Below are 125,279 nucleotides of genomic sequence, written 5' to 3'. Positions count from 1 at the left end.
TAGGAAGGGAGTCTTATAAGGACACTTTTTAGAAAGCTTTTTATGGGTATAGAAAATTCTAGAAGTATAGCTAGGAAGGATCTATTAGGATGGTATATACGAAATTTAAGAGTGAAGTATATCCTAAGAGCCATAGCAGAGCATTTTGCCTGGAAGATTTCTATAAGCCGAATGAGCTTAAGGACATAATAAGAGCAACAGCTTAGTGTTCTAGACTTTAGAAGAATATATTATTAACAAAATCTAAAATATCGTAAGAAAAGTAATAAGGGAGTTATCTAGATTGCTAAAGAAATAAACTAAATAATGTATAGAGCTATATGGAGGCTATAACCTGTTTAAAATACTAAGAGAACTATTTAGGAGGTCATGATTATAGGACTTTATTATTAAGTTACTTAAAGTTAAGAGATACCTATTAGCCGGATAAGATTATTAATCGTAATCTTGAGTAATGTGTAGGACTAATTATAACCTAAATAGGGCTACTATAGCATATATAGAAGCATAAATTATTAGTGGGAAGATGGTCGCTAGAATCCTATATATTAAAGAAGTGTTTATAAGGCATAGAGTACCAAGCAAGGATTATCTATTAGATAGGAACTAAAAATTTATAGTAGTATTTTAGGAGGTATTCCTAGGCGGAGAGATGTTAAGTAGTAGTGACTTTTATTGCATATTTATCTACAGACAGACGGTTAGAATGAATAATTAAATTAGATACTAGAGCAGTATATTATTAGATTTTATATTAATTTATTTAATAATATTAATTGGTATTGCTATTATGCTGAGGTTTATATAGTATATATACAATATATATACTTAGGAAGGAATAGGCATATACTTTTTAAAGGCAATTATGGAATAAGCTAAGAATATTATTATTACTATTGGCAAATAAGAACAAAAGTGCATAGCTAAAGAAAGAATAAAGACGTTAATAAATATTTATATAGACCTTATAGAATTAGTAAAGAAAGTATAAAAAAGAATAAAAAAGTACTATAACGCTAAGAGATCTAAGGGACTAGATCTTAAGGAGGAAGATAAAGTATAGCTACTATATAAAAATTTTATGTTACGGGACGTGGGCAGTGGCTACAAAGCGTATATATTTAAGGAGTCTATAAGACGTTACGCGATCGATCGTAAGGGTTAAGGGCGTAAGGAGGTAATATACCTACGCGTAGCTAATATAAGCTATACGTAAGGTGTATATAAGAGCACGGGGCTCTCCTATAGAGGCCCCTACGGTAGGGTTNTGTAATATTACCCCCCCTCTTATAGAGGCGGAGCTCTGGCAACGCTGTAGTTACTATATATATATAAAAGGGACACTTAAGGTATAAAAAAGAAAAAAAAGGGGGGTATTACTAAAGGCTTAAAATAATATTATATAATAGGGCTTAGTATCTAAAAATCTAACTAATTAGATAACTTTAACCGCCGGTTAAAGTTCCTAGACATCTTAACAATATTCCGGTTACGTAATCGCACTTTACTGCAATTTAACGGTAATCTAACGGTAATTTGCCCTTACGTAGTAATATATAATAGTTTAACTCTATAAGGGCTTCTATAGAGGATTAGGTATAAAGTCTCTGCTTAGGCCTAGTTTCTATAGGTTTGCGTAGTAAAAGTTGCTAATTAGATCCTTTATATTTTTAAAGTCTTCCTATAGTTGCTATTCTAGCTAATCTATATCAAATCCTATGTATATAGCTCTATAGTAGAGCCGTCGCCCTCTACCTTTACTAAAGTATTTAGAGTTAATAATTTGTTTAACAGTCTACTCCTTATAGTTTTCGTCTTTGTTCTTATCTCGGATTAGTACTAATAGGGGTTTAGGCTATATCTGCCCTAGTAAGGGGTTAGGCTAATAAAGGTATAGTAGCTATAGGTAAAATACGGGCCATATCCCACGGGTAGTTAGGGTAGGTAGGAGTTCTAGCTTATATATGGCTCCCCTATTAATAACTTATTTAATTAGATAGGGGCTAAGGTTCTTATAATTAAGTAACTTTATAGGCCTTTATATAGAGATATTACGTGCATTTAGCTATACCTAGTCGCCAACACGTATCTCCAGTGGTGGCGTTCTATAATAGTCGGCGAAGTAGGCCTACTTTGCTTAAGCCTAGGCCATTTCTCCCTTACAGTAGTTAAGTAGATTTTTTATACGGTCTGTATACTAGTCGGTAAGTAGCATCTTAAGGCGTTTTCTATATAGTAGTTTCTTATTAATAGGTTCTAGTGGCTCTATGCCGGATTAGGGGTAATAACCCTTATTCGCGAAGAACGGGGTAAGTCCTATAGTAGTTAAAACGTAGTTATTCGCTACGAATTTACCTAGTAGGAGGTAATCTACCCAGTTATCTTAACTATAGGCAACTACCTGTCGTAGGTACGCTTTTATATTAGCATTAGCGTTTTCCAGTTACCCAGTAGTTTTATAGTAGAAGGATATAAACATTTTAATAGAGATGCTAAGGCGTTAGTAGATTCATCTCTATATATCGGAGTTAAATTATATACCTTAGTTAGACGTAATCGAGTTAGGTAACCTATGTAGTCGGTAGACTTCGTAAAGAAAGGCATTAGTAACATCGCTAACGGCTACACCTTCGGTTAGGACGTAGTGGCGCTCTTTTATAAGTTAGCATATTATTATAAGGATGTTCTTATAGGTACGGCCGTGTCGTTTATAGGGTAGTAGGTTAATAACGAAATCTATAGCGATATCTACCCATCGTCGTATAGGTACTAGTAGAGGGTATAGTAGTCCTTAGTACTTTATATTAAAGGCCTTAGCGCGCTTATAACCGTAGTAGGCTCCTATAAAGCGTTTAACTAAGTCTATTATTTTTGGCCAGAAGTAGTATTGGCTAAGAAGCTTATAGGTTCCTTCTTTACCTAGGTGGCCGCTTAATCGGAGGTCGTGGGCTATTTAGATTAGTTGCCGTTATAGATTTTCTAAGTTAGAGATAAATAGGCGGCCTCTATAATAGAGCCTATTCTCTTTTACTTCTAAGGCTACTATATTAATCTAGCCTAAGCTTTAGAGGTTAGTAGGTAGCGTATAGGCGCTGGCAGTCTTTACGGCAATAAGTTAATATAGTAATAGGTCAACAGAGGCGTTATATGCCGTAGTAATAAGCTCATTAATTTTAGGAGGTAACTTTAGTTCTGTGGTATAAAGCTAGGGTACAGTTAGCTCTATTATAGGTAGTATGCCTAGGGCCAAATTTCGTACTTTTAGGATTATCTATTGTTGGAACTAATTATAAAGGTTATCTTTAGACTAAGGAAGGTCTTGCGAGCAGCGTATTAGGCTATTAGGCTTAGTACCTTATACTCCTAGTCTATATATAATTTTAAAGTTAAAACCAGAAAGGAACTTGTTCTAATATACTTAGCGTTAGTTTAGCTGCTTTATAGTTATAAAGTACTTAAGGTTGCGATAGTCTGTAAGGACTTTAATTAGCTAGTTAGGCTCTGCTAAGGAGAGTTCTAGTTAGAATTCTTCGAACGCTTATATAATTGTAAGGAGTTCTTTATTATAGATCTTATAGTATAAGCTTAGACAAGTAGAATACGACTAGGTAAAGAAAACCGTCATTACCTATCTAGGAAAAGACGCCTGCGTTAACGTAGTCTAAGGAGTCGGTTTTAAGGTAGAGTTGTCGTCCTAGTATAAAGTAAGCTAGGACAGGTGCTTTAGTAAAGGCATTTTTAAGGTCTTGGAACGCCTTCTTATATTTAGGCGTCCAGGTAAAGTATAAATGCGTTTTTCTTCCTTTTGCAGAAAGGCCCTTCGTTCGCATTATTACTATAAGTAGTGCTACTACGCCTAAGAAGTTGTATATAAATTTCTAATAGAAGTTAGCAAAACTAAGGAAGGCTTGTACGTCCTTAATATAGTTAAGGGCTTACTATTTAGTAATTATGCGTACCTTCTTAGGGTCCATATAGACACCCTTAGTAATAACAATTAGTTTAAGGTATTTTACTTCTATAACTAAAAATTCGCATTTCTTTAAATTAATATAAAATCCTACGTCCCTAAGGCGCTGTAGGACCTTTTAAACGTATTTAGTATACTTAAAGGGGTTATCGCTATAAATAAGTATATCGTCCAGATACGCAGAGCAGAAGTCGTTAAGGTAGTCCTATAAGGCGTTATTAATATAGCTTTAAAAGGTACCTGGGCCGTTATATACGCTAAAGGGTATAACGGTATATTTAAATTGGCTAAAGCGTAATACGAATGCGGTTTTCTATTTATTACCTTTCTATATTTAGAGATAGTTAAAGGCGGCAATAATATTAAGCTTAGTATAGATTTTAGCTTAACTAAGCTGCTTAAGGGTCTCACGTATAAGCGGTACTAGGTATCGGTTTTTAATCGTAATAGCATTAAGTCCTCTATAGTTAACGCAGAATCGGATACCTCCTTCTAGCTTCTTAGCGAGAAGGATAGGGGTGGCTGCTAGTAATATGCTAGGACGAATAAATCCTTTATTAAGGTGCTCGTTAATATACTTTTTTATAATTAAAAGTTTATCTTTTAATATTAGGTAGGGTCTCTTATAAGGTAGCATTTTTCCTTATTTAATATTAATAGTATAGTTATTAGGTTAATGTGGGGGGAGTATATCTACGCTCTTTTATAAGCATATATTAGTAAAGTCGTAGTACCTCTTAGGAAAGAGCTTGCGGAGTTCTTTATTAGTAAGTCCTTTTTTAAGCTTTATAAACTTCTTAAAGTCTAAAGGTAAAAGTCCGTAGAGTTCCGTAGGGGCGTTATCTTCTAAAAGGTTAACTATATCTATCCTATTACTATAAAGGACGTAGTCCTATTCTTTATTAAGCTTATATAATTATAATCGGGAAGCTATAGCAACGGTTTAGCCTTTTTTACGTGCTATGCGGTAGAAGGCTAGGGCACTTATATAGTAGCAGTTAGTTATAGGTGGGGTAATAAGGGGTTCCTTAGGTTAATATCCTAGGGAGTAAATAAAGGCGGCTAGGCCATACCCTAGGCAAGTCTCTCTATAGTATTTAGAGTTAAAGGTTTCTTCTTTCTTCTTCTAGTTAATGGCGGAGTTGTATTATTCGAGCTAGTTTATTCTAAGAATAATAGGGTAGTTAGTAAATAGTGTAATATAGGCCTAAAGTTCTTCCTAGTGCCCATTTATATCTAGGTAGAGTTATACTATATAGGTAATCTTCTATATAGTATAATTACCGTTAGCGAGTTATAGGGCGCGGGCTTTAGTAAGGGGTAAGGTAGGTAGGTTATAAGTGCGTATAAATTAGGTATCTATAAATTTATTAATAGCTCCGTAATTAATTATAGAACGGCTTTTATATTATTTTTTAGCAGTAGTTCCTATTATAGGTAAAACTATCTATTTTCGTTTATTTATCTTTATAAAGTTATCTATTAAGCAAGCCAATATATAGATCCCTCTATTATTAGGGCGTCCTAACCTATAACTTAGGGCTAGGACTTAGCGTTTTCCATTTCCGTATTTAACTCTACTACTATTACTACGTCTTCGTCTTATATAGTAGTAGCGCGTAATAATATATTTAGTGTTTGGGGTATTAAGTTAGGTATTAGGCGGCAGCTACTAAACCTAGCTATTAGGCAGTTTAGGTTATTGTAATAATAGCCTTTTTAATAGCATCTATAGCAGCGTCCTAGTTTCCAGAGTAGCTCGCGCTCTCTATCTAGGAGTTTTTATAGAAAGGTTAGTATAGAGAAATTAATATTAGTTCTGGTAGTACTTAAGGTAGTAGGCGTTAGTGGCTTAGTATATATAGGTTTAGTAAGCCCAGGGGGCTTCTATAGAGAGGTCTTTAGGTAAGGGTTAGTAGTAGCAATCTAATTTAGTTGTTATTTAATCTTCTATAGAGCTGCTACCATATTATAAATATTGTTATAGTTATAGCTAGCGGCTGCGTAATTAAGGCAATAAGTAACTTTTTTAAGGAGGTTCTTTTAGTCTTTAGTATTATCTCGGGTAAGGGCTTTAATGTATTTCTAGAATTTAACATAGAATTTATTAAATAATTTAGTAGGGCTCATCTTTAGGGCACGTAGTTTAGCTTGGTTGGTGGCCAGTAAGTTATAGTTACGGTATATTAAGTTAAGATTATTAAGAACTTCTTAGTGGGATTGCCACTTTTAGGGGCTACTAGTCTCCTATTGGGCGAAGAGTCTGTTAAATAGTATACCCTTTATTCGCCTAATAATATAGCCGATCTTAATATCTTCTATAGGAAAAAGGCAGGCGCTCTAAGTTAGTTTTTCGCGGATTTATATCTTCTAGTGGCTGTATTCCTTACGGTCTCCCTAAAAGACTAGGGGATTAGGGTAGCGTATATTAGACCCTATAGTAGCAGTTTAGGTCCAATTATTGTAGCTTTTATTATTACTACTTTAGCAGGGGTTTTTATTAGGTAAAGCTGCTTAACGCTAGCCCTCTGTTAAGCGTTAAGTAGGTAAAGTTGCTAGGGGCGTAAAGACTTAGGTAGCGTTATATATAGTAAAGAGGTATCTAGCATTATTACGAATGTGCTCGTTAAGCTAAGATTATAGGTATTTAATTATACCTTCTCTTTTAGTAACCGTAGTAATTAGTGCAATCTTAGCCTTCTTTAACTATTAGACGTTGCGTTCAGACACGCGGAGGTTATCTTCGGTTTCTTAACGTATATTGTCGGCGAGCGCCTCATAAGCTTATAGGTCTTGGATAATATCGCGATCTTAGGTAGTACGCATCTCGGCTTATATAAGCCTTAGGTAGTAGTTTTATAAAAGGCGGTAGTATTTATCGGGGTCTCGTGCTACTATTTTTGCAAACGTCTCGGCGTCTTATATTTCGATTTTAATAGGTAGTAGCCCTTCTATTTGCTTGTCCGTAGTTATATAATTAATAAAAAATAAGACATTATTAGTGTCCGTCTCCTTAAGGGTTAAGGCTAAGGCTAATAAATCAAATTCTCCTAGGATTAATTGGCGTCGTAGGTTAAGTATAGGTATTGGATTATTCTTTAGGTTTAACATAATAGCTAGTAAGGGATATTATTTTACTATTATGGGTTCCTTAGAAGTATAAAGTGAGGTAATTTATAAACACGCTGCTTTTAGTAGCGCCTGCAGTATTGCAGAGACGTAGAATTGGTCATAGGCTGAGCGTCGGTAGTAAAAAAAAGGCGTAACGTAATGTCATGGGACGTAGGTAGTGGCTACAAAGCGTATATATTCGAGGAGTCTATAAGACGTTGCGCGATCGATCGTAAGGGTCAAGGGCGTAAGGAGGTAATATACCTACGCGTAGCTGATATAAGCTATACGCGAGGTGTATGCGAGAGCACGGGGCTCTCCTATAGAGGCCCCTGCGGTGGGGTTCCGTGACATTTTAAGAGTCGATAATTAAGTAAGAAGTTAGACTACGTTAGACTAGGACCTTTTAAAATTATTTAGAGAATTTTACCAGTTATATTTAAGTTAAACCTACTAGCTAAGATAAAGATCTACCCTATATAGTATATTGTAATGCTAGAGCTAGTATATAGAAGTATTAAGCTACCGATCTATAAAGCAGATATATATAGAGGATAAAAAGAAGACAAATAGTAAGTTTTAAAGATCGTTAGTTATAAGGACGTTAACAATAAAATATAGTACGAGGTTAAGTAGATAGGCTATACTAAAACTACTTAGGAACTACTAGAGAATTTAAAGAACGCTATAGGAAAGGTATAGGAGTATTAGAAGAGATTAGGTTAGGCAGCATTAATAAAAAAGGATTACTAAAAAATAAACCGCCTAAGGGGGACCTAAGAAGAGTAATTGCCGAACTACTTAGATCTGTTTCCTTCTTAGTTAGAAAAAAATCCGTTTTTTTATTACTAAGTTCCTATAAACCTTATTTTATAAGTTTCTACTCTTTAAAACGGACCTTCTTATAAACCTTCTTAAGATAGATTAACTAAGTGAACGCCACAAGATAAGATTTGAGGGCCCATTGCTAAGTATCGGCAGCCTCTTATTTAGCATTATAAAAACAACGTAATTCCACTAGAGTAACAGACAGTTTATTATCTAGCCGCGTAGTAATAAATTAAATATAAAACCCTAAAACAAATTAATTAAGGAACTAGACAACTATTAAGAGTAATAGGTTATATATATTTAGTATTAGAAATAAAGTAAACGTTATAGGACAAATAAATATTCGCTTTAGTGCACTTTAAGTAAGAGGACGGTTATTGCGAAGATAGACTCGCTAACGTAATATAAACTAACCCCTTTTTTAAATAGCGAGAATATAGAGATGGTATAATCTTACTAAGAGATAATATTGTAGCAATAGTGTGAGTATAACGGACGGTTAAAGAAGTAGAAGGAGCTTTAGGTATAATAAGCAATAATATTAACTAAATTAATTAGACGGATATTATACCTTTAGTAAACAACTTAGAGATATTTTAAATCTTTAAGGATAAAGATAAAGAGGAGGGAGATAGTGTTACGGACGCTTTAAGTACAATATTACGACTACTTAGAGAGGAGTTAGAAGAAGCTAGTTAGTTAATATAGGTATAGTCTAAGATAAAGCCGATAAAGCTATATAATAAGGAATGGTAACTAAGGTTATATAACGTAATCTATATAATCTATATAATCTATAGGATCTATAATAGAGTAGATAGAGCACACGTACCTTATATACTAAGGGGATTTCTTAAGAGTATAGTTATATATTTAAAGGACCATAGTCCCTACCTAGATAGTTCTCTCCTTTATAGTGAATCTTAGAATATAATTAGAGTTAATCTGTTAGGCAACCACTCCACTAGTTATTATTACGTTGTTGACTTCTTGTTTACCTATATACCTAGCCTATTAATAAGTTTACCGTAGTTCCTGCTATAAGGCTTTATTATAATAAGAGGTAAAGGATAATTCCACTATAAAATAGGGAACATTAGTAGGGATTAAGACCCCACTAGACATAATATCTATCGCTTTATAAGACGCAAGAGAAGTAGGATAGTAAACTACTTTAGCACTTAATAAAGGCAAAAGGCCAAAAGCTTAAGATTCTTAAGACGAGATATAAGACAACTAAGATTCTTAAGATAAGATAAGGCAAGCTTAAGGACCTATAACGGACGATAATTAATAGAGTAGAGCAATAGCTTAGTTTAGTAATATACGAATAAGCTTAGGACGAAGTTTCCTAAAGGTATAAGATTCTTAAGACGAGATAAGTGATATTTAAAACTCTTAAGATAAGATAAGAACACTAAGTAAGCCTAATTAGACTAAGGCTAGAGCTAAGCTTAAGATAGAAGCAAGCTTAGGATTAAGAATCCTATAGGACTAAGATTTCTAGATATAAATAAGGACTATTAAATAAACTAAGATTAAGAAATAAGAAGACTTTAAGAATCTAAATATAAGACGCAAACTAAAAGAAACTATAGAAGAATTTAGACGAAGAATTATCGCATAGCAAGAATAAAAACTAGATAAGAGATCTAGTATATTAGGACGTATAAGGGACAGAGTACTAGTATAAAGAATTACTAATAGGCCTAGAGCAGGTATACTAAGAGCTAAGTAGCTTACTAAACTGGAAAATGAAGAGGATCTAGGGATCCCTACTAGGTTTAAAAAAAGATATATAAAGGGCTGTTATAATATAGTAATAAAAAGATACTTCCTTATAGATAAGCTGTATATACTCTAGCAGCTATACTAAAAGTAGTATAGGCAACGACACAACGACAAGTGGGAAGATTTCTATATGTAGTTAGATAAATAAGTTATTTAAGACCACCTAATTATAGAGAAGGCTATAACTTATATTAAAGGAGCCTTAATTATAATATTAAAGGATCTAGAGGAATAATTAGAGGACTAAAGAAGTAAAAGATATATCTTAGTACCTATAAACAAAGTTATAATATTTAGATTAGCACGGTAAAGGTTTAAACTTAAAGATAAAGATAAGTTAAGAGTTAACCTAAAGTACCTAGTATACTATACGCTATTATAGATTATATACGTAGACGACATATATAAGATGCACAAAAATCCAAAAGAAAAGAATTAGAAATACCCTATAAGGATATATTAGGCGCTAGATAAGCGATAGTATAAGAATGCTAAATATATACACAGATAGTATCTAGCAGAAGTTTAGGAGTTAGAAGACTTAATACTTTAACTAAGAAGATTTCTTATAGAAGAATGCTTAGATGGATAATAGTAGTAGGAATGCCTAAAGAACACGTATCTATAGTATATTAAAGATAAAAAGTAAACTAGGCATTAGCTAAAAAAAAAATAAGCCAAATATAATAGGATTAAGTAGCTAATAGTTAGGAAAAGTAAAGGCCTATAGGACTAGAGGGAGCTAGTAGTAGAGCCTTAGACCCTTAAAGGAATTTAAGGATAATACCTAAATTTATGAGTTAAATAGTAAGATTGGCAGTTTAAAGCGCTAATAGATAGTAGAGCAATATAGAACTATATCTTACTAGCAGTAGTTAAGAGAATGGGATTACCTTATAGATAGAAGGAATTACCTTATCTATTAGTTATAATTTTAGGAGATCCAATAGCCTATAGAGGAGGGATTATTAATCTTAAAATAGGACCTATTTAGATAACTATTAAAGGAAGATAAATTAAGATATCTTTTAATATCCTACTATTAGGACGGGATAAGGTAGTATTAGGTATGCCTTAGTTATAGGAATATAACCTAAGGATTAATTAGATTACAGGTTAGGTTAATATTAGAGATACTTAACGATATAAAATATAATAGCAAACTACGTCAGGAAAACGGGAAGTGGCGCAGGAAATTTGGTTTCGCTAAAAGTGTTTTTAGGGCCCGGGGCTAGCTTTCCGCCATATTAGCTAACCCCCCCTGGCCCAGGGCCAGCTTTTAGCCATATTAGCTGACCCCCCCTAGCCTAGGGCTAGCTTTTAGCTATATTAGCTAACCCCCCCTAGCCTAGGGCTAGCTTTTAGCCATATTAGCTAAGCCCTAGAGCTATACGCTAGCACTATGCTAGCTTATAGCTATAAAATAAATATTATTACTATTATTATATTTATTGCTATTAGGGTATTAAAATCCTAAAGGCCTCCGGGTAGGCTCCTAGTAGGCTTCCTAGTAGGCTCCTAGCAGGACTTTGATTTTCCTTATTATCTAAATCGTCCGAAGTACTATTGGGTCCCCGCTATATTCCCGACAGCCTCTACACGTGCCTTTACATACCCCTTATACACCTAAATGCCACCTTTACCCTTCCTTCCTTCCTTACATCCTCCCTACTTAGGGAGGCACCAGAACGGTAGCCAGAGGACTGTAACCAGAACTAGACGACCGTCGCCAGAACCAGACGACCGTCGCCAGAACCAGACGACCGTCGCCAGAGCTAGATGATAATCGTTTAAATGACCAGCCAGCAAACACTACGATTAATTCAATCGATCGATTGAATCGAACTAGAGCCTTAATATCATCCCATTACCAAATCAAATCGAATTAAGGCCTCTTAGGGAGGCACCCCAGACGACCACTGTTCAAACGTANAGCCAGCGAACGCCCAGAGAGAACGATTCGAATCAATATAATCAATCGCAATCAAATCAAGCAGAGCCTTCGATCGGGCCGACCTCTCCCCCGAATTACAGATACAGACAGGTAGGCATAGACAAGTAGGCACGACCGGCAGGCACAGACAGGTAGGCACGAACAAGTAGGACGGTCAGACGGTAGGACAGGTAGGACAGGTAGGACAGGTAGGACAGGCAGGACAGGCAGGACAGGCACTAGGCTAGTTAGGAAATCAGTACATGGCCGGCGGATCATCGGAACGCCGCCAATTGACGATTTGGAGACTCTGCGAGAGATTATCCCTTATAGCTACTATTAATTTTAAATTTTTTGAATTTGAATTTGAATTTTGAATTTTTAAATTTTAAATTTTAAATTTTAAATTTTATTATAATTTATACATATTGCAGGCTGTAGGAAATATTATATAAAATGTATAAAACGTATAAAATGTATAAAACGTATAAAACGTATAAAATGTGTTAATGTTGCTAATATGGCCCCGGGCTAGCCCCGGGCTAGCGTAAATAAGTGTATATGAGCAGATCAGCGGATCCAGCTAAAATGACCCCGGGCCAGCCCCGGGCTAGCCCCTGGCTAGCCCCTGGCTAGCCCCTACCACCCTCCCGTTTTCCTGACGTAAGTTAGTATGGTACTAAGTTAGAGCGATATATAAAGAGACTAAGTAAGGCTTAAGTTATATACTAAAGAGATACTATAAGTATAGTAAGAAACTATAGAGCTTAGAAAGTAAAAAGCTAGTAGATTATATAGTATAGGATTATAAAATAAAGTTAGAACTAGAAATAAGTCTAAGGTTTTTTCTAACCTATAAGCTTACTTAAGAGGAGGTAAGCGCACTTAAAGAGTTTGTCTAAGAAAACTTATAAAAGGGATATATTAGACTATCGCAATTATTAGTAGGTTATCTAGTACTATTTATACTAAAGAAGAACGGAAAACTTAGGTTATATATTAACTATAAATAGTTAAATAGCATTACTTAAAAGGATAGGTATCCTTTANCCTTAATTAGCGAAATCTAGNATTANATAGGTAATNNGTAAATCTTTATAAAGATAAATNTAAGATAGGNNTANCATTAGATTAGAATTAAGGAAGGCGATAAATAAAAGGCAGCCTTTAGGTTAAGAGAAGGACTATATAAGCTATTAGTTATATAATTTAGATTAATAAATTCACCTATAATATTTTAGAAAAGGATTAATAGTGTATTAGGAGAATACCTTAATAAGTTTGTTATAGTATACCTTAATATTATTATTATTTACTTAATAACTAAGGAAGAATACGGGGAATACATTAAATAGGTTTTAAAGAGACTATAAGAAGAATAGATGCTAGTAGCAATTAAGAAATGCGAGTTCTTTATAAGGAAGACCGATTTTATTAAATTTATTATTAAACTAGGTTATATTAGTATAAACCTAAAGAAGATTAAAGCTATAGTAAGTTAGCAAGAACTAGAGAATGTAATATAGTTAAGGTTATTTTTAGAGTTTTGTAACTACTATAGAAGGTTTATAGTATAGTAGTTAAAGAATATTAAACTATTTACTAGGCTTATAAAGAAAGAGGAATTATAGGCATAGGGAAACGAATAAAGGAAGTTATTTAAGGAACTTAAGGAATTATTTACCTAGGAGCTAATCCTTAAAATCTATTAACTAGGACTAGACATGGTTGTAGAAATAGACGTATTAGACTATATACTAAGAGTATATCTACTATAAAAGCACTAAGACGTATAGCATCTAGTAGTATACTATAGTAGAAAGATAACACTATTAGAGTTAAACTATGACGTATATAACAAGGAGTTATTAGGTATAGTTATAGCACTTAGGGAATAAAGAGTATTCTTATAAGGCGTAGAGAAACTATTTATAGTTAAAATAGATTATAAGAACCTAACGGGGTTCCTAATAATAAAAGAACTTAATTAGAGATAAGTTAGATAGGCAGAAATGCTTACAGAATACTATTTTAAGATTTAGTATACTAAAGGAACTAAAAATGCAAGAGCAGATATACTTAGCAGAAAGGCTAAACTATAAAATAATAAGAAGCTATTAGGAGCAATGCTACGCAGAGATAAGGATAGATTAATTAGATATAATTACCCTAAACTAGCAGCAACTTAAGAGGATAATAAACTAGAAAGAGTCTACAAGATACTAGAAAGCTTTTAGGTATAAAGAATCTTTAAAATATAGCTAGAAGAATAGTTAGAATATCTAGAAGAAGAAATACTGTATAAGTATAGAGAGGCGAAGTATATCCTAAGAAGTATAGCAGAGCATTTTATAGAAGATTTCTATAAGGGAATAACTTAGGGATATAACGGAGCAATAGGCTTAGTGTTAAGACTTTAGGAAGAATATATTATTAACAAAATCTAGAATATCGTAAGAAAAGTAATAAAAGAGTATCTAAATTGCTAAAGGAATAAACTAATAAGGCATAAGCTATATAAAGGGCTATAACCTATTAAAATACTGGAAAGACCATAGGAGGTTATATTATAGGACTTTATTATTAAGTTACTAAAGTTAAAAGATCCTATTATCGGATAAGATTATAATATAATCTTAGTGATAGTAGATAAGCTTATAAAGTAGGGCTACTTTATAGCATATATAGAAGAAATCTTAGTAGAATATATTGCTAAAATCTATATTAAAGAAGTGTTTGTAAGATATAGAGCAATAAGTAAGGTTATATTAGATAGGGATCTAAGATTTATAGTAGTATTTTAGGAGGTATTCTTAGCAGAGCAAGGAGTTTAAGTAGTAACTTTTACTATATATTATTTATAGACAGACGGTTAAACGGAAAGATTAAATTAGACACTAAAATAGTATCTAAGGCACTATATTAATTACGTATAGAATAATTAGGTATTGCTATTACTAATTATATAATTTATATACACTATAACACTATAAGAAAGAATAGGTATATTACTATTTAAGGCAAATTATAGATATAAGCTAAGGATATTGTTATTACTATAATAAGCAAAGAAAATAAGTAGTACAGCTAAAGAAAGGATAAAGATATTAATAAACCTTTATGTAGACCTTATAGAATTAGTAAAGAAAGTATAAGAAAGAATAAAAAAAGTACTATAATACTAAGAGATTTAAGGGACCAGATCTTAAGGAGGGAGATAAAGTATAGCTACTATACAAAAATTTTAAGAGTTAACAACTAAGTGAGAAATTAAACTACGTTAGACTAGGACCTTTTAAAATTATATAAAGGATTTTACTAGTTATATTTAAGTTAAACCTACTAGCTAAGATAAAGATTTACCCTATATAGTATATTATAATACTAGAGCCAGTATATAGGAATATTAAGCTACTAGTTTACAAAGTAGATATATATAGAGGATAAGAGGAAGATAAATAGTAAGTTTTAAAGATTATTAGTTATAAGGATATTAATAATAAAACATAGTATAAGGTTAAGTGGATAGGCTATAATAAGACTACCTAGGAGCTACTAGAGAATCTAAAGAACGCTATAAGAAAGGTATAGGAGTATTAAAAGAGATTAGGTTAGGTAGCATTAATAAAGAAGAATCGCTAAAAAATAAGTCACCTAAGGGGGACCTAAGAAGAGTAGTTACTAAACTACTTAGATCTGTTTCCTTCTCTATTAAAAAAAAATCCGTTCTTTTATTATTAAGTTCCTATAAACCTTATTTTACTAATTTCTACTTCTTAAAATAAACCTTCTTATAAACCTTCTTAAGATGGATTAACTGAGCGGATATAGCGAGATAAGAGTTAAGGGCCCGTTATTAAGCACTAGTAGCCTCTTATTTAGTATTATAAAAATAATATAACTTAGCTAAAGCAATAAATAGTTTATTATCTAGCTATGTAGCAGTAGATTAAATATAAAACCTTAAAATAAATTAATTAAGGAACCAGATAACTATTACGAGTAATAAGTGGCGTATATTTAGTATTAAAGATAGAGTAAACGTTATAGGATAAACGAATATTCGCTTTAATATACTTTAAGTAAGAGGACGGTTATTATAAAGATGGACTCGCTAATATAATATAAACTAACCCCTCTTTTAAATAATAAGAATATAAAGACGGTATAATCTCACTAAGAGATAATATTATAGTAATAGTGTGAGTATAACGGACAGTTAAAGAGGTAAACGGAGCTTTAGGTATAATAAGTAATAATATTAACTAAATTAATTAGATAGATATTATACCTCTAGTAAATAACTTAAAGATATTTAGGATCTTTAAGGACGAAGATAAAAAGGAGGGAGATAGTATTACGGACGCTTTAAGTACAATATTATAACTACTTAGAGAAGAGTTAGAAGAAGCTAGTTAGTTAATATAGGTATAGTCTAAAATAGAGCCAATAGAGCTATATAATAAGGAATAGTAACTAAGGTTATATAACGTAATCTATATAATCTATAAAATCTGCGTAATCTATAATAGAGTAAATAGAGCATATATACCTTACGTATATAGGGGATTTCTTAGGAGTATGGTTATATATTTAAAGGACCACAGTCCCTACCTAGATAGTTCTCTCCTTTGTAGTAAATCTTAGAATATAATTAGAGTTAATTTATTAGGTAACCACTCCACTAGTTATTATTACGTTATTGACTTTTTATTTACCTATATACCTAGCCTATTAACAAGTCCACCATAGTTCCTGCTATAAGGCTTCGTTATACTAAAGATAAGCCCTACTAAATTATTTAACAAATTTTATATTAAATTCTAAAAATATACCGGAGCCCTTACCTAAGACAATACTAAAGACTAAAAGGACCTCCTTAAAAAAGTTACTTATTGCCTTAATTACGCAGCCGCCAGCTATAACTATAACGACGTTTATAATATAGTAGCAGCTCTATAAAAAATTAAACGACAACTAAATTAGATTATTACTACTAACCCTTACCTAAAGACCTCTTTATAAAAGCCCTCTAGGCCTACTAAACCTATATATACTAAGCTACTAATACCTACTACCTTAAGTACTATAGGAGCTAATATTAACCTCTCTATACTAACCTTTCTGTAAAAACTCCTAGACGGAGAGCGCAAGCTACTTTAGAAACTAGGACGCTGCTATAGATGCCGTTAAAAAGGCTGTTATTATAATAACCTAAACTGCCTAATAGCTAGGTTTAAAAGCCGCCGTCTAACACCTAACCTAATACCCTAAACACTAAATACGTTACTACGCGCTACTATTATATAAGATAAAGATATAGTAATAGTAGTAGAATTAGATACGGAAGTGGAAAACGCTAAGTCCCTACCCTAAGTTATAGGTTAGGACGCCCTAATAATAGAGGGATCTATATATCGGCCTACTTAATAAATAACTTAGTAAAGATAAACGGACGGAAATAGATAGTTTTACCTATAATAGGAACTACTGCTAAAAAATAATATATAAGTTGTTCTATAATTAACTGCGGAGCTATTAATAAATTTATAAATACCTAATTTATGCGCATTTATAGCTTATCTACCTTACCTCTTACTAAAGCCCGCGCCATATAACTCGCTAATAGTAGTTTTACTATATAGAAGATTACCTATATAGTATAACTCTACTTAAATATAAACGGGTACTAGGAAAAGCTCTAGGCCTATATTATACTACTTACTAACTACCCTATTATCCTTAGAATAAGCTAACTTAAATAATATAACCCCGCCATTAACTAGGAAAAGAGAGAAGTAACTTTTAACTCTAAATACTGTAGAGAGACTTACCTAGGACATGGCCTAGCCGCCTCTATTTACTCACTAGGATATTAACCTAAGAAACCCCTTATTATCCTACTTATAACTAACTACTACTATATAAGTGCCGCGGCCTTTTACCGTATAGTACGTATAAAAGGCTAGACTATTACTATAGCTTTCTAATTATAACTATATAAGCTTAATAAAGAATAAAACTATGTCCTTTATAGTAATAGGATAGATATAGTTAACCTTTTAGAAGATAACGCCCCTGCGGAACTCTACGGACTTTTACCTTTAGACTTTAAGAAGTTTATAAAACTTAAAAAAGGACTTACTAATAAAGAACTCCATAAGCTTCTCTCTAAGAGGTACTATAACTTTATTAATATATACTTATAAAAGAGCGTAGATATACTCCCCCCATATTAACCTAATAACTATACTATTAATATTAAATAAGGAAAAATGCTACCTTATAAGAGACCCTACCTAATATTTAAAGATAAACTTTTAGTTATAAAAAAGTATATTAACGAATACCTTAATAAAGGATTTATTTATCCTAGCATATCCCTAGTAGCCGCCCCTATTCTTCTTACTAAGAAGCTAAAAGGAGGTATTTAATTCTATATTAACTATAGAGGACTTAATGCTATTACAATTAAGAACTAATACCCCGTGCCACTTATATATAAGACTCTTAAGCGGCTTAGTTAAGCTAAAATCTATACTAAGCTTAATATTATTGCTGCTTTTAATTATCTTTAAATACAGGAAGGTAACGAATGGAAAACCGCATTTATATTACGCTTCGGCTAATTTAAATATACTATTATGCCCTTTGGCGTATATAATGGCCTAAGCACCTTTTAAAGCTATATTAATAACACCTTATAGGACTACCTTAATGACTTCTGCTCTACGTACCTGGACGATATACTTATTTATAATAATAACCCTTCTAAATATACTAAGTACGTTTAAAAGGTTTTAGAGCGCCTTAGGGACGTAGGACTTTATATTAATTTAAAAAAGTGTAAATTCTTAGTTATAGAAGTAAAATACCTTAAACTAATTATTACTACTAAGGGTGTCTATATAAACCCTAAGAAAGTATATATAATTACTAAATAGTAAGCCCCTAACTGTATTAAGGACGTATAAGCCTTCCTTAGTTTTGCTAACTTCTATTAGAAATTTATATACAACTTCTTAGGCGTAGTAGTACTACTTATAGCAATAATATAAATAAAGGGCCTTTTTATAAAAGGAAGAAAAACGTACCTATGTTTTACCTAGATGCCTAAATACGAGAAGGCGTTCTAAGACCTTAAAAATGCTTTCACTAAAGCACTTATCCTAGCTTACTTTGCACTAGGACGACAACTCTACCTTAAAACCAACTCCTTAGACTACGTTAACGCAGGCATCCTCTTCTAGATAGGCGACAACGGCCTCCTTTACTTAGTTATACTATAAGAGTATAATTATAAGATCTATAATAAGGAACTTCTCGCAATTATATAAGCGTTTAAGGAATTATAACCGGAACTCTCCTTAGTAGAACCTAATTAGCTAACTAAAGTCCTTACGGACTATTGCAACCTTAAATACTTTATAACTATAAAGTAGCTAAACTAACGCTAAATATACTAGAACGAGTTCCTCTTTAGTTTTAACTTTAAAATTATATATAGACTAGGAGTATAAAGTACTAAGCTAAATAGCCTAACACGCCGCTTATAAGACCTCCTTTAATTAAAAAAAGACCCTTAAAATTAGTTCCAGTAATAGACGATCCTAAAAGCACAGAATTTGGCCCTAGGTATACTACCTATAATAGAGCTAATAGTACCTTAGCTTTATACTACAGAACTAAAGTTACCTCCTAAAATTAATAAGCTTATTACTACGGCATATAATACCTCTATTAACCTATTACTATATTAACTTATTACCGTTAAGACCGTTAGCGCCTATACGCTACCTATTAACCTCTAAAGCCTAGGCTAGATTAATATAGCAGCTTTAGAAGTAAAAGAGAACAGACTCTACTATAGAGGCCGCCTATTTATCCCTAACTTAGAAAACTTATAACGGTAACTAATTTAAATGGCCTACGACCTCCAGTTAAGCGACTATTTAGATAAAAGAGGAACCTATAAGCTCCTTAGCCGATACTACTTCTAGCCTAAAATAATAGATTTAGTTAAACGCTTTATAGGTGCCTATTATAGTTATAAGTATACTAAGGCCTTTAATACAAAGTACTAAGGATTACTATACCCCCTACTAGTACCTATATAATAATAGGCGGATATCGCTATAGATTTTGTTATTAACCTACTATTTTATAAACGATATGGCCGTACCTATAAGAACATCCTTATAATAATATGCCGACTTATAAAAGAGCGCCACTACGTCCTAACTAAAGGCGTAGCCGTTAGTAACGTTACTAACGCCTTTTTTCGCGAAGTTTATTAACTATATAGGTTACCTAACTTAATTACGTCCGACTAAGGCATATAATTTAACTCCGATATATAGAGACGAATCTACTAACGCTTTAACATCTCTATTAAGATATCTATATTTTTTTATTATAAAACTAGCAGGTAACCAGAAAACGCTAATGCTAGTATAAAAGTATATCTATAATAGGTAGTTGCCTATAGTTAAGATAACTAGGTAAATTACCTCCTACTAGGTAAATTTATAGCGAATAACTACGTCTTAACTACTATAGGACTTACCCCATTCTTTATGAATAAGGGTTATTACCCCTAATCTAGTATAGAGCTACTAGAACCTATTAATAAGAAACTGCTATATAGAAAACGCCTTAAGATGCTACTTACTAACTAGTATATAGACTATATAAAAATCTACTTAACTACTATAAGGGAGAAATGGCCTAGGCTTAAGTAAAGTAGGCCTACTTCGCTAATTATTATAGAACGCCACTACCGGAGATGTATGTTAGTAACTAGGTATAGTTAAATATACATAATATCTCTATATAAAGTCTTATAAAGTTACTTAATTATAAAAACCTTAGCCCCTATTTAATTAAACGAGTTATTAATAAGGGAGCCGTATATAAGCTAGAACTCCTACTTACTCTAGCTACCCGTAGGATATAGCCTATATTTTACCTATAGCTACTATACCTTTATTAGCCTAACCCCTTACTAGAGCAGATATAGCCTAAACCCCTACTAGTACTAATCTAAGATAAAAACAAAGACAAGAACTATAAGGAGTGGACCGTTAAACAAATTATTAACTCTAAATACTTTAGTAAAGGTAGAGGATAATAGCTTTACTATAGAGCTATATATATAGGATTCGACATAAATTAGCCAGAATAGTAATTATAGGAAAACTTTAAAAATGTAAAGGATCTAATTAGCGACTTTTATTATATAAACCTATAAAAACCGGGCCTAAGTAAAGATTTTATACTTAATCCTCTATAGAAGCCCTTATAGAGTTAAACCATTATACATTACTACGTAAGGGTAAATTACCGTTAGATTACGGTAAAGTGTAATTATATAACCGGAATATTGTTAAGATATCTAAGAACTTTAATTAGCGGTTAAAGTTATCTAATTAGTTAGATTTTTAGATGCCAAGCCCTATTATATAACGTTGTTTTAAGCCTTTAGTAATACCCCCCTTTTTTCTTCTTTTTTATACCTTAAGTGTCCCTTTTATATGTATATAGTAACCACAGCGTCGCCGGAGCTCCGCCTCTATAGGAGGGGGGGTAGTGTTACGGAACCCTACCGCAGGGGCCTCTATAGGAGAGCCCCGTGCTCTTGCGTACACCTCGTGTACAGCTTATGTCAGCTACGCGTAGGTATATTACCTCCTTACGCCCTCGACCCTTACGATCGATCGCGCAACGTCTTGTAGACTCCTCGAATATATACGCTTGTAGCCACTGCCCTTGTTCCGTGACAGCTCTTAATATATTAACTATAAGCGATAACTGCAAATAGGCGTTTAGTAAAGCTAGTAATCTAAAGTCGCGTCACTTAAAGCTTTACCTTAATATTATTGCTACCTTATATTATAATTACAACCATTTAAGAATAGGCTTTAAAAAATCTAGTAGATAGGGTAGTAAGTTCACTATAATTAGTACAACTAGTAGCTAACCGTTAAAGTTAATAGCAGGATCTTCCTCCCTATCACTGCTATGCCAAGCCTCGCGATAGGTGCCTTCGGCTACGTGAACTTCCTTATTACGTTATCTCTACGCAATCTTATATTATAATGACTATAAATCGGGGCTACGGAGGAGCTTTTTAGCCAAACCGGTAGCTTAGGCTTAATTTCATATATTACTCTTAAATTTCTATATAAAATTAAACAAACCTCTAAGGAAGCCAGCTTTAGGTACGAAAAGTTTTATGCTAGCAAGTCTGTCCTTGACTATTATCTACCTATTATAATCGATGCGTAATAGCTGTAGCCAACTCCACGGCCCACATCCACACAGCGTTAAGAGACGAGCAAGGAGCGCTCTAGGAATTCAACAAGGGAAATACTAGAGTGTAATCATAATTAGTTCTCCAAGACCTGCTTCACCGGCCCTACTACATTTAGCGTCCAGCTAGACAGACACACGATCCTTTCAAGAGGCAAATATTCCAAATATATCTAATTGCAGCCGTGTTCAGCCACGGCTGACTAAAATATATCAAGTATAATACAAGGAGATAAAAACGTATCCCGAAAGTAAGCAAAATACTTCAAAAACCACAAATATAGTACATCCGTGCCACTGGTATACGTAAACCCATAAGCAACATGCTCACAATCGTGATGTCGTGAGAAGCGTTAGCCATGAAAAGCCGTCCATTCCCAGGCGGCAGAGAAGAAAAAAAATTCGCAAAATACCAACCAAGCAAACAAGTCAATGAAACCCAAATCACCAGATCTATACCGTCCTCTAGCCGACTGCTCCAAAGGCACCAAACACCGCATCCATGCACCGCTGCCCTGAAACGCGCGGCTCAAACGCGCGGCTCCTCCCCAATCATCCCCAACACGCTCTCCACCAGCTCCTCCAACGTCTCCACCAACTTCACGCCAAACCGCCTACAGACAATCTGCACGTTCCCGCGCCTCCAGAAGCCCTTGGGGCAACAGACGACCAGCCGGCCGCTGCGCGCGTACAGGCCGAGCTCCATCAGCGAGATGGGCGCCAGGGCGGCGGGGTCGAAGAACATGACGATGGCGGTGCAGCGGTCGAGGCAGTCGAGCTCCCACTCGACCTGCCCCCGGAACTCGGCGTCCGAGATGTCCTGCACCAGCGAGGCGTCCCAGTGGCCGCGCCGCGGGTTGAGCAGCGTGACGTCGTAGGAGGACAGCCGCGTCGAGATGTCGAGTTGCCAGTCGATGGCTTTGCCCATCTCGATGCTGCCGGCGAGGAATATGCTGCGGCCGGGGATAGTAGGGGGGTGGGGGGGCTTGCAGACGGAGAAGGCCGGGTGCGGCGTTGGTGTCGCGGGGTTGGTGGTGGAAGTTATTGCGGTGATGGTGGTTGTGGAGGCCACTGGGGTGGTGTTGTTGGAGGCCATTGCGGATGTTGTGCCGTGCTACCGTGGGTTGCGTGGTGGGTTGTCACTGGATTGGAGGATGCGGAGTGGGACGCTGCGGTGGGTTATGGTTATGCGAACTGGTGTGCGTAGGCTGCAGGGTAGATCCGCTTGGCTGTGTTGTTCGTAGGGCTGAGAGAGAGATAGAGCCTTGTCTAGTTAGGCGATCGAGAGAGTTGTATAGTTAGCTAGCAGGAAACCCGCAAGTCACGCCCTGCAAATCTGGCTGCTAGCACTGGCAACGAGGTGTCAAGGAAGAGTATAAGAGAATTGTTTAATGAATTGAAAGGCTCGAGGATTGGAATGTTGTTATATCTTCTTGCTTCACAGCGAGGTGGTGCCGCGGAGGCGCAGTAGCCGCCTAAGGCGAGTGAGAACGACTGCACCGCCACAGAAAGTCACTGTCTCTTATTGGTGGAAAACACCGAGCTTTAATACTATAGTGGCGAGAACGGACTAGACTGCTAGCGCATATCTCCAAATTACAGCTGTAAGCCAGTGGGACTGGCTTATTTTGTGAGCAACTCTAGCAGGGAGCGCAGCTATGCTTGGCGCGCGCAAAGTTACGACTCCGTGCGCGCGACTTCTCTGGCACTCTGAGTACCTCATAAACAGCCTTGTGCAGGTCACGTCTATCAAACAACCTTGATTCTTATTCAAAGCTAACGATATTGACAAAGTGGCTGTACATATAAGACCTTGCGCATATCTCGTGGATTTGCGCGGGAAGTCTCTCGGTGAAGCAAACCCACTTTTATGGTGTCTAGGTTTCTTAATCCAATCAGTTGTAACCTTGTAGCCGCATTCTAGCTGATAAATGACTGTAAGATGCGGGAAGTGGCTGCATGTCACCGCTCATCTGCGGCTCGAAAAGCTAAGTGTGGCTCGCGTGTGGCCGGCGTGTGGCTTTCAATATCCTTGTTAGGCTGAACATAGCCCAAGGCACAATCACCACGTGACTCCATACCGCCGAAAGGCTGACAGCTACACCACCAGGTAACCAGAAAATGCAAAGAGCAATCATCCAGCCATGGTCTCACCCAGCACGACCGCACGAGGGCCCGGGAATATTAACAGCGCCACGGGGCACAGCTCAGCACAGAACATTTAGTTAAATTGTTTGCGTCTCACGATAGCCTCTAAGTATCACTCAACTAGCAGAAAGGAGGAAATGACTCCTGGCTCCAGCCCCAGGCTCGCGCAAAAGACGCCGGCCGTGCCGTTCACCCTCTCACCTCCTCTCACTCCCAGATCAATTTCACTTTCGTCCACAGCTTCCCATCATCTGCGTGCTTCGGCGGCCGCTCCTCAGCCAGCACCTCCTCCATGCCCGTGTGCAAGTCCACCTCCCACGGATCATACGCCCACGGGTCCGCACGCGCATAGACGCGATGGCCCAGGTAAATACCCACGAAGATCGGGATGCCGATGTATGCCGTGAGGAAACTGCTCGCGCTCCACTTCTGCGGCCAGAAGACATCGAAGCCATTAATCAAGCACAAGAAGGTGAAGCCGACGATGGCGACCCACGAGCCCCACGGCTGCATCCACGAGCGGTACGGCAGGTCGGTGACGCCCTGCGCGACGCACGCCTTGCGGAATCGCAGGTAGATGATCCCGCAGCAGATCCACGAGATGAAGCCCGACGTGTTGGTCAGGTTGACGAACCAGTTGAACACGACCGACGCCGAGGACCCGACGTTGAGGTACGCGAGGGCGCAGAACAGCGACGAGCAGGCCACCGCCCGGTACGGCACCCCGGATCTAGTGCACGCTTTGAAGAAGGACGGCGCGTTTCCCGACAGTGCAAGCGAGTACAGCGACCGGCTTGAGAGGTACAGGAACGAGTTGCCCGCCGACCACGCCGAGATGATGATGCCGGCGTTGATGATGCTGTCGAGAACGGGGATGCCGGCGTTTTTGATGCCAATCACAAAGGCGGAGGAACCGGCGCCAGCACCGCCGTTGGTGATTTTGGGGTCGTTGGACGGGCAGATAACGCTGATGGCTAGAACGCATCCGATGTAGAAGAAAAACAGACGGTAGATGTAGCGGCGAGCAGCAGTGGGGAGGTTGCGCCGGGGCGACTTCATCTCACCCGCGGTAACCACCAGCAGTTCAGGAGCAAATGTGAAAGGAAAAGCGGACAGAACTAGAGTAGAGAGCAGGGCGAGGAATCTCCCAGTATTACCACTCGCCAAGTAAGTGTTGGCCGCGCCTGGGTGCTTCCAATAGCGGAATCCTAATCTGTCATGATCTGGGCCGCCACCCCAAAAGAGGATAAATGATACCATCAAAAGCCCAATCATCATAATGACCTTTGTCGAAGCAAACCAAAACTCTGTTTCGCCGTAGAACCTCACTGGCAGGGAATTCAGTCCGACTATAACAACGACCATGATTGAGATCCAGACAGCGATGTTGACGGGAGAATTCCAGTAACCTATAACCAAGCTAGCTGCTGTGATTTCGTATGGCACGAGAATACCGAGAGAGTAAAAGTAAAGCCATCCAAGAGCGAAGCCTAACGATCTCGAAACGTAGCGATAACCGAACAGGTTCATCGACGATCCAGGGGTAGGCAAATAAGCAGCGATTTCGGTAATGGCCGTGACAACGCAGAAGACCATGAACGACATTAGGAGGTATGACCCAAGAATGAAAGCAGGGCCACCTCTTGCAAGCGTCTGTCCCGATCCGACAAATAGACCTGTTCCAATTGTGCCGCCGAGAGCAATCATCTGGGCATGCCTAGGAGACTTTCAGAAACTTGCTCGGTGAATTGAGAGACCTTAATGCTTACCGAGATTTCAGCCCACGCTGGGTTCTCTCATAGCGCCGGTCAAAGATCTCTCCTGCGAGAATCTCAGGGCTGACAACGGAGCTCTTCCTGCGAGTCGCGGGGCCCTGTCGACCCGCATTTCCAAATATAGGAAGCTCCTTCTCAGGAACGCCTTCAGTTTCGGGGTTGCCCATGGTATTGCTGTAGAAAGGTAGAGATACGACAGAATGAACGAGGGCCACCGCCTTGGAACGTCACAAAGATCGAGCAGACGTTAAAGAAAAAAGGCAGGTTATGTACGACGTGAGCTACTCCGTTAGTGGAAAGCTACAGTATCCTAGCTACGTTAATGCGCTTGCCTTGCATCCTGTCGTTACATGGGGCTAGCAGGTTGCGATAAGACCAGAAAATCTTCTGGAAGGCCCCGTTAATTTTGCGATAACCCCTGGATCATCGCTCTCTACAGAACCAATGATGAGCAGACCCTGCCCTAGTTTCGGCGAACCATACTAGACGGATAAGGCCCGTCTGTCAGGGTCTGACATAGTGCGGGCAGTGAGGAGATTCGCCTAATGTATTTTGGTTCTGAAGGAATTGGCGCGGTATGTTTGGCCATAGTAAAGGGCAACAGTCATCTCGAAAGAAGTTCTGCTGTTTCTGGCGCTAGACTGGCGATTCGCTACGATCCAGCCACAACCTTGGCTCCCGTCAATGGCTTCAAGCCCGCATGTGCAGCAGATCGCCCTTGCCTGGAGACGACTAACTACGGGAACTGCAAAATGTGGCGTACGTTACCGCAAGGGCCGAGATGGATGCTTGTGAGATACAACAGCCTTGTGAAGTACTTGAATTTCGTGGAGTCACGAGAATGACCGAATTTCTCTCGTTACCTTCTGGAATACATGGTATGCAGTGGACAAGCGAGGAACAGGGCACTTTGAGACTGATAGGCCCCCGGCTGCCGACTACTCAGCGCCTACTACGGTATCAGGTTAGCATACGTAGAGCTTGGCAAATAAATTCCTCTTTTCTAATTGGTTTATTTAAAAGATTATCATACATCATTGGTCAGATAGCCTGTCTTATCCTTGTCAATAATCCATGTCAGACGGGACGTACTAACGAAACTTATGCCTGATAAGTGTGCTCGTGTGCCCTGCATCGTGCTATTGCTAAACAGGCAGCCTAGTTACAGTCAACCGCAAAAGATCGTTTACATCGCTTAAATTCGCGAACAGCCGGCATCGCACCCCACCAAAATTTGTAGGAGGTGTGATGTAACGCATTTAATCCACTACTTATTGCCTAAAATGGGCAGAAGGCTCGCACCTAAGGTTGTATATCGAATTAGGGTTAGAATTAAAGCTGGTGAGGGGGTGCTGGCTATTACGAAGGCCATTAACGTGTCCCGTCCTACCGTTTACAAAATACAATTAAACCTTAACCTCTATAACGAGCCGTACGCGCCAGCTAGTCTTATATAAGGTCAACTAAGGTTGCTTCCAGCCCATTAAGAGCCCATAAGTCCAATATTGCTTAGTGTTAAGTTTTTACTAACGCGTCTCTAGTAATAGAGGCTGCTTAATTTTCTTAAAGATTAACCTACTGCCTACCTTAATAAGATATAGGACTTCCTATTTAATAAGTTTGGCCTTTAAGTCTCCGTAGCCACCATTAGCCGTACCTTATTAAGAGCTCGCTAGTTAAGGAAGGCTATTAAGGCTTACGCGGCAGAGAGAAGTAGGGAGCTTTATATATTATAGATTAGTAGACAGGTAATATAGACGGTAGATTAGCTAGTCTTCCTTAATAAGTTAGCTTCTAATAAGAGAACGGGCGATAGGAAGTTTGGCTGGGCGCCAATTAGAAGAGAATATAAGGTCTCTTACCCGTTTAAAAGGTTAGAGAAGTAGAGTATCCTACTAGCGCTATTAGTTAACGGATACCTAAGCTACCTTATTTACTAAGGCTTAATTACAGCAAAGATATTTAAGCTATTTCTAGAGCAGTAGGTGCTCCCTTATTATACACCGTACCCTAAGCCGCGATCTATTCTTATTTTAGATAACGCGTTAATCTATAAGTTAACATAACTCCGCGATTTATATAAGGAATATAGCGTACCACTTACATTCTTACTACTATACTTACTAGATTATAACCTAATTAAGGCAACATTTAAGGACCTTAAGGCGTAGATTAAAAGGAACTATTAACTAGTAAAGATGTTTAAGAGCTTTAAGGCGTTTCTATATTTTACGGTTAGTTAATTAATAGGAGCTTACGCGGAGGCGTATTATAGAAACGCAGAATATATAGTTTAAATCTATCTACTACCTTAATAGCTTAAAGGCAGAAATCTTGCCTCTTATTCTTACCAACATTTCTATCTTAAAATTATACTCCTCCTATATCTTATTAGTTATACCTTCGCCCTCCCTTTTTAACGCCTTTAAAGTATTAATATTCCATATTTTATTTATCAGCCTTATCTTAATTAGCTTAAGGATCTCCCTCTACTGCTTATTATTAAACCCTAGCTAATTAGTAAGCCATTTAAAGAAGAATCTAAGTAGCTTAACTAGGTCTATCTCTAACCGGATAGAGTTAAAATTATAAGGCTAATTAACCGTTAAATATAGATGCGGAGAGTAGTGCGGAGGGTACATAGGAAGCTAAGGTTAAGGCTAAGACTTAAGTTTCTTAACTAGCCAAGCTTTAATAAAACTGTTAATAGTTTTATCCTTCTCCTTTAGCTGCTCTATCTTATTACTTTTATAGCCTTTCTCCTTCTAGTTTATAAGCTAAATAATAATATTCTATAAAGGCTAATCTATAGTAGACTTTCCCTTTAATAGCTTATAGTTCTAACGCGTTAGATTTTCTAAGCTAATAGGATAATAATAGAGGACGTAATCTAGCGAAGTTAATAATTAACTGTTACGCTAATACGTCGCAGGATAATTATTATAGTACTTATTTAAACAAGACCACCTATTAGCTATTCTAGAGACGTAATTACTAGTATCCTCTTTAGTAGCAAGTAGCTTAGGTAAGTTATTAAGTTAAGCTTACGTAGCGGTCCTTCTTCCTCCTAATCTATTACCTACTTGCTAACTTAACATAGGTATAAGTATTACTGGAATTACCTCCTTTTCCTTAATTAAACTTAATATAAAATTAAGCCTTAAGGATTTTAATGGCCAGCGTAAATACCATTCTTTTATAATCTTAACCGCCTACTAGAGGTCCTTATAGTTATTAATCTACTATTATAAGGGATATTATTGCGGACACCTTAGGTTGCCCTTAGGACAACCCCCGGACGCCCCTTAGATAGTCGCCGGTCACGTGCCAGAAGCACGTGCCCGTAGTATATAGTCTCCACAATCCTAGAGGCCTTACCTCCTTAAGGATTCGTCTCTCTTACCAATCTATCCTGTTCCAATTATGTCCTTATAGCCCCCTATCTATAAGATCCCCTTATATTTAAATCCTTCCTACTTTTTTTTAGAAGGGTAGTCGGCTTTAAGGACTAGATTATTTATTTATATCTTTTATTTACAACTACTATTTTCCCTTAAAATCTTACGATAACCTAAATAGAAACTCTACGGATACCTTATAGAAAGCCATCGCGCAAAGATAGGAAGGTCCCTCTAATAGCGAGAGATTATAACAATATAACCCTCTGGGCAAGACGGCTAAATAAGCCCTAATACCTAGATGCTCTAGGAGCTCGAAGACTCTCGCATACCTATAGTTACCGCTAAGGAAAACGTAGATACCCTCTATAACGGTTATAATGCTACTAAAAAGTAACCGGAACCCCTCTAGCCCCACCTAGGCCAATTAAAAGATTAAGCGCTAGAGGTAACCCTAAGATCTTCTCTTAAGCCAGAAATGCTAGAGGAATATACTAACGCGTCTAACTAGGGACCTAACTAGAACTCTTCCGGAAGACCACCAGCCTATAATTAGTATAGTAGCGGTATATAGACTGCTTATAAGCTAAGCGGGCTTACCCCTTTAGGAAACTAAACCTAAACACTAACTTAAGACCTAAGGCTTATTAGGAAACCCGTACTAGCCACTAGTGCTAATACTACCTCTATAGTAGGAGCTTCTCTAGGCCTAAGTTTAGAAGGTTAAGAGCCCTATACTAATCTCCTTTAAGATAAATATTAGGAAGCTATTATAAGGCTCTTAAAAGCTATGCGAGAAAAAGCTACTAATAAATATATTAGAACCCTCTAAGGGCAAATCTATATCTAATAGGGTTTAATCTAAGCTAGGTAAATTCTTTTATAACCTAGTTAAGGCTAAGGGCTTTTTAGGGGCTACCTAGTACCTACCTAAGGAGGTATAAAAGACTTAAAGAGGCACCTACGTAATAAACGGAAAAAGGATATAGACTAACTAGCTAAGGCCTCTAGTAGTTTAGAACTTCGTTATAGACCTAACGCCTAATAGCTAGACAATTGGGTTCGCGAGGTAGATAACTTCTTTAAGATGCTAATAATATGAGATAATACTAAAGAGCGTATACGCTGGATTATTAGTAAGATTAAAGACCGATTACTAAACTAGATTACGCTTAATTAACTTAATAAAGAGCAAATTATAATATGGCTATAGCTATAGACCTTCCTAAAGGGTTAAACCTAAGATCCGCATGTTATATAATATAATAATATAGAATAATTCTGGAATAGTACGCAGCTAAACCGTTAAGACTTTCGCCAGTTTATAAACTTTATAGAAACTTATACTTAATAGATAGATCTAGAGCTCTTTAAAAATAAGGACGGCAGCGTTTATAAAAAGAAGAAGATCGGATTTATCTAGGCTAGAATTAAGCTAGTAATTTATAACGAAATAAAGCGCATAGAAGCCCTACCGCAGATTACCGTATATACGGATTTTAAACGAGCGGTTTTAAATACTGAGGATATAGTAAGGAACTAGACCTCTTTTAGTAAAAAGCTAGAGGGTTACTAGAAGCATAGGCACTTTAGTAGTAATATAGGGCAGACCTAACCTTTAAAGAAGCCGTTCTTAAAGAGAACTTTAAAAGGGTTAAAGTTAGGAACCTTAAATAACGGGAAAGACTCCTAAAGTCAACCTAACACCTATTTAGTACCTTTATAGGAATACTTTAAGAAGTTAAGAGAAAACTCCGGAGGTAGATTTTATTGGAAAAATAAATAGGGTAACAACTATACTAACAATCTAAAAAAAGAAAAGCCCTAGTTACGGACCTCTCCCGGATATAACTAAGGTAAGATATAGAAGGAGAGACTCTCCATATTGCTATTAAGCTAGAAATAATACTCCCTATAGGTAAGGTATAATAGTTCTAAGCACTATATAATAGCGGCGCTAAAATTAATCTTATATAATATAATTTAGTAAAAGAGTATAAACTTATCCTATTATAAAGGTGGCAGAAACCTATTATAGGCTTCCTAGATAAGTATTAAATTAAGCTATATAGTGCCTATAAGCTTATAGTATTAGTAGCCGATATATATAACCGTATTAAAATGGTTAGCCCGCAACCCTTTTAGGTGGCTAACTTCGTAGGTTATAACTTTATCCTTAAATACCCTTAGCTTATAGAAGTAGATTTTAAGATATACTTTAAAACTAGAGCCTTTAAATAGTAAAACGATAAAGATTTGGAAGGGTGTATATTACTAATAAGCCTAAAGGACATTCTAGAGAATATAGCCTTAGGCAAAATAGTATACGCTTTATACCCAAAGGAGTATTAAATCTAACCCCTATTTAATAATAAAATAGGTATAAAGCCTAATATAGGTAATAACCCCTTTATAACGGAAACCCTATAGGGAACTATTGGATAGGTCGCGGAGATATTATAGGGAGGCGGCGATCTTAAGGATCTTATAAAATACTTTAACTACTACGGGTTACTCTAGCTTAAGTAATATACGAAGAGTATGCTACGGCACCTTAAACGCTACGTTAAGGAGTTTCCTACCCTTTACTAGCTACCGTATAAAACGGTTTAATGTACGGTGGCAACTATATATAAGCAACTACTATAGCGTATAACACTGCCTGTAAGTATCCTAAGGGAGCTTTAAAATCTACCTAATAATAATATAAAGGATAAACGCGACCCTAATTTGTTAAATATTTTAATAGGCCTAAGGGACTTACTAAGGGTATTTTTAGGTAGGAGAGCTAAAGTCCTACTATAGAACTCGGAGTATAATTATACAATTAATCTAAAAAAAGGTAAGCAACCGCTAAATCTTCTTATCTATAACCTCTTGCGTAAAGAGCTTAAGATCCTATAGGAGTACCTTAATGGCTTACTAGAAAAGGGATAGATCCGGCCTAGTAAGTTACTATTAGGTACGCTAATCCTCTTCGTCCTAAAACCAAATAGAACTATAAGGCTATGTATAGACTATCGCGGTCTTAATAAGATTATAATTAAGAACCGTTACCTACTACTACTAGTTAGTAAAATGCTAGATTAACTATCTAGGGCGAAGATCTTTACAAAGTTAGATCTATAAGACGCCTATTATAAGCTCCGTATTAAAGAAGGGAATAAGTAGAAGACCGCTTTTAAGACCTAATACGGCCACTTTAAGTATCTAGTAATACCTTTTGGGCTAGCCAATGCGCCTATAATATTCTAATTATATATTTATAGAGCCTTAGGGGGACTAGTCGACCGTATATATGTTATCTATTTAGATAATATCTTAATCTACTTAGAAGATAAGGATTAATACAAGCAATATATCCGCGAAGTGCTGGAACGTTTAGATAATTAGGGCCTCTACGCTAAGGCATTAAAGTATGTCTTTAATACTAAGTAGGTCAAGTTTTTAGGGTATATTATAACGCCTATGGGTGTAGTTATAGACCTAGTAAGGGTGTAGATAATCTAGGAGTGGCCGGAGCTAGAGAGCTACTGGGATATTTAAGTGTTTTTAGGCTTTGCTAATTTCTATAGGCGCTTTATTTATAACTACTTGGACGTCGCCTAATACCTATTTAACTATATTGCGGAAGCTTTTTAAGACCCGACCTAAGGAGCAAAAAGCTTAAAGGCGGTAAGGAAGAAAACTAAAAAGGGACTAACTAAATGGTATAAGCTATAGTTATGGCCTAGAAAGGTTTAAAAGGCCTTTTAGGAACTTTACGCGAAGTTTATAAAAGCTCTATTACTACGGCATTTTAACCTAGATTAGCCATTAATAATAGTTACTAATATATTAAATTTCGCCCTTATTAGTATTCTACTGTAACCTAATAAACATCTAGATGCTACCTAGCTCTATTAGAGACTAGTAGTATTTTATAATAGAAAATTCTAGGGACCTAAAGTTAGGTATTATACCTACAATAAGGAACTACTGGCTATAGTTAACTACTTTAAATAGTAGCGACACTACCTTAAGCACGCGAGCTATACCACTTATATACTCTTAAATCACTATAATCTACGCTACTTTATAACTATAAAGGAGCTTATACCTTAATAAGCTAGATAGGTAAAGGAGCTCGCGCGATTTAATTTTAAGATTAAATATAAGCTAGGGGAAAATAACCCTGCCAATAAACCGTTATAACGGCTAGACTATACCAAAGGCTTTAAAACGGGAGAAGGAAAATAGATAATAGATATCTTACTCCCTATATTATAGAACAAGCTCCGGGTATAGGATACTTAAGTACCTATAGCTTTATATACTAAGTCTTAGGCGGTATAAGCCCTATTAGTTTCCACTAACGTTTTAGCTAGTACTTAGTCCGTTACTAATAAGGGTCTAAATATACCTAAACAGGACGTCCCTAATATATTTTCGGAACCTAGTATTATACCATCTCTAATTACTAAGCTATCCCCTTAAACAAATAGCGAAGCTATAGAGTAATTGGAACTTAGAGCCCTATAATAACTAAAGGACTTTAACCTTGTAGCGGCCTTCCTAATATACGCGTATTAAAGAGTTATAAGATCCATAGTACTATCTAGTCTTATACTTAGAGTAGTATGGGACAAAATAGCTTTTACCCAGAAATTATCTAAAAGTTTAACGGATCTCATCCATAAGGTGTAACGGAGGGACGCTTCCTATACTATCCTTAATATAGAAATAGACCGGAAATGTAATAGAAAGGAAGCTACTAGGCGCTACTATTAGGAACTAGACCTAATAGGCCTACTATATAAAGGTAATAAGGTTTAGGTGCTATAAGAAGCAAATCTATAACAGAAGATTCTTATAAAGAATTATAATAATCCCCTAAACGGCCACTATAGTTAAGCAAAGACAGTGGAATTACTTTAGCGTAAATACTATTGGCTAAGGCTTAATTAGGAAGCAAAGGAGTATATTAGCTATTGCGAGAAGTATTAAGTATATAAGATCCGTAGGCACAAGCCATAGGGTCTACTTAAATTAGTTCCCCCCGCTAGTAAGCTATAGTAATATTACGCTATAGACTTTATTATGGATCTCCCGCCATCTAAAGATGGCTAAGGATAAATATACAATTCGGTCCTTGTACTTATTAATAGGTTTTTAAAGTACGTCCAATACCTTTCTGTTAATAAGACGATTAATATATAAGAGCTCGCCAACCTAATTAAGGAGAAATGCTTTCTTAAAGTAGATTAGCTATACTCTATTATTACTAATAGGGGCAGCGTCTTTATAAGCTAATACTGGTCGGACCTATACTTCCATTTAAAGATAGACTACTAGTATAGTATGGCTTTCTACCTATAGATGGATGGGTAAACGGAACGCTAAAACTAAGAACTGGAGTCTTACCTACGGATGTATTTAAACTACTAGTAAGATAACTAATGCAAGCTACTTCCGTACGCGGAGTACGCTTATAATTTAAAGTAATATATATTACATAAGTATACACTAATCTAGATTGCCTATAGCGTTTAACTATTTGGGTTTAACGGTATACCCGATAATTACTAGCTAAGGCCACATAATTAGTTATAGGATCCTACCGGGAAGTTAAAGGATATCTACTAGAGAGTATAAGGATACCTTTAAGAATAAAAGGAGTAATGGAAGTATATAAAGTAAAGCCTATAAGATGCCTAAGAGTAGTAAAGACTTTAGTACAACTGTAAGCACCAGGATAAGCATTTTAGAGTAGGCGATAAGGTTCTATTATATTTAACGAATATTAAAACCCGTTAACTATTAAAGAAGCTCAATATAAGATACCTAGGTCCCTTCTAAGTTAAGGAATAAATTAGTAAGCTAGCCTATTATCTCCAGCTACCCCTATTTATAGCCTATATATATTTAGTATTTTATATAAATCTACTAAAGTTATAGCATAGACTACCGCCGGAAAAGAACTTCCGTCTAGGCCTAATTAAACACCCTAAGGTAGTAGGCGAGCGGTACGAGGTTAAAGCTATACTATGCTATAAGTCTGTTAAGAACAAGCTTTAATTTAAAGTTAAATGGCTAGGCTAGCCTATTAAGGACTTTATATAGGAACCAGAGGATTACCTTAATTATTATAAAGATATTCTAAAAGAATATTAGGACTAAGGTCTATAATCTATAAGTTATAGAAAGCGCTCTAATACTACGGTGCTATCGCGACCTATAAAGAAAGCTCGCGAAAAGAGTAAATAGGTTAAATCGGATATAGAATAGATAGGCTCCGGAAACTATAGGGATAGGGCTACGGCCTAAGGTAGGATAGGTCCTTAGCCTTTTCATATATATAGCATAGAGTTAATAAGGTATTTTGCTAGAATTGCATTCCCATTCATTAATCAATACTAGGAATATTATTTTTAAGGCTTCTAAGCCCTTTCTAAAAGCCTTATAAGGCTTTCCCGAGCACCTAATTGAGGTCCTTAATTGCTACTATATATAAGAACGAATCCTAAAAGTCTAAACTATAAATGCCTAATCTGAAAAGCCACTACGCCTTATTATTATTAGGAGTAGGATTAGTATCTATTAGGCCACTAAGTAATAGCTAACAAGAATGGGATCTAGATGCCTTAGTAGGTATATAAGTAGGCATGAAAACGGGGGTAGGACAATAAGGTGTAGCTAAAGTAGAGACTTTTAAACGCTTAATATTAACATTAGGTCTAAACCAATACTAATAAAGCTCTTACGGCGTAAGCTTATAGTTAATAAAGACACACTTAAGCCCAAAATAAATAGAGATATTGGCTGGCTAGTATAGTCTAGAACCACTAAGACCTTACTATAGTAACTATTAGTTACCTATCTAGTAGGTATTTAAAGGGTAACCTACCTAATAACGCATTATATTATGCTCTTTTAAAACTTAACGCGTATGCGTAAACTCCTTCCTATAATAGACAGCAACCTTCTTCTTATTACCCCCATCTCTTACCCTATCCTTAGTATACCAACCTTACTCTTATATTAGGCGTTACTAGCTAGCTTACTAGGAATTATAGGCAGTATAAATAGCCGTGGTATAGTCTTAAATTCGGCTAAGTTATTTAGTATTTATGCTAAAATAAGAGAGAGCCTAGGCGATATAGTAGTTAAGGATATTAAAGGAACGTCGCCACTTAGGTCTAGGCTATTAAAGCTTAAAGTTAGTAATGGAAATCTATTAAGAATAGAAAAACTCACCTTAATGTAACTGCCGCTCTTAATACGTATGCATTAATTATAAGGACTAAAGGTATTAGATTTAACGTAGTGCGTCTTATTATAAGCCTCCAGAATCCTATTATTAGATTTCTGGTCTTTTAAAGATATATAGGCAAAATTATTTAGGTAGAACCAGCACTAGTTATAAGTTAGCGGAGGTTAAGGTTTTATATGTAAAGGTAGGGCTAGGATACGCTATAGAATCTACTTAGAAGAGCAGTTAGTAGGAGAATAAAGAGGCATATTAAATTAATAATGGAAAAGAAGAAAATCTTAATAATATATTAAAGATACGTCCAAAATTGGACAACGGTTAATGGCGAGAAGTAAGGTATTTAAGAAAAGGAGCAGCTTAATAAGTAAGGTGTCTTTATACTTTACCTTCTAATACCCTTCTAGTAAATAGCCGTAACCTTACTAATATAACTCCGTTATAATAGTGCTATTTAAAAGGAAGGAAATACGCATATAAGTTATTTAACTATTACTTCCTTATAAAAACTAACTACGCGGCCGGGGGAAGGTAATTAAGACGTTAAATTAAAGATGTATATAGGTCAAATTAGACCTAAAACGATACTATAGTATTAAAGAATAACGTTATAAACGTTTTTAATAATTGTATAATAGCTATAATTATTATCGCGAAATGTCCCTATTTACTAGGCAGTAGAGCTATACCAAATATATAGTATAGGACCACCAGATTTAAAAGTATATATACTAAATCTTAAGAGATAAGTCTCTTTAACTAACTAATTAATACCTTAACCGCATCTAATAGCCTAAGGGCAAATATGGGAGTAATATATTAGTGACGCAGAGGATTATAAGAAAAGAATTATAAGAAAGAATTATAGACTATATCTTAGCAGTTAAAGACAACGGCAAGCTAAGGCTTTATATGTTAAATCCTATACTAAAAGGTTCTATAGAACTATATTGGAACACTAAATTGCCTATAATACTCGTAATTAATTATAGACTGGTATAAAGGCTTAAAAGCAGAGTTGTATAAAAATCCCTATATTAGCCTAGGTAGTTACTAATATACTTCTAATAGGCTTCTAATAGGTCTCCTAGCAATCCTTACATCTTTTCTTTAGTTATGTTTTTTCCTTATTAAGGTTTTTTAGAAGTTTAAAGTAGGGGTTAGATAGATAGATAATATATAGCGGTATGCCAATATCTCTCTAATATCCCTCCGAACCTCTTTTGGGATAAGCCCTTATAATCTCCCTACTGTAAGGTAATAGCGATCGGGGGCTAACCGCAAGAAGGGGGGGGGTAATGTAAGGGATATTATTGCGGATACCTTAGGTTGCCCTTAGGATAACCCCTAGACGCCCCTTAAATAGTCACCGGTTACGTACCAGAGGTATATACCCGTAGTATATAGTTTTTATAATCCCAGAGGCCTTACCTCCTTAAGAATTCGTCTCTTTTACCAATCTATCCTGTTCTAATCGTGTCCTTATAGCCCCCTATCTATAAGATCCCCTTATAACTATTAATAAAAGTTATAAGCTCACGCGTTCTTATATAAGGTAATTACCTTAAGCTACTAAACTTTAAATTTATATAGTAAAAAATAAGATAGAGACCACGTATTAGGAAATAGAGGTTCCTTTATAGGCAAGGCGCGCTCGCTTTCCTACCCTAGTTTGGCCAAGACCTAACCTTAACCTTAACCATAAAAGGCCTTCTCCCTCGCTGCTTTTGCCCTTATGCTCCATCTCCTCTTTTCTTTCCCGCTACCGTACCACCTCAGACTCTAGCTATTAGCCGTAAGGCATTTTCTATCCCCTTAGCGTCTATATAGGTGCTCTACCCGCCTTCCCTAATCTCCGTATGTTTTATACTAACGATTACCTAGCGCTATAACTCTTTAGCCCTTTCTATGGGATATATTTATACTCTCTCCTAGTGTTAACGCATGCTTCGGTCCTACTATATTCCTCCTTTCTTCTCTCCTCTCTCCTCTCCTCCCTACGTCCCCTACTGATTAGTGCACTGGAATGATATTTCCGTTTATCCTCTTCTTTACCTCCGCCTCTAGTAGTGTCTTAGACGTAACTATAATATACAACTTAATCCTTATCGGAACAGCTATAAATGGCTATGCCGAGAACCGCCTAGTAATAGATTATATAGGTTATAGCTACTGCGAGCTGCGGGACGCGTTAGGCAGTATCGCATTACAGCGTTATAATAAAGGCGAAGCTAGATGCTAAAGTAGATCCTCAGCGAAACTATAGGCTGATACCAGTTACTTAGCTTAGTTAAAGCTGCGCCGCTAGAAGCTAGAAGCCCTTGCCCTCCTTAGCGCCTTCTTAACCTAGACCTAGACCTTACCCTTCCCTAATAATTAGAGGATTGTATTGCGATTAAAGAAGCTGCTAGGCTTTAGTCTAATCCAGCCCCCTATTTAGTTAAGGAGGTATAGGTTATATAGAAACATCCTTTATATAGACCTAAGACTTATAAGGCGGAATCTAGGGGTAAACAGCCTATCTAGTAGCATAGCCTAGCTTTTAGTAGAGCTAGTATTATAATCTTACTCTTAGCTAATAAATACTAGAGAAAAATTCGCGTATTTAACCTCCTAACGGAGACGGATTTTATGCGGTGGCTATATTAGCTAAAAGGGCGCAGTAAGATAGATACGGGTGTGATTGCCTAATCTACTCGCGCTATTTGCCCCCTTATATTGTTTATAATATCCGGCTATAGGTAAGGGTAGAGTATAACTAAGAAAGTTCCTTGGATCTAGGGGAGAGATTTAAGGATACCCTTATTACTTAAAGTGTCTTTTAATACTTAGTAGAATCACGGCACGCCTTCTACCTATTCAACCCTAGGAACTATAGTCTCGCAGAGGATCTAGTATAGAAGATCTAGTTTGCTAGTATAATTGGGTTAGAAAAATTAGGTTAGAAAACAAATACGTTAGCGCTAGCTCTAACTCTAAGGAATAAGGGTAGAGGCACTTTGCCACTAACCTCCTTAATAAGGAGGCTTAGTGCGATGCCCCTATTAGAGGCTGAATGTGCTAGGTTAGTTAGTTAGGTCTTAATTGCAGTTTCCTAATAGGCGTTAATCTTGTAATAGAGTTTAAGCCTATATATACCTTTATATATTATAAATAGTAATTACTAACGGAGCGTAGATTACACATTTTGATTCGCTATTAAGTTGGTAGGGTTATTTTAGTATAAATACTGTGAATATAAGCTAGTGGCGAAGAGGGGACTAACGTGGACTTAAAAGCCTAGTGTAACCTATCCTTTAGGGCTATTGGAAAGGTATAAGGCAATAATAATTCTAATAATAATAGCGGCAGCAACGGTGGCATCTTTTTAACCCCTTCATTTTAATTCACAAATTTTACTTAATAATATCAATTTCTATACTGCACCCCCTAAAAAACTGAAGGCTTCTTAGTATTATGCGATTACGGCTTCTAAGGCAAATATAAGTAATATACTTAAAAAGAGGATGAAAAAGGGGAGAGTACCTCGCTTCCCTCTAAGAGATAATCCTGTAAAATATTTAGCCTAATTACGCTTAGGCAAGTTATTCTATATTACCTTTTTTAAATATTCCACCTAATAAGGCACCTATAGATCCTAAGGCTTTTAATAAGTATAAAGATATTTATAAAAATATAAGTAACAGCTAAGACGCTAGAGGAAGCAATTAAGGTAATTTAGTAATTATCCCCTCCTTTTTTTCCTAATAACTATAAATATGTCTAACGGTTAGCAGCAAATCTAATATTTATTAAAGATAATATAGCTAACCTAGACTTAGAACTTAAAGCTAAAGGGGATAGAGCTAGTAATACTAGCAATAAAGCTAATAAAGTTGGCGATTAACTAGCACCTTATAGGTTAGGTATACACTTCCCCCCTATATAATGGCCTTGCTTAATAATTATTAGGTAGCGGAAATAACCGCGGCGATAAGGACAATAAGGATAAGGAGTTACCTTCTTTAGAGAAGCTGGAAGATCTCTTTAGCGTATCTACGTATAACTATCTTAAACCTACGGCAGAAGACGTTAATAAAATGGATAGCCTAGCTAAGGGAATTAATATTACGACTATCCCCTAGGCTATATAGAAGTTAGAGACCCACGTAGTAACTAACTAAGACTCCTTAATAGCCAATAATATAGATAATATTGGTAGGTTATAGATATTAAAAATATTGTTACTATAACCTAATAACTATAATATAGACAATCCGCTTATTAGGGAGGAGAGTAATTATAAAAAAGGGAATACGGGAGGCGAATTATTCTTTATGCTAAGGAAGCGGAAGCTTAAGCGGGATAATGTTACTAATTATAATTCTAATAACCCTACTAAAGAGAGTAGTGGGGGTAGCGAGGGTGGTAATAGTCTACGTCCCTAAAAGCAATAAAGGCTACTTACCTATCGCAAAGACTTGTCTTCTAGCCCCCCTATCCCTAACCTTAACTCTTAATACCTATAAGTTAACTAGCAAGCGGTATCTACTCTATATTCCGCCAGCCCTTCGCTTTAAAAGCCTACCCTTCTCTACAGCATTAAACCGCCGCATAACAAGGCTAGCAATTGTACTTATAATGAGGATAAGGATGGTAATAGCGGCGGCGTCGCTAATAACTAGAGTGACGTTTTAAACCTAGAGCCTGCTATAAAGCGTTATACCCGGACTAAAAAAGATAAAATTAATAAAGTGAGCTTAGATAATGAATGGGAGATTAATAATATTCTAGGGGAAAAAATAACTAAGTCAGGGCGTAAATATAAGGTGGCTTAGAAGCCCACCTAGGTTTATAAGAGCGGGCTTTTAAATTCTAACGATATCCTTAAGTCTTACTAAAGACGCATTCGGCAAGCCAAAGCTAAATCATTATAGGTGCACTCTTTTTCTAAAGTTGCGAAAGTAAAGGGCAGGGTTACTGTATAGAAGAGACAGGGCTAGTAGCTTAGGCGTATTCTTATATTTTGGTTAGTCCTATGGAAATAGGAAGCTGGGGTTTACATTTAGTAGTCCAATTATTTAAGTATATTTTCTTAAGGCGGTGTTGCTGTATACAGCCGTTTTTATCCAAATTTTGCTGCTAACTTATCTATATTATGTATATCTAATTAAAACGGAGCCTTATAAGTTGTGAGACTTATTATATTACTAGGCATTATAGCACCTATTTATTTATATCACGAATCCTCTCTTTTACTATTAATATACTTAAAAATTCGTCGAATTATAAACTTCTTTATACTTAAGATGTGCTAATCTACCGAGATTACCGTCTAATATAAAAAGTACTAGAAGAGACTAAGATATTCCTTAAAGATAAATCGCATCGTCCCTTGCCCTAGTGCTATTATATAAGGTAGGTAAGCGTGTCCTAACCTAACACTTATAACATAAAGTACGGCGTAGTTTAGGAGCTCGCTAGCAACCAGAGATTGTCTAGCATATCCTAAATAAAGGATGGTTAGTATATTACACTATATATAAGAATAGTAAGACTAATAGACTTGTAAAGCACAAAACTTACCTTTATTAACGCTAATAACGCCTAAGAAATAGGTAAAGTATAAATCTAGATAGAGAAGCCTTTAGATTTTTAAGCCAAAAATAAGATTTCGTAAACGTTAAAAGGAAAGCCTTAAGAGTATAAAGGAAATGCTACGGCGCCGTTACTAGGGATAGATTCCGTAAACCTACAAATAAGTTTAAATAGTTAAAATTCCTAGTTTTATAAATATACCTTACTTATTTATTTCTTTAATAACGTCATCTATATAGTTATATTTGCTGTTCTAACAGCCTTTAATAATAACTCCAAAGGCCCCTAGGGACTTTAATTTGGGAAATATTCCTTATTTATAATAATCTTCTATATCATTATTAGAAAGCTTATAAAAGGCAATATAACGCATTAAGATATAATAATAAGCCAATCTAAAGGCAAAAATTTCGTCCTTTTAAGGCGTGCTTAGATACGGAGCTTGGGCTTAAACGGAGTATAAAACGAGAAGAGGAGACCTATTAATTAATAAACCAGTAAAGTTAATTAGCTTTGCGTTTAAATGTTTATCTAAGAGAATATTATAGTATAAAATATTACCGTGTATAATATATCTGGAGTGAATATATTTAAGAACGTCTGTAAGCTATAAAATCTAACACATTTATAAAATTCGATCGACATTATTACTTCTGTCCTAAAGAAACCTGTAAAGCTAGCCGTTTAGAGCGCGTTCTAGATATATTACCGTGCGGTTATCCTTCTAGAAAAGTTCGCTGCTATAGTATTGCAAGAGTCTATTATATTAACCGAGTCTCTTATAGATCTCCTTTTTAACTTCAATAAAGTGTTAAGAATTCGCGTTATTTAGAGCTTTAATAACCTCGTTTCGAAGTTTATCGCAATATATAGTGCCCGAAATTCCCCAGCCGATAAGATTCTCACAGCTGCAGCTAGGGGGTAGTACTACAATAAGGTCTATAAGTGTTGAAGTAGTAAAGGGCTTTAAAGGGGTGGCAAAATCCCGGTGTCTAGCTGACTAATCTATTATTTACCCTAGATTTTAGACGCTATTCTCAGATAAGATTAGTCTTTATAGCAGATGTACTAACCCTAGATCCTCCGTCTAAGCCATACTAAGTCTTATTTATTCTAAACTTCGTCTTAAAAATATAATAACGAAAATGTTTTGCAGGACTCTATATTCCTTAATAGTCTATATGAAATTTTCTAATCATTCCCGTGTACCTATAAAATATTCCTTTATATAATTAGATAGTAGTATTTCTATAGCCTCTAACACATAGCACCCTTAATTTAGTAGCGAGTAAGTCGGCTTATCTACCCCTATAGCCTAAGCTTTCTAGCCATCTATATAATCCATCCTTTATTCCATTGCTCTGCCATATATTCCTTAAGTGCTTATTTAAAGGCTTCTCTTTTGAATTTCGCCTCTTACTCTATATTATAATTAGTCTAGAAAATTATATTATTAAAGGATATATACTTAGACAGTAGCGTAAAACCGTAAGTCTATTAGGAAACTTCTTATAGGCTTTACCGGAAATATTATACGCACTAACTGCGTACTTAATACCTTCTTTATAAATTGTATTATAAAGGATCTCTAAACTCAATATAGTGCGGTCACTAAGAGGCATTGCGACATAAATAAGTATAGAGTGATTGCCATTGGTTGTGCAAACGCTTTTGTTAAAATTAGCGGTAAGGACTTAAAATCTTACCGCTATAGGGGCGGCTTCAAGAGTTATAAGAGCGGCTATAAGAGTATCCTTAGGATTGGGGACCTCCCTAGGAAGATATGATATGGTAAGTGACAAGAATGTCGGCTCTAGAGGTCTGGACTTAGTAGTCTATTAATATATCGGCCGATAAAACGATAGTATACGCTATACTATATGCATGTTAAAGACTAGTTAAAGGTTAAGCATACTATATGTGGCCAATATCTTACTAGAACGATAAGGGTATATATAGGTCTAAACCCGGTACGCCAAATGCATTAAAAGGCGGCGTTAGCAACTTAATGCGGATATATAGTTATATATAGTGAAGGTTAGTAAAGGGCTAACTGTAATATAGTTTAACCCTAATTGTTTAGAAGTAGTAAAAGTATATATAGGCCTAAAATCGGAGGCGCTAATTAACCTAAAAAGCAAGAACGGAATACTAATTACCTGCAAAAAAAATCCATTAGTAGGCTACTGTAGATATAGAGGCGTTCTAGTAGCTAAGCTGGCAAGCCCTAGAGTGCTAGATTATACTAATATCCTCCTAACTCTAAGCTAAGTAATAGGCTTAAGGTACGGGGCTATATGTAGGGGCTTAGTTCCGGTACTAGTTAATATATAGGAGCCAGCACGTTTTAGATTAACGAGTAAAAGAGTAAGTAATATTTAGGGCTTTCTTGGATTAGTAGTTTACCCTATAGATTGCGGTTTAGACTTTAAAATGTAAAAGTCTAACTATTTAAGAGGGGTAAAGTAAATGCGCTACACTTTGGCTTGTGCTTAGGTGTATATTCCCCCAATTACCCTAGTTACCTATCTGTAATAAAACCTGTAGATATTTAGACCGTTACTTATTAAGGCTTTATTACATAACTGGGAGTAATTAGCTAAGTTATAGAGCGCTGGCGTGTCCCCCACTCCTAGCCCTTAAAAATTTGGTATACTTCCAGTATAAAAGTTTTATATAATAATAAGAGACTCTATATAAGGCCTTCCCTCCTAAAAATAAACGAAAACTATAGTCTAGTTTTATGTGATAAGGTATAAAGCTAGAGACGCGTTTAGTGGCTTTAATAGAGTGTATCTTAACCTTAGCTATATAAGGCAATTTTAGATAATACTACGTGCCTTTAAAGGAGGAGCTATACCTTAGCTAAGTTTTCTAAGGAAGTTTAAAAGTAGTAAGAGGCTTTGAGCTTTAATAAAGTCTATATATAGCTGCTACCTAGGAAGAAAATTCCTCCTAAATAACTTAATAGTTCCTTATATGTACCTCTTATAGCCTTAGCTTTTCTATAGCCTCCCTCTCTAAGTCGCTAAGCTCTAGTATCCGGGACATAAAGTCTCTTTACTCTTACTTAAGATATATATGTTTAAGGCATAACTAAAGTGTATAGCGATTATCTCCGAGGAAAACCTTATCCGGTAAAAAGTCATCTATAGCTTTGACCTTTTTAGGTAGAAAGATATAATCCTACTATAGGCTATATACCTTAGATTAAAGGCCCTTATCTAGCAGGGGATTATTTATAGCTTTGAAATTCTTAGATAGAAAGGTCTCGCCTTCTTTTCGCGCTTTGTAGGTTATGCTAATAAAACGGCTAACGTAAATTTTAAAACTACTAAGCTAGTATTAGCCTAAGAAGCAACTAAGATAACTAAGAACTAACCTATTCCTCCTACGATCAGTTTTAGTATAGGAGGATTTAAGGTTTAATATCGTGGCTTCCTCTAAGTTATTAGGGCTAATGGGTTAGTCGGGGTACTTAGGGTTCGAATATCTCCGTATAGCTTTCTCTAAGTTACTAGGGCTGATAGATATATTGTAAGATGTCGTGTTATGCTATTAGTATTTGATATAAAGCGACCAAGCTTATAGTAAAACGACGGTAACGTTCGTAACACATTTTATAAGAAAGTGTCCTTATTTATATTAGTAGAGGTCACTAGAGCGTTACTATAGTAGCTTACTAAAAGGAATAGATATATATTAATAAATGTAAAGTAAATGCCAGAATATAGTATAAGAATAATTGTAGCGCATAAGAGCTATAATACTTTTAACCTTTTATGTTTTCTTATTATCTAGGTAGAAGCAGTAAGAGTTATACCTAATAATATATTTACTAAGAGACCACCTAAAAAAGCTAATGAACGCCCTATTATCTAGTATTGTGGGAAGAATACTAGTATGAAGCTGGAAATTAGGAGTAGAAAGGTAAGTATGGTAATACTGGTAACGACTAGAAAATCCTTATTAAAAATAGTTTTTGGAATATTTATATAGAATCTCCACAAGAATAGAGCCTAATTTTTAGTTAGTAATTTACTTTAAGAGGCTATATATATAAACCTTAATGGCTAGTCTAGTATACTAGGACAGCTCTAATAATATATATAACAACTTGGCTAAAATAGGAGAGATGTTTTTAAGCTAGTAATAAAGGGAGACTCTAAAAGTAGTTTGGAGAGGGAGGAAGTAAAAAATTATTTAAAAGCGGAGAAAACGCTATAAGGTAGTTGGTAAACAAAGCTATAAAAGCACTACTTAACTAAGAATAAATAAATAAATAAACTTAGCGCCAATAAATGCTATAATAGGAAGTTTATATATTGTTTTAAAAAGTAGGGGTGTCCTACTAATAAAGAGGTTAACTAAAGTAAAAAAGGGCAAGAAGGTAATAAGGCGATAAGGTAATAGCGTAATAGGGTAGTAGGGTAATAGGGCGGCTATAAGGCTAGGTTATAGCCTAATTCCCTCCAACTACCTTTATAGAATATTGTGCCCCTTAATAGTAATCTCTTAGCAATCCTCTAGGAATCTTCTAGGACTCCTTTATAACTCCTCTGTAACTCCTCTAGGACTTTTATATAACTTATATAGGACTCCTCTATAACTCTAGTGGCGCCTTAGGAAACTAGCCTCCTTAAGCTAAAAAAAGGTAGCGAGAGTGGCTAGGGTCTTAAGATCAGTTTTAACAGCCGTATCCGTAATACCGCCTTCTTTTATATACGCCTTCTTAGGCCTTAATATCTCTAAGTACCTCTTTTACTAAAGTACAGGCTTACTTAGCACGCTTTCTATTTCTAGTGCTCTCGCCCTAGCGGCTCGTAATTCTCTATTTAATAAGCTTAGCCCCTATAGCCTACACGTAATATACTAACGTAATACACATTACCCAGATTCTTACTTATTGCATCTCTCTTATTCTTCCCAATCTTTCCCTATTCTATAGTTTCGCCGACAATAAGCCCTAGTTTTACCTTCCTTAGCATCCGCATAATAACTCCTTTAGTATTACAATTCCTCCTAATTATAGGCAGCCTCTTTACTTAGTAACGAAGCTTAATAAAGTCCGCGACCTTAGAGATCTGCGCTAATTCCCCTATAGCACCTAGCAGCCTCCTACGCAAATGACGAGTATCCGTTATTAACTGCAGTAGGGACAGTTTAAAGCCTTCGGTCCCCTATATAGTAGGAACTATAAATATCTCTCCTATACTAAGTAGAACACGTATTTAGAGGTATAGAAATTATAAGTAATAGAACCTGTCTAATCTCTATCTACTAAAACTTAGGAATCTAGTATAACCTTATATATTATAATACCTCTAATACAAAAACGCAGTCACTTTGCGATCTTTAAACCTTACTAAAGTAAGCGGAATGCTAAGTATTATCGGACTAAGAATAATATATAAGCTATAGATTGTATATTATCTCTTAAAAAGAAAAGAGAGCCTTTAAAGAAATTTCCTTATCTATTCTATATCCGCCGTTTTAGCAAGTTATATAATGTCTAGAAATATATAAGGAAGTTCTATAAAGAAAAGAGTTAACTAGATAAATACTGCCATATATACGAATAAGAATTCTAAAGACTATTAAGTTTTACCCAGCATATAAATATTTATAAATTTAAGGCAACGCCCTCTAGTTCTTAAGTAAAGTTTAAGCAATTAGCATCGCAGCCACGCAGAGAGCTATTTGGGCGTATGTTAAGTATAATACCCTTAAGTTCTCTAGCGGAACTAGTGTAACCGCCTAATTAGAACACGTTCGATACTACGCCCTTTAATCGCAATTAGGACACATTTAATACTACGCCCTTTAATAATTTACCAGAGCCGATACAGCCGCCATCCTCCTAGGGTAATTTGAGCTTGTTAAGTGCGGTAGCTACTAATTCTTTAGCAGAGTAAGTACGGTTATTTTATTAGAACACGTTTAATGCTACTTTATTTAATGATCTATAAGAGCTAATGCAGTAGCCGCCCCTATAGGATGACTGGAACACTTTAAATGTAATAGGGTAAGTATAGTTATTTCGCTAGAATACGTTTAATGCCACGCCCTTTAACGATTTGCTAGAACTGATATAGCCGCTATCCTCCTAGGATGATTTAAACCCGTTAAATGCGATACCCTCTAATTCTCCGGCAGAAGTATAGTTATTTTATTAGAATACGTTTAACGCGACACCCTTTAACCTTCTATTAAAGTTAATATAGCAGTTGTTCTCCCTAGAGGGTCCTAGTATAATAAATGCATTACTCTCTAATCTAGACTTAAACATTATAGGCCTGGCGTAAGCCTTTTAAAATCCCCGCTATAGCCTAGCACTAACTAAAGCATATTAGCGTGACTTGTAGAACCGCCTCCTAAGCTCGCTTAATCGCCCTCCTTCTAAACTAAATCTACTTTTAATTGTGCGCTACTAGTTCTTGTCTAGGCTTAGAGCAATATTTAATACTTCGGTAGAGGGATATATAGGAGAATCTGTAGCTAGCTATAAGTGGTAATCTTTATTCCTTTTACGTGCCACTTAATGTAGTTACCGCTTCCAAACTATATATTTACTACTTCTAGAGTAATTATTTCCAAACTACTTTAGAATCTTATTACCAGTTTAATTATCTAGCACTCTATGCCTAGGATACCCGGTCTATATATATAAAACCACGATTATATACACTAGGAAAGGTAGTTTATTCTTAAGGAAAGGTCTTGACTGTAATAGCTAGTAATAGCAAATAAAGCTAGAGGAAGTTTAGTAAATGCGAAAATATTCGTAGGGTTTAAGAGTATATATATATTACCTCTATTAGCCTTAATATTTACTATTTTCTTAATAGCTACTTTATAAGAATATATATTAACCTGGAATATCCATGTAATATTTTAATCTCCTCCTAAATAATAGCATATAGCCCCTATAAGATCTTTAGTAGAAGCCATTTTTTCCCATTTATAATCGCGCCCTAACTCTTCATGGGTTAGAGTAGGTTTGGATAAAAAGTAGGCGGTAATATGAAAGCTATTATCTTAAGCTAAGAAAAGTATTGTTTTAATAGCCTAGAGGGATATCAGTCTTGCTTATAAACTTTAGAAATAGCTTACCTTATTTAAGACAATCTCCCTTTTAATAAAGCTTAATAACTCTAATGACTCCGCTAAAGGGGGCTTAATGCTTATAGCTCTTTTAAGAATAAGAAACCCGTCTTCTATAAAAGCTTATAAAGCCTCGCCAAGATCTTCTTTTATAGAGAGCCCTTACCCGCTACGTTTGACGACTTTAATATCCATATACTTATTACTTAGTCGTTCTACCGTTAGTTTAAAGTTGTTATTGTTTTACTACTTAAAATTTTGAGCCGCGCGGGGCAGGTTTGGCGGGGTATAGCTATAATCCGAAGCCTCTAGTATACGTAATGCTTTACCTAATAAGATTAATAAATGTTATTGCATATTGACTTTAATAACTAACTATTGATATCTAATATCTCTGGCTTAAATATATATAAGCTTATTTCGTTAAACCTCTAGGTAACGCTTACTAGATTTAACTGCTTTAAGCTAAGATTAAAGAAGACTTGAGCTTAAGCTTGAGCTAAAATAACATCCTTAAAGAAGTGGTTAAATTCTTATATACTGGGAAACACTAGTAGTGAAATCTAGAGGAACGTGCTAGTTATAAAGTAGGGGTTATAAAATTGGTGCCTTAATTAAACTGGGGGTAACTAGAGGTCTGGTAGGTATTAGACTCTTAGTTTAAAAATAAGGAAGGTTAGGTTTAGACGGAAAATAACCTAGTTTAGGTGCTAACGTCTATCCTCTAAAATGATAAGTGGATTTTAGAGATAGAGGTTTTAGGGATTGCTATAGGATTGCTAGGGGATTCCTATAGGAGTCCTATAGGAGTCCTATAGGAGTTTTAGAGGAGTTACGTAGGAGTTATATAAGAGTCTTATAAGGTTGTCATAGGGCTGTGATGGGATTGCTAAGATATTGCTAAGGAATTGCGAGAGGAGTTAATACAAAAGGTAAATTTTTAAAGGTTTAGACTTATAAAATATACCCTAATATAAGAATATCTGGCTGGTTTTAAACAGTTTCCTTATAATACCTTTTAGCTAAATTATATCCTCTGCTCTATCTGTAATTTTAATTAATAGTTTACTATATGTTTTAATAAGCCAACCGCCTAATCTTTTTAGCTGTTTTAAAGCTTACGGTAGTTTCTATCCGGGTAGTTATCTCTAAATTATATTGTAAGTAATAACCCTAGATTGGATTAGAAGGTCTCTATATTTACATTTTTATAACATTAAGAGGATATGGTTTGTAGGTCTCTTGGTATTTTAGGCACTATGTTTTTACTCTATTAATAAAATGGCCGTATTTAAGCGCCATTTAAATATAGTTGCACATTTTATAAGGTAATGATAACAATTTTCTGTCTAGGTAAAGTATGGGCAATGTATAGATTTTGATATTAGAGCTATTCTGGAATTCATGGTATATATATACTACTTAACACGCGGCTAAGATAGGAGATAATGAAGGAGATGCGTTATAGGAAGGTATACTATTAGAGTCCTTACTTCTAGAACTAGGTGTATAGCCCCTTATCTACCCTAGCCACCTAAGTTTATTAATTTTCGCCCTATATATACGCTAAGATATATTTATTCTATGCCCTTATAATAGTGACTAGCAAACCTATCTTATAAACAATACTCCCTTTCTCCTACCTAATTGGAAATTATATAACCGTAGACTAATATAAAAGGATGCTTAGCTCTAATCTCCACGCTATAATTCCTAGCATAATCTAGTAATTAGTCTATAGGAGTTAAACCTTATTAGCCCGCACTAAGTATATTTACCCTTTCTTTACTTTATAGCAATCTCTAAAGTCCTTCTAATCTTTACATACTTCCTAAAACTATTTCTCCCACCACTCTTCTCTAAGTCACGTTCTCCCTATATAGAGAGAAAGTTAGTTAGTAATGTTTAAAGCGCCTATTTTAGAGCGTCTTTATAAGGTGGAGGTCTCTAAGGTAAAATAAATAGCACTTATTACTACTGCCGTATACTTTTCCTCCCCTATATGGAAATATTAGAGACTATACTATGCTAAATTTCCAGGAGATATACTAACGAGCTTTAAAAACCTTTTTGGACGAGAAATTTAAAATCTAGATAAAATCGTACTTATTATAGACGATGCTTTTAAAAATAATAAGTATAAGATAGTCTATAACGCACTTAAAGGTATATATCCGCCTATTAAGAATGCCGAATCTATAATTATTAGTGTTGCGATTTTATCCCTACTAAAAGGTTCTAATTGGAGCGGGCAGTTCTAGCCGGAAAGTAAATACTACTAAGTATTATAGCGATTGTAGGGCTTTATTAATACTGGCGCAGACATTAATAAACTATAGAAGGAAGTCCTAAACCCAAAGCGAGACGAGAGTAAAGAAGCTATATTGCTCTATGCGAAATGTACTAATTTAGCTAAGTTAAAGTATAATACCTTGCCCCCTTAAATCTTAGGATTAATTCTAAACTTTTTACTTAAATAATAGGTAGCTTTATGAATCCGGGCCTTATTACGTACTTTAAACGCTAGTACTGCACCCAAAATACTAAGGGCGTGGGTACACTAAAGCCTTCACGTACTGGTTTGAAGCGATTTTGGTTCTTAACAGCATTCCGCTTAGTATTTCTTTCGTAGCAGGTAGCAAGACTTTCTATACTAAATATAGGTTTGAGATAAAGGAGGAAGTCCCTATACTAGAATATTAAGATTATCTAAAAATCTTTCTTTATATATATATTTTCTAACTATTTATATAGCGTATCCTAGTAAATAAAAGGGAGTTTGCTAATAATATAGGATATATAATAGGTAGTATGGAATGGCAGAAAGAATTTAAAGACTTTAAGGTAGGTTTCTCTCCTATCTAGATTATCTCTTAGATTAACTATAAATAGGACTAAGTCTGGATTGAGCTCGGATCTTTACTACTAGGCTACCTCTAAAATTTCCCTAAAGGATGGAATAATATTACGGAGGAAGAAATAAGGGTTATAGAATATAGGATTATCTAAAATAAAAACCAAAATAGGCGGTATATAAAAGGATGGTATATAGAGGATAAACGTAAGTCGCGTAATGGGATTGTTAGATTTTATATAAAAGCTATTTATAAGGGAACTTTAAAGGAAATCCTAGCCGGGGAATGGGCGAATATAATATAATACTACTAGAGTAGCATATAAGCGTTAGGATTATTATCTCTATCCCTCTTTAATACTAAAAGAGTAGTTAGATATGTACTCTAGCATAGCAGGATACCCTAGCTGTGTTAGAGTTAAATTCTATTATACTGCGATAGGATAGTTACGGCGAAGAGTTTAGCGGAGGGTCTAAATAGGATAACAATTTATAAATATGTTTAGCTTAAGTTTAGGACTAAGTTATTATAAAAGAGCTCTCGCTAAGCAGGCTAGTGTACGCCGTTTACTAAGCCTAGGCCTTCTATAGTACTAAGCGTTTAGTTAGTTAATCTATTTAGGGGCTCGGCTATTAAATTTTGTTATACTAAGAACACACTATATACAATCGGGAAATTACGTAAAAAGAACTATACTTTTTTTACTAATCCTAGTATGAAAACAGGATATTATAAAGGCGCTTAAAAATATCTATAGAAAGCAGAATATAGTGCTTAAGTATAAGAGGGTGATCTTGTTTAACTTAGCCTTTTACTACTAGTTATATAAAAGGCAGTTATAGAACTGATTCTAATATAGTAGGTAAAAGTAGGCATATAGAATTAAGCCTAGTTTTATACGCGTATATATATAGTATTTAGTACGTATTACGCCAGGTTAATAGACGCTATGCTAACTATAGTAAAAGACTATATATTAAAAAGCTTCTCTAATTCTACCGCTGCTATAATTATAGACGCCTTAATTTTTCTTCTTTACTAGACACAAAGCCAACTTTTTTTGTAGAGGTTAATACTCGCTAGTTATATGGAGTGGGGCGTAAGCTAGGCTAAGCCGACGCCGCCTAAATCATTTTTACGTTAATCTCTTATTGGGTACTAATGCCTTAAGCACTTATGCGCCTATTAGACTCTATAACTTATTTATATTCTTAAATCCTTTTTACTCCGCTCTATTTAAGTATATAATCCACTTCTTTTACACCTCTTTAATCTCTTCGTCGCGCAAAAGCTGTATACTTACTATTACCTGCACTAGTTCTTCCTTAGCTAATAGAATAGGCTATTAAGTCTATTGCGTAAGATATAGCCTTTATTTACTTCCTAACTAGTATATTTCCTACTAGAACCTCCTAGGGCCCATTTCTATAACGACTTTAACGCCCTTACCCACGATCCTTAGGTCGTTATTCCCCCCTACTTTAGGTCCTTTTTAATAGCGTAAACCTATATAGAGAATATATACTACTTTTAAATAGAGCTTAGCTTTATCTAAATTTATACTATCTATTTACCGGCAATATATTCCCTTTTAGAGTTGTACCTTTATAAAATTTATTATATCTGGAAAGGTCTGTTAAAGCTAAACCTAGTTAAATAAACTTTAAGCTAACTTGGGATTTATATACAGGTTAGGGAGGGAGAAAAGCTAGACTATATATTATTCTATATATTTGATATAGTAGATTATAACCAAATAATAACATTTAGAGGCGTATTAATTAGGATCTTTAATCCTAAAGCACCTAAAGGCACCAGACTACTTAAAGACATTGTATAGGATAAATCGCATCCTATTCCTACTAGGTGTGAGGTTAAGGTAATAGATAGCTAGGTAAAGATAACACCTAAGTCCGCTAGAGCTTAAATAAGTCGTGTATTAGAACCGCCTCTTAACGACCAACCTAGAGGGTGATGGAGATATCTATATTTTCTCCCTTAGGAATTAGCGTAGTTAAACATTCTATTATTAGAAGTCTTAGTCTTCTTTCCTTTTTTTATTAATTGCTGGTCTAGACTGCCTTAGAAAGAAAGTCGCCTAAAAGGGAGATATAATTAGTGGGCGCGTTTATAAATATATATTAAATTTCTACAGTATATATTATTAGCACAGCCTTTAATATAACGAAGGTAAATCCTACTTACGTCTATATATAGGCTTATTAATATACCTCCGTTTCCTTAACTAATTTAATACTATAGGTTTTTCCCTATCTTCTATGGCGGCTAGTAGCCGTTAGCTTCGTGCTTAAAAGTTCTTACTAAAGTAGACCTTGCCTTTTAGGAACTTATAATATTTTTAGGATTCTTATAACGGCTCTTTAGTTCCTAAACCATTTAGTATATAATACACATCGGATAGCCACACCTAAATATCCTTTAGGTTAATCCGCTCGACCATAAAGTTAAATATATCCTTTAACATTAAATTTGCTGTCTATATAGTAGGGTTAAAGGCCGCTGCCTAGGAAATTATCTTATTAGGACTTAGGCTATAAATCTACTCGCACCTTTCTTAGGTTACCTACTTCCTTATTTAGGTTGCGTCCAAATTAATAACTAAATCCTTTAGACCGCTAAAGAAAAGTGCTATGTTTTTTCTAAATATCCCTTAATTCTTTAAGTTCGATTTAGTAATAGTGTCTTTTCTATTCTCTTATGCCTGATTTAACCGCTGTTTGCCCTCCTTATAAGCTAACTCTATACGTCTTTTTTTAAGTGCTTTAATCTCCACTAGGAGCTTTACTATAGCCTTAAAAAGCCTTATACTTAAATCCTTAATCGTCTAATAGTTGCTTTTTATAGGATATATATAAGAGTACGGAACACTTTCAATAACCTGTTTAAGCTTTTTAGCAAGGTCTATAAGTTATAAGATAAATTTAGTAGTCGCCATATTACGAGTTAATCTAAACGTCGTAAACTAGGCTAGGAAAAGGAGTAGTTCTAAAGATCTCTTTAAGGACGATTGGGGGCGGGGGCTATTAAGAATATTATTATTTTATACATATCTACAAGCTTTTATTGTAGTTAGGTAACTAGGGTAGCTAAGAGGCAATGCACCTAAGTTTTATAAGCCGGGGTACAACATATCTATTTACCCCTTCCTTGCTATTTAGTAACTTTAAGTCAAGTTAAGACCTTTACCGATCTTTACTACCTATAGCATATAGCGGGAACTTCTTTATATATAAGAATAAAAATGTAGAGCAAGTGGCGTCTTCCTATATTTATGCGGTCTAGTGATTCGGATTTAGGCTGCCTTTACGCGCAACTTCGCATTTTATATCGTTTGTAGCCCAGCTTAAGTCTATATACGCTCTTATTACTCCAATAAGAATTGTTATATAGCTTAGCCTTGTAAACATGTATGCATGGCCTCCGCTTAGTATTTTACTAACTAATATATAAATAGACTATTAAAGGCCTCTAAGGACCTCTAAAGACTTTTAAAGACCTTTAAAGACCTTTAAAGGCTAGTAACTATAACACACCCGCTAGAGGCAAGCAGTATATAACCTACCCCTTCTATATTATTAATAATCTAATTACTACTCTTAGATACCTGTTCTTATAATAGATACGTCTAATATAGGCAAAACTTCGATCTATTGGGTTCTAATAGTAGGGGAAACTATCTTTAAGGAAGAGAAAAGAGGAAAGGTCTCCTATATGGGATAAAAAGAAGAAAATTTAAGAGAGGTAAAGGTAAGTAATTGCCTATATATTAGGTAAGCAGGTCCCTAACATTTTAAAGATTTATAAAATTATCGCTATTATATATATTGTGCCTGATATTCGCCGGCTTACGGTTCCTATATATGATTTGTTTAATCGGCTTTTTTTAGGCAAACCTAGCTACTATAATAGTAGAGTAATTTTGGCGGAACTTAAGTATAAGGGAGTATTGACAAGGTCTAAAGCCTGTTTTGGCGATATAGCGTTTATAGAAGGTGGAAAGGAAGCTTTAAAGTAATTGGAGATATATATATAGGAGCTTAATAAAGCTACCTGGGCTGCTACGCTTTCTTTTACATTTAGATTTATATACTAGGCTGGGCTAATGCTTATAGTAGCTGTGGTACTTCTGTATAAGTAATAGTGTCTTCTATAGTTGTAGGCCCGCATTTTAATAAATATAACTATATAACCTAAAGTGCCTACTACCCTTCTAAAACCGCAATTGCGGGTAACTAGTGCGTAAATGGCTTTCATTCCTATACGGGGTATAAGCCTATATACTTACTTACTCCTATAATAATAAGGCCTATATAGTAGGCTATAGCGTAGGTGAATTGCTAGTGGATTAGGGAATAGGAGAACGGAAGCCGTAGGGCATTAGTTTCTGTAGGGGAGTGGAAGATATAAGCGTTAGTTCCCATAAGGAATTAAAAGCTATAAGGCGACGAAGAAAGTGGGTGTTAATCCCTATAGAGATCCGTAAGCTATAGGAGATTAGTTTCTATAGGGGAGTGGAAGAAATCGCTATTAGTTTCTATAGGGGAGTAAAAGCCGTATAGAAGTAGGAGCTATAGGGTATAGTTTTTATAGGGTAGTAGAAAATATGGTTACTATATACTAGATAATAATTTTAGTTTAGGATATAAGAACGGGAGCCGTAGGGGATTAGTTCCCGTAGGGGAGTAGTAGATGTGGCTAATAGCTCCTATAGGGGAGTAAAAGCCGTATAGGAATACAAGCTATAGGGGATTGGTTCCCATAGGGCGGCGGAATACATAGGTATTAGCACCTATAGGGGATTTGTTAGAGTAAGGGATTTGTTAGAGTAGGGGATTTATTAGAGTAGGGGATTTGTTAGCGTAGGGGATTTATTAGCATAGGGGATTTATTAGAGTAGGGGACTAGATCCTATAGGGGATTTATTAAAGTAGGGGATTAGTTTCTATAGGGCGGTAAAATACGTAGGCATTGGCTCCTATAGGGGATTTGTTTAAGTAGGGGACTTATTTAAGTAGGGGATTAGTTAAAGGAAGGGATTTATTCTCCTACGGCCTCCATTTAGGCGGCATAAGGCTGCTTCTAATAGGCTAGGGAGTGGATTGCGTGTTTTATGGAAATATAAAGCTTATATAGGATGGTAAGGTATAGGGACCTAATAATCTAGCGGAAGATTAGGTTATCCGCTTTCCTAGGTTTATTTAGCCCCGGCGACTCGCCCTACGCTATTTTATATGCGTTTTAACCAAGGCTGCTACCTAACCTTAGCCGCCCGAATCCCTGTAAAACTTCACTTATATAGTAGAAGAGTAATAAAATATTATTCTATCTACTCTGCTAGTACCTTTAGATTTTTCCTTACTTCCTAAAGCACCTCCTTTATTTAAGAAGGAAGTTTTTTATTCTTTCCCTTTTACCTTTTACCGCCTAGAAATACTACCTTCCGCAATCTATTAACCTAAGAGATTAGTGGCTAATAGTATAGTAAAAAGTTATTACCTGCAGTCTTAAGAAAATCCTCTTTATTAGCTACTACTCCTTTTTTTATTTTAGCCAGCTCTTTCGTATCTATAGAATTCCACTTATTAAATCTGTTAACAACGTTACCTTTCTTATTAGGTTTATTATAGTAAATGCATATCTAGAATAGCACCTAAAAGAACGACTTAAAATTATGCTAAGCTAAGTATATCTTGCCTAGGAGCACTCCAATCGCTATAAACACTCTTATGCCGGTCTTGCCCCGCGCTCCTAAAGGCCCTTCCTACTACTCCTTAATCGCAAGATCGAAGTCAATTAAGAATGCCGGCTAAGAAGGATTGTTATCTTCCTCGTTTATTATAAGGTTGCCTGTTAAAATATTATATTAGATAATACCAGCCCGCGTATATAAAGACTTATATCCTTTAATGCCACCCTTTAGTGTAGTAAGCATTGCAGCCCAAGAGCTTGCCTTATAAAGAGGCTTTCCGTAGTCCCTAGTAATAACGTGTCGATATACTTAATTTAGGGTTATAGGGCGCCTTCCGCCTAAAGGCGGAGAGCCTAAATACGTGCGCTTGCTGGGCGGTAATAGGGCGTTAGTGTAGCTAGACGACCTCTTTCTACTAGACGACCTATTTCTACTAGAACTTCGGCCTTTTCTTATACTTATTTTCACTCTAGCCGGTCTTAGAGGCATTATTAAGTCTTCTAGCTTATAGTTTGTCGCTCTTATAATATCCAGCCCCTTGCGGACGTTTTTGTAAATATTATCTTCCTTACCGCCCATATAAACTGTCTCGTAGTGATAGTACCTAGCTATATTGACCACTTCTTTCCCCGTTACCTTACGTAGCAGTTTACCTTCTTTCTTACGCTATAGGTACTGCTATAAGTCTTTAATGATAAGGGGTATCTTAGAGGCGTCCCCCTTACGGTATACTTTCTAGTAAGTAGTCGCTTAACTAGCGATATAGCGTGCCCGCTTTATGGGTTCGTCAAGGATAAGACACTTAGTCTAATTATTGTGCACGACCTTAATATATTGCTTGCCGTCTAATATTAAAATAGTAGGGTCAAACCCAAGCTGCTCCTCATTTATCTAGAGAAATCCTAACATCGCCGAGGTAAATTATAGTCCGTCTTTATTAATATTAAATAGTGATGATGCGATACCTCCTACCTGGTTATACTCCTATAGCCATATAATAGATCTATAGAGGGTAAAGCCTAGGATAAAGCGATAAGTGTCCTAAGCGGCAAAGACTTCTCTTATATATTTTCCTAAATCAAACCATACTTATAAGGCTATATTAGTATTTAAATTACTTTTTAGCTCTCTTAGTATAAGTATATACAACTAATAGCATTAAGAGCTTTTGCTGGCTATTGGATCATTTATAAAACTAATATCTAGCTTTTACTTTACTGTAGACCCTTATAAGGGCTACTTAGTATATATAATAAGCATTTATTATATCTTTAGGGCGGACCCGTGCTCCTCTATAAAGCCTAAAAATAATTTAATTAGGTTATTAAACCACTCTAGAATATCATTTTGCTCTACGCTTCTAGGCTAGTTACGCCAGCCGCCCTTAGCATATAGCGGATTGTCTCCTTCCTTATATTTCTTAAAAACGGCGGCGCTTACCTCTTTAAGACCTTCTATTTCCCTAAAGAATACTTTATATAAGCTAGGAATCCCCACGTAAAGAGGGCCTAGCTCCTCCTTTAGAATATAATCTATGTATTTCCTATATTCGAACAAGTTGGTAAAGCTACTTATATTATATAAATATGGGGTTTAAACGTGGAATAGTAGCGGTCAGGGAGGAGGCGTAGACTCTATTATAGTGGCGTACGCCTTTTCCCAGATAACCTCGTTAGGTTTAATCCGAAGGATCGCATTTAGAAGGGGCAGGAACTGCTTAATGTTAAAGTCGTTAGAACCAACCGCTAAATTAAGTCTTAATAGATTAACAAGAAGGCTTTTATTGCCACTATTAGATGGCAATAAATAAGAAGCGGGAAGGCTTTATAGAGCTAGTATTAGATTAAGTAAAATATTCTTTAGTTCTATAAGCGTTAGATAAAAACTTATAGTAGGTATATTAGTAATTACCTTTGTTACCTATCTAGTATAATAAGTCTAAAGAGCTAGAGATGTCTAGATCCTAATAAGCCAAGTTAAATAAATTGCAAAAGTCACTCAGCCCTTCCCTAATAGGCTTCGTTTTTATTATCTCTAATTTAAAGAGATTCGCCATTACGGGCGGGCGCGCTAAGAGCTATATTAGGAGGGCCAATATAGCAGGCGGGTAGGCAGGCGAGGGGAGATTAAGAGGCTAGCATATAAGGACGGTATAATGGTAGAGAAGTAAATAAGTATAGGGAGGTTAAATACATATCAGACGTGTCTTAAAATAAGGGAATAGCGAGGGAGGAAAGGAAGTAAGGTACAAGCGAAACGCAAGAAGGATTTAAAGGTTAGGCGCGGAAAAGTTAAGCCAATCCGATATAGCTTAGACTAAGGCTTCGCGGGGCTTAGTTAAATGCTAAGCTATAATAACCCAAAGTAGAAAGTTGTAGGCAGCATTTATTAGTAATCGTAGTTATTAGCTTTTAGTTTGTTCCGCGACACGTAAGGCTTAAATAGAGTAAGGCTCTAATATAGCGATACTAAAAGGCGCCAGGTAAGGTACAGCTGGCGATAGTAGATTAATTATTAGGTTGGTCATGTAAGTACCTATAATCGATTACATAGCTAATTCTAAAACGAGCTAAACCTAATATACCAAATACAGATATAGCTAACCCTATTTTATAGCGCTTAATTAACCTGTTTTCCGTAACTGGGATCTAGTTCTTAGAACTGGATTCTTTTTCGGAATTGCGCCCTTTTTATAGTAGTTAATTAGTCTACTTCGTGAACCTAAATTAGGATCCTAGTTTTAGAATCAGATTCCGTTCCCAGAATTATAACTTAAGCTATAACTAAAAATAGCTTCTCTCTTCTAAGACCATTAAACCGCTTAGCTTAACGCTATACCTTTTTAGCTATATTTAGTATGTTTGGCTTAGAATTGGGATAGGATATACTTCTTAAAACAAGATCCCATTTTTAGAGTTACGACTTAGGCCAATATTAAGAGAGATATCCGGTATTTATCCTTAATATTCCTACCTTATTAATATAAAATTTAAAGTCAACCCGCACCCTAATTACCTATAAAAACGCTAGAGACTTTAATACCTTAACTTTAATTCTTTATAGAGGACTAAGCAAGTCATAAGGCGGCTAACTTATCGCTACTAAGTATATAAAGGTGGAGGACTTATAAGCTTACTGTAAGCGAGTTCTTAACTTTAATTTAACGTACATACAAACGATAATAAAATACTCTTAACATAGAAGTAACTAGATAGAAAAATAATACCAAGCTAAAGAAATCCTAATTAGCGCTTTAATTCTTAACGCTAGAAAACAAGAACGTGATTGCGAAAATCTTTTCTTATAAGAAATTTCTCATTTCTTTGGCTTCTTAGAGGCTCTATCTATGGTGCAATCTACCTTTCTTTTATGTGTCCCTCTTATTAATAGATCTTCTAAATGATTATCTAGCGCCTCTTCTGGTTAGTCTCTTTGCTTAATTAGCTTAGGTAAGACTATCTTAGTTTTGCTACGGCCTTCCAGGCTCTTAAGATAATTGGTATACATTTCTATATCCTCTTATATATTACCCTCCGTATTATTGCCGATTTTATAAAAGTTAACCTCCTTAGTTATATAAGCAGGTATAAAGGACATCTACTACTGTTCTGGTTGATCTCCTTACTTATACGGTTTACCCTTCTTAGCTATCTTAATTATAACATCTTTAAGCGGTTTATATATCTTAGCATAACAGCAAAGGTAATAAGGATTCTTAGTATAGTATAATAAAAGTTTCTTTTGCGGTATAGCCACCGCTAAAACCTAGGTAGGATACCAGTATATTACTACAATAGGACCATATAAAGATATAATTCCTCTATAACTAGGGTTTCGGAGACGTGTTATATCCTTTATTATATAATAAGTAGGTAACCAGGATATAAGATACTTTACTTATCCGCTTAAGATCTTGGCATTGGAAATTATTAATACTTTAGATGGATATATAGGGACTAAACCATTCTCTGCTTAATTATTAGTATTGCTAAATAATATAGGTGTCTTATAAATATACCTCTAGGTACTAGCGAAATATATTTAGAACCTACGACTGTATTTATCTACTAGGATAAGCCTTTAATATAGTTCTCTTTCAGTTAAGGCAAGTCTATCTTAGCCTCGCCATAGTCCTCTATTAGCTTAAGTAAGTCTATTTTAGTTTCGCCGTAGCCTTCCAATCCCCTAAGATAATTAAGGTATATTTTTTATACACCTCCCCAAACCGTATCCTCTTATATATCGCCCTTCGTATTATTATTATTTTTGTAAAAATTGGCCTTATTAGGTATTTAAGTAGGCGTATAAGGTATCTATTTCTATATAGGGTTAAAAAGCTACGATTGTTTCTCCTCCCCGCTACTAAATGCTGTGTCTTTATTGTTAATACAATTCTAGGATAATTTAAGGTTTCCAGTAGGTAGATAATTAGGTATATTATCTTCAAGGCAATAGCATATTGTAATATTTTTATAAGTACTAATTAAGGACCTATAGGTTATATTAGCAATATATCTAAGCTTAGTTAAGGTAATATATATAATGTCTGGTATTCTTATAAAGATAGTAAGGGATATATGGTTAAGAGATCAGATTTAAAGGTAAGTCAAATTAATGGCATATAAGAACTAGGAGCATAACGTTTATATTCCATTTCTCTCCTAAGGCGGAGTTAGGACAGAAGGTAGAAGGGAAAGGCAGAGCACACTAGCCACCCCTTTCCACTTTATATAGTGTCTATAGTACAATATTTAGTAGCTATAATTACTCTTAGCTTAGGTATTATCTGCGCCCAAGACTATAGGTGCCTAAAGTAATCCGCAAGTAAGGCATTATTAGAAGTAGCCATTAGCTAAGCTGTTACTAAATTTAAAAGGCTAACGATCCCTAACGGACGCCGCATGCCTTAGCAGGGTTTAGAAGCGTTCGCATAAAGTTATAAACTAGAATCGGAAGTTAACAATAACCCCTAATAATGCCTCTCTTAGCAGAAATAGTATTATATAATCCACTTCTAACGCCAATCCTTCTTGGGGTAAGATACTGCCTAAGTAGTAGACTTATCCTAGCCAGTTAATCTTATATATTGACCCCCTATCTATAGCAAAGGAGCTATTAGTGCCTATAGGATAATTTAATTAGCATTCTAGCTAAGCCCTTTATAAGCGCTCCGCCTTATATAGGCGGTAATTAACTCCTATTAATCTGCCTTGCGTTAGGGGAGATCTTTTACTTAAGGCGCTAAGCAGCTAGTACTTAGAGGTCTATAGACATATTCTATATCCTAGCAGCATTAACTATAACTCCTTAAGTAGTATCCCGTAACCCTTAAGTACCTATAAGTATACTATCCCTAAATTACTAGCTACTAAGTGGGTATTTATAGATAGAGAAACTAACTTTAGAGATAATGACAGCGACCTAGAGGCGTAGACTAGTTGCGAAAGTAACTTTAGTAATAAGGATTAAGAATAGGACGCAGAGACATTATACGGCGAAGAAAATAGTTTTAGCACTAAAGATTAAGAAATAGGGGCAGATGGTAATAAAGAGGTGTTAAGCGACAAGGCTATATAGGCGATAGTTAAATACGGTGGCCTTAACTTTATAGTCTTAAATCTATAAGTAAAGGATAAAAATGTAAAGAAAAGTTCTAATAAAAGCTGGTAAAAGGGTTAAAACTTTGGCCTCTCTTTATTTAGCCTATCGCGAAATAAAATAATATTTTACTATTCCCACCAGAGTCTCTGCCTACTTAACTTATAGCGAGCTATAAAGCATTCGCGATAATCTATACTTTTACTTAGATAAATTTATTTACTACCTTAAAAGCAATAAGTAAGGTAAATCTATACTAACAACCTAGGATTTTTTGAATTTCTTATAGACCTAGGACGTATACCACCTTAGCAATTATTAGTCGTGTTTAAGACTACGGTACTTATTAATTTATATCTTAAGGATATAAACATATTATTTTATAGTGTTTTCTTTTTATTTAAATTATTTCTCTGCTTATAGTATATAGCGGTTATTCACCTATCCCAGTATAGTAAGGAGGGGTGGTTGAGTTACGCAAGGGGGCTTGGACTTATAGCTACGCTTATAGGGCTGTTTATGTATAAACTTCTCTAAGTATATATAAGGGGGCTTTAAGTCGTTGTAAAGTCCATATATATAAGAACTTCTTTAATATTTCTAAATCTAGGACTTATATATTTCTTTTTTTTATAGTTCTAGTATTTTCCTAACATTTACTTCCTATTTATATACTAGGCGTTAATAGAGGGCGCTAGGTCAGATCACCCTGCTTATATAATCACCTAGCTCGCACGATCACCCAGCTCGCACAATCGCCCAGCTCGCACGATCACCTAGTTCGCACGATCACCCAGCTCGCACAATCGCCTAGCTCGCACGATCACCTAGCTCGCACGATCACCCAGCTCGCACGATCGCCCAGCTCGCACGATCACCTAGTTCGCACAATCACCCGGCTCGCACGATCACCCGGCTCGCACGATCACCCAGTTCGCACAATCGCCTAGCTCGCACAATCACCTAGCTCGTAGGATCTACCAGCTCCCACGAGCATCCAGCTCACACGATCGCCCAGCTCGCACGATCACCCAGTTCGCATGATCGCCCAGCTCGCACAATCACCTAGCTCGTAGGATTGCCCAGCTCCCACAAGCACCATACTCGCACAGTTACCTAGCTCGCATAATCACCTAGCTCGTAGGATCTACCAGCTCCCACAAGCATCTAGCTCACACGATCACCTAGCTCGTATAATCACCCAGCTCGCACAATTACCCAGCTCGTAGGATCGCCTAGCTCACCCATTAATATCCTATTTGTACGCTAGGCGTTAATTAGAAGATAAACAAAAGTTATATTATACATTTAGCTGTAATAGGGGAGATTATCTATTAAGCACCGCTGTATTATTACTAAGTCACATCTAGGAGCTTCTTAAGGCCTATAGTATATCCAAATTCTATGTCTTAATATCTCCTATCCTTCCTATAATATTTTCTTAGTAAGTATCTCTTATTAAGTCTTACCCTAATTAAGGTTAAGTAGTATTTTTTTTAAATATTAAACTTTCTCTAGATTGTTATAAGCGTTATAGTAATTAATAAGGTTTTAGAAAGCCTTATCTTCTTTATTATCCATTATTAACCTATAGTCTTTAAAATAAGAGTAAATAATACCGCGTTGTCTTTTAAATTCCTTCTTCCAGTCATCACTAATTTCACTCTATTTTAGCGTTAGAAGCTAAATTAGCTGCAATATATAAAGCTATAAAAACTTATATATAAAGACTAGTAATTGTTCTATATATTATATATGGAACACATTACTAGGGACACAATTTTATGGATATTAGAAACGCTAGGGGAGTGTTCTTAAAGCTAAGTATATAACTATTTTCGGTTAACCGTATGCCGTATTCTTAACCTTAACTCGGACAAATTAAAAGACTAAAAATATTAAAGAGCGAAGAGATTTATATAAAAGTATATATAGGTCTAAAATTAGGGGCGTTAAATAACCTAGAAAATGAGAACGAAACGCTAATTACCTGTAAAAAAATTTATTAGCGGGCCATTACGGGTATAGAGGCGTTTGGATAGCTAAGCTGGTAAGTACTGGAGTACTATATTATACTAATATCCTCTTAAGTCTAAGCTAAGTAATAGGCTTAAAGTATAGGGCTATATACTGGGGCTTAGTTTTGGTTTTAGTTATGCACAGAAGCTAAATATACGTCTTATATTAATAAATAGGAGGGAGTTAAGTCGTAGGGTATATGCCATTTCGTCTATAACGCGTCTTATAGCCTATATATTAATCGCTAGTTTATATTATTTATATAGTATATAAGATAGGTACTATAGGGTATATAGCAGCGAAACGAGGCATATTGTCTGTGTGTGTACCTTAGCTATGACCGTATATATTAACGTTAGAAATTAATATAAACGTTTTCTATCTAGCTCCTTATCTCCCTATTAACCCTTTAAAAGCCTAATCTCTTTAATAAAGTCTAGTATAAATAAGTCTCCTTAAGTAAGAAGACTTGGAAGTAGGGGCGCTGCTAGCGTTAATATATAAACTACTTAGAAAACTAAAACAACCTTTTTAAGCGACGCCCCTTTACTCTTATGTCTTATAGGGCCTATAACATATAGGTTACCGGTCTGTATCTTTTATAGGATTATATTACTTAGTTAATGCCTAGGGTTAATTAGTTAATTTGCTTACTTCCTTCCCGGATACTATATTTAATAAAGCTAAAACCTAAGTTAGTATAAGTGTTCTAACTATAATATAATAAAACTAACAATAGGCTTTCCTAACGGCTTATACTATACGCCAATTAAGGACTTTAGTAGCTACCTAGGGTATACTCTTAGCCGCTAGCAGCTCGTTTAAACGCTCTAAAAGCTCTTTTTATTTGTCTATAGGAACCTTAAACTAAGTAGAGCGTGTTAGATATAATAAGCGAAGTTATTCAGCTTCTTCCTATATAAGTATCTACCGATCTTTATTACTAAAAGTTAAGGCTATACTTATATCCCTACTTACCAAGAACCGCTTCTATTAAGTTTTAAAATGTCTGGCAACAGCCTATATATCACTAGCTTTAGACCTAGTAGTAAGACTTATTATACGTAGTAGCGTTAAAATAAGAAGTTAGTATTGCTGCGCGGAGTGCCGTTTACTAGGGTAGGGCTATTAACCGCATTAACTCTGTTAACCCTATTAACCCTATTAACTATATTAATTATATTAACTACGTTAACCTAATTAACCGCTAGCGATATAAAACTAGCTAACGCCACTAGTCTGCGCTTCCGCCTTCTCCTAATATAGTTAATAAAGTCATAGATATAATAATGGGTCGGTCTATATAATGATACTATATTAATACCTCTCCGGGTACACTAACCCCACGTTTACCTTTATTTACCGGTTCTCTTTATGTTCTAATAGGCTTATCCTATAGGTAGCTCTATATCACTCTCTTTATCGCAAGCCTATAACAATTACCCTGTTTTATCGTAAGATACTAGCCTCCTCAGCATCGCGTCCCTAAAGAGTTAAATTAATTACTTAAACTGGATAGATGGGAGATTTCTAGGATAAGTTAATGCGAGCCTTAATTAAGGTTCTATACCCTAAAAGCCTTTTCTACTAGGAACTAATCGGATTCTTCCCTATATTCCTTAAAGAATTAACTTAATCCTAAATCTAAGTAGGTGCTTTAACATTACTTTACCAATAGCTGACTATATTAAGCCCGGGTTCCGTTTACTATTACGAAATTTAGGGCTTGCTAGCAGAGTTATAAGGCCTATAGGCTAACTAGGCTAAAATACAGTTACCTTCTTTCCTTTACTGTAATATACGCTCCTCTACCTATAGCCGCCGCATATATTTATATAGTGTTTATTTATTACTTTGTAATTTTCCGTACTTTTACTAGATATAAATAGTGGGGTTTTTCTAGTTATATAACTGGCTTTATCTAGGTANAGGGGTAGNGGAAAATGCTTNGCATGCANATAAGCTAAATATTNANTTANAACTTTANAAGTNATATTAGTCCTTAGTTAAGNGACTAATATTTAAAGCTCTAACTAATTAACTAAATCCGTCGCAGATTAGATAAAGCTAATAATAACTTCTTAATATATATATAGAGGCTCTAGAGCCACGTTTAATAAAGCAAAGTTTTTGTTCTTAATCGTCCTATTTAACACCAAATTACACCCTTAAACATTGCTTAAGACGTAGTTAAAACTAGAACTAGGAAAGAAAACTAACAAAACATATTATCTAAAAATGTTCTACTTAGCTTAGCGCAGCTTATAAACAGCGAGAAATATAGTAACTTAAAACTTATATACCAGGGGCTGGAGTTTAAAGTCTATAAAGCGATTATATACACCTAATCTCCTATACTTACGGCTATATATAATAGAGGCTTTTAGGTAAAAGCTAACTAAACGTCTAATAGAATTAACCCTAACTAGGAACTAACTAACGGGTAAGAGGCGGCGACTAACATTATAAATATTAACAAGTTTAATTCCGGCACTATTAAGAGAATAATCTAATTTATATATAAGAGGGACTATAATAATAACAAGGAGGAGTAAGGATCTAATATTATAAGTATAGAAAAGCTCGGCTAAGGTAAGGGATATATTCGCACGCTAATCCAATTTATCCGTACTTAAGCTTCAATCTATAGAATTAGAGGTAGTGTAACTTGATAACGCCAATGCCTCATTACTATCTAAACTAGACAGTAGCGGTGGCGATAATAGAGACACAACAACATAGCTAACAACGGCCTATATTATACTTCGCCACATCTATATTAATACAATTGCCAATTATTATAATATACTATAGCTAAAAGAGCTTATGAATATAAAAATCTAACGCATTCTAGGAACTAGCTGGTCCGTAAACAGGTTTCCTAATATTATTAAGAATGTCTTTAACCTAATAGGCGACTTAGCATTACATAATATAATCACCTTAACAGCGGCCGAGTATATTAAAGAGTTTATTAAACTTAAGGACTTTATAGGGCTAGATATTATAAGCAATTTCGCCATCAGCATTATACAGACGGCGGTTACCGTATCTAAGGACATAAAGGAAAATTTTATATAGAAACTTTAAGCTATCTAATCTTAGCTATAACAAACAGAATTACTGCTTTAATCCACTGAGGTAAGGTACGCCGCGGCTAAGCGCAAAAGCGAAAACATTAATAACTATTTTAATACCCTCTGCACAACTAGGACTTGTTATAATATTAGTTGCAGAGCTAAGTTTATATATTATATTAAGGATAGCAGTTATCTATCCAACCCTAATTACCCTTATATACTTTGTTGCAAAAGGTGCAAGCATTATATATAAGTAAAGATATATAGCTTAGGAGATCGGCTTAGGTAAGAAGTCATTATATAATACTTCTCTTCCTTTCTCCGTTCGGGTTAATCTAAGAAATTTAAATATATATCTCGTCTATAGTCGGTCCGTTAGATATTATATAGCAACTATATTATCCATCTCCCATTAGCCTCCCCTTACCTCACCCCTTACCCTACTATTTATCTTATCCTTTACCTTACCCTTACCCTTACCTTACCTATTACCCCTCGCCCCCCTAGACAAATTACAAAATCCTAGTTATTGCATCTATTCTACTAAATACTAAAATAGGATTAGATAATAACAAACTAAAATAAAATAAAAAGTAGTAAAGAATAATAAGATAAACGCGAAATAACTAGGAAAAGGTCCTATATATACTAAGCACATAGTTCTAAAGATGCATTTTATGCTTAAGGGTCACTTTATAAACATTATATTCAATCTTACCCTGCTATAGAAGTTTAGAGAGATACGCTTGTCAGAAATACTTCGTAAAAGCAGTTAGAGTATGGAACCTATATATGCGCTTACTAATTAGTAGCTTTTAGTTCCCAAGGCAGATAAAGTATATCTTTAGTCTTTTCTCCTTATATAAGGATAACTTTGCACTCTCTAGCGCTTTAGCCGCTTCTAAAATCTTAGCATTTTCTTTAATCTTAACTTAGCTAAGGGTAACACCTACCCTAAACTATCTCTGGCGATAACTCGGTCGATGCGCTCTGCCTTCCTCAACATTACAGTAATCTACAACTGCATTAATGGCATTATTACGTCTGCGTATTTTATCTTCTAGTAATATGCCAAGTAGCGTTATAATTACTTTAATAAGGCGTTTATGTTCGGCTAATCTATCATTATTAGATTCTAAGGTTGCTTTAATATCCTCATTAAATATAACTCTGGAAAGTTGCCGCTTAATATTAATTACAGCTTATTCGTTGTCCTAATTCTTCTTAATATTTTCCAATAGCGCATTTCTCTGACGTTGCCTTTTATTTATGATTTCTCGGCTAAGCTTTTAGTATTCTATGCTTTCTGCGGTTTTGCGCTTAAGGCTAAGCTTCAGCTTATTTCGAACTTTAATTAAGGAATAAATATATAAGTTCTCGTTTACTAATAAGGATTGTTTTATTATTAGGTGCTATAGCCACCACAGGTTAATTAATTGGCTTATTTAGTATACTGCTTTTATTAACTTTTCTTAAGGCTCTAAGCCTTAAATAATTACTTATATATCTACGTTAATATACCGTAAAAGGTAGTACTTTAGGAACGTTTAAGTGTCGGCGTATTACATTATTAGGTTCCGGAGGGCATTAGTTACGTTACCTAAGTAGTAAAAATATTAGAAATATCTTAGTAGAACCGGCTCTATATAATAGAACTTACTATTCTTATTAAATACCTTACCTATACCGTAACGGAGACTATATAGGCGCGCAACCTGCCGAAATCCTATAATTATGCCAAGGTCCTTAATCCACGGTAAAAGAGTTAAGTACTATAAAGGTTGGTTAGGTGAGACCTTATAGCCATAGAAAGCTTTAATTAATTGCTAAAATATAGGGATATTATCTAGGTCCGAATAGAGTAGTAGCAACAACTAGTTACGCCCAGGCTTAATATATAGCTTAGTAAGCTATTCCGTGGACATTAGGTTAGGGGCTCTAAAAGCTTAATTAGCAAAGAGGAGGCCTAAGAGAAAGACGTAAGGGCTAAAAATAAGTAAAGGGTTAAAGATAATCTTAGGAATTAGGAAAGTATTACTAGTTCTCTATAAGTATAAGGTAAGAAAAATAGGGTAAAAAGATAACACACGCTTCCTTTATACTAAGATATTCCTTAGTGAATTTAAATATAAACTTAAGCACGATATTATAGGGACCGCCCTTTAGGTCCTAAATAAGTGTAACTATTATATATTGGTAGCATAGGTTTAGAAGAGCTTTAGGTTAGCTCGCAGTATAAAGACCTAGTTACATTAAGAAATGCACTTATATCCGATGTCGTCCAACTATATATCACTTCCTTATTATAACTAAGTTAGTCTTAAAAACTAGGGCGAGATCCTCCGCATCCATAATAGTCTTTTCTCGCTTTTTCTCGCTTAGACTATATTTCTCTACCAGTTTCCAAAGTACCTAAGAAAGATATCTTAGCTCTGCCTTACCTTACTAGGTCAAAGGATTAACTAGGAATATAATCACCTTATATATCTAGCGGTTTAGTTTACTAGCAATTTTCCCTCTAGTCGCTCTCTTATATATAAGGCAATAGTACTTCTAGTATAGGCTAAGTAAGCTAGAAACCTTCGTCCTGTACTATTTCCTATTACCTTTCCCTTGTTTCTAGTTTAAGGACTAGTTAAAGAAGCTATAAAGGAGCCAAAGCAAGAGGACTTAGTATATTTTCTTAGGGTCTTTCCCTATATAGGTGCAGTATCTAGAAATTATTAGCTCTCTACTAAGTTAGGCCTAAAAGGAAGCCGCTAAATAGGTTATTACTTACTAATCCTAGTATTCTTTAATGCGGTTAAGGAGAGCTATAGTAGCATCGGCGTAGTCCTACGTTATAAAATTGGATTCCTTAAACTCTTCTAACTGTTTAAGGTAATATTCTAATAAATGGTTTTAATCCTTATAAAGCCATGCTTAAGCGGACGCTTCGTAAGCATTTTTAGATTTAGTAGTGCTATTAGTATTACTATCAGGGACGGTCGGTTCTGTCCAGTAGCTGTTACCATTACTGTCTATATCTATATACTTATTATCAGTAACGCTGGATAATAAGCTGTGATTTAATAATTAAGCGCGCCGCATTTTAGGGAGCTAGAAGAAAACTTAGGGTAGTAATAGTGGAAAGGATATAGAGAGTAATATAGGGTTAAGGAGATAGGAGGGTAAAGAATAAGAGAAACGGGGCCTAGGTTAAACGGATTAGAGGTAGGAGCTATAGAGTATATATAGGTTTAGCGCCAGGCGCGTAAAAGGGTTATACTTTTGGATAAACTAGTCTGCCCGTAAAAAACGGGGTATAGGCTAGGTAAGTAAGAGGCTTAACATTAGACCGGTAAGCAAGAGGCTTAGGGCGGCGGGGAGTTTTAGCGACGCGACCTCCAAAAACGGCGACAGAACCCTCTAAAACCGGCAGTCAGATCTCCATTTTCTTTTTTAATAGAGTAAAAGATTCCTTAAAAGCTTTCCTTTCTAAGCCTTAATTGCAGTTAGGTAGAGTATATTCTAGTCTAATATTACTAATTAAGACCTAGGTAAAACCTCCTTTCTATTAAATACCTTCTATACACTTATAAAACGTACTACCGCTAGTAGCTCTAGCGGCTCTTCTACGTCATTATCCTCTACCTCCTCCTCTCCCTTATTATTATCTTCTATATCTATATTTATTAGGGGCTAAGCAGACGCTAGCGGCTCTAATATAAATAGTAATACTTTAGGGTGTAAAGGCGGGGAAATAGGTATAGGCTAAGGCGCTACCCTAGGTCCTGCTTTCTTAGCTACCGGTATAAAGGGCGTTAATATTAAATTAGAACGCTTCTTTAATAGTTTAAAACGCGTTAGTACGCGCGTTAGGGGCTTAGCTGGCTTATTATATTTATTAGGAGCTATAAAAAACACTATAGAAGGTCTTATATAATTATCCTAATTAGGCTAAACTTAAGCTTCATTTTAAGCTACTTACGGCTGTTTGCTAATGGTTGCTAGGTCTTTAAATAGTTAGCATTACACCTTATACAAATTTTAGTAGGGTGCAATGCCGGCTGTTCGCGAATTTAAGCGATATAAACGATCTTTTGCGGTTAACTGTACGGAGGCAGAGGTTAAAAGTTCCTAGCCCCCCCCTTATCGTGGTGGCGTGCGCTAGCCTTTAGCGGCTTAGAGTGGCGTAAGAGATACTTAGCGCGCACTGTGGGGTTCTGGCGTTTATAACTTACCCCTTAATACTCTACTTTATAAGCTTATAAAATACATTAAATCCTTATTATTTGTAATGGGTAACTTATACAACATCTGTATAAGGGCTTAGGCCCTTACTATAAAGATTTATAGTAGTATAAATGCTGATATTTAAGCCGCTACTGGAATAAGCGTCTCCCGTATTAAATTGGTTATCTAAGAAGCACGGAAACGCGGCTTTAACAAGGCTAAAAGCCGCACAATTCTTAATATCTACCTTAAAGATGCACCTTAATTGGGTTGTCCAACTAAATATACATCTACTAAGATTTAAGAAGTTATTAAGAAGGTCCGTTATAACCGCTATAGCAGAGAAAAGAGTACTAAGTAACTTGGTCTTGACACCAATATTAGCGCTAAAACTATATGGCGAATCCTTAAGTCGCAGAATGTCACGGAACCCCACCGCAGGGGCCTCCATAGGAGAGCCCCGTGCTCTCGCGTACACCTCGCGTACAGCTTATGTCAGCTACGCGTAGGTATATCACCTCCTTACGCCCTCGACCCTTACGATCGATCGCGCAACGTCTTGTAGACTCCTCGAATACATACGCTCTGTAGCCACTACCCTCGTTCCGTGACACAGAACTTCCATAAGACTAAGCCTACTCGTAAGCCCGGTCTTTTAGCGCAGATAAAGAAGGATAGGTTTAAGTTTTGCCTTTGCTATAAGGACTAGAAGTTAGAGGATTAGATAAACGTTATTTAGAGCAATAAAACTTTAGTTGTTCTTAGCTATCGCCTTAGAGGCTATCGCGTATAGAGGTAGCTAGAAGAAAGCTTTCTTAGATCTATAATAAGACCTCGGTAGAAGGGCTATTTAGAGTTTATATTTTGGGGCAGCTTCTTATATCACAGAAAGGGCCCCTGCTATATTTGGACCCCCAAGATAATATAATAACGAGCTACTGCAACAGCTAATCTTATTAAAATTAACGCCAAACTTAAACCTATTGTGAGAGCAGAATAGGAGCTTACTACCGCTATGAGGAGAACGGGTATTCGAAACCTTATAGGTAAGAAACCTATATAGAAATGGGATAAAAGGCACGGTAAGCTTATAAGAGGTAATAGTAAAGGAGTTAATTGGTATCGCTATATAACGTTTATTCTTACGCTAAAGCTAATTCCGTTTACTTAAGCTTGCTAAAAGAGTCTTCTAAATACGCTAATTTAAGAAGATAAGGCTCCCTCTTACGTTACTAAATATTATAACCTTTTAATAAGCGCTGCAGAAGTTCAACGGCTTACTTAGTATGGCAATTCGCCTAATATAAATATAATAGAGCCAGTGTGGCCATACCTTAAGAGAGTTACTACTAAGAAGGGCGCCCTAATAGCTTAAAAGCCTGCTAAGAAAGCCTAGTATAAAGTATAGAGGGAGCTAGAGCAGTGGCGAATCCAGCGTTAGATTAAGAGGATCCCTTACTATATACAGGAGATAATAAGGCTTAAGGGAGGCAATAAGTATCGCGAAGGCTTATTAGATAAGCTACGTTAACCAGGGCCACCAGAACACTAAGTTCTATAGCACGATTGGGAGGACATATCTAATATTAAGGAGGAAGAGCTATAGCTAAAGCCAAAGCCAAAGCTAAAGCCACGGCAGCGTGCTCTAAAGAAGGCACCTGCAGCTAAAAGCGCTGCTAGCGCTGCTCTTACCGCTATCTTCACGATACAAGAAGCTTATAAACTATCTTAAGAACTACCCCAAGAGCCACCCCAAGAGCCTCTAGAGCCACCTCCCGAATCACCTCCCAAACCACCACAAGCTCTACCTCCAGAGCTATGACGAAATCTACGACGCCGCCTGCCAATTGAGCTACTCAATGAGACGTTTATTGAGCCCGAACAAGAGCCACAACAGCAGCAGGAGCTACAGCAGCAGGAGCTACAGCAGCAGCAGGCTGAGTCATCAAAAGGAAAGAAGCCACGGCGAGGTGCTGGGCGAGGTGCTGGGCGAGGTGCTGGGCGAGGTGCTGGACGAGGTAGTGGGCGAGGTAGCGGGCAGAAGCAGTAATCCTATATATCCTATATATCACCACCACACTAGGTGGCTATTATGATGTCATATATCTACACTCTCGTCATAGAGAGCCAAAATCCATCTTTGATACTAGCTCCTTCCTAAGTCGGAACGCCAAGAAAAAAAATGTGGCTTATTGGTGGCGCATTAGTGGCGCAGGGGGGGCAGGAACTTTTGACCTCTGCCTCCGTACCCCGTACATTCAAACACCCAATCGTGGCGTGCTCTACGATCGCTGAGCACTACAAGCGTGGGGAAAGATCCACGAGAAAACCCAGTAGATTGGGTGATTGGCTTTCTTTGGAGAAGCGGACAATGATGGCACGGGATATGGTTTAGACTTGCCCTCTCTCCGTGGGAATGTTGGCAGACAAGTTCATTTTCCCAAATTGAAAGTAGTCCCTGTGCTTTTTTATCTACACAAATCTTACCCAGCTTCAGTCTAATCACTGATCACAAACCATGTCATTACGCATGCTACTTTGGCCAATCAACTTTATTTTCAAGTGCATGCAATTAGTTAAACCGTCTCTAGGAGGTGAAAGAGTTTTTCTTCATTGCATAATTGCTAACGCAGGTGCGGCTTGCGTAAGTAACAATGCACATGCCTTGTGATTTAGGAATATCCTTGAACGTATTTTGATGTCTGGATTTGAGGCATATAAAGTGAGCTAATTACACACAGCAATAAAAAATACATACCCGAAAGGATTGTGTGGCCCGAGATGAGCTTAGCGTAAGACTCTGACATTCACTCTCAAATGTTCATGCTCGCTTTCCCTTGGTATTTTGTTACACATGCTAGTTCTTCCAACGCCCAAACAAAACTCACACTCCGCCCTAATGCAAATCTCCAAATGCCGCTCACTCCTTCATCTTCTTGAGTATAGACTTATACCGGGTCTGCACAACGTGACGCGGCAATTTGCCGAGCGGCTCCTTGATCCTCACAGCGTCAAAAGGCAGGCTTTCCAAAAGGATAGTAGTCAGCACATATGACGACACCGTCGAGATTGCTAGCGGTGGGTCCCTGAGGTGCGCAGCAACATCCCCAAGGCCGAGAGACTGGCTGTGCCAAAGGGCGTACGCTTTCAGCATCGGCGCGGACGCCCGGGGTTTGCGCTGCTCTGGGAGACTCGTGCGCCACTCTTCAACCCACGCTTCCGCCCTCAGGTATTCCGCGGACTTGGGAGCCACGGTTACTGGAGTTGGCTTTGGTGCTCTTTTCGGGCGAGTGAGGCTCTGCGGCTTTTCTGCTTCCTCGGCCGGCAGGGCTTTTAATGCAGAAGGTGACGGCTTCGAGAGACGGAGTCGACCCACTCGTTTTGTGAGCGTGGTAGCCTCCCCATCCGTCGAGTCGCTCGATTTTGACGGAGTATCTCCCTTTGAGCCGTTTCCCGCCGGATTTTCTTCTCGTGGATGCGAGCTGAGTAACCGAACTCGACCAATTCGCCTCGTGGAAGGTATGAATTCTGCGTCAGACAAGTCATCGGCCTCCGATGATCCATCCGCAGACGGTGTTTCGATCCCGTCCTCCGATTCTTCGGCGTCCTCCGGTGCGGTTTCAAAGTCCTCTTCAGCATCCGATGAATCCTCGTCTGGAATAACAGCGGAACTCTTTTGAGCTGTAACTACCTTGGCGCTAGTAGCTAGCCGAATAGGCATATTGAGTTCGGCATGCTCTGGACGGGGCGGGGTCGGTTTCAGCTTTTTCCTTTTAGCTTCGAGGGCGTCGTAGAGCCGGAAGCCAGCATAGGCATCAGAAGCCGCGTAAAGCATCTGTTCATAGAGCAAGGCCTTGCTCCAGTCGCTCTCTCGTACAGGACCTTTCGACAGCGGCAGCTGCAGATGCTCTTCCACCTGCCGAGCCAGAGAAACCAAAACTTTGTTCACTTTCTTGGGTTCTGTAGCCGAGAACTTGACAAGCCTGTAGAGATGGCTCAGTTCAAACATTCCTTTAGATTCAATTCCGAGATGCTTTTGGAGCCGTGTACAGTCTCCCCTGACTGCGACTCCAGCTTTCGTGATGTCTGGAGACTCCATAATCTTCTTGAGAGTTGGAGGTAAGAGCTCGTCAACAGTATTTCCTTTGAAGAGAGCAATGTGAAAAAGGGCAATGCGATCCTCGCTTGCTAGCTGGATCAATGATGTGTTGCCTCGAATGCCGTCGTTTGTAGATGCATTTGGTTTCCACTCAATATCGAAGCCAAGCACTTTCTCCTCGACGAAGTATTTGGCCACTCGTTCTGAGACTTCTATGTTCTTACAGTAGTGCATCGATATTTTCTGATCTAGCGGTCCACGATAGAGATCGTGACGCCAATAAGCAGCGCCGCTGCTCGGAGAGGCGGTCATCGCTATTCGTAGTGTTTCTGTAGGAATCTGGTAGGTAAGCGGTACATGCTCTTCCTCTTGTTGCTCTTCTTCTGCTTCGGAGCTGCTCTCTTCACTGCTGCCACCACTACAATCCTCCTCCTCACTTGACGAACTGGAATCGATAATGCGGCCTTTCCCACTGTCGTTTCCGGAGGCCACACTATTCTGTAAGCTAGAATAGCCCTGATTTTTACCGTCACTCTCCGTGTTTGATTCCACCCAAGGGATCTCTGAATTGTTGTCACTCCCCCAATGGCTCTCCTTGGTAGTTCTTTGGCTTGAGCAACCGTTGCTAATTGCGGGGCCAACGTTGGCGATTTCCTCGTTATCCTGGGTTGTCCGCGCCTGTTGAGTTACAATGATAAGATGGGGCGCTCTTAAGCTTGGTGTTGATGATAGCTTGATGCCTGAAGGCGCACCTTTGGGCCTTAAAATCGTAGCAGGTTGTGAGTTTGTGGTTGGTATTGACCGCCGTTTGGATGTCTTAGATGACTTTTTCTTTGCCTTCGATGCACGGGCTGCCCTCGAAGCCGCCGTGACTTTCTTCCATTCGGAACTTAAGGAAAGAGCCCGTTTTCTGGCGTTCTGTCTTTCGGCTTTGTGCATATTGACTAGGAGAGTTCGACAGGTTCTTTGTATCTCGGAAGCAGGAACGACGTGATCCAACTCTCTCACCCTTTTAATAAAAGATTCTTGTAAGAATGAGAGATCAGAAACTATGTGAGTTCGGCATAGCCCCTCTTGAGCCCAAGCGAGGAACTCCATAAATCTTTCATTCTCTGTACCCCATAGTCTTTCTAACCCCACCACCCGATATTGGCGGAAAGAGTTTATAAGACCAGTTGTGGCAGTGGAAACTTCTAAAAATGGTTGCGTAAGCACATATTGTAACATCTCCCCAGGAGAACCTTCATTAATCAGGACTCCTAGCTGCACCCTATCGGCTATGTGGTTCGAATGGGTTATGTCATGATGTACTCTTCTAGCGAGAACCTCGTACTTCTTGAGCCAGTCAAAGATAAATTTAACAGATTGGCCTCCTAGCGCATTCACTTTTCTTTGGTCGACTCCATTGCCATCCGGATCCGACAATGGTTTTCGTGGCTTTTGGTAGGGATCCTCAGGCTCCCATTTCACTAAGGCATTGACTTCGTATCGGAGATCTTGAACCGCGTTTAAGACATTCCAGCTTCTGTTGTTTAAGGCTAGCCAGGTAATACGTGATGTGACAATTCCTGGGGTTTCTCGGGAAAGCGGAAGCCGGTAGCGGACTTCCTTGGTAAGGCAACGGGACTTGTGGCAGATTTTATTGAACTCTGACCGGCCTAATAAAATCCTTATGCGCTGCCAGCTCCAATACACCTCTTCGTGGTGCTTCAAATCGTGAAGAGATCTTAAAAGCGTTGCCTGTTCGTCTAGATTGACGTTTATTCTACTGACCAGGATTGACACATACGGGAAATCTTTTCCAGTTATTTCAGACGATTGGAACATTTCCAGATTGGACCTCGTTTTGCGCCATAATCGGTCGTATCTTTGTCGTTTGGAACGGTAAAAGTTCCTCAGGATAGCCAGGGTCTTACCTAAATCTGTGGTACTATCTTCAAGTGGAAAAAACAGTTTTCTGTAGTCGCCATAAGTTGCTCGCTGCTTTACTCTATCATCCAATTGATATATGCCTCTCCATTTTTCGAGCTGCCAGTTTTGTTCTATGACCAGTGCTGCGTTTGATGGAATTACGGATGTTTCTGGCAAAGAGCCCGTTGAGGCATTTTCGATCGGTGTGTGCCGTTTCTTTGTGGTCACTTTAGTTGTTGATTGCTGTGTTGCGGATGCTGGCATGGGCAATTTCGATGGGCCTCCAAATGTCGGTATTGCCTGTGCAGCATGTTTCTCATTTACCGAAGGTTTGCTAATATTGGATTGCTCTTCAATCTTCTGGACATTCTTGATTGGTAAAACATTAACGATTTTCGGCCTCTTGGCCGCCTTCGTCTTTTCGGTCTGGGACGACTTCCCCGCTGCTTCAGCAACCTCAGGTATGTTCTTCGCTACGGTAGATACATTCTGTTCGCCGGCTAGTGATTTGAGCTTCTCTGGCGTCTTAGTATCTCCAAGCTTAGAAGCCCTAGCTCGAGCCTTCCTTTCCTCAGCCATTCGGCGACTTCTAATCAATGCACGAGTATCGAGTTGGCCAGAAGCTACCCTTCGCGGCTGTTCATGTGTAGAAGGCTTGAATTTGAGGGGCGGGATAGAAGCGTAGCCTCTGGAGAATATAACACCATTCGAAGGGTCCCACGTTTGGTCGCGAGCACCGCGTCGGTGGCATGGTGCAAAAATAATGCTTGAAGAAGCATCCCACGTTCTACAAAGTGGAGAGTGGGGCTTTAAAGGTACTCGGGTCCTAGAAGTGATAAAGTAAGGCGTTAGCTGGTTCGGCTGATTTGCCTTTAAAAGCGCATGGAATCTGTTGTACTCTTCATGTTGGCCTTTCACGATCATGTTGGATTTAAATGCCGGGTAATAATTGTATACACAGCTCGATGACATTCTCGCTGGGTTCACCGTCTTGAGGAGGTTGGCTGTTTGGGCACCGTTTGCAAAGGTAGAGTGTTTGAGAAGCATTACACTCCATGGTAATGTTTCTCCACAGCCAGCAGCCGTCGGACTGGCCCTTAAGAGCGCAAGTCACGTAAACATGGCAGCGCGTGAGAGATCGACGCGCCGTCTGCCTGATGAATACTCAATGGATCCTGGCCGAAGCCGGAAGTACGAGTGTCAAAAACTAAGCGAGCCTCAAGCTCTCGTTGCGCCAAGCTAAACAAGAATCTGCATCTCGAGTGGGCAGCCTTACTGCTACGCCTTGCGCAGAAAAATCTAGTCCTACTGAGCATCTCTAAAACCACCCAATTATTAGTTGCTGTCAGACCGTAGAATAACGCCATGGCCTCGCAACTCTTACCACTAGGTTCGTTTGGACTTTGTGATGTGCTCATCATCCTGCTGATATACTCGATAGAACTAATCGACAAGTGCGTCGGGTCGAAAATATGGGTGGTAATGAAAGGCGACAAGGGTGAGGCAGGTCACAGTGCAATTGATTTTTTATCTTCTAATGTTTTACAGAGTTCAGTGGAACATTACTTGGTTTCGATGACTATGTCAGTATGTGCTTCCTGAACTAGCGACCACGTCAACTTCTCCTGACACAGAGTAGATATGGTTCTTGATGATGTGACTGAGTTGTCAGTACTGCTTCTCCAATAAATCTACATTTACCCCTTTTACACTTCATACTAATGCTTTGTTGTGGCGTAGTGACTATACGGGTACACAAACCAAGCTCCCAAAAATTCTGCTGAACGGCAACAACATCTGCATGGCGAGTTTCATTCCAAATTCCAATATGACCGGGGTCGAGGCTAGTCTGGCTAACAATTTTGCTACAGTTAATCCCAGGCGGCGAAGGGCCCGTGGGTGCAACGTAACGCACTCACGTCAAGGGCTTCGATCTTGGCTTTTGGACTGATGGCGTTGAGGCGGTCGAGTGTTTAACCTTGCAATTTTTTCTGTAGTGTTACCTCTTCTTTAGACAAGGAAGTAGAACACGCGGTCTTCCAAATTCCTTTCCATGAGTTATTCCCGCAGCCTACTGTCTAGTTTGAGGAGATCTTTCGATGAGTTGAGTGCATCGGTGATCAAAAGCAGGGCCGTGGAGTTTCCAAAAGTGGATAGTCATGCACGCACTCGGGTCCCTCCGATATCACAGATCGGATGCAAGCCCTCGGCTGCAAAAATCGAATTTTGGGATCGAGCCTTACCTAGCACCATAGAAGGCAATTCATTCACGTGATTGAGAAGCTTTATCTAATCCGCCCACGACTGTTGAAACTGCAAAATTATTAGATCCTGTAACGCAGGAAATAACGGTAAATATCTCGATCAATATCTCGATCAATATCTCCTATAATGAGTGATATGGCCAGACCGCGGTAGAATTGACGCTGGACCTCGACATTCTATTTCCATGATCAAATGTAACTGCCGAATGCAGATGATGGCATTTTGACTTCTCGCTTCTCGAGATTGGACCCTAAATGAAATCCCCTCATCCCGATGCGCGATCCAAGCTCGAACCCCACCTATAAGAGCTAGCAGCCAACCGAGACGTGCCGAGTTCCCCCTTAGGTCCGCCGCTGCAAGATTCTTATGGGCAGGGATCAGGGGTATTGAAGGCGTTTGTGACGGCTGAATTTGCTCAAAAGGCTCCGCTCCGCTGCTTCGCCGTGCACGATTGGTGCATCGGGAAGGTCAGGCCAAGCGCAGGGAAGGATGATGACGGTTGCTGGGGATTCTGGAAATTCTGGAAAGCGGCCAGGCTTGCTCCACGCCGCTCCATGATGCCGTGATCTGCGTTCAGATGGCAGCCATCTGGTGTGGAGGCAGGTGCGCCATTGGAGCCATTGGCAGTTCCATGTCTTGCCGGTGCTCCGGCACATTGCAGATCGCAGTAGTGCCAAGGCACTTCAACGGTATGCTGTCGGACCAAGCAGTATCAGATCGCAGATTCAACGCAGAAAGCGATGAAACCGGTTGCGTGGGCAGCTGGGCATCTGGGCAGCTACACGGCTCGAGTCGCCGGGCCCCCGGCCAGTGGAAGCAGGCAGTTCTGCAGGCGGGATCGCGGCGCACAGGAGAATTTCCCGAATTTCATCATCTGTGACGAGTCAGCGAGAACTGCAACAGCAGTCAGCTTCTGGGCAGTTGTGTCATTTGGGCTAGCCCGCCCTACCGGAGTCGATCGTCCGCGCCGACATGATCTTGGCTTGCAGTGTGCGCGGTGCCGGCTGCGGGGTGGTGCTGCGAGGGTTGCTGGCCAGCATGCGAAGCTCACTCCGACAGGCAGGCGCGCGCTCTGCAGGCCAATTCCGCAGCGCGGTCATCGATTCGTCTGACGATGGCGGGGCTAGTTGGGGCGCACAGTCCTGGCTGGCGTCGCCTCAGTTGCGATCAATTCCCTTTGCCCAGATTCCAGGGCGCTGCTCGTGATGGGAGCCCCAATCAGTAATTGATGGGCAATGCAGCCCACCAGCTTTTCCCGCCTCTGCTCTGCCACTCTCCCGCACCAGACCAGCACTCCCGAGCGGCGCGTAGGGGGAGAGACGCGCCAAATGTCCTCCACACCGTGTGCGCCCGTAAACCCGACATTGCCGTCTACAAGCACCCCAAGCCCGCGATTCCACGCGCCCTCCCGCCCCGAGTCTGCTCTCCATGCTTGCGACTGCCCCCTAAACCGCCTTCTAAACCACCTTCCTCCCGAGTCTTTGCCATGGCTAGTTTCTGCCCTTTTCTCGGAGTATATCCCGATCACTGATTCGGCTTCGTCGTGCTCTTCCCCGTTTCCACATTTTCCTCACCGTTTTTACCACCACGCTTGCTCCCATGCTTTGTTACCCTTCTCTACATGCTTCGTCGCTGGGTTTCCCCAAGGACGAGTGGCTCTGCGTGTCAACAGCGCCCTCCTGGCCAGAACAGTCACCATCGGATTCCCCTGCAGCTCATGACCGTACTACGACACCCGTTCGCAACCGTACTGCAAAAGTATTATAGACCTCGGAAACGCTCTTAGCCAGTTTGGATTTGAACATCATCCCACCTGCGCCCTCCTCCAGGGCTCTCTATGGATCAGGGCTCAGGCTAGCACATACAACCATTTTTACTCTTCTTGCGCTTGCGCCCTGCAACAATTGACAACAATTATCACCAAAAATCACTAGTTATCATCTAGACTGTATTTTCCACGATCTGGACCCAGCCACAACCTTCGGTCTCCCCTCGCCGAAAAAGCTCTCTAGTTATTTCCTAATTCCCTACCTTTTCCCTCAACCACCCGAAATAAACAATCAAACTACTTGGCCGCATCCCCGGCAATTGCTTGGTCTGCGCAATTCACAAGGCTCTTGGAGCAACGGCTACAAGGAATATCAGCAATCCTTGAACCGTCCGAATACGCGACATATCATCTAGACGACGTCTACACACATATAATCCGCCTCTTACTTACAATTCCGGCGGTTATCCGCACTTACGTTTTCTCCTTCTCTACATGAACGACCTGGGGGAAAGGTTGGAGCGATTGGGACTGTCCCAATATCTGGATGTTTTTGTTGCGGAGGGTTTTGACAGCTGGGAAACAATTTTGGACATTACAGAGTCTGATCTGTAAGTCTTTAGAGAAGTCTTGCGCAAGCCGGGAGGCTTATAATTTTTGCTATTAGAAACCATCTCAACGTCAAGCTCGGCCATCGCAGGGTACGTCTTTTTACTAACCTGCAATCTTCACGTCACGCTCATCACTCCATGAATTAAATGTATCAAAAGCATTAATAATAACTTTAAACAGAAACTACAGCGAGCCATAGCGGAAACGCGGGGACAGTTCCACGAGCGTGCCCTCAATCCCATTCGGGGTAAAGCCTCTAGCGTCGACGGGTCATATCGGAGCGACGAGTCAGCTTCAGAAACCAAAACTGCAAAAAAAGGCGAGTCCTCTGCCATTGCGGGAGGCAATACAAGCACTAAGCGCAAATACCGGCGACATCCTAAGGTGAGATACCTTACACTACCGTGTCTGGAATATTAATTATTACTCCACGACGCAAAACGGGTGTCAAAACTGATATTTTAAGCTAGCCTGATGAGCATGCGCCGGAGAGACCCCCTTCTGCCTATGTAATATTTTCGAACCGTTAGTATCTGTTCTTTTCACCAAAGCATTTCCTTACTAACGAGGAACAGAAATGCGGGAAAACTTGAAAGGGCAGGAATTATCTTTTACAGAAATAGCAAAGGTAGTTGGCGAGCGATGGCAGGTCCTTTCAGCGGATGCTCGCGAAGCCTGTGAACGTCAAGCCAATACTGCCAAGGAAAAGTTTTACACCGAGTTGGCGGAGTACAAGAAGACCCCGCAGTACGAGCTGTACCAAAGGTACTTGGAAGAATTCAAGGCTAAGCATGCAGCTCCCCAAAAAGGTTTGCCCAAAAGGCTCCAAGCTTCCTTGGCACCTGGACTAACAAGAGTAGAAGGTAAACGCTCCAGGCTTGAGACGGAAAATAATACCTCCGCAAGCAGCAGTCATGAACATCCTGAAAGAGTTTCGAATAGGAGAGTCAGCGCTGGACTTTTAGACAGCTTTCCTTTGGGTCACCAGCGATCTGGCTCAAGCCCGCCTCTGAGTTATTCGCGACCTTCCCAACCCTATCCTTCTAAATCAACTTCTCCAGCAACCTACTCCTTGTCTGGGGTGAACTCGCCTCGGCTGGCGGACCATTATTCACCAATGTCCGCTTCGCCAAGATCAGCTACTCTGCATAGAGATACCTCGTTTGAATTCCAGCCTAGTGTTGGAAGCGGCTCCCTACCAGATCTGAGTCAAAGGCAATCGGATCCCGGGCCAACTATATCTCATCCGTTGTACGGTCATTCACATCAGAGTACATCTACCACACCACCTTCTTTGGGTTATGGATCTCAGTATCACAGCCCTGTCGAGTTACCTTCAAGACGATCATTCCGAGAGATGTCAATGCTCCCTGCTCTGACTCGCGACGACACAACACTATCATCCGAAAGTAACGGTTACGCCATCAGTCCTTACCAAGGCTCATTACTACCGGTGGTTGATGCTCCGAAGTCACAAAGAGTGTTACCACAGCCGGTACCTACTCTTGGTGCAGCGCCTTCTCCACTTGACCAACGTCCGCCTCCCGTTCCACCACTGGCGGGACAACTGCAAGAGTTTCGGCCTACCCCATCCATGGCAGCTCTCTTGCGAGCAGGAGAGCTAGCCAGAGTGGCCGACAACAAAGGTAATGACAAAGAGAGTTCACCATGACTCCAATCCTTATTTCATTACGGAACCGACGAATGGTAACGCCAACCCACTGCACCATATTACTTTAGCTCTGCAGCTCTGAGCTAATAATTTAGCATCTTTGCAGAATCAACCAGGTACAGTTATAATTTCTTGCATCAGCTATTTGTATGATCTAGAGGAAGAAACGCCCTTTCCTGCCTCTTTCATCCAAAGGGGCCGTCGCAGTTGGCACAGCCTTTCTATCAGTGCCTAAAAATTTCAATACATATTTCTCTTCTACTTGATCTCGGCGCGACGCAGGCGAAACCAACCAAGATTGCACGGACTTCAGGACGACGTTATGCCATTGGACCCGTCTAATTTAAAACCTTCGGCAGCGTTTAAATAGAATTATTTTGGGTGCCATCTTTAGGGCATGGATTTCGGGAACATTGCCATCTAGAAGGTGCTGGTGCTACCAAATGCCATTGTTAGGGTTAGTCGAAAGCGTGGAGTTAGTTGGTGGACACGTTTAGGGCACGTCTTATTTGTTGGCGGCCCAGCAGTTGGCTCTGCCGGAATAGGGGTATGGAATCACCCGATGAATCCTTCTGCAACGCCATTGGTGATGGGCATCATAGAGCGCTCCGGGCCCGTGCAGCACCATCAATGTCTGAAGTCTTAGCTTCGGGAGCTTGAGCGGTTGTATGGTGTAGCTGCATTTAGCTAGTGCACAAGTAGGAGATTGACTCGGAGAGATCCGAGAGAGCACGGGACAGTTTCGCCACACATGTTCGAATTGTAAATGCCCAGCGATATTTGAATTTGCATTTCTGCATGAGCAGGGTATCAGTAGATTTGACTTCGAGCTAAGGTTTAACAATTGCCTATCCGCTGCAAGTATTAGCCCATTTTTTGGCGCTGCTCTTGGCTGGACATCCCCAGAGCTGCGTGAGCCCCAAGCGAGACGCCTATCAACCACCAAAAATCCATCAACTTTAACCTAAAGATGTTTAAATATAATTTTAAGTATAACGAGTTAAGTATTAAAATTACCTAATTATAGAAATATTTTTAGTATATCATTGTAACGGGCTCTCCGAAAAGGTACATTAGATGAGACAGCAGACAGATGAAAGTTTCACCAACGTCCCAGAGAAGACATGGTCAGACAGGTATAAGGCAGAAGGTTTTGCTAGTGTCTCAGAAGGATCATAAGGGGAGCTGGTTCTTCTCTGGAGAAGAACTAGCGATTAGTCTCTGAATAGAAGAGGTCAGAAAGCATTTGCCCTTTGAACACGTGAAGTGCATCCTACCTTCGACTCACCTTCAACTCACCCGACACTGTTGATTAGATAATCATACGTTCCAGTCGGACTGGCCTCTTACAATTATATTTTTTAGGTTAAATATAAAGCTTTATAAAATCTAATTATATTTAAATAGTAAGTTATATAAATTATATATTTATAAGCTTATGTTTATGAAGTAACCTAAATATCTCTAATAGTAGTAAAGTTATAGTAGGTGAAAGTTAGTCTTGCTTGGGTGGCTATTACGTTATCGCCATCCTCGTGAAAGCTTCCCCCAGCTGCTACCTAACGTTCGGAGCTTCTTTTCCGTCCTGGTAGCCAGGATTTGCTACACATAGTTCTTCACCGGCGGTAGAACGCTCCAGCCTGCTCTAGTCGATAATTTCCGCTCGCCTGATATCTGCTGAGGGTTTTATTCTTTCACCTTTGATTACGCAGTCGCATCAGCCGCTGCTGTCCGGGTCTGGAACTTCGAGTCCTTTCACGCTAAGTCTCCTGCGGATACCAAGCCCGCCTGGCCCCGATCTAGCCCACTGAGCGGGACGCCCTGTCTCACAAGCTCCCTAATCGGACCCATGGCGGAGGAACCCACTACCGCAGCGGAGGTACCGACCTCTACGGCAACCGGTGGAGAAGATGGACAAGCAATTCCCGGGGCCAGCGGAAATCTACTCCGCCGGCGCCCTCTTGGCTTGAATGACCTCCCCAAACAAGCTCTCTTGGCGACAACCCAGGAGTCCGCAGTCGAGCTTACCGACTTTGTGAAGGCCGCTCTCAACCAGGGTCTTGCTCTCGCTGACCAGATACAAACATCTTTTACAAAGAAGGGCAGCAAAAATTATGTTGACAACTATCTCAAGCAGAGCGATGGTGAGAAATGGTTTGCTCGCAGCAGTGCGCACCAGGACAGCAAAGCAAAGGGCACTGCAGATTTCGAGGAATTTGACTTCGGGCTGAGGGTCGATCATTCGATCCATGAAAAGGACTATACTCCGGATGTTTACGATGCCAACAAAATCTTGGATTGGGACTCTGAGATTCAGACCGGTGTGGTGAATGCAAGTGTCGGAGGGGGTTTCTCTGAAATTAAAATGTGCAGTATGTGTTCTGCCATATTAAGTCCACTTTAATTGATAGCCAATTGACGGAATCGTTTAGTCTACGAAATGTACCACCACATCTCCGTCCTGAATGACCGCGTTTTCAACACTCTAGTCATCACTGCGCGGTATCAAGATGGCTTCCTCGTCGTCCAGATACCTGTCGACTTGTCCACATTCCCAGACACGGTTCTGCAAAATAGTCATAACAAAAAAGGCCGATTCAACGGCCCAGATGGCAATCCTAAGAACGGCAAAAAGCTCGTTGAGGGCCAGTATGTTAGTGTTGAGCGCGTCAAACGACTTAAGAAAGGGACCCAGGATTTCATTCTGTGGGAGATGGCTACCTCGAGCAACGCGCAGGGCTCGTTGCCGCTAGCACTGCAGGAAATGAATATTCCAGCGGTGATCGCTAAAGATGTCCAATTCTTTTTGGATTGGGCAGAGAAAAGGAGGATTGCTGCATCTTCATAATATAGTGTTGTTGAGGTTCTTAATTGCTTTGCGCTGGTGTTAAAGTATATCAGACAAGATGGTCAAGATGGCTGATTATTGGCGTTAAAGAGGCAGATGATTTATTCCCTTAGGCACTATCACTGAGAGCGGGCAAGCTCTACCAGTACGATGGCTGGTATAGGGCCATTGATACAGCCACAATAGCGCTTAGCATTTCTAAAATGGTTAAGCGCATCAGTAACATAATGCGAGAATAGATCTTGTTATCCTAAGAAAATCTAATGACCGAATAAAACGCTGGGAACTACAGCGAAGTCATGCTGCACCTTTGTTCAACTGCAAATATTCATCGCAGAGAGTTAAGTGAGGTCTACTGTTTATATGCAGGGTCTAGCGCTACATGTATGGGGCGAAATCCGTCTGGCAAAGCTCACGCGATGCTTGATCGGGATACGAGTTACTATGCGAGGAAGTGGGCTTGAATCGGCTATTTTCAGCTCGCGGCCTCGCTGAGCACGGGTAGCTCTGCCCGCTCTCCTGTCTGAGTTGTTCTCTGCCTTGTTATATCCAGCAATATTTCATTCCAAATCATTATTCAGGGTCATTTTCTGTTGATTCGTGCGGTTTTCCGGGTATGCTGTTGTCTTACTGACCTACACAGACCTGTATAATACTTTCTAGCCTCATCGTCGACCCCGATCGCCATCAGGGCTTCCGGGAGGCCTTAGCTACTCTGTCGAATACCTAATCATAATGCAATATTCCTACGGAAACCAGGCACAAGGTGCTTACCAGCGCCCGGGAAGCACGACATCTTTCGTTGGACAACCTGCTCCCCCACCATACGGAGGTATAGCGCTTCAATTCCGCACGCACTGCAAAGTTATGAACTGACAGACTTGTAGCTGCTCAAGGATACCAATCGAATCAGAATGCATATGCATCATCCACCTCCCCTCCTATAAACCCGAACCAACAGTGGGCTCCCCCTACCCAGAGTCCTCCACCGGCGCAGCAGCAATGGAATCAACCACCTGTACAATCACAGATGCAGCCACAGTCGCAGCAGGGATGGGCTCAGTCTGCTGCCTCTCCCACACAACAACCTCAACAAACGCAGCAGCAACAAGTGGCTTCAAGCTACAATCCTAATGTATATGGTGTAATGCCTGGGGCGTATAATCAAGGTGGACAGCAGCCTCCGCCCGTGCCGGTAAGATATGTTGAATATACAGAGATCACAAGTGGAAGCTTGAGGCTAATGGTTTATTAAAACCAGCCCCGAGACCCACCATACCAGAGTCAACAGCAGGGCAACATAGGCAACTCACCCCCACCGCCACCTCCAAAACCAGGACACTTTCAAGGAGGGATGCAACAGCCGCAACATCAGAGCCAACAAAGTTGGCCTCAGCAGCAGGCATATTCTTCCCAGCCTCCTGCACAGAACTTTCAAACACAGCCCCAGAATACTGGCTTCAATCAACCAGGCCAGCTCAACCAGCATGGGCAAGGGCAGCAAGGCGGATATCCGAGCCAGCCAACCGCTCAACAGGGTTACAATTCAGCTGCACCTCTCCCGCCTTCTCAAACACCCAGCGGGTCGTATTTCCCTCCTACGCAAAGCCATAGCTTTGATTCGTCGGGATCATACAGTACGCCTGCATCTGCTGTCGCTACCAGTCCACCTAATACTGTTTTGAGTCCAAATGAACAGAACCCAGTCTATATCCCGCCTTCGCTCTCCGGACAGGGTGTTACGGCATACATGCCGAGCAACACCAATCCACTACCCGGTGTTTATGTTCCTCCGCCTCCGGATATTCCAGCATGGTCTCAGGCACAGCATGCCCCGTTGCAACCTGGGAATAAGAAATTCAGGTATACAAAACCCAACGTGCAGCCTGGCTATCAAACAAGCACCCCGCAAGGATATCAAGGTGGTATGGGAATGCAGCAGCCTCAGCAGCAGTCTCAATTCACGCCACAGCAGCCAATGCAGATGCAACAGGCCCAACAGCAAGGTCAATTTGGTTCGTATGGCCAGCCTGCACAAAACCAGATGCAGCCAATGCAGAACCAGATGCAACCTGTCCAAAGCCAGATGCAGCCGCAACAGCCGCAACAGTTTGGGGCGCCTGGGCAGCAAATGCAGATGCAGTCTCCAGAACAGCAACCCCAGCAGCAGCAGTTTAGCCAACCCACGCACCAAGGGCAATTTCAGCAAGCTCCTCAGCAGCCTCAGCAATATGGCCAAGCGGTTCAATCAGCACAGATGCAACAGCTGACACAGCAGTACCCTGCCCAGGGCGGGGTGAATGCGTGGAATACGCAACAGCAGGGCGTAAATGAAGGTTATGGTGCTCAACCAGTGCAGCAGCAACCATCTGTTCCTCCACAATATGGTGGCGTTTCTTCGCCCGCTATTCAACAGGGATGGCAAGGTCAGAATGCTGCTTCTCAGGGACCTCCACCTGGTCAAGGGTACGCTCAAGGTGGGCAAAACCAACCCATCCAAGCTCCGAAGCCTGTTCATGGTCAATTACAGGCTACCCAGCAAATTTTCAACGCCCATACTGAACAACAGAGTCCGATTGTTCCTCAAAGTCAACCCGTGTCACCCATTCAGCAACGGCAAAGTATGAGCTTCAGCTCGGGCATTGGAAGTCAAGGATTGGGCAGAACTAGTTCCGTAAGTTCTATAGCGATGGGCCGTGTGCCAGCATCATCCGTTAAACCAAGTACACCTGTGAGAAAGTCACCATCGCCACCACCAGTAACAAGCACAGGTGCTTCCGCATTAGGTCTGGGAGGTCCCTCAGACTGGGAACATTTTGGCTCGGCCGAGGATGAGATTGACGATACTGAGGTGTTTGGTGCTAAGAGTGAGAGTGAAAAGCGATCCTCTAGTCCCCAGCAACTCGACAGCGTTGAACTTCCAGCTCAGCCGTCTCCTCCTTTAGCTACCATCTCTTCTGCAGTCAGTCTACCCGAGGAGGATTGGCCAACACCTCCAGCCCCTGCTCCGCTTAACATTAATCGCCCTGCTTCTGGATTTCAGCATAGCGTACCTGCTCAAGATCGTTATGCGCCCACCCCGCCACCACCGAAGGCCCCTGAGATACCTCTTCCGCATGGCCCAGATATGCATGAAGCTCCTGTTGAGAAATCGCCAGACACCACAAGATGGCAGCAACAGTGGCCCTCCTCACAAGAGACGCAAGGTCACCAACATGTTGTGGACGAAGCTGCTATACCGCCAACAACACACGCCCCTACCCAACCTGTCCATACTCTGGAGCTAGGTGCAGCTCAGAGTTTTGTCATGGATGATGGAGGATGGGTGCCGCCGGTCCAGTCATCTGGAGGCTCGAAGACACACCAAGAGCCCCCAGCTCAGAGACAGCCCTCACCACCCGCTGCAAACAACTTCGTAATGGATGATGGTGGTTGGACGCAAGCAAGTCAACCTACTGTGCACCATGAAGTTCATGAGGAAGCAAGTCATGCGAAGCAGGAACAAGCCACGACCGATTTTGTTATGGACGATGGAGGCTGGAAGTTGGGTCAATCCTCCGGTGAAACCAAGATACAAACTCAGGATACCCAAAGGAATACTCATGGCCCCCCCTCACTAGCCACAGGGGTTTTTGTGGTCGATGATGGAGGGCGGGGTCCCCCAGCGCAAGCACCTACAGAAAAGACAGTTGAAACACAAGAAGAACTACCGAGGAAAGCAGCGCCACCTCAACCGCGGGATTTGATTCCGGATATTGACCCCTGGTACGCCGACTCTCTTGAACGGTACATCGTAATGCTCCGTCAGGAAGCTGCCGCTGTAGCTGTCGAAGACAAGATTAAAGTCTTCACGGATTTCTTAGCTGCAGAGTCTCAAATCAGGGGCATTGAATACCACCGCAGTGCTCCAGCACCTGTAGAAGAGCCCAAGATTCCTACTGAGTCTGTTGCTGTTCAGACCGTTCAAGATCCTGCTCCTGCTCCTGCTCCTGCTCCTTTAGCCTCTCGAGAAATGCCTCAGAGACCCGAAATGACTGTACCAATTCCGTCGGACTCTTTTATTACGGAACCAGGCCCAGAAGAATATAGCCCTGGGGGACGACCAATTCTAGCACGTAAACCGACGTTGAAGTCTGATCAAGGCATAAACGTGTCTACGGGGCATTCCTTTATCATGTCAGCAGGCCCGGAAGAAATGACACTCGTTAGGGAAATGCAACACCATGGCCCTCCATCTCCAATCAAGACAAGCATAGAGCCAGCTCCTCTAAGAACGGAAAGCCCTGCCAACGCTGCATACAAACCATATCGCGGAAGCATAGTTGGGAGTGGTAGTGAGCCATCCACTCAGTCCACAACGATCCTTACACCTACTAGCTCAACAGGCGATGAATTCAGCAAGGTTTTACAACCTCCAGATCCACCTGCACCTGCACCCGCACCAGCACCTGCGCCTACACTCGCAGAGCAGCCTCAGCCTCTCTACAAGCCTTACACTCCGGGTGAAACAACTATCACATCTACTACCACAGCGATGGAACACAGGCAGCCACTTTCTCATAGACAATCACTGTCTTTCTCCGTCGCCCCACTCCAAATCTCTGACCAGCGGGATGAGATTTTCTTTTCTGAACCCGAACCACCGCAAGCGAACTCAGGATCACGTCCCACTACCTCAAACTCCATTCCCCCGCCTGTCGACGATACCCCCGCTCCTATCAACGTAGCTCGTTCCTCTAGCTCAGCCCGCGCTTCCATCACAGGCCCGGATCCAGTAGAAGTCCTCTCCAACCTCCTCCCCCCACACGTTTCCACAGTTCCACAGCCCTCCCACGCTCGCCTATCTGCCATCCAGAGCGCAGCGGCCGCCGCCCCGGCCGACTTTTCTTACATCCCGACGCTCACACGCACTTGGGAAACGGAGGCGGCAACCCGCCGCTCGAAACTCGACGCGGCAAGGCGCACACGGCAGGAAGAGTCGGAAGCGCGTACGGATGAGCTCTTCAACAATAACGAAATCTCGTATGCGGACATCGGGGCACTGGAGGACGAGTTCAAGGTCAGCGAAGCGAAGAAGAAGGCGCAGGAAGACCGCGATGAGTACCGGACGTACGTCGAGGGCGTCTTCGATCCGGTCTACGACCGCCTGCAAGAAGAGATCAAAGGGCTCATGGAGCTCTTTGTCGAGTGCGAAGCCCTCGTCAAGGCGGGCGTCGCAGGGAAAGTCGCGCTAGACCTCTCCTCTCACCCCGATTCTGCTGCCGACGACGCCACGCCACCAACGGCCCTGCAGGCCATGGACGCGATGCGCCAGCTGCACGCGCTCGTCGAGCTGCGGCACGAGAAGGTGGTGCAGGCGGTTGCGGAGCGCGACCGGCGCTACAAGCGCACGGAGATCCAGCCGCTGTACGCTGTGGGCAACATCGCCAAGATGAAGAGCGTGGAACGGCACTTTGAGAACGCAGAACGGCAGGCAGTGCTACGGGCGTGCGGCGACCGCGCGGACCGCATCGCGGGGCTGATCCGCACGCTCGAGGAGGCCACGGTGCGCGCCGTCGGCGATGACAAAGCGTATCGTGACGCGGTGGTCGAGGCGGTTGAGCGGGTTGCCGGGGCGGCGAAGGTGGAGAGCGAGAGACAGAGGGAGGTTGTGGGCCGCGCGGGCGAGGTGGTACGCGCGCTGGCGAGGAGCTCGACAGAGCTAATGACGCTATTCAATGATGTCGAGATTCAGCTGAACGATGCGGTCTTCGAGGCCGAAATTGCGCAGGCGCGCGCCGAGGGCGCGGATGCTGAGAGACCCAAGGAGCTCGAGGCCGAGATGAAGGAGGACAACCATAGGCTGCATGAGGAACTGAAGCACCGCTTGCAGGTGCTGGAGGAAGGGCTGCATGAGGCGGAGGGGCTGGTCGAGCGGTGCGGAGGGAAGGAGAAGGCGGTTACGGTCGTCGGGGTGGTAGATGAGGAGGCGGAGAGACAAGCCAGGATGAAGGCTGCGTTGGAAGAGGCGAAGAGAAGGAATGGGCAGGTTGCTTAACGGGTGAGAATGTCCGGGTAGCATGATGAGGCATTGTGGTGTTTTGGTGGGGGTCAGGGGCGTTCGGGTGGCATGTTCTCTGTAAAAATTGATATCATGGCACTTTTGGGCCGAGCCTTTGTATACAAGTTTTTTATGAATTTCAGTTCGAATCACTTCTGACAAGTTGTGAAGCTGAGCTTAGGTTGCTTCCCAACGGCTGTACCAGTGAACCGTTGGTAGCCCCTGAATTACAGAAACCTCACAACATAGCACAGTTGAGAAAAGAAACGTATGTAGACTAAGATCACGTTTATGCATTAACTATTTTAAAGGACGAATCAGATTTCTGTAGCTTCAAGTCTTATCTCAAGTAACTTTGCCTCCTTTAGCTGGAAAATGGTGCTCAACCTTTGATATTCATATTTTTGTGATGACATAGTTTACATAAGTTCAAGTTATCCATTGCCTCCAAGACTACATACAAATATTACTATCTTGCTCACAGTACCAAGCCTCAAGCTCCTATGTTGCCACATGACGCAAGACTTTGCATCTCGGATCACCTTAAATGGTCATGGAGAACCTGTGTCCGGAGTAGGAGTATCCAGTGTAGAGACACCTGAGGCTTGTTGTTGTCGGACACGAGGATGCGCATCAATGTTGTATGCCAAAGAAGCCATAGAAAAGGCTCTGTGTTGGCTGGCATCGATATAATCCGCGATAATTGGATAGACTGAAAGACCGGCATTGCTACTGTCGCCGATGCTTCAGATGGCGAGGCTAGTAGAGCACGAAGCTTCTTGGTAAGCGCCACTGAAGACCATTCCGATCCTCTGTAGTTTTAGTAGCCCGAAGCCAATCTCTGGTCAGTCTGATCTTCGCCAGTCCATCGTACCATCGGATTTCCGAGCGGCATCTGCCCGAGTTGACCCAATTCTAACGGATTCAGGACTTGCAGACAAGTTCAATCAGTTTTCCAGCTCTTAGCCACCCCGCACATCAGTATTCACTGATTGTATGACAATTCATGACTTGCCCGTCTCCTTCTTCCCCTCTGTCAAGCCCCTCAATTGGCCTTCGAGCGCCGCAATCTCTGCTACACAACACTCATTGTCAGCCCCCCAGCTCATTCATTGCAGTAACCCCAATTGAACTAAACATTCTCACATACCATTCTTCTCATCCTTGACATCCAACGTCTCCAGCTTCATCCATCCCCAATACAGCGCTTGGTACGTGAAGAGGGCGCCGAGGAAGACTTTTAGGACAGGAGATCCGAAGTCCGAGTAGAAGGCTCTCTGTTACAGAAACACCTGTTAGCAATGGTTTGCAGGCATTCTTCGGTGTTCAAGACGTAAAGGTTCAATTCTTAATATATGCTAAAAAGAGGAGACGAGAATGACATACATGAGGGGTCTTTGCAGCAGTACCACCACTGCTATTACTTGACGGAGAATTAGGAGGCTGATAAGAGAAATACCTCATCCGGCCCACCACCGCCCTCTGCACGAGCGGACGAGCTCGCACGGCGCCGGTGGTGACGAAGCTTGAAGACGGCATTGGCAGTCACGCAGGAATTTAGGCAACAAGAAGCTGTACCCAAAGGCCCGAGGAGTAAAGGACAGATATAAGAAACAGGTGACAGTGCTAGGCGAATTCCTAGCAAAGCAGCTAGATGCGCGAATGAGTCGAAGGCGGGCCAAAGTCGCAACGTGGTCTTTGGCGTTGCGTCTGCAAAAACTTTCTGGGTCGAGATGTTCCGTTTCGGCTCCAACTTTGCCCTCCTTCCAACTCCGCCGCAGCACCGTCAAACTTTCCCTCGTAGAACCCCCCAGGTCGCCCAGCGCCGAGCTTTCTTTTTTGACGACAGATATAAACTTCTCGGCCCTCTTGCATCCTCCGCGATAAACACCGCGCCTCCCGAATTCCTGCGACTAAATCCTCCGATCCTCGGACTACTTACGCAACAATGGTACTATCCCTCCGCAGCGACCCCCTTGCGCTACTCCGCAGCGTCTCCTTTGGGCATATCAGATTGTTAACTCCACCCAGGCCCAAACACCCCAACAGCGCGCTGCAAACGCAAAGTTTGCCAAATCTGAGCAGGCCAAGCGCGGCAAGCCACAGGGCCAGGTCAAGCGCAAGGAGGAGTTCAAGAGCCCGATTAGTAAAGGCTGGATAGGTACGTTGAGGTCTCATGAACCCCTCCGAATAGCAATAAGCAAGAGTCGCATGGGATAGGATGAGGGGAAAAGGGGCCCAAGAAAACAGGAGGATGGATTACGGGTCATGGGACAGGGCAGAAACAACATGATAGAGATACGTTGAAGAGTCTACCGTGGGCATTGCATGGTTGGCACATCTGGGATTGCTGCAGTTGGTTTGGGTAAACAATCATGGCTAACATCATCCTCTCATAGCCGTTCTCGCCTTCGTCGTCTGCGGTGGTCTGATTTTTGAGCTCCTACGGCTGTTCTTCTAATCAACTCGTCTACTCTCGGTCGAACAATTAAAAATGATACAGTCAGGTTTGGCGGGATGTTCCTCAGCGAGATATAAAACAATAATTGAAAAGCGCGGCGGAGGAATTGTTTCTAGAGGAGCAGGAAAACAAAAGGGGTGTGTGCTAAGATATCCAGGTATCTGTTTGGCACGAGCTGAACAGCATACGTTGCATGCTCGGCTGGGCTGAGTTCAGGAATAAGGCGTTCAGGTGGGATGGTATCTCATTGCGAGGGTGTATTCCAGATTTCAAGAAGCCTTTGCGTGTGTCTTGGTAGACTTGAGCGAATTCGTGTCTCTTGAAATCGTTCTGGTGTCCTCTATCTATTAACTTTCAAGTTACCCCTTTATGATATCGGTTCGCCAATGATCAACACCACACTTCCAATGCTCGCATAATAATTGAACCTCATCCTGAGATCAATCAACGCCTCCGTCACATGCCGCACATGCATCCAATGAACCACCCAATTAGAATAATTCAGCTCCCGGAAGCAACAGGCTCATCCAAAAGCACCTACCATCTCTTCTTTTTCTTCTTTGGTTTCACAACCCCTTCATCCGCGCCTTCAACAAGCCCGCCCCCGGCTTGCCCCTCTTCAGTCTTTACCTTCTTTTTCTTTTTCTTGACCACGACAGTCCCATCTCCTTCCTCAGCCACTTCCCCAGCCAACTCTGCAGATCCCATCGGTACAGCCTTTGTCTTTTTCTTTTTCCGCTTGACGAGCGTTCCCTCCGGCGGTGCATCCTTGGCATGAATTCTTTCAGCCGCCCTTTGCATTTCGAGCCTCAACCGCTCGACTTCCTTCAAAGCCTTCGCCATCTCCGCTTCCTCAGCCTCACGGCGTTCGATATCGAGTTTCGAGTTCCCATGCCCATCATCCTCGAGGGAAAGGGAGCCGAGACCTGACGAGTCAACTTCTAGCAGAGATTTCTTCCCCTTGGCTTGTGACGAGCGGACGAGATCTGGGCGCGATGAGCCACGAGAAGAGGTAGGCTCGTCAGGACCGAGAGTCTCATCGATCATGATTTCGAAATTGCGACGCGGTTTCCGCTTCGCTGTCGCGCGGACTGATTCTTCCCTGCCACGTTGCTCCGAGGCCCCGCGATCTTTGCTCTCCAGGTCGAGGTCCATGATAGGTATTGAGTCAATGTCGAGTTCGTCACCGTTATTAGACTTGAGGATGTTGTGGAGAGGCGTTGAGACACCTGAATCGCGATCGCGTTCGGGATCGATGTAGAAGGGATCATCTTTGTAGCGTTCTCGACGCTCGTTTCTACGCCTTGCTAGGATGTCGGGGTCTAGATACTCTTCTTCAACCGCATTTTGATATGAAGCAGGCTCGGATTTAGGTGCTTCCAGGCGGTCAGCCGCAGTTATTGATGCTTCGGCATGGGCGCTTGGGCGTTCATTGTACGCTTTGTATACGTCGTCTTCATCTGCATCGGAGATTGTTTCCAATTCCGCCTGCTGGAGCAAATACTGCAGATTTGAGTTTATTGGTGTGTTTAAGTCGAGATCCTCCGGCAGTGGTACTTTTCTTTGGGCACCTGGGGCCACTGGATTAAGCTCCAAGCCAGTGAAAAGTGCTGGTATCGCTTGAGTAAGTAGAAAGGGAGGGTCAATAAAGTCGCCTTGGTTGGTCCCAATCTCTGTACCTGATGCAGCTTCGGCTGCTAATCGCATAAGCTCGAGGTATTCCACTGCCCGCTCTTGAACTTCTAAGCTCGGGTGCGTGGTGAGTGGCTCCAAAAAGTGGACTATCCGTGCCATAAGAAGAGAGATGAGCGTTCTGCGTTCTGGGGTCCAGGAAATTTGGTCGTGTCCAGCCATGCTGGCGAAAAGTTTAGGGATCGCCTGAAGATAGATGGCGAGAGTATGAGATGGCAGTTGCGTGGTTGATGGGTGAAGGAGCGAGGTCATGACTCCGTCGGGTTTCGTGAGCAGGTCTGCATACTCTCCAACTATCCAGCCGGCAGCTTCGAGTACGCCTTGACCACCATTTCCAGAGGCGGGGAACATTTGGTCTTTTCGATCCACAAGTACTAGGGACTGTGCTGCCTCTAAGGCTTCCGGTCTGACACTTTTGACTCGTACCGCTACATTTTGCAACTCGTACCCAATCTCATACGAAACGTCACCATTGCTTTCAGGTATCCCAAAATCAGACAGTTCGTCATGTTCCATGGCAGGGTTGAGCTTCGTCGCTGGTGATACCCGGACAAGTTGTACTAGAACGTCAATGTACCAGTCAAAGTCAGTGATATTAGCGTATGTATCGCGGGAGCACATCTCCAGAATCTTTTTAATAACACTAATCCGGTAATCCTCGGGTAAAGGTGGTGCTTGATTTGAAGTCTGTTCTGCCCTGTGAAGAGACTCTTCCGCATCGGAGTCGTCTGAATCCGCAGCCGGAACAACACCACTCTGGCCTCCCCGGTCATTTGCAGGATCGTCGGCAGATGATACTATTGGAGCATTTCGAAGTTGGCGTATCAGACGTCCAATTATTGCCACCAAATTGTCGCTGTTAACCATGCCAACCACGAGATCGAGAGCACGCATTCGTATCGAGATGTCGGCATCATCAATGCACTCCAATATCACATCCTGGTGTAGGGACACCAGATGTGGGTGAGATTGTACGATCTTCTCAAAAGCGAGCAGTGCAACGTATTTTACTGGAATCATATGAGAATAAAAAACTGTGAATGGCAGCAAATCTTAGCTTACAATTTGCGTCTCCTTCTATTACCATCATCCCACGAAGCTTCCCTACACATAATCGCGCGATCTCCTCATCCTCGGCGGTTCCCTCGACACCGTCTAGAATCCCACCTTGTATTATACCATTGATGCACTCATACAAGAGTGACATGGCAGTGGTTTCCTTTATAATCTTAGTTAAAGGCGGAAGCAACTTCTTGATCAGCCGAGGTTCCAATGGAGTTAATGTTGCGAACTGCCACTACTTAGCTTATATAAAATAATACAATACTAATATACTTACTAATTTAATGATTTTAATTGCCATCCAGTTATTACCTCCTTCTACAAGCAGGTCAAAAAGCCTAGGGGCTAAAGAAAGGAAATCTTGCGGTCTCCGCCATCCTAGTTCACACACAACGTTCACTATGGCGGCTGTAACACTAGGGTCCTCATGCTCATCAAGTAGCCTTTCTTTGATTTTTGGCCATGCTGGCCGTAACGTTTCCGGATAGACCAGCGCAAGTCTGTATAACGTAACGACGGTCTTCTTTCGTATTGCGGCGTGAGAATGAGTCAAACGCGGCAAGAGATCTGATAAAATCGAATTTGCCATGGAAGGATTTATAACGTGAGGGATGGCCATAAGTGGTAAAGAGATGACCGTGGGAGTTGGGGATGTGATGTCCTACTCCATATTTAGCCAATCAATTATGGGTACAGCTACAGCGGAGTATTTTCTATACTTTCTTCAGTTGGTTCTCGGCTAACATCAACACCTCCGTGTCCCGGCGAAAGCTCTGCACAGCAGCAAGGTACGCTGTTCGTTTGTGCCGATATTTTTGAGAGGACATGACCTCTAGGACATTGAACGAAGCCCATGACATGTCATGGCCAAACATCTCAAGATAGGTGAGCTTCATGAGAGCCGTGGATTTTAGGTCTGGTATTCCTTAGTATGCTATCCTCCCCTAACGTAACCGGCTTAAACCTCATACCCATATCATTGCTCTTTATTTCCTTCCTGCATTCCTTCAAGCTCATTTGAATGTACTCTTGCTCGGTGCCTTTATGAGTCCGCAAACCTCGAATGAGGTCATATAACGATTTCTCGAACCTTAATAAATCCCTAGTTAGCTTTCCGACATACGGTATGGTTCAGGGGCATGGCTCACATGGCGGCGGTATTTCTAGTAGGAGTTCAGTGTCAACTAGCTAGGGTGTACGAGGCCGAGGGGTTGGTGGGCGGTAGCGGGGACAGCCAGCAGGCATGTTCATGGATGTTGAGAAATCATGAACGTATTTGGGAGGAGATCTCCGGTCGCTCTCATCAGGTTCGTCCCTCGCAAAAAGAAAGTCCCGCGAGTGCAGCGAGTATGGCTATTTCATGCACGAGGATGCCTCGACATGCACCACGATTGAGCAATCGCTCGCGCCGTGGTTTCTCCGAGGGCCCATATTCAACGCCATGCCAAGCATCCTAAAGCCAGACATCATCCATACTACGCATAGGTTTGAGCAGCGTTGGGTCTCCTTGGATATTTCTCCCTGACATTAACATTTGCCACTTCCAAAATGTCCGCCTCACTACTCGACCCTCCACCCCACATTTCCTCACAAACCGCCCTCCACATGTCTCAACAAGCTCCACGAGTTCTACAAAGCTCTCCCACGAGCTCACTACCCTGGCCAATTTCGCTCCTCCTTTCCTCCGAAACCCCAGAAACATGGATGATTCATGAGAACCTCCTTCTCTCCTCTCTGCGAACTAGCGACGACAAGTCGGCCCGCCTCTGCCTCGACAGAATGACCGCGCGCTTTGGCGGAGAGAACGAGCGCGTTATGGCGCTAAAAGGCATGTACGAAGAGGCTGTAGCGGTAGATAACATAGGTCTGGAGAAGGTTCTTAAAAAGTATGAGAGTATACTTAAGGCGGATCCCACGAATATGGTTGGCTTGATCCATGCTTGGATGTTACGGATCGTTATACTGACCATACTAAGCCAATCCGAAAACGACGGGCAGCGCTTCTCCGGTCAATGTCACGCCCTGCAGATGCTATTGCTGCGCTCGTCGAATTACTCGATGCCTCACCTACAGATGCTGAAGCTTGGGCCGAGCTATCAGATCTTTACGCTACGCAGAACATGTATGCGCAAGCCATATATAGCTTAGAGGAAGTTCTATTGATCACGCCGAATGCGTGGAGTGTAAGTCCACGGTACCTTATCACACATGTTATATACACATCAAGTGGGCTAAATTAAATCTACGTCAGATCCACGCACGAATGGGCGAACTCCTCTACCTCTCCGCAACAGCATCCTCTTCTAACGGTAGCGACGGAAATACCCTTAAAGGTCTTTTAGAATCCATGCGCCGCTTCTGCCGCAGCATTGAGCTCTGTGACGACTACCTCCGAGGCTACTACGGCCTTAAACTAGTAAGTCCTCACCGGCCATACCTACATCCCATGCCCAACCCTAACTCTCCTATCCGACGACTAACGCCACTCCTAGACAACGAAACGGCTCTTATCTCTTCTTCCCGATCACTCCAAGCCTGCCCCCTCATCCTCAGATTCCATATTCGGCGACCTTGCACCACCCTCCATTTCCGCCGTCCAGAAGCTGCACGAGCTTGCAACTTCCAAGCTTGCAGAAATCGTGCGGAGAGGTTCAGCAAAGGAGCCTGGGTGGGGCGGCTATGATGGGGCGGAATTGATTGCTGCAAGGGAGTTACTAGATAGGGATGCGCAGAAAATCGAACGGTGATGATAACGACGGACTGGCGTGTTCCCACAATTCATGTAAAGATACCTCACGTAGAAAATGAAATTGTTTAAATTATCACCGGTCAACAAGAAGGTTCGTGTGACCATTTCGTCTAGTCTATAACACGATTTTCAGTTAAAGCGCCACTTTCACGGAAATCCCGCAAGCTCATACATACTAAAGAGTGGTGAATTTATTGCTACGTTATGTGAGGTTCTAGTGATCTAAAGTCCGTGTGTGGGAGTTGCTTTGTACTTGTACATATTGAGGGATGGGAAAAATGAATTGCAAGCACAGACGTTTGAGATGCTCGCCGAGTCAAGTGAACCTCAATAGCCAACTCCTTATCACCATCAGAGGCTTTACGAAAGTATATGAAGAGATCATAAGAGAACCCAAAGGAAAGTTCTATATGCTTAAAATCAGAACATGAACCACTTGATATGTTCTTCTCCGAACTTCATCAGAAGCCTCCCTGTAATGCTTGTTGCAAGGCAGCGATCAGGAGACACTCTTTGCACACGTGACCTCTCTTATTCGCTAAAGAAAGAGGAGAGTATGATACGAGCCCATATATATATGCATGGACAGTAATGAACATATATTGTGACCACCAACCCAAGCAAGTTGCAAGCCCCCAACTAGCATTCACACCGTTACTACATATACAATAGCAGTCAACAGTAACCTGAATGAAGAAGTGTCTCATCAATCAGTATTATCGAATCTACCGTCCACGAACCAACACACCAATTCAATCGCAAAAGGTCTCCCGCCACCACGACCACCAGATTTAGGCTTTGCACACTCTCGTCCCAAGCCACCAAAGCTCGCTCCAAATAGCCCCTACCCCTCAGAGAAAGCTGAGAGAAGACCTTATAGTATCCCCATGCAATTACTAGCGACCCATTTTTTATCTCCATTACCACAGAGAGCGAAGAGAAAGTGTGTATGCCCACGCCATGCTGCAAAAAAAGCCTCAAATCAGTAACACTAGTAGAGAAGGTTATTATAATTACATCAAGAGAAGAAAATGGTTTTTATCCAAAGACTCTAGAATATTAGAACGTCCCATGGTTAGACGTCATCGTAGTAGAGATCCCCGAGCGTGGGCTCCGACGATCCTTTCTTACCCACGCCCCATTTATTGCGCCGCGAACGCAATGACGACCAGTTTTCTTCTTCATCATCCTCATTTTGGCCTTTGCCTTTCTTTAGGATACCTTTAATTTTGCCGTCCTTACCTTTGATATCGGGCGCCCCGCTCGAGGCCTGGAGGGTCATGGAGGAGACGGACGAGGTACCATCGGCATGCTGATTGACGACGGGACGGTAGCGAGAGGCTAGACCGACGTTGGAGCGCTCAGAAGGAGCGAGGGAAGGAGCATAGCCCGGTAGACCGGCCGGTTGGAAGTTGTGAACAGAGGGCGTGTAGTTGTTTATTGGAGCAGGAGCACCCCATTGAGTTGGAGGCGCAAGCATGCTCATGGTCCGTTGCTGTGGACCACCAGGTGCATTGCTGACTATGGACATTGGACGCTGCATAGCCTGACCGTTAGGTGAGAGAAAGTTGCCTTGCTGAGGCATACTCATTTGCATGCCTGGCATTCCACCCATGCCTCCAATCTGCATCTGTTGCATTTGGTTTTGCATCACAAGCATCTCTTTAGCCACAGCTGCGGCGAACTCCATCGTATTGATCTGCCCTCCTTGAGGTTGCATCATCCCAAAACCCATCTGGTTGCCCATCATCTGTTGATACATGAGCTGTTGCTGCATTTGTTGGAATTGCTGCATTTGCATTGGTGACACCTGTGGTTGTGCCGGTGGCATCCGCATCTGCATTCCGTGCATCAGAGGTCCGCTCTGGCCATAGCCAAAAGTGCTCCCTGGGCTCGCTCGTCTGACTTTCTTTGCCCGTTCTTCCTCCTGGATGACGCCAATCAACCCCCCCGGTGGAACAGGAGGAGCAGCGCCAGGCCCACCATAAACAGATCCTGGACCCATGCCCATGCCCATACCCATGCCGCTCGGGGGGAACATGTTATTGCCACCGAATGCAAGCGACTCGCGATTTGCGGGCCTAACAAGGCTTGCACCGAAATATGGATCGGCTGGGAGGTTTTTAGCGAAAGGCGGGAGGCTCGATCGCCCCACCGGGCCAGCATTCGCACCTGCGGAAGCAGGACGATCGGGCAATGTGTTCTGACGAGTGTAAGATGGCGTGGCATCTGCGGGTCTTGTTGGAGGGCGAGCCTGCGTGGGGAATCCATGCTCTTTGAGAATGCCTAGAGGAACATCTTCATCTTCCCAGTCATCAGTGCGATTAATGAACATCTCTGGAGGGTAGCTGCTGCCGTTTAAGGCAGGTGATTCAGCCCGATTACCCAAGCGGTCGCCGTCACCATTCGTTGTAGTCTTTCTCATAATCTCTCGGTTCATCTGCAATTGCCGTTCTTGCTTTCGCCGAAGCTCTTGCTGTTGTTCGATAGCTTTTGCCTCGTCCTCATCGTCGTAGTCGTCCTCTGAGTTTTCGCTGTCGCTTTCCTCAACCGTTGGTTTCGAAGCCGAAAGTTGCTTCTGCTTGCGGAACTGGTCTTCCCTCATGACCCTGCGAGCTGGTGCACTCTCCGCAAATTTTCGAGCCGCGTTAGCCGAGGCAATTGTTGCTGGATCGAAGAGTGGTTTGTCATCTTCATCTTCAGGCGTCAGTCGAGCAGTTAGTCGGGCAGGAGCACGAGGGGCAGAGGAAGCTTTTGTGTCCGCAATGAGCGATTCTCCTTCTTCATTTTGAGATTTCTCAGGCAAACGAAGTTGTGCTTTAGGGGTCGTATTGTTGGAGGTCGATCGTGATGACATTGGAGTCTGCAGTGAGGTTACAGATGATGACGATGTTGAGATTGGTTTTCGGTTCACGGGGTTGTCTGCTGAGTTCGCGTTGTTTCCGATGAAGCTATTTCTGCTCACGGAAGATTCACGGACCACCCTCGCGTCGTCGTCCTCGAAAGAGCTAGACGAACGAACCGTCCCTTTTCCGCTGGTCCGAGGCGCGCCGTATTTCTCTGCAGTAGGTGTTGGTGCTGTGATGTAGCTGTGTGGCGGGACCGGTGGTGGGCGGCTCTCGGAGTGGTATTCAGTAGGCGAGGCCATCAATCTCTCATTCGAGTCTCGACTGTCCCATGAGATCGGTGATGGCTCAACACGAAGCGATCTGTCGAGCTGTAAAGGTTCTGGCTGGTAGTTGCGTCTGCCGGAGACTAAGGATCTTGCAGGTGCAGTTACAACAGGTTCGGACTCCTGCATCATATTGGTCAGCAATTGAGTGATTGAACACAACAATGAGAGATGCCAAGGTCAATGGCTAGCAAGCTTGAATATCCGAGGAGATCCGCAAGATTTATTTCTCATAGGGAGCACTTCACTTACAGATCTGAGAGCAGAAAACCTTGCACCGTCCATCACCGTGCTTTGTCGCTTGTTAAAGTTACTAAACATATCGTCGAAGCTAGAACCAAAATCGGCCGAGCCGAGATCGAGCTCGGACTCTACTCGGGGTGGTATAGCGGTGCTTGCGTAGCTGGATGTGGTTAAAGCCCGACTCCTATTCCCATTTGTATTATTGCCAATTGGTGTCTGCACTTCGTTTACTTCCCCCATCATATCCAACTTCGATGCTGATTCGGATGCTTTGTGGTTTTTGGAGAATGTGAAGGTTCTTGCAGCATCGCGTATGGAAAATGTGTGGGAAGATGAGGGTTGGTGATGTGGCTGTTTGTTGATGTGTGCGAATAGGTTATCTGAGGGCTCTGCCTCGGCAGATGAAGGAAGCGTTGAGCTCGAACTGAAACGTGCCGACGAAGAGGATGTATCATATACTCTTGAGAGTGCCGAATTGGCTCCACTACTGCCATTACTACCCCTTAGCAAATTTAGTAGGACGGGGAAGTGTCAGTAAGTGTATGACTTACCTGTTACTAGCCCCAGAGTCATCCTCGAAAGAATGTTGACGAGCTTTTTGTGATGGCGATGTGAAAGGCCGCGCTGATCCACTGAGTCTGGAAAACCTGGACTTTTCTGCCTGCTTTCGTTCAGCGGCCTGCTTTCGTTCAGCGGCCTCATCTCGAGGGATTAGGCGAAAGCCTTCTGATGGAGTAGCGTCCGACGGCACGTCAACATCTTCTAGAGCATTGCCCGAAGATTTGCGCCGCGGAAATACTTTAGGTAGCTTGACAGGCATATAGACTCTAGAGGTGTAACCTAATATCTACTTCCTAACGACACTACCAAATTACTGTGTTTTCCGCAGACACAGGAATGCTTTAAAGGACGAAGGTATCCAAACGTTCATCAGCCTGGTCGATGCTAACTATGACGGCGGTTTAGGCAGAGCGAATATTAGGTATATGTGTACGGCGAGCGCGAAGGCTTAGACGGCGTCGTGGAGATAATGAAACGAATGGAGCCGCTGGAGTGGAAAGATGCAATCTGCAGACGTGGAGCTTTGATTAGCGCCTGTATTAGAATTTATAGCAGCGTAACCGTGTTCTCTAGATCCCAGGTCCAAGTTGTCAATGTGTACAGTTGTGGCGATGGTGTACAGATAATCTCATCCCCCTTGTTGTCAAATCTGCTGACCAAGGTTGCCGCTGGCTGGAAATGCTACTGTGCCGTAAGAGTTGTCCAAGATGCCCAGAAAACAAGAACTGTATAGTAACGGAGAGGTCTTCAGTTGACGCCTAACCCAGGAGATGTCGGTCGCAGCATTGGAGTTGAGCGCGCAGGCGGTGTTGTTGAGGGTCTCAAATTTTGTCGGCGGTATCAGGAGAAGAAGACGGCACACTTACCGAACGGGAAGCAGCAGTATGCAGAACTGCGAAATTAACAAGGAGAGTCGTCAGAACAAGGGACGGGAAAGCCGAAGGAGGAATGGAAAAGCGGTGGGTGCAGGTAAGCGTCAAGCCTTGAAGCACGGGAAAGTCGATGTTCTCCCGGGATCAGGAGTTCGCGGTGATGATGTCTTTGCGGGCACGCCCGGTCACAATCTGCCGGTTCAATAATACGAAATCGTTCCGCTTAACTTTCGAGCCGCTGGGCAAGTGTTTATTGATCAAGGATATCGCCGGCCATTATTACTTTTTGACGCTGGCCCTCTACATAGGAGACGTAAAGCGATTCAACCCACGGCCCACCACCGCTATTCATGACTTGCTGCGTCGATCCAGCATGGGGGGCAGGTGCAGACAACAAAGTCTTAGCTTGGTTGTGGTGCAAGCATCAACAACGCCACGACTCCGCCTCCCGTCCTTCCAGCTTCCGAACATGCCATCTTGGGGGCAACCAACGAGAGGCACGCTGCCGCACAACGTGTTGATATCTGGCCCGATCAACGCTTGTTGTCCTCGCCATGCTTGCCACGCTCAGCTACGCCGAGGTCGCAACAAACGATATCAAATCGGGTACGGAACGCATCAGGTGCAATCGGCTAAGCCATCCTTTCGGTGTTTGTTTCCAGCACCTCGCGGGCTGCCCAGATTAGTGCCTCTGGAGGAAAAGCAGGCGGAGCATTGACTGGCTGGAAGCAACGAAATCGTGCACACAGGGGTATCCAAAGCAGACTTCAACCAGGGGCCGCTTCCCTCGTGCATGGCGCGAATTCGGTAACGATCCAGCCACCGATCCAGGGTGTCACGGCCGAATCTTTCAATGCGTGTCAGGCCGCTGTCCTTGTTTTAAGTCACCAAAGCTCCCCTTTTCCTTTTCTCTCAGCAATGGCCTGCATTGAATGGATTCTGCTCAGCTGTCAGAGAAGGCCGTGGACAGGTTTTTCCAACGGCGCTCTGTATGATCAGCACAGACTATCGTACCCCGCTGACGCGGTCAAGGCTCTCCTCAATGCCGTCGGGAGTGAGTGGCTTGCATGGAACCCGCATTGTCGACCTCGCAGCCGGAACAGGGAAACTTACTGAGCCGCTTGCCACCAGAGATGAGGAGTTTGATATTTTGGCAGTAGAGCCGTATGCCAGAATGAGAAAATAATTAGAAAGAAAGCAACTTAATAAAGTTATCGTTCAAGAAGGCCTATCCACCATGACACCTACAGAGAACGCAACGGTAGATGCTGTGATTGCTGCTCAGGTACGTAACTATCACCTTTTCTTACTTCCAGGTTTTTTTCTTCATGTACAACACATCAGCCTTGTCTTGACACCCATGTTTCTGCGGTGGCTCTTCCTAGTGCAGCCTCTTTCTTTCAGACACACCCCAACCGTGCACTGCAGTACTGATCATGCCTTCTCTCTCTACCACAGTGAACCTATCCTACGAGTCCAGGCTTTTGTTTCTGCAGTATAACCCCACTTTTCCTCTATCCGTGGCCGCGTAATCCACCCAACTTTCTCTCGTAATCTTGCCTTCCCCGGTGTTGCAGCACAAGAATAGCAGGTTATTAAGCACAGTTGTGATCCTACTTGAATGAAGTGAGACACCGTGCGCTGCCTTTTCCCTTGGATTGTTTCAGTCTTTTCGTGAGCCAAACTGTATGCATTTTCTAACCGCATTTTTCACAGGATTTTCACTGGTTTGCTAACTTAGAGACATTAAACGAAATCGATCGTGTCCTCAAGCCCGGAGGTGGATTTGATATGATTTGGAATACTGACGACTATCAGTAACGTTTTACACCCATACTTTACTGCCTTCAAAACCCCTCTGCAGCTCCGATAGTTGAAATATTATCTGTCGTCCAAGTACCGTCCATTCTGATCAGTATTACGACCGCATCAGATAACCAAACTCAGTCTGCACCAACATCTACGTTATGGGAAGGCAAACTCTGACGCTTGACTTGGACTTTTGATGATTATGAACCTCGATTCCGCCATGGAAAATGGAGACAAATATTCAACCAGATTAAGCCAAGTCCACAAAGCAGAAACACACGATTTTTTTTCACCGCCATCGGTCGAAGACATGGCGAAGTGGATAGTATGGTTATCGAAAGAGGCCGCTTGGAGCCGGTACAGCACTCTAAGCCAGATAGCTGTCTTGACAGGCGATGAACTTGTGGTAAGTTTTAGGTTTATTTATACTGCTTGAACAGCTCGAACCGTACAACCACACTGGCCTTAGATATTCCTTGATGGAATGCCTATGGCTTGTTTAAATAAGTATATCCTTGTCGAAGAGACCCCGGCTACGCGTGTGGTCCTAGCTGGCTCTATGTGTTATCCCAAAAGTGGATGTATTGGCCAACGTAGTATAACGGGGCTGCTCTGATGCTGATCGCTGCCGAGTTTCGACCTCCGCTTTCTTTCTGGGGAGACATTTGGTCTTGATGCTGTTGGAGGGTATTGGAAGAGCCTTGAAGTCTTCATAAGATATCGATAGGCCAAAGATATAACATGAGAGATAGGCGCCTGTCGCCTAGAAAAACTGAATGCTATCCGGATGAAAGTCGCAAGTGGCCATCCGAGAATGAGAGCGAGTTGTTCTGATGCGTGTTGACAAGCAAAGCCACGCCAGGGTAGAAAATATAGGCAGGCTCGTAGGTGACATATGCGAAGCATATTTTGAAGCGTACCACGGTTGTTCGACCAAGAATATGAGCTGTCCTCCTACGCTAAGAGGCAAGAGTGCTCTTAAATTGATAAGAGATGCAACTTCTAGTAAATAGCGTGCGGTGTGGCGACTTCAGAAGGATGGGAGGCAAGAGGTGGACCAGTCGGATTAGTAATGAAATCGCGTACTGTCTCAAAGGAAAGAAATTACTTTGCTATCGAGACAACCGCAGTATTTTGGCATGGTTAGTGGTTTGATGTCTTCGGGAAAGGACAAGATTCTAAGACCAAGCCATAAAGCTGGTCGGTGTTGTGCTAACTTAGACAACAGAGAACGAAGAAGACTTTCTACAAAGCGATCAACAGTGACGATGTTGAAATGAATGAAAAAGGCGAGGTCGCCCTCCATGGAATGACCGTCTCTAAAAAAAAAACGTCGCTCCTAGGAGAGCATTTCAACATGCAGTCATGATAATTTTTCACAGGAACGGCCTTCCAGACTTTGTAGGCTCGAGGCGCCCATCGAACGGTATCCCCAGCCCGTCGAGCGGCATTAAGTATAGTACAAGGAATGTTTTGCCTTCCACCAGAATCACCAAATGTCTGGTTCCTTTCACCAATGATGTCCAGAGCACAAATCCTGAAGAAAGATGAATCCAAAGTAGAAAGAAATTGTTCCTCCCCTGAACTCCACGAACTCTAGGCCCCTTCCATAGCCTGTCGTGCCTGGTGTTGTCTATTTAACGGGTCTCCGGGCCTACACGCGCCTAGAATACGCGGCCAAAAGCGATTACCACCTACAGTCGCCTATCCTAACTCGCCCATCTCGCCATGCGTTCCTCTTCAGCTTTCTGCTTCTCTGCTTCCAGCCCCGAAATAACTTCCAGCGCCAGCTTGGATCTTCTACAACGATCTTCAAGAGTTATTTGTGTATGCCAAGTAGCTTTCCATGTGGCCAAACGCTCCGCCATCTCCCTCTTCCACTGCGCTGTGCCGGGTATGAGTGAGACGTGGCTAAATTCAAGATCTATGTAAATAGGGATCACTTACTGCTAGGGATGAACAGCTTTGTAATGTGGCCTAAGATTGTCAGGGGTGGGCCGTTCTTGATGCTCCACTCGAGTTGCTGTTCACAGTACTTCTCAATAACTCGTTCGACGGTTTCGTTATTCATGACATCGCCGTTACGGCAGAAGATGAATGCATTCTCGAGCTTGTCTGCTGAGATCATAGCTTGATCCATGTCTTACGTGTTGAGATGGGCTTTCGTACTGTCTGTTATTGTTCGTTATTGTGGGATGGAGATTGAAAATAGCGTGAAGTCAAGTGGAAGAAGTTTCACAGGTATGAAGTGAAGAGTAGACCAGTCTTGGCAGAAAGCAGTCACACTATACTTGATACCGGTCTGCGTGACTGAAATCGAGTAGATAACGGACGGATTCGCTGCAATTCCGCACACATTCATGACTTCATCTGCTCTAAACGAGCGAGAAAGGGACAGCGACAGGTAAGGGAAGGGGATGCACTCCATTCACTCGATACCCACGAATTGCTGCCCTCAGGGAAGAAGCTTGTTGATGCAGTCAGGAGAGAACTTGGAGGTACCTACCGCCCCACTTATGGCTGTACTTTCGATAAGGTGTGTCGCAGAGGCATAGTGCTCCAACAACGTTAAATGGCTAAATTCATTCCAGGGTTTTACCTAAACTGTCCGATGGTGTGTTTTCCGCCGCGCTTCTTCCAACCCCTCATCCCAAGTCGAGCAAACCGGAGTTGCCAATAAGCAAGTAAGCCAAGCTCAGAGGCCTCCGCTTGCTTGCTTGCCCAAAGCAGGCCCTCCGGCTTGGCTTGCTTGGAGGCTTAATAGATTTTATATAGAACTTTGGTATTGTACATAAAATTAAGCCTCCGAGCCACTGATTTTCCTAAAAGGCTCTACCACTGCCCTAGTATATTATACAATTACGCGCAGAGGTAACGTAACAGAGAATTTTGTATATTAAGGCGTCTATCGCGAGTCTTGGCAAAGTGTAGAGGAAGGCTCTAGCTGTAAGGAATGCTCTACATTACTACCAGCAGTAAGCTACTAGTCGCATTAATTCTAGGTAAACTTACTGCTTAATCTGGTAGTTCTTTTTAAGCCTATCCTCTTATAGCTGCTTGTTGTCGAACAGGAAAACCAGTGTATAAATTAATCTACGAAAAGAGACTATATATACATGATACCAAGATACCCCTAGTCTATGCCTAGTGATCGGCACTAGGTCAATACGTGTACACCGAATCGCAGCAATTATATATATATAGCCGCTCAATGTAGTATAACAGTGGTCCTTGATTTTCTTGATTCAATGTCATAGCCATCTCAGCGTCGCTGCTCCTTCCCGCTTATGCCAATATTTCGCTCCTCCCACGACGTCGATAAACCCTTACCGTTTTTATCTGTCGATCCGATGCAGGTCAGGAGAAGATGAGGAAGACTCTGTCTATTCAAACTATGAAGAAAAGAAGCTATATATACACGAGAAAGGCGTAGGCAACAAAGGGGGGCTCAAGGGGGGTACAGGCAACAGAAACAGTATGAGTCATAGAGTGATAGGCAACTGGAACAGGAACAGGGTTGGATCGACATTACCTTTCTCATCATGCCTTACACTGCGACAACCAGTGCGCTAATATTCCTTCTCAAAGCTGGGCGACAGACTTAGCAATCCCTCCACTCTCAAAGCCAAAGTCTTCAATTCCTCGACCGCCTACATTTCCGCCAAACGCTCTCCGGTCCATCAGTAACTCCGCCTTCTTGCGGGTTATGACCGCAGCGAATGCATCCAACAAGCGGGACTACACTGAATCGCCCTTTCGGCCCTGTCATTTATTTTTCTATGGCTCCTTAATGGATCCAGAAGTCCTCCAAGACGTTCTAGGGCTTCCCGAAATTCCCGCAGTCAAACGTGCGAGTATTACCGGGTTCTCCGTGAAAATGTTGGGGATATATCCAGTTTTGGTCCCAGATAAGGATGGGAAAGTTTCTGGGACACTATGGGAGGTGACCTCTGAGGCTCAATTCCTCAGGCTTGTGGAATATGAGACATCCGCCTACACATGGTGTGAATGCGACGTTGAATTGAACGACGGCGGCACGCTACACAATTGTCGGACTTTCTGCTGGGCTGGCGATCCAGACAGTGAAGATCTAGAGGATGGAAGCTTTGATCTGGAACGCTACCAGAAATATTTCAAATCATCTGTCGCTGGTCGCCGCCCCTCAACAGAGTAGTTATTCTCCTCTCTCGATAGTTATTCTGAGTGTATCCAATGCAATGCCCTTTTTCCCTCAATGTTTCGAATCCCCCTACTTTACCCAATGACTATCAACGTATGATACTCTGCGAAAATTCACCACTCCATTCTCTCAGTTCTAATTTCACTAAGCTGCGCTCTTATCTCCAAGGCGTCCTGCGTGATGAACTGAATGATATTGAATGAATGAATGAAGCTATCGAAATCTATCTACGAGGAATATAGGCCTTGATATAGGCCTATATCTACGGGGTCCGGGGTGACTACTACGGATACCGAAGTAGTTGTTGCGGAGACCGAACAAGAAGGGACTCTGCTTATATAAGCAGGAAACGCATATAGAGGACTCCTCTAGTACCATTATTATACCCCCCAGTGCTCCACTAAAACAGAAGCAGATCCTTCTTAAATTAGTGTTGAACTTGTTTATATATAAAAGAAACACCTCGTAATCCTCTGAGTATATTATAGGTCCTATTTAACCTCTCCCTAAGCTATAATTAATCACCCGTCACAAGCTCTACATCGTTCCCATCCCCCATTTAAAAGTCGTTAGCATTGGTTAAATTTATTAAATAGCGTACCCTCTAAGGTTTTGCTGACCTGTATACGATTTCCTACTTAGGTTTAGTGTCTATATTATATTAAACGAGGCCTAGCTGCTTAACAAAGTTCCTAAACTAAGTTGTTAATAGTGGCTTCGTAAAACCGTCTGCTACTATACTGCTTATAGGAACGTGCTATAGGTGGATTACACTGCTTTGAACCTTATCATAAATGTAGTGCCAGTATAGCTTAAAGTGCTTAGTACGCGCGTAGTAGTTGTTGCTTTTAGCAAGGCTTATAGCTAGTTAATTGTCACCATATAAATATATTAGTAGTAGATCCTTTCCGGTATAGCCTAAATTAGTAAGCAATTAACGGAGCTATAAGGCTTCCTTAGCCGCATGCGTCATCGCTATATACTTAGCCTCTATAGTAGAGGTTGTAAGAATTAACTGCTTACTTAATTTGTATAAAACTGGGCTACCTACTAGCTTATAGATATAGCCAGAAGTTAACTTTCTGTTAACTATATCTGCAAACACTATATCGCTATAGCCGTGTAGTTATAGGTTAGGTATATTACCTAGTGCGCTTCCGCTATATTCCCTATTGTAATTAGGGGTAGTATAGTCCGTAGCTAACGCCTTAGTAAAGGCTTTTAGAGGTAGCTGCTGCCCTTAGGGTAAGACGAACTCTATACCTAGGTCGATCGTCCCTATATAGTAGGCGAGTATCTACATCGCGGCGTCTATATATAGCTCGGTAGGGTTATATAGGAACTAATAAAGCTTTCTTACGGCTTAGGCTATATTAGGTCAAGTCTAATTATATAGATAAAGTAGAGAGCCTATTAGTAATTAATACTATTTTACTAGCTTTTACAGAGCTTAATCCTTAGGCTTATGTAGCTTAAAGTCTACTATAGAGGGGTAAATTGGTGTAGAGACTGGTGTGTAGTCTTCTATATAGAATATATATAGGATCTTCCTAATATAGGCGTCCTATACTAGTTAAATTAATCGCGCCTAGCGGTTCCTTATAATTCGAATACCTAGGTAGTACGCAATTAGGCCTAAGTCTTTTACTTTATACTTATTCCTAAGTGCTTCTTTAAGCAGTTTAATTATCCGTATATCTCGTCTAATTAAGATAAGATTATTAACGTAGACGATAATAATTTGGCCGCTTTGCTGGCTAATAAAGACATATAGGTTAGCTAGAATTAGTATATATTTAAGGGTAATAAGGAAGCTCTTAAGCTTCTTATACTAAAGATATAGCGCCTGCTTAAGACTATAGAGAGCCTTAAGCAGTAGGCCTATAAGAGTAACGCCGTCCTTCTAATATTAATGGTATCCTTCTAGCAGCTAAATATAGATATTCTTATAGTTAAGCTTCCTATTAAGGAAGGCCGTAATTATATCTAAGTGCTTGTATTTTAGATCGTATACGGCAACTAGGGCTATTAGTAGCTTAAATATACTAGGTTAAACAACGCTTATAAATATATCGCCATAATTAATTCCTAGGCGCTGCTTATTACCGCATAATACTAGCCGTACTTTCTATCTAAATAGGACATTGTTCTTATTAAATTTATATATAAAGACCTATTTAATAGGTAAAGCCTTGGCTCTAGGTAGAAGTTTAATAATCTTAAATAAGATATTTACTATTTAAGACTTCTATTCCTTATCTACTATAGCCTTCCACTCCTTTTTAAATATTAAATTTATAGCTTCCTTCCAGTTTTATAGCTCTAGAAGTAGTCCTTTAGTTATTTTTATCTACTAAGGCTGTAATAGAGCACTTATAAACGTATAGGCGAAGGATAGGGTAAGGTAGGTAGCCTTTATAGCCAGCTTCTTCCTTCCGGTTCTATAAAGTACGCTATAATTAAGCTGTGGCTTTAACTGTATATAAGTGCTTACTATAGGTTTATCGTCCTCTTTTAAGTACTTAGTTAGAATCTGTTCTAGATCCTCTTAGTAGATATCCCTTAAAGGAGTTACTTTCTAACGGAGGTATCCTCCTAGATTAGGAAGCTCTTGCTAGTTAAGACCTGCCTATTTATTATTAGTAAGAGAAGGTTAATTAAGCTACGGTACGATATTATAATCGCTAGAGGCACCCCCTAACTAAGAGTTACCCCCTAACTATAAGGCCCGAGAGTCCTAGTCTGCCTCCTACGGTAACTAAAAAGCCTTACTTCCTTCCTATAGTAACTAAAAAGCCTTACTTCTTTCCTACAGTAACTAAGAGACCTTTAGTGGAGCGTCTTTAGTAGGAAGTTCCTTAAGTGGTATCTAGCAGATATTATCGTCGCCACCTTCTTCCTTACTAATTAGTATAGTAAGAAAGGTTCCTAATTTATTAAAGGTGACACTACTTAATTAAACGACCCTATTTTTATAAGGTAGATAAACGCGATATATATATAAGCCTTTATAGCTAACTAATCGTCCTTTCTAAGCTCTTATAACGAACTTATCACCCTACTACCGCTAAGGGTCTTTTTTATTAATGTAGACATAGGCGGGACAGCTATAGATCTTCTAGTTAGCATATATAATTATAAAATTAGTGTCCCCTAGGGTAAGGGCTATTACTTAAGCGGGCGGAGCTTTATCCTTATTAACTAATATAGGTAATATATTAAGCCCGTATACAGCCACCTTAGCGACTTTAGGCTAAAGCTTTAGTGGTAATTAAGTCTTAATTAATATTACCCTAACCCTTTCTTTAACTAGGTAGTTGGCCTTCTCTACTATTCTATTTTAGTGTGCAGTGTATAGGGTAAAGGCCTTAGTAACTATGCCTTCGTTCTTAAAGAAATCGGTTATATCCTTACTAAACTACTTAGCAGCTCTATCTAATCGGAAGTAGCCAATTATTATTCCTATTTAAGTCTTAATTATATAGACAAACTACTTTAAGGTAGAGGCCGTAGAGCCTCTATTTAATATATAGTAGATCCATCTAAAGCGTATTTGGTTATTAGTAAATAATACCTAGTACTTCTCTTTATAAAAACCTTTATGTTTTAATAGCCTAACTATATTAACGTGCACCTTTTTAAATATGCGATTGCTGCGTCGTTAAAGGCGTCTTAATATTTACTTCTTGGCCTTTTTAAGGTAATAGTCCTCGTAGTAAAATGGCTTATCCTTAGTAACTATAATCCCCTTTATACTTCTAGCTAGTTAATATATCTAGTTAGGAGGAAGATATTATAGTCTCTTATATTAAGTCTTTATAGTAGCTTTAGCAAGCACGCCTTTCTTATAAAGGCGCGATTATGTGGTAGCTAGGGCTATTATAAAAAGAACCTTTATAGGGTTGTCTACTAGTATAAATAAATTAAGTCCGTTAATATATGGGATATAGGCTATTTCTACCTAATCTTTAACAAAGTTAATTGTATTATAGAGACCGTTAAAGAAGACTCCCTTCTCTTGTAGAATACTAAGCGAAATAACATTTATAAAGAAGTTAGGATAGTGATATACTTTAGTAAATATAATTATATAGGCTAAGTAGTTAGTTTAGGTAACTATAAGCTCAACTAATCTAACGCTAATAGCCTTTATTAGGCCTCCTCCCGTCTAGATTTAGATAGGTTAAAATTTTTAATACTAGACGAACTTCCTAATATTATTGCCTATATAGATATTTAAGTAACTATTAGCTATCTAGGAGTCCTTAATATTCGTTTTTAAAGCTATAGCCACTAGCCTAATAACCTACGTAGTAAAGATTAATCTAGTTGCTAAATTGGTAGCCTAAAAGGGGCGATTAGATATCCCCTTAGAGGCCTTATTAGTAGTTATTAAGGCTACTCTATTACCTAAGCGCTGAGGTTATCTCTCTCTAGGTCTCTACTATTTAGGCCTTAAATAGGTATGCTTTATCTAGTAATCTTCCTCGCTACCTAAATAACCTAGCTTATACTATCTATACTTATTTAAAGCATCTTTAGTAGGGCCTTAATTGCCTAATAAGGCACTATGGCCGGCTCCCCTACTACCTCTACCTTAACTATTATCGCGACTATAGCTGTTACTATATCCTTAACTAGAGTTACCTAGTAGCTTATTAACTAAGGCGAAGCTCTTAAGTAAGTCCTTTCGCCGAGCCTTATTAGTAAGGTTAGTAATTAATTAGACCAGTATAATTATATAGCCGTCGCGAATCTTATTACATTGGATTTAAGCCTATATAGGGAAGTGTTCATTAACGGTGTTAATAAATTAATAGTTAATAATCTTGTTATCTAGGGTAAGCTTTACCTACTTAACTCCTTAAACCGCTTCTTGGTAATAGCTTAAGAAAGTAATAACTACTTAGTTTAATTAAAAACGGAGCTTAACAAAAGTCTTCTATACGTTGGCCTCATAAATCAAGCCACGGGCCTTAAATGTCTGCTTAAGGTAATTAATATAGTCCTTTGCCGTCTGCTTGTGTTCCAAGGTAGTAAGGATCTTATTATTAATTATACTAAGGATAACTAAATAGACTTTACCGTCTTTCTTACTATACTATTTAAACTTCTTATTATACTCGTAGGAGAGTATCTTATTAGCTAAGCGAATTAAATTATTAGTATCTGCAATAATTTAAGACCTCTTAAGAATCTCGTCTCGCTCCTCCTTATCGGCGTCCTTTAGTACTTAATTAATAAATATTATAGGTTTTTCTTCCTAGAGCTTTAGATAGAGGGGTAGGCCCGTATCTTCCTAAATAATATATAGAAGGCCCTCACCACGTAGGTACGTGCTAAGCTGCGTCCAATATTAGGTCCAATTTAAACCGTCTTTCTTAAGGCGTTAAATGCCTAGGTAGTCTTTACCTATAGCAACACGTAAATAAATTAATTTAACGCGTAAATACACGAACTTAACGCGTAGATTTAATAATAAGAAATAATATAGAGCAGTAAGGAATGACCTAACACGGGTATAGTAACCCTTAATACAACCTATGGTAAGGTGTTAATCTTCTAACGTCGCAGCTTAGTAGTAACGAGTGCTTATAACCTAATGAACTGAATAATATTAAATAAATAAATAAAGCTATTGGAATCTATCTATAAGGAATATAGGCCTTAATATAGGCCTATATCTACGGGGTCTAGGGTGACTACTATAGATACCAAAGTAGTTGTTGCGGAGACCGAACAAGAAGGGACTCTGCTTATGTAAGCAGGAAACGCACGTGGAGGACTCCTCCAGTACCATCGTCACTGCGGAAAGATATTCAGGGAGGAGAAACGTCATTGAAAGTCCAAGGCCATCATGCTGTGCTCCAAACAGTAAATCTTACTTTTCCGCGGCGGCTCAATTTGCGCCTGCGGTACTTATTTCATTGCAATATCTCGTCCACCCGTACGAGAAAGAGATGGCATAGCAATCCTCAGCCCATCGCCGGCTTAGTTTTTCCAAAGGTCGCTAATTCCAACATAGACTAAACACTAATACACATTCTGTCTGAGATATACGCGCTGCTACGCCGCATCGGTTATTGATCCGAGAGCCCGAATAGAGTTGTCGATTGAGGGTCCGTGCGCAGGTCAAGAATGAGATGTCTGTCTATTGAATGTGACTCTAGGGCCTCTATATATATACATGAGAAGGGTAATTGAGTCGGTAACCGAGTCAAGGGGTCGGTGACCGAGTCAAGGTGGCAAGGATGTCCGTTTCAGATCGACAAGAGTACCGCGCGGTTGCATACCGTTTGTGAAACGAGAACATCACCCTATCTGCTAGGAGCTTTCGAAAAGACATTCGACGCCACCGTCCTAATACCAATTCACCTCCGCGCGACTCGTTCTCTGTTCACCAAAATAGGCTATCACTCTAAGAACAAGGGAGTCTCTGTCCGACGTGAGAGCGCGCGCTCTCTCAATAAATTCTCAAACACCAACAGAAACTTTGACTTCAGCGATCACAACAGCTTCATTGCTCCACTGGACTCAACACAGATTGTCCCATTTGATATATCAAGCTCTCTAATAAAAGGTGTCAATTCTCTGCTCTGGAGGCACTTTGTATAAATTACCCATTACTTCTCCTTGACTTTGCCGGCTTCGTAACATTATCCAATACACAATTTTCACTCTTTGTATCCCCTTTTCGCCTTCGAATATCAGTCTTAAGAAGCCCCAGACTTGTCCTACATTCCAGTTCGGTGTCATTGCCAGCAAAGTTCCGAATTAGCACCAGGCTTACATTCTGTCGACCTGAATCGGAGTTCCTTACTACCATCGTAATACTGTCTGACGACCTATATCGTCTATACGAACTGTGTCTTGGTTGTCTCTTAACTTATAACTAAATGTCTTATTAAATGTCTTATTACCTACTTTCTATTACCTATTTTAACTTAGTTGTCTAGACCTACCTAATATATATAAAGAGCTTCTAGAGCCTTCTTTAATAGACAGAGTTCTCATTCCTAACCGTCCGTTTAATAGTTATAAGCCTAGGCCGTCTACTATATTATCTTAATTATAGACAACCACCTATAATAACTTCTTAATAAAAAACCCCTCCCGTTATTATATTATCCATTATCCTTATAAGCCTCAATAATTAGGATAAATAGATTAAGGTTATTAAGTTAAAAGCGAATAATAATTATCTTTAGAAGTATATTAACCTATTAACACCTAAGGCCGATCTGTTATAGCTTAAAGAACCTATTTAAGCCTTACCTAAGAATGCTAATAGTTAGGGAAAGACGAAGCTTGCGGACCTAGATAAGGAGGAGAAGGAGAAGCTCTATATACTTAAAGCCGACTATAGGGACAATATAAAGCTATATAGAAAATAGCTATTAGCTCTTAATATATTATATAGCTATATCCTAAGCTTTATCTTACGTACCTACCTTATCTATATATTTAAATGCACTACTACCTATAATATTTTAGTGTCTTTTAAGCAGAGAATTACTCTAACTAATAGCGCCTAAAAGCTTTAACTAGCTACTCAGTATATAAGGCTTAAGAAAGCGCCTTAGAACTAGAACTTTAAGGTTTAGTTATAGGAGTGGGAGACGGTATATACTAAGTATAAGGAGCTAGATCTACCTAAGGTAAATAGTAATTATTTAGTAAAAGACTTTATATATATAGTTAAATCTATTATACTAAGCTAGTTAGAATATTGGAAGAATTAGCTTAAAAGGCTTAAGTGGAAGAAAAAGACACTTCCTACCTTTTTTAAACTAGTTAAAATATACCGAAACTACTATTATACGGAGCTTGCCTAAAAGGGTAAAACCTTATAAGGATCCTTTAGAGTTACCTTTAAGGACAAGTCGCTAAATTTAAAGCCTAAATTAAAGCCTTAATTGTCAGCAGATAAGTAGAAGAAGGAAAAGCGATTACCGCTAAAATACCTATACGGAAAACGTTACTACTTTAATAAGTGCTAGTATATTATAGAGTTAATTCCTTACCCATTTTAGTTTAAACCAAGTAATAAAATTTAGAAGAAGGTAGATAAGAAAATTGCTAATATAATACCTAAAATTAAGGCTTATATTAAGTAAACAATTAGACGGTAAGCCTGCATCAGGAAATGGAGGCTCCCCGTTTAGGTAATCCGCGCCTCGCTTACGACTTTGGCGCTACACCCCAACTGGCAATCTTCCTCAACAACTACCATAAAAGGCCCTCCTTTCGCCGTCTTTTATCCTCTATCCTTCTTAGCTTTTTCTCTCTACTCTATCCATTTTCCCCCTCGCTCTTCTTCCGCCCGTCCTAGCCGCCCCCTCTATTACGCCCTAATTATCTATTATAAGGCTTTTTTTTTTTAAAAACTCTGCTATAGTATATGCACTATCCCTAACTCTACTTCCGTTAATCTATTCCTTCCTATTGTCTTATTTCTATATATACTATACCGTTTACTTCTAAGTACCCTAAGCCACTGCTAAAGAAGCCGCTTCTAGACTCGTCCCCATAAGCAGTTTATAGATACCTCTCCTTCTCTCTTATATACTCTCCCTATCCTTCTCTTATTAACTTTTACTCTCTTCTTTTAGGTAAGTTATAGCTGTAGTTAAAGTAGTAATACCTTCTACTAGTTATATAATTAATGCTAGCCTATACGTTTAGGAACTTATTCTCTACCTTAGGGTTACTAATAGTATTTACTGCGTACTGCCTAATATATATTTTAGCTAAAGAATATATAGCGCTTATACCATTATTTTAGCTCTAATTACCTTATATTACACTCTCTAACTTTAGCCCTTTAGTAGAATACGCTAGCTAATCCGCGCTCTATTATCCGTATCCTACTAGGGCTAAATCTCTTAGTAATAATGTAGTAAGTCATTAGTATAAGGCATTAATTTCGTTCTTATAACCTTTATATTACTATTATAGCCCCTATAAGATGCTCCGCCTTATATAAAGTATTTAGCGTAATTATAATATTATAATGCAACTAGTAGGGAGCTAGTGCCTAGAAGTTAGCTAATAATAGCTTAATAATGGCGTTAGGCGCGCTATAAGACGTAAACGGAGCCCTTTAAGCTAACCGTCTAACTAGCGTAGGGTAATACTAGCAAGAATTAGTTATTAATACGTTATCTAATATAGCCTCGTTCTACGTAAGGGGTTAGCTAATAATTAAAGAATTAGCTAATAATTAGTGGTTTTATTTAAAGTAATATAGATTATTAATTAGCTAAAAGATATAGATAGTAGGTTATAATATAAATGGGCGTACTAAGATACGGAGAACGGTCTAGAGGGTTTTTATTAATATTTACTAGTGTAACGGAACCTTGTAGCAAGAACTACGGTGGGCTCGTTATTGGGCTAGGTGTGTAGGAAATGCAGGTATAGAAGTCAACAAGATAATAACAACTGGTGGAGTGGTTGCCCAACAGATTAACTCTAATTGTATTCTAAGAATCACTATAAGGAAGGAACTATCTAGGTAGGGACCGTGGGTCCTTAAATACATAACCGTACTCCTATGAAATCCTTCTTGTACGTGATGTACGTCTTATACGTAAGGTACGTGAGTTCCTCTCGTTCCTCTTGTTTAATATATAGCACATCATGTGACCTCGGTTACCATTCCTCGTCACATGGCTCTATCGGCTCCATCCTGGACCGTGCTTGAATTAACCAACTAGCTTCTTCCGACTCTTCTCCAAGTAGTCGTAACATTGTACTTAAAGCGTCCGTAACAACTAGCTAATTACCTAGGGAGCCGTATATACTCTTATTATGATAAAGCCTCTATAGCGCCTATAAGTATAATATACAATTATTTTAGAGACGCTAAGGGCGATAGGACTTTAAGCTAGTCCTTACTCCCCCTAATGCCGGCAGCTCCCTTATACTACCCCCTATAACTAAGCTTATACGCTAAGATATGGCATTTATATAGGTTCCTTATAATCTTACCTTAGGCGGCGTTGTTAGTAGCGGTATATAAAGTAATACTCCTTAGCTCGGAGAGGTAGCTATATATTTTAACCTCTAAACTAGCTCCTATTCTTATAACTAGAGAAGCTAGTAGATCTTAGTACTAAAATAGCCTCCTCTTTTAGTACTCTTTTACTTACCCCTTTATTTCCTCTTATAAAATATACTCCTTACGTTTCTCTAATACTTAAGCCTAAGACGAAATTTAAGGCTAAGCCTAAGGCGAAGCCTAAAATAATAGAACTTAATCTTAGTAAAGCTGACTCCCCTAAATATAATAGAGAGTAGGCTAATATTAATAACCTCTTAACTAATCTACTAGACTTTAAAGCGTCGCGTTCTTTAGATCTAGGACTACTAGCTCTAGTAAAAGCTATTAATCCTTTAGGTTTACTATATTAAGGTATTATTTGCGTCTTAAATAGTATAAGATAATAGATATTAGCTAATATATGCATGTAGACAGCGAAGGTAGTCTTAGCCTCGTTTCTCTATAGATACTATAAAGTTACTAGCCTGGCTAAGAAGGGGCTGACTAGGCTATAGGCGTTAAGGAGATAAACTTAGCTATAGATAGGTTGTTTAATGGAAGCAGTCTAAATAGGTATATTAATGGTATTACGGCTCTTATTTACTAATTAATAATAAAATTTCCTTTAGTTTTAGAGAATAACGCAGTTAGAGCAAGCTATAGTATAGGGGATATTTAATCTAGTAGCGGGTTACTAGAATATTAGGATAACGGTCTAGATATAGCTGGTATACGCGCCCCCTCTATAGAGAATACCGGAGGCGTATATAACGGTAAGTAATCTTCCTATAGACTTATAAAGTCCCTATTTTAATATATTTAAAGATAGTCTACTAAAGTAGGACGAACCTCTTTATAAGGATCTAGGTATAATAAGTCGGCCGTTTATAATACGTAAGCAGAAGCGCACTTTATCCGCTAATACGGCTATCTCCTTTATAGAAGTGCTGGGCTTAACCTTAGAACCGGCTTTAGAAGACTCTTATTTAGTAAAGCGGTAAATATTAGCCTAGCTATAGGTAGAGAGCCTTATATTTAGTCCTATATATATACTAAAGTTAACGCCGCTACTAGGCCGCGGCAGCTTAATTTTGCCTTTTAGAACTAGTAATAATCTAAATACTAATAACCTAGACGGTAGTAATAAAAATAATAACGCTAATATCCCGGACTTACCTTAAAGCGATATCTTTAATTTAGTAAATAGTGGGGATAATAAATACTAAGGGCATAGGCTAGATACGGGGCCGCTAGAGCCCTTAAAATAATTAGTCTCTCTATATAGATAAACGGAGGGCGATTAATATATTAGTGAGGATATATATATAGGTAAAGATAAAAGTAATAGTAGTAATGGTGAGGTTGGGGAGAGTGGTAAGGACAACCCCAATGGCGACTAGGAGGTGTCCCGTAGGACTAGTGTAGTAACTTTATAGAGATATAAATATAGCAATCATCTATTTTAGGATAAGTAGCGCGGTTTAATAGGAATAAGTCTTAAACAACGAGGCCTATAAGAATATTGCGATATCTAAAGTTATTACTAGTACGCCGCTACTTTAGATCTAAAGTAGATATTATAACTTAGTCTACCTCCCTTTAAATATCCTCTTTAGAAGCGAAGGTAGTATATAAGTATACTATAAACTATAGATAGAGCGACTATACGGACTATTGGCTAACTAATATTACCCTTTACTAGGTGCTAGAATGCATAATATTAGTAATAGTAATTGTCTATTAGAATAAGATAACGTTAAAGTTATCTTTAAAACCGTTAATAATTATATATAACTTACTTAGTAATATAGGGCAACTTATCCGTATAACGTAGTTAACATCAAATTTATGGCTATTAGTGGGCTATTAGTATAATAATGTGCTAAATATATATGCTAGTCCGAGCTTAACATAGTAAAGTAGTAACTATACCGCCAGTAAAACTAGTACATGTAGTCCGTACGGTAAAGGTGCTAATAATAATGCTATTAGTTTAGATAATAATAAGGACAATAATAAAAGAGATAATAATTTTAGGAATAGTAGCCAAAGCTTAGGCAGCGAAAGCTTAGGCGGTAGTAATTTTAATATTAGCGCTGCTGCTAATAACGGGCGGCTCTATAAAGAGCATAGGCGCGTATAAGTCCGAATATATTAGCTGTAGCTAAAGTTAGATAATTAGCGCTTACTTACGTATAAGAATAAGATAGGTATAAAGTAGGATAATATATTTAGTTACTTTTTAAATTAGACGCTAGGTGTAGTATAGGCGCACTAGTATATATTATAAGGGAAGTAATTTATTAAGGCCGCTGCGATATCCTTAGGATTTCCTAAACTATTTTTACGGAGTAAGGTTTATTATAACTATAATACTTTATCCTATTTACTGCTAGATTCCCTTATTATTTTATCTATAAAATTATATATACCGTACTAATATTAAGAAATAATTCTAATCTCCCTAAAGGAGTTAGTCTCTAAAAATTTTCCTTCTCTTTATTATCTAATTTTGTTTAAAGTAGCGAAGTTTTATAATATTA

General features: G+C 40.0%; 17 protein-coding genes across 17 annotated transcripts; 10 read left to right on the top strand and 7 right to left on the bottom strand.

Annotated features, from left to right (window-relative positions):
- Positions 1–22,100: 22,100 nt before the first annotated feature.
- On the bottom strand, positions 22,101–23,375 carry K441DRAFT_656910 (uncharacterized protein). Its single transcript, XM_067648088.1, has one exon. It carries the CDS (start codon positions 23,041–23,043, stop codon positions 22,477–22,479), a length of 567 nt encoding a protein of 188 aa, XP_067506375.1. The 5' UTR covers positions 23,044–23,375; the 3' UTR covers positions 22,101–22,476.
- Positions 23,376–24,138: 763 nt separating this feature from the next.
- On the bottom strand, positions 24,139–26,209 carry K441DRAFT_694873 (uncharacterized protein). Its single transcript, XM_067652760.1, has 2 exons — positions 25,865–26,209; positions 24,139–25,812 (listed from the first exon to the last, which is right to left on the bottom strand). Exons 1-2 carry the CDS (start codon positions 26,035–26,037, stop codon positions 24,303–24,305), a joined length of 1,683 nt encoding a protein of 560 aa, XP_067506374.1. The 5' UTR covers positions 26,038–26,209; the 3' UTR covers positions 24,139–24,302.
- A 16,333-nt stretch (positions 26,210–42,542) lies between these two features.
- Positions 42,543–42,701, bottom strand: K441DRAFT_550357 (uncharacterized protein; the record flags this gene model as incomplete). Its single annotated transcript, XM_067643054.1, has 1 exon — positions 42,543–42,701. A coding segment is annotated over one exon (159 nt), but the record flags the coding sequence as incomplete, so codon positions are not given.
- A 34,600-nt stretch (positions 42,702–77,301) lies between these two features.
- Positions 77,302–79,834, bottom strand: K441DRAFT_704367 (uncharacterized protein; the record flags this gene model as incomplete). The annotated part of the gene is made up of 2 exons (XM_067653530.1): positions 79,584–79,834; positions 77,302–79,511 (listed from the first exon to the last, which is right to left on the bottom strand). Coding segments are annotated over exons 1-2 (2,358 nt in total), but the record flags the coding sequence as incomplete, so codon positions are not given.
- Positions 79,835–79,929: 95 nt separating this feature from the next.
- Positions 79,930–80,914, top strand: K441DRAFT_656906 (LSM-domain-containing protein). Its single transcript, XM_067648087.1, has 6 exons — positions 79,930–80,075; positions 80,127–80,183; positions 80,234–80,272; positions 80,325–80,352; positions 80,426–80,489; positions 80,557–80,914. Exons 1-6 carry the CDS (start codon positions 80,051–80,053, stop codon positions 80,593–80,595), a joined length of 252 nt encoding a protein of 83 aa, XP_067506371.1. The 5' UTR covers positions 79,930–80,050; the 3' UTR covers positions 80,596–80,914.
- Positions 80,915–81,527: 613 nt separating this feature from the next.
- On the top strand, positions 81,528–82,062 carry K441DRAFT_675767 (uncharacterized protein; the record flags this gene model as incomplete). The annotated part of the gene is made up of 2 exons (XM_067650887.1): positions 81,528–81,639; positions 81,674–82,062. The coding sequence occupies 2 exons, from the start codon at positions 81,528–81,530 to the stop codon at positions 82,060–82,062; spliced, it is 501 nt and encodes a 166-aa protein (XP_067506370.1).
- A 96-nt stretch (positions 82,063–82,158) lies between these two features.
- On the top strand, positions 82,159–82,536 carry K441DRAFT_656905 (uncharacterized protein). Its single transcript, XM_067648086.1, has one exon. It carries the CDS (start codon positions 82,179–82,181, stop codon positions 82,479–82,481), a length of 303 nt encoding a protein of 100 aa, XP_067506369.1. The 5' UTR covers positions 82,159–82,178; the 3' UTR covers positions 82,482–82,536.
- Positions 82,537–83,213: 677 nt separating this feature from the next.
- K441DRAFT_550975 (uncharacterized protein) lies at positions 83,214–85,002 on the top strand (the record flags this gene model as incomplete). The annotated part of the gene is made up of 5 exons (XM_067643074.1): positions 83,214–83,329; positions 83,386–83,419; positions 83,511–83,714; positions 83,801–83,855; positions 83,906–85,002. The coding sequence occupies 5 exons, from the start codon at positions 83,214–83,216 to the stop codon at positions 85,000–85,002; spliced, it is 1,506 nt and encodes a 501-aa protein (XP_067506368.1).
- Positions 85,003–86,690: 1,688 nt separating this feature from the next.
- K441DRAFT_632529 (uncharacterized protein) lies at positions 86,691–88,159 on the top strand. The gene is made up of 2 exons (XM_067646350.1): positions 86,691–87,374; positions 87,435–88,159. The coding sequence occupies exons 1-2, from the start codon at positions 86,852–86,854 to the stop codon at positions 87,848–87,850; spliced, it is 939 nt and encodes a 312-aa protein (XP_067506367.1). The 5' UTR covers positions 86,691–86,851; the 3' UTR covers positions 87,851–88,159.
- Positions 88,160–88,585: 426 nt separating this feature from the next.
- Positions 88,586–93,887, top strand: K441DRAFT_675764 (uncharacterized protein; the record flags this gene model as incomplete). The annotated part of the gene is made up of 3 exons (XM_067650886.1): positions 88,586–88,682; positions 88,738–89,045; positions 89,112–93,887. The coding sequence occupies 3 exons, from the start codon at positions 88,586–88,588 to the stop codon at positions 93,885–93,887; spliced, it is 5,181 nt and encodes a 1,726-aa protein (XP_067506366.1).
- Positions 93,888–94,751: 864 nt separating this feature from the next.
- Positions 94,752–95,429, bottom strand: K441DRAFT_713755 (uncharacterized protein; the record flags this gene model as incomplete). Its single annotated transcript, XM_067653950.1, has 3 exons — positions 94,752–94,965; positions 95,041–95,167; positions 95,277–95,429. 3 exons carry the CDS (start codon positions 95,427–95,429, stop codon positions 94,895–94,897), a joined length of 351 nt encoding a protein of 116 aa, XP_067506365.1. The 3' UTR covers positions 94,752–94,894.
- A 489-nt stretch (positions 95,430–95,918) lies between these two features.
- Positions 95,919–96,351, top strand: K441DRAFT_551356 (uncharacterized protein; the record flags this gene model as incomplete). The annotated part of the gene is made up of 2 exons (XM_067643094.1): positions 95,919–96,051; positions 96,290–96,351. Coding segments are annotated over 2 exons (195 nt in total), but the record flags the coding sequence as incomplete, so codon positions are not given.
- Positions 96,352–96,888: 537 nt separating this feature from the next.
- K441DRAFT_550838 (Adaptor protein complex AP-3 delta subunit) lies at positions 96,889–100,194 on the bottom strand (the record flags this gene model as incomplete). The annotated part of the gene is made up of 5 exons (XM_067643065.1): positions 96,889–99,053; positions 99,106–99,340; positions 99,383–99,766; positions 99,825–100,021; positions 100,077–100,194. Coding segments are annotated over 5 exons (3,099 nt in total), but the record flags the coding sequence as incomplete, so codon positions are not given.
- A 324-nt stretch (positions 100,195–100,518) lies between these two features.
- Positions 100,519–101,940, top strand: K441DRAFT_656896 (uncharacterized protein). The gene is made up of 4 exons (XM_067648085.1): positions 100,519–101,028; positions 101,082–101,288; positions 101,357–101,521; positions 101,598–101,940. The coding sequence occupies exons 1-4, from the start codon at positions 100,654–100,656 to the stop codon at positions 101,850–101,852; spliced, it is 1,002 nt and encodes a 333-aa protein (XP_067506362.1). The 5' UTR covers positions 100,519–100,653; the 3' UTR covers positions 101,853–101,940.
- Positions 101,941–102,929: 989 nt separating this feature from the next.
- Positions 102,930–106,089, bottom strand: K441DRAFT_685875 (uncharacterized protein; the record flags this gene model as incomplete). Its single annotated transcript, XM_067651934.1, has 3 exons — positions 102,930–105,149; positions 105,279–105,771; positions 105,821–106,089. 3 exons carry the CDS (start codon positions 106,087–106,089, stop codon positions 102,930–102,932), a joined length of 2,982 nt encoding a protein of 993 aa, XP_067506361.1.
- Positions 106,090–107,634: 1,545 nt separating this feature from the next.
- On the top strand, positions 107,635–109,880 carry K441DRAFT_704359 (uncharacterized protein; the record flags this gene model as incomplete). Its single annotated transcript, XM_067653529.1, has 6 exons — positions 107,635–107,672; positions 107,735–107,866; positions 107,897–107,987; positions 108,419–108,519; positions 108,761–108,917; positions 109,740–109,880. The coding sequence occupies 6 exons, from the start codon at positions 107,635–107,637 to the stop codon at positions 109,878–109,880; spliced, it is 660 nt and encodes a 219-aa protein (XP_067506360.1).
- Positions 109,881–111,122: 1,242 nt separating this feature from the next.
- K441DRAFT_685873 (uncharacterized protein) lies at positions 111,123–112,685 on the top strand (the record flags this gene model as incomplete). Its single annotated transcript, XM_067651933.1, has 2 exons — positions 111,123–111,125; positions 112,077–112,685. The coding sequence occupies 2 exons, from the start codon at positions 111,123–111,125 to the stop codon at positions 112,683–112,685; spliced, it is 612 nt and encodes a 203-aa protein (XP_067506359.1).
- Between the last annotated feature and the right edge of the window lie 12,594 nt (positions 112,686–125,279).

This window comes from Cenococcum geophilum, assembly GCF_001692895.1.
Source record: "Cenococcum geophilum 1.58 unplaced genomic scaffold K441scaffold_12, whole genome shotgun sequence".
NCBI lineage: Eukaryota > Fungi > Ascomycota > Dothideomycetes > Gloniales > Gloniaceae > Cenococcum > Cenococcum geophilum.
Note: the sequence above shows the minus strand (reverse complement) of the source record. Positions and strands in the feature narration are given on the sequence as shown.

Excerpts from the sequence above, each read along its gene's own strand:
- K441DRAFT_694873 (XM_067652760.1), bottom strand. The coding sequence starts at position 26,037 with ATGGGCAACCCCGAAACTGAAGGCGTTCCTGAGAAGGAGCTTCCTATA. Across the intron at positions 25,813-25,864 it reads CAGCGTGGGCTGAAATCTCG|GCATGCCCAGATGATTGCTC; the intron begins GTAAGCATTAAG and ends AAAGTCTCCTAG.
- K441DRAFT_656910 (XM_067648088.1), bottom strand. The coding sequence starts at position 23,043 with ATGGCCTCCAACAACACCACCCCAGTGGCCTCCACAACCACCATCACC.
- K441DRAFT_632529 (XM_067646350.1), top strand. The coding sequence starts at position 86,852 with ATGGCGGAGGAACCCACTACCGCAGCGGAGGTACCGACCTCTACGGCA. Across the intron at positions 87,375-87,434 it reads CTCTGAAATTAAAATGTGCA|TCTACGAAATGTACCACCAC; the intron begins GTATGTGTTCTG and ends GGAATCGTTTAG.
- K441DRAFT_656905 (XM_067648086.1), top strand. The coding sequence starts at position 82,179 with ATGGGCAATGCAGCCCACCAGCTTTTCCCGCCTCTGCTCTGCCACTCT.
- K441DRAFT_656906 (XM_067648087.1), top strand. The coding sequence starts at position 80,051 with ATGGCCTCGCAACTCTTACCACTAG. Across the intron at positions 80,184-80,233 it reads GGTAATGAAAGGCGACAAGG|AGTTCAGTGGAACATTACTT; the intron begins GTGAGGCAGGTC and ends AATGTTTTACAG. Across the intron at positions 80,490-80,556 it reads ACGGCAACAACATCTGCATG|TTAATCCCAGGCGGCGAAGG; the intron begins GCGAGTTTCATT and ends ATTTTGCTACAG.
- K441DRAFT_656896 (XM_067648085.1), top strand. The coding sequence starts at position 100,654 with ATGTCCGCCTCACTACTCGACCCTCCACCCCACATTTCCTCACAAACC. Across the intron at positions 101,029-101,081 it reads AGGCGGATCCCACGAATATG|CCAATCCGAAAACGACGGGC; the intron begins GTTGGCTTGATC and ends GACCATACTAAG. Across the intron at positions 101,522-101,597 it reads GCTACTACGGCCTTAAACTA|ACAACGAAACGGCTCTTATC; the intron begins GTAAGTCCTCAC and ends CGCCACTCCTAG.